Here is a 140,089-nt window from a genome sequence, read left to right on the forward strand (position 1 = left end):
AAAATGATAGGTAGAAACTACTATTGTATATAATTGGAAAACAAAATATTTATATTAAAAAAGAAAAGAAAAGAAAAGAAATCAGGAGGGATTCCAGCAAAGCCTGTCAAGACTTACTAATGCTGATGCTGATGCTGAGTGAGATGAGCAGAACCAGAGGAACATTGTACACCATAACAGCAACATGGGAGTGATGCTCAACCTTAATGGACTTGCTTGTTTCATCAGTGCAATAATTAAGGACAATTTTAGGGTATCTACAACAGAGAATACCATATGTATCCAGGGAAAGAACTGTGGAGTTTAAACAAAGACCAAAGATCATTACCTTCAATTTATTTTATTTTTCTTCAAGGATATGTTTTTTTTTTTCTCTCAACACATTCAATTTTGATCAATGCATAGCATGGAAACAATTGTAAAGATTATCAGACTGTCTTCGGTGGTGGGGGAAGGGAGGGGAGGGGAAAAATTGTAAAATTCAAAACCTTACAAAAAATGATAGGTAGAGACTACTATTGTATATAATTGGAAAACAATAAAATATTTAAAAAAGTAAGTCCTCGGGCATCTGTATGCTATTTGATTATATATATATATGTAATATATATATATATATATAATATATATATATATATATATACTATATGAAACCTACATAAATATCTTATTGTGTTCAGTTTGAAAATAAAAAATTAAAAAAAAAATAAAAGAGGGCCCAACTCTCCGCCTCTTCCTTTTTCCCTATGACTTGGCCAGGGAGCAGGTTGCCTGGTTTCCTTTCCCCTTCCTTTCTCCATGATGGATCCATGTGGGCAGGGATTGTCTTGCTTATTTCCAGGGTACTTAGCATTTAGTATTTTCTCTCTCTCTCTCTCTCTCTCTCTCTCTCTCTCTCTCTCTCTCTCTCTCTCTGTCTGCCTCTTGTCTCTCTCTCTCTCATCCATCCCCATCTTCACTACATAACCATAGTCCAGACTTAGGGGATATATTAGACCAGCATGCAAAATATCTCTTATCCCATTACCAGGTGGTTGGGTGCCCAGAGCCTTACTAAGAATTCCAGGAGATTTCCTTGTCACTCTTCCTGAAACAAAGAATTCTGGACTGGGAACTCAACCATGAATTAGTACTGACTTTGCCATTATTTTGTTGTGTTATTTGGATAAGTCTTTTCACATCTCTAGGATCATTTCTTCATATCTAACATGAATTTGGGATAGATCATCTTTCAAAATTGTTGTTACTGTTTGTTTTGTTGGACTCTATTTGTTATAATAGATCTCATTGAATTTTGGCCTGTGAGAATCAATGTAAAATATGTAAATAAAAATAAAATATACATAAAATATGTAAATAAAGTCTCAGAATTTATCCTAATAGAGGACAAAAATTACCAGAGGTTTTGGTTTTAAGAAAGAACAAAACAGAATTAGATTAAAAAGTTCACTTGTTGATATTTCTCTAAGTTGTGAATTATGAAAGCGTGCACGCATGTGCGCATGTGTGTGTGTGTATGTGTGTGCCCCACCCCCCCAATCTGGGGAGAGGGGGGGAAGAGAGCTGTCTAGCTAGAGTCATACTCCATTAGATAGAGGCCTACCATTGTCCTTAAAGACCTGATCATCAGAAGGTGTGATCTAAAATGTCATCTCTAGTTTGTCCACTCAAAAAAGGATATAGCTCCCTAATCTAAGATAGGGCAGGGGCAAGGTGGGAAAAATTGAGGGAAGTGACATCAGCTAAATGATCTTCAAGGCAAAATATACCTAGAGAAGCTCCTGATAGGACTGAGATGATAAGCCATTGTTCTGTTTATAATTAAGGGAGTTCTCTCTAAACATACTTTTCAAGTTGCTGAATTGAATTGATTAAAGGTATCTAAGTGAAAGTTGGACCTCATTCACCTCTCTATTCTCTAATTTAATCTCTTTGAAAAGGAGGCTTTATGTGAAAGGGTAATTTCCAACCACTTGTGTTACAGAAATATGTTTTAAATTTGTGTGTGTGTTTGTGTGTGTGTGTGTGTGTGTATTACTATTTTAAAAGGGAAAAATTTATTATACACAGGGTCTTGTGTTTCTTTCTTTTTCCTTTTTCCCAAGTGGGGAAGTGGGGGGGGATTAAATGTTTGATGACTGAAACAAATAAAATTCAATTTTTAAAAATTGGGGGGGGGGCGGCTAGGTGGCACAGTGGATAGAGCACCAGCCCTGGAGTCAGGAGGCCCTGAGTTCAAATTTAGCCTCAGACACTAAATAATTACCTAGCTGTGTGACCTTGGGCAAGTCATTTAACCCCATTGCTTTACAAAAAACTTATTTTGTTCCTTTGATGGTCTGATGCTGAGTTTTTATCTAATGCTCTCCTCTTTGTAGAGTAAAACCTGAATCCCTCTGTTAGGAACTGTTTTGTGTGTGTATATGAATGCTGTAAATTATGATCACCTGGTGCCTTTGAGCATCAGAATCTTGTTTTGCCAAGTGCCACAAGAATGGGTATGGATTAGGGTCTGGGAAGGATATTTAAGCACTTATATTCTGGTGAATAAATGGAGCACTTGGAAATCTTGTAATGCTTACCTGGGCAAGATTGAGGGAGTCCAGAAGTGGGACTCAACATCCCTCTTTGGTAACTGAAGTTTATTCTGCAGTATTGTGCAGTAGTGGGAGGTGGGGAAAACAAGTTCTTAAGTTAGAAGTCTTGGGACCTATATTAGTGTCATTTTCATCTATAAAATAGGGATAATGCCCTACTTTGGGCTGATGTAAAGAATTTTGTAGACCATTAAGTCCGCTAACAATATTGACTAGAGAATTTCAAGATACTTTCTATTTAAAATTGCCTCAGTTATTATGGAGGTAATAAGGAATAGTGGAAAGCACACAAGATACAGAGTCAGGAGATGGGAACTGTTCTTGTTCTTTTTTCACAGCCATCTTATTGTTCCCATCAATTCTCCCCTTGCCCCCGTTTTACTTTTTCATAGTCAAGCAAAACAAATTCATGTATTGACCATATCCAAAAATAAATCAGTGAAGCTAGGTGGCACAGTGGATAGAGCACCGGCCCTGGAGTCAGGAGTACCTGAGTTCAAGTCTGACCTCAGACACTTAATAATTACCTAGCTGTGTGGCCTTGGGCAAGCCACTTAACCCCATTTGTCTTGCAAAAACCTAACCCCCCCCAAAAAAAACCCCAAATAAATCAAGAGTTGTAGGGAAATGCCTTTCTGCACCCTGAATGAATCACCTTTTGGTTCAGAGGTATAAAGCTGCCTTCATCAAAGATCTTCTGGAATCCTCTTTGTTGACTCTGTTAATCCGAATTCTTAAGGCTTTCAAAGACCTTTGAATTTATGATGTTGTTATTATATAAATTATACTGTTGATATTCAGGATGCAAGGCTCTCTTGAAAGATTTCAAAACTCTATATCCAACTCAAGTTAAGGCATTTATTTGGAGGATCACACTCCCCAGGAGTAGGCTGGTCTCTTAAAGGAAGACAGCAACTCATTTAAGAAGGGGTTGAGTTTTTAAAGGGGCAAAGATGCAGGAAGATGAGGTAATCAGGAACATAATCTTTTCAGGATATGGGAGGAACATGCAGGCTTGTCCTGTGCTCAGGGGCAAGGATTTAATGAGTCCCTGCTGGGGACCAGATCATTTTTAAAATTTGTTTGTTTTGTTTTTGTTTTGTAAGGCAATGGGGTTAAATGAGTTGCCCAAGGTCACACAGCAAGGCACTAAATATTAAGTATCTGAGTTTGGATTTGAATTCAGGTTCTCCTGATTCCAGGGCCAGTGCTCTATCCATTATCCTCATGGGACAAGATCTTTTACTGAGGTCCAGTGACCTCATCAGTTCTCCTAGTACTGCGCATTTCAATTTGCATCAATTCATGTCCTTAAGATTCTTTTAATGATATCAAGCTTTTCACCATTTTTATAGCACAATAGTAGTCTATCATATTACTATAATTTAACTTGTTCAACCATTCCCCAATTAACAGGCACCCCCCACTGAGTTTCCAATTATTTACCACTCTCAAAAAAACTGCTATATTTCCATTCACATCTTTCCTTTTCCTTTGATATCTTTGGGGTATGGGCTGATAGTGGTATTCCTGGATCAAAAAGGTTCGTTTATGTTATAGAATCAGCAGATCTCTGATCTGCAAGGGACCTTAGTGCTCATCTAGTTCATTCTATATCTGAGAAAGAATCCCATCTCTACTATCCTGTAGAAATAGACAAAGCCTTCTCTGCTCCCTCTTTTGGAAATATTAAGAGATCATTGAAAAAAACAACCAACCAACCAAAAACCTATCTTGGTCTGAAGCTAGGTAGCACCATGGAGAGAGTTCTGGGTCTGGAGACAGGAAGACCTGAGTTCAAACGTAGCCTCTGAGAGGCTATGTGACCCTGAGCAAGTCACTTAGTCTCTGTCTCCCTCAGTTTCCTCTAGGATCTTAATAACACTCATATTACAGGCTCAAATGAGATATTTCTAAAGTACTTACAAAGTTTCTGATATAAAGAAGGCACTTAATAAAAGCTTGTTCCCTTTTCCTTTGGACTAATCTGAAAGAGAACCTCTAACAGTCTGTCTTTAAATCCCAATTCAGAAGTGTGTTTCTTTCTGATCATCCCAGAAAGGACCCTTTCCTGGAGTAAATAATCAATTTCTTGATTGATCATACTAAGGGCTATAAATAACCTCTGATGGTAGTAACTGCTTTTTAACTTTCTTAGTATAACCATGGATTATTAGCATAGTGGCTGGTATACAGAAGGAGCTTAAGAAATGTTTGTTGATTGACTCTAGAAGTTTTATAGTATCAACAGCAGAAGCAAATTGTTGCCTGAACAGTTATTTAAATTCTGTATCCTTGCTCAATTATGATTGGAATATACTTTGAGCCTTATAAAGTCACTAATTAAAGAAATACAAAAGAAGGCACCTCTGTGGTTCTACTTTTCCTCATGTTTGTCCAAGTTGACTGTAAGGGTGCATGGGCAGGACCTTGGATGGCAGGCCAGGGGGCTGCTTACAGGAGAATCATAATAGGTGAAAGGAAAGTGCCTGGAAGACAGTCTGATGCCCAAGGACACCAGCTAGAGGACCTCGAGTTGAAGAGAAGCCTCCTTGGATGGCTCTAAGGCTTTCAAAACCACTTGTCAGCTTGGGCTCCCCTCTCCTTTCAAGTCCTTTTTCTTTCATTTGATAATACCCTAATTCATGGGGTCTAATGAGAAACCATATCTATTTTGGGAGTTTTATAATGATGGAAGAACAAGTCACAATAATTAGGGAGTCAGAGTAGTCTGGGTTTCTCAGCTAATGCACATCAATTTTTAGAGAAGCAAGAAGGCAACCTTAGGGTGCTGAGGTAGCTGAGATATATATTTATCCAGTTGTAGAGTCAAATTTGGACATGTATTTGGTGGGATCAATACAATACTATGTAGGAAGTTGTTGTTTATCCTTTGTTCTCAAAGAAGACCACAACTTCAGGGAAGTGATGCCATGATATGCAAGTGAATTGGATTTAAGTGAGGGGGAGCTGTACTGTGCCTCATTTTCTCCTCCAGTGCCATCTAGAGTGACTAGATATGGATCAGGATGACTCCAGATCAGATCCTGGGAGTTTTTTTTATGATCCTATTTTCCCAAAGACTGAGGGGTGTGTGTGTGTGTGTGTGTGTGTGTGTGTGTGTGTGTGTGTGTGTGTAGGAGTATGCCCTTGAGTATTGGAAAAGGAAATATTTGAATGCTTGTTGTTTTTTTTAGATTTTTGCAAAGCAATGGGGTTAAGTGATTTGACCAAGGTCACACAGCTAGGTAATTATAAATGTCTGAGGCTGGATTTGAACTCAGGGCCAGTGCTCTAACCACTGCTCCACTTAATTGCTCCCATGCTTGTTCTAGTATCTTTGAAATACACGTCTCTTTGCAAAAGCTAATCAGTGGGGGGCAACTAGGTAGCATAGTAGATAGAACACTGGCCCTGGAGTCAGGAGTACCTGAGTTCAAATCCGGCCTCAGACACTTAATAATTACCTAGCTGTGTGGCCTTGGGCAAGCCACTTAACCCCATTGCCTTGCAAAAAAAACCCCCACTAAAAAAAAACAAGCTAATCAGTGGTAATAGGTGAGGCAGAAATCATTCTGGCCCTTGAGGATAGGGGAAACACAGACAAATGGGGGTTCATGCCAATGGCAGGAGAGAAAAGGCCAATCATAAACAACTCAAAGAAATAGAAAAAAGGACTTATATGTACAAAAATATTTATGGTAGCTCTTTTTCTCTTTTTGTGATGACAAAGAAATGAAAACTAAGGGGGTGTCCATCAACTGGGCATATGAAATAAAATACTATTAAGTCCATAAGAAATGAAGAACAGGATAATTTGAGACACCTGGGAAGACATATGAAATGATGCAGAGTGAAATGAATAGAGGCAGAACAATTTGTACAAGAACAACATTATGAAGACAAATAACTTTGAAAGACTTAAGAACACTGATTAATGCAATGACCAACTGGGATTCCAGAGGACCCATGATGAAACATATTGCCTGAGAGGTTTGACTCAAGGCACAGAATGAGATACATATTTTCTAAACATAGCCAATGCAGGAATGTTTTGCCTGACCCTGCATATTCATTACGGGGGGGGGGGGGGTTGTTTGTTTTTTTAAGGGGGAACAGAAGGTAGGAAAGTAAATGAGCTTTTGCTAAATTTTTAAAAATAAAGTTAAAAAAATCTTATATATTAGAACTGTGCTATCAATGGACATGGGGGACACTTGACAATTTCTCTAAGCAAAGGAAATGGAAACTACAACAGCATCTTTGCCAAGAAATGATGCATTGGGGGAGAAGTCCCTCAGATTGGAATGTGTCCAACTGGGCAAGAATGAAGGATAACTATAAGCAGCTCCAGAAAGAATGAAGTGGCTGGGTCAAAGCTGAAAATTGTGGATGCATCTGATGACAAAAGGAAAGTCTGATGTTGTGAAGATCAAGGTTGCACAGGAAGCTGGAATGTAAGATCTAATCCAAAGTAAGCTAGAAGTGGTCAAACAAGATGAAGAGATTAAATATCAATATCTTGGATTGAAACTTCAAAGGATGGGAATGGGTAAGTTCAATTCAGGTGATCACTACTGTGGGGGAAAAAATCCCTCAGATACTTAAATAGTCCTCATAGTCAAACTTAAATAGTCCTCATAGTTGATAAAACGGTGAGACAAAAGATAAAAGTGTTGGGATATAATTTCAAAAATGAAAAGAATAATTGTTCAATTGTTGCCTTAGAGTACAAAATGAAAAAAAGACAGCAACCATCACAGGAGATTGGAATGTTAAAGTAGGAAATCAAAAGATATATGGAATAATAGGCAAACTGGAGAACAAAATGAAGCAGAGACGAGTAGTGTTATGTCAAGGTAACTCATCATAGCAGACATTCTTTTACAACCAAGAGGTGATGATACACATGGACATCACCAGATAATCAATATCAAAATCAGATTCATTATGTTCTTTGCAGACAAAGGTGGAGAAACTCTAGACAATTAATACAAGACCTGTCACTGAGATCATGAACTTATTGCAAAGTTCAGACTTAAATTGAAGTAGGAAAAACAATGAGATGATATAGGTATGACCTAATTAAGATCTCTTCTGGATGAGTAATGAATAGTTTTAAGGGATTAGATCTGGTAGATAGAGTGCCTGAAGAACTATGGACAGAGGTTCTAAATAACATGTAGGAGGCATCCCAAAGAAAAAGACAAGAAAGATTGTCTAAGGCTGTACAAGTAGTTGAGGAAAGATACCCAACCAAATGCACAATTAGAGATGTCAAGGGTATATTTCATGCAAAAATAGACAGAATAAGGGACAAAAATCATAGATGGGAGGACCAGACACCTTCCTTGTCTTCTGTGGAACCTATATGTAGGCCAAGAAGCAACAATTAGAACCAACTTACTGGTTTAAGTTTCAGGGAGGACTATACAAAGCTGTATACTGTCTATTTGTTTAACTTATATGCACAGTATATCACGCAAAATGTCAGGTTGAATGGATCCAAAAACAGAATAAAATTTGACAGGAAGAAATATCAGTAATCTCAAATATGCAGGAAAAATTGGCTTAATATAGCTAATACAGGAAAAATTCTTAAGATGTTGGCAACTGGCTCTACGGTGTCCCAGCAAATAAAGGGAGAAGAAATGGAAGAAGTGTCAGATTTTATTTTCTTGGGCTCAAAGATCAGTGCAGATGGCAACTGCAGCCATAAAATTAAAAGACACTTCCTCGTTGGAAGTAAAGTTGGGATAGCATTCTAGGAAGCAGACATCATTTTGCCAACAAAGGTTCATATAATCAAAGCAAGGTAAGGCTGTGAAAGTTGGACCATAGGGATATAGCTGCAGAACTGATGCTTTTGAACTGTGCTGCTGCAGTCCTTTGAGAGCTCCTTGGACTGCAAGATCAAAGCAGTCAGACATTATTCAGACTATTCACTGGAAGTCAAATACTGAAACTGAAGCTTAAATACTTTGGTCACATAGAGAAGGAGGAAATCATTGAGAAAGACCCTGATGTTGGGGAAGATTGAAGGCAAAAGAAAAGGGGCCCCCAGAGGATGATATGGATATATACGTGTCACAGAAACAATGAACATGAATGTGGACAGAGTTTAAAAGATAATAGAGGCTAAAAGGGCCTAAGGTGCTATGGTCCATGGGGTCAAGAAGAGTTGGACAGGACTGAACAAGCAGAAAATGCTTACATTAGTATAATCATAAATGAATAAAAATTGTTTCTGGTAAGATCATGCCTAAGTTCAGAGTACTGTTCAATTTCTTTCACAAAACTTAACAAGGCATCTTCTCACTTTTGCTTTTTTTTTTTAAGTTTTTTCAAGGCAATGGGGTTAAGTGGCTTGCCCAAGGCCACACAGCTAGGTAATTATTAAGTGTCTGAGGCCACATTTGAACTCCGGTACTCCTGACTCCAGGGCTGGTGCTCTATCCACTGTGCCTAGCCGCCCCCTCATTCCTGCTTGAAAAATCCCAATGATGGGGAGAGTTGGCTTCTACTTGCTGCAGGTCTGCCCACTTTTGGATATTTTTATTAGGAAGATTTACCTAAAGTGTCTAAATCTAGTTCTTTGCAATTTCTACCAATTATTCTGGTCTCTGATCTCTGGAGCAAAGTAAAACAAAAATCATTTCAAATTCAAGTATTTTAAATAATTGAAGACAGTGATTATATCTCACCAAATCTTACTGGAGGCTAAGCATCCCCAGTGCCTTCAACCAACTTTCATTTAGTATGTTATTGAGTTTTCTTACCATCTTGGTCAAAACTGTTCATCATTGTCCTTCCTAAAATATGGAGTCTGGATTCAAACACTTGGCTATTCCAATTGGGATCTGACCCATATTATGTATCATGCTTCTCTTAATGAAGCCTAAGATCATATTGGCTTATCATAAAGTCCAAAGGAGTGAAAGAAGGAAAGTGATTTGAGCTGTATAAGTCTCTCCTGACAGAGTCTAAGAACCACTGTCTTTCTGAAGTTATAAGTATTATCAGGGCTGATGACTTGGCTTAATATTTGTTTGATTAATGGGTGGGGGTAAGGGGTGTAGAAAACAGGCAAAGATGGGGGGGGTTGATATTTCAACCCCTCTGACTGTATGCCATTAGTCAACAAATATTTTAATAAATGCTTATTATGAGAGGCACTGCTTTAAATCTTTTTTTTGATGATCACGACTGGCTTCCATCAAGACTTAGCTCAAAACTTGCCCTCTGTAAAAGGCCTTTTCTGGTCTCCGCTCCAGTGGTGCCTTCCAAGATTACCTGAGTATATCCAATTCTACATTGTTAGTTGCATATGGTTTTCCCCATTAAAATGTGAGTTCCTTGAGAACAGGAACTCGTTTTTACCTCTAAAAAAAATCCTCAACATTTATCACAGCGTCGGGTACTACACTGTAAGTGCATAATAAATAAAGTCTTATTTGTGCAAGGGACAGAAAGGCAAGACTTTGGTCCTAGGCTGACAAGTCATTCTGGGAAACCTGGGCAAGAGGAGAAACTGGACTGTATTTATCTCCTGGGGGGAACAACAAGGCAGACAACAGTTATAGCTTCTCTCTCCCAAATGACCCATCTCAGGCACTATCCTTAGAGACAAGGTTCATGAATCCCAACCTGACCCAAAGTGGAAGGAATGCTGGTCTTGCTATCTCCCCTGTCATCTATCATGTAATCCATCTATTCACTTCCATCCACCTAGCTTAGGTAGGAGAATAGAAGAATGGAGAGCAGGGCAGATTTAGACAGACACTGTCTTCCCTTACTTGTCCTAGTCTAGGTCATGGACTTTCCTAGGCTAGCTACTGCCTAGAGCAGGGGAGAGAAGCTAAGAATAACTTCAGTCAGACCCTTTAGTTCTAGGGTTCAGTGCGGCCCAGAAAGCTTGCTTGCTTGTAAGATAGTGTAATCACATCTTAAGAAAAGCTTCACCTAGAGATAGGCAGTAGCACAATATAATGAAGAGAGACTTCAGTCAGTTGACTTGGTTCCCAGTATAATCCCCATAACTTTCTGTGGGAATCTGGTCAAATTACTGAATTTGATTCCTCTTTCTGTAAAATGGGGGATAATAATCTCTACTCTGTAACCCTAACAGGACTGTTGGGGAAGATCAGCTGCAATCAAGTGATAAATCCGTGAAAAAATTCACAGGACAGTTATGTTTCAGCATCACTAAAGCCCATCTACATGCATCCTCAGGAAAACACCACTCACTCCAGAAGCCAGAAGACTCTTAAGTAATTACAGGAGACTCCAGGGAAATCGGGGTGGGCTGGATCCTGAGAGGGTAAGAGGATGGAGTCTTTAGGGAGGCAGAGGCAGAAGAAAAAGGAGGGGGTTGTTTCACTGTGTGACCTGCCCCCACCTATGTGAGTTCTCTAGGACTAGAACAAGGACTCCAAGTGGAGACGATCTTCCCATTCCCAAACTCCAGGATCAGAAGATAGGACACTGAGTGAACAGGTGTCATTCTACTCCCAAAGAATCTCCTGGGAGGGTTTTATTCAATGGCCTTTGGGCTCAGCTCCTCTCAGACAGCCTCACAGCACAGGGGCTATCTCAGAAGGGAAGATGAGAGGTGGACATGAAGAATCATAGTCCAAGAATAGAAGGGAAGAAGCTATCTCTTCCATTTCTTGCTTTCTCCCCAGAAAAATACAAGTTTTGGAAGAAAACCCTTTTGTCTGTAGCCTCCTCCCTTCTGCCCAAAGTTTTATCCTGGGGAGAGACCTAGGTTAGTGAGGGCCAGTGCGAGAGTCCCTAGGGGAAGTCCTATCATAGCATGTCTGCGAACAGGGACACCAAAGTCCTAGTTGTCCTCTGTCACAATTTCTTGTTCTTTTTCAACTTGTTGTTCCTCCAGATGTTCTGTTTCCGCAGGAGCCGCCAGTACTCCCTGCTTTCAGGGTCCAGCTCCTCCAGTGTCTTGGGTGGCCCCAGGTTCATCTCAAAAAGCCTGAGGAAGAAAAGGGAATCATTCCTCTGATCTGAACTTGGTCTTCTCTGCTTTAGACGATGATGGTCTACAGCAGAGAAGGCCAAGTTCTCATCTCATAATTTTTTTTTAACATTTTAAAATACAATAAAGCTTTATCTAAAAAAACATAAAAAAACATTCTTAGCTTGCAGCCTAACCTAAAATAGGAAGGGACTGTGTTTTGGCCTCAGGACTAATCCCTAGTTTATAGGATAAAGACCAGAAAGTATTTGAGGTCTTCCACAGTAAAGTCCTGCTGCTCTACACTACCCCAACCAGATCAGTCTTCTCCTTCCTGACCCATCCTGCCTCCACCACATCTCCCATATCCATTCCCTTTTGTCCACATGGCTCTCACTATGATTCAGGCCTTCATTCCTTCATTTAAGACCTGCCTTATCAGACTCCAATTCTCCCTTCTCCAATCCATTTTCCATATAGTTATCAAAATAATTTTTCAAAGAAATTTGTCTGTATCATTCCCCTATTCAATAAATATGAAGGGCTCCCAACTGCTACTACTATAAAACACAAATTCTTCAGCTTGCCATTTAAAGGCCTTTTCAATCTAGCGCCAGTCTACCCTTTTTGGGTTTCTTGGGCATCAATTCCCTTTGCTCTCTACATTTTAGCCAAATTAGCCTCTGAATATTTCTGGCATTCTGTTCCCCTTCTCTCTGCCTCTGCGAGGATTATCTGTGCCCTATGCTGGCATTGAACTCATCTTTCCCTTCTAGAATCCCTAGCTTCCTTCAAGGCTCAACTCAGAGCTACCTCTTACTCAAAATCTTACCATTTTTGAACTGGAATGAAAATGAGCCTTGAAAGAAATGATTTCATTTTTTAATTCAATAAACATTTATTAAGCACCAACTACGTGATTCTAAGAAGTGAGCAGAGTACACGGCAAGCAAGAAGGAAGAGTCTGACCAATGGTAGGAGATAGGAGGCTTTATTTGGAGAACAAAAGCCAACCAAGAGTGTCTTTTCCCTCCTTTGGGCTCTGACAGCTTCCAGGTACCAAGTAACATACATATCTCTGAGGTTTTTATGTGGAACTGGAGGTAAAAAAGGAGGAAACTAGTTCTCGGGGAATTCCCTTCCACTCACCAATCTGGATACTCTGAGTCTGGCTTCAGGGCCACATCCTGGCCCTCTTTGTAGATGTTGACCCCCATGGCATGTGTAGTAAGCAGGACGGGGTCCTTGCATACATCTGGGTCCTTCAGAGCCTCTGCGGGTAAAGCTTTACCTCTGCCTCCTTTTATGACTGTGAATGAAGAGAAGGACAGCTCAGCTCAGCACAGCCCCAAGGGAGAAGTCAAGAAGCATTTACAAAGGTGCCTACTGTGTACTGACCATTGCTAATTGCTGCAAAGGTTAGAAAAGGTCATCTCCCACCTCCTCTTTTTACTCAGCAAGCTGGAGGCTTGATGATGGGGGCAGCTAGGTAGGGCAGTGGATAGAGCACTGGCCTTGGAATCAGGAGGATGGGGGTTCAAGTCCAGCCTCAGACACTTGATTCTTATTAGCTGTGTGACTTTGGGCAAGTCACTTAAACCTGATTGCCTTGCATCCCAGGGTCATCGCCAGTCATTTGGATTCATATCTGGTCCCTGGACCCAGATGGCTCCAGAGGAGAAAGTGAGACTGGTGACTTAGCACAGCTCCCCCTCACTCAAATACAATTTATGTGCTTGTCATGGCATCACCTCTCTGATGTCAGGCTCTTCTTTGTGAATAAAGGACAAACACCAATGGCTTGATAATGATAGTGAACATTTATATAGCAGTCCTTATGGCTAAGGGCTTTACAATTCTTTTATTTGATCTTCATAACATGGCTTGGAGGTAAGCTGCTGGTATTCCCATTTTACTTTCTGAAACTGGAACTAAGCTCTAGGCCTGGGGTTCTCTATACACCACCAACCTGACCTGGGGTAACTCATTAACTTTCTATGGGATTCTGCAAATTGAACCATATGATCTCTAAAGCCACTTCAAGTTCTGACTATTAGATGTATCCTAAAGTTCCTTCCAGCTTGGATATTCTAGATCCTAAAACAGGTTCCCTGTAGCCATGACATTGGGCAGTTAAGTGACAAATTAGATAGAACAAGTTGGACTTGAATCAGGAAGACCCAAGTTCAAATCTGACCTCAAACACTTATTGCTTGCCTCAGTTTCCTCATTTGTAAAATGAGCTGGGGAAGGAAATGGCAAAATCACTCCAGTATATTTGCCAAGAAGACTCTGAATGGGATCACAAAAAAGTTGGACAGGCCTGAAACAACTTAGTAACAGCCCTGACATGATTTCATGAAGTCTAGCCTGAGGATCTCTACTGAGTTCACAATAGTACCAAGAGCAATAGATTTGGGATTTAGAACATCTGAGTTTGAATTACAGCTCTTTCACTTATGAGTTGTGTGACCCTGAATGGGTCAGTTCACTTTTTCCGAAATAAGCTTCCTTTGTAGAATAAAGATATTGGCCTAGAGAAGTCCCTTTTGACTTAAAATCCTAGGCCCTATCTTTTTTTTTTTTTAGGTTTTTTGCAAGGCAATGGGGTTAAGTGGCTTGCCCAAGGCCACACAGCTAGGTAATTATTAAGTGTCTGGGGCCGGATTTGAACCCAGGTACTCCTGACTCCAGGGCTGCGCCACCTATCCTTTTGAAAGTTTGAGTGTCAACAATCAATGATGACCAGTTACTCAAGTGGAAACTTTCTTTTATTCTCATCTCCTCTCCCCCTACGTTTCAAAGAAGAGGAGCTTAACAAATGGGCAGCTAGGTGATGAAGTGAATACAGCACCAGCCCTGGAGTCAGGAGGACCTGAGTTCAAATTTGAATTCGCACTAGCTGTGTGACCTTGAGCAAGTCATTTAACCCGCATCCAGGGCCATCTCTATCATCTTGATTCAACACATCCTTCCCCTCTCTGCCCCCACCCCAATCTAATTCACCTGCTTGTCATGGCATCACCTCCCTGATGTCAGGGCCTTCTCCAGTCATTAAGGAATGCTTGCAGATTGGGGGGAGGGAACAACTATTATTAAGCACCTACTGTATAAAGATTATTTCAAATGATGGATTAGTAAATCTTCTTTAGGCCAAATGATGCCAAAATCTCTTTCCCTGCTAACAGTCAAAGCCTCTGAAGAGGTAGAAGAGGAAAGGGGCATGGGCACGGGCACGGGCATGGGCACGGTGGGAGCCCACCAGAGGCGGGGCCTTCTCAGGGCCCAGCCCCACCCCCACCCCTAGGCCCACAGCGCGCGCCTGCGCATTGCGCGGACAGACCCGTCCCCCGTCTGGTCTCCGTCCCGGTCGTGGTCCTCAGCCCGACGCTGCTGTCCGACCTCTAATGATGCCCGGTCCGGGCCAACTCACCCGGCTTCTTAGCGTACCCCCGAAAAGCGAAGCCCCAGGGGGCGGCGGGCCCCCGCGGCGAGGGTCCCCACAAGCTCCGGGGGAGCCTGAAGGCAAACCGCGCGGCCATGGCGCCCTCAGACCGCCCGCACTAGAACCGTCACGGGGGCGTGCCCGGAACTGACGTCGCCGCCCAGCATTTTGGGAAATGTAGTCCCCGCCCAGAAGCTGCTGTAGTTCCCACGTTACAGGGCTGGGAGGGCCATGTAGTCCAACTTCCAACTAAAAAACAAATTAAATTGTATACAGGACCAAAATCTGCAATGGCTTCTCGAGGCGGCTAGGTGGCGGAGTGGACAGAGCACCGGCTCCGGAGTCCGGAGGACTTGAGTTCAAGTGTGACCTCAGACACTTAATAATGACCTAGCTGTGTGGCCTTGGGCAAGCCACTTAACCCCATTGCCTTGCAAAAAACCTAAAAAAGGAAAAAAGATCTCATTCCTCTGTTTGTCATTCAAGGGATTCCAGAATCTCAGCTTGATTATTTTTTTTCCCCCTTCATCTGTCTCCAGAGGAAACTGCCCTATTCCAAATTACAGTCTCCAGGGCTCCGTATTTTACTCATGCTAAGCCTTCTCCTAAGAAGGTACTCCTTCTCTCTTTGCCTCTTAACCAAAGGAGATAGAACCAGAAAAGTTCTAAAGATAGCAAAATGAGACCCAAGGAATTTATGACCGAATAACTGCTGAAATCTTATCTCTTAAGCCACATTTAGTAGGAATATGCACTTTTTAAGTACTTTGTCATGTCCCTCCTGCGTCACAGGAATGAAAAACCTGTATTAAATAGTTATATGCTATATGCTAATATATTTACTCTCCTCCAGAACTTATATCTTATAGTTAGCCACCAGAGGGCGGGCCTCTGAAAGGTATATACATTTTGAGATAAGTCCTGTCTCTATTTAATATAATTTAATTTGATATGGTTGGGAATTCACTTAGATTCTCAGTACCTAGGAAAGGCTCTAAATTTATAAACTGCAGGATCTGGTGATTTGAGAGATCGCTTCCACGCCTTAGAGCTTCTTATACCTGTGAAATCAAAATCTGCTCTTGCCTCTCCTCTCCTCCCCAACTCCTCAGGATAGGCAGCTAGAGGGCTCAGTGGATGGAGCACTGGCCCAGGAACCAGGAAAACCTAACCCTGGTTCTCCATCAAATCAGACCCCATACTTACCAACTATGTGACCTTAGGCAAGCCACTTAACCCCAATCTTAACCCAGGCCATCTCCAGTTGTCCTGATTCATATCTGGTCACTGGACAGGATGACTCGAGGAGAAAGTGAGGCTGGTAACTTAGCACAGTACCCCCTCACTCATCCAATTCACATATTTGCCTAATATCATGACTTTCTTCAAGAAGGAGGGACAAACATCTTCATGGCTCCCCAAGATATGTATGGAAAAGTATGTGGAGGTAGCTAGGTGACACAAGAGACCTAGCACTGGACCTTAGTTCAAGTTCAGCTTCAGACTCGCATAAGTGGCTTGCTCAGGTTACACAGCTTAGTGAATGTAAATGTAAAAATGGGAATGTAAAATAATAGCCACCCCTGAGGTAGTTTTAGAATCAAATAAGAAAATATTTATAAATTGTTTTGGAAATCTTAAAAGTACTCTATTAAAAAAGAGACAGTACTATATAAATTCTATTTATTAGTTACTGAAGAATAAGACCATGAAGAAAGAGATGGCATGGAATTGAGGCAATTTGGACATTTGAACAAGCTGTCGACAGTAGAAAAATGATTTCATTCCATCAAAAGTTTTTGTCTTTGTTCCAAGTTTCGCGAATAACTATAATACAAAATAAGGAACTTATAAAGTCTGGGCTTAATAAATTCCAAAACTTCCCTGTGATCCAGTGAATTAGGAGTCAGAGTACCTGGTATAGTCCCATCTATATATAGTGCCTTTAGGGCCTGGGGTAGTGTGGTGGAAGGAGCTCTGAATTTTAAGTGGGAAGAACCACCATCCGGTATCAAAAAGCAATATTGGACATTTGTTTCAAAAAATTACCTTCATTTGCTAAACATTGTACGTGAGCCTAACCTTTGTTTTGGAAAGGCAAGTCACCCACTCTGAAACTTAGTTTTCTCATCTGCAAAATGGGCAACATAATACCTGCAGTATTCAGCCTGAACTCAAGCAAGGGGACGTCAAGTAAGGTTCAAAGCGCTACATAAAGTCCTGGCGCTTTATTCGGGCCCAGATTTTCGCCTATCCATTTCTCCAGAGCTCTACCTGGCCAAGCCGCCCTAACTTCTCAGGAACTACATTTCCCAGCAAGCCCCCGAGCTGGCGCCGGCGCAGTGCGGCGCGGGGCCCGGCCCGGCCCGGCCCGGGGCTGGGCTGGGAGCGGTGACGGTGGCAGCTACTTGGGTGGCTCCGAGTCGGGGCCCAGCGCTCTGGATCCGGGCCCAAAGCCGGAGGCGCCCCGGCACCCCGGCGTTGTGGGATCGCGCCGCTGCTTGGAAGTAATTGTGGGGGCAGAATGTGGGCCAGTCAGGCCTGGGACCCTAATCAGGTCTGGAAATTGGGGCAAGAGGAGGGGGCAGTGGGGGGCTTGGGCGTGCGGAGCCAGGGCCCGGGAACAGTTGAAGAGGAGGGAGAGGTGGGAAACCGACCCCGGGTTTCTCCTCTGATACTTAGTAGCAAGTTGGCCCCGCCAGGGCCCCGGCATCTTAGCCTCAGTGTCCTAATCTGTAAGGCTGGGGCAGCTCGGTGGTGCGGTGGCTAGAGAGTGCCAGCCCCGGCTTCAGATTTGGCCGCAGACACTTACTAGTTGTGTGACTCTGGGCAAGTCTCCCAACCCTGGTTGCCTCAGTTTCCTCATCTGTAAAAAGTTAGAGAAGGAAATGGCAAACCATTCCCATATCTGCTGGGGAAAAAACCCCACAAAAACTCAAAATAGGATCAGGAAGAGTCAGATACCAAGAAAACGCGGATAATAATAGTTCTTGTACCACCTGTTTCCAGCGATGGTTACAAGCTTTTTTGTTAGGTGAGATGATTTGAAAATCTAAAGGACTTTATTTATAAATGCCAGTTATTATTAGTTAGCCAGGCGGTTTTTCTATAGTGCTTGCTTTAAAGTTTGCAAAGCACTTCCCAGCTACTTCACTGGACCTTCACAAGAGACAGTGGATGCGGTGGTATTGCTATCTTCTTTCAGAGATGAAGTGATTTGCCCAGGCTCATATAGCTAAGTGTCCCAGGCTGGATTTGAACTCCTGACTCCATCAGTTCTGTATCCACTGCCTTATCTAGCTACCTTATTATTCCTTCTGTTACTCACTATTAATTCTGTTATTAATCCAGCCTTCCTATTTTACAGATGGGTCTACTGAGGTCCAGAGAATTAATTTTTGCAAGGTCACGTAGTGGCAGAGTCATGAATGTACCTCATCCTGCCCCTTGAAGATACTAGTGAGATATAATGGATTCTGTTGTGTGTTCTTCAGAACCTCCAACCACGGAGTTAGAGTCAGAGACCTCCATTCCTCTCTCTTCTTTTGGTTCCTCACCCTCAGTTGCAACTCCCTCAGGACCTACTTGTTCTTGGGACCCTGAGACAGCTCCAGTCAATGACCTTGAAGGGGCAGGACCCAAAGTTTTGGGGAGTCTGAACCAGAGAGAAGATCCTAGTGGACAGGAACTTCAGGACCTGGTAGACCAATTCCAGACCCTGCCTTCATCCTTGCCAGAAGCACCTTCCCAGGATGGACACCCCTGCCCCCTCCATATCACCACTGGCTATGAATTGGTCACTCCTGAAGCCACCCAAAATCATGAACTTTTGTCATCTGAAACAAAGCATGAAGACCTGCTCAGTCTCTTGTGCAGTGAGGAAGAACCTCTGACTCAAACAGCTCCTTCAGGTCCAGAAGAACCTCGAGACCCTGTCCCCTGTCTTCTCCAGCTCCCAAAGGACTGTGCTGAGAGGAAAGAGGAAGGGTCTGTGGATGGTGAGTGTAGTTCTAGTAGCTCCCCAGAGCCCTGGCTGGGAGCTGCCCCTGTGGTCCAGTCTGAGGAATTGATGACTGATGTTGATACCACCCAGGTAAATACCATTTTCCAATTATCATTTTCCCAAATCCTTCAGTAAAACCTAGAAGCCAAACTAGGAGACCTTGTGGCTAAGCTTCCTCCTTTGTCATGTCTCCTTCCAGATCCCTGAAGCCTTAGCTTCCTATCCTACCTTCCAAGAAGGTGAGTATCTTCCTTTTCCATTCTACTAATTTGTTATCTGAGAGGGTTGTCAAAGGGAAATGACAGGGACCCATCTCTGCTTCTGAGACGGCCAAGTGAGAATATAGATAGGTACTCTGCAGACCTGAAGGAGAATGGAAAGTTCTAGACTAATAAACTTTTAATAGAGGCCATCTATGCTCCTAGAACCTATTATAATTCTTTAGTTGAGCACTGTAAGCTACTTCAAGTGCTTCTAATGTCTGTTCTAGAGTAGACTTTTTCCCTGATTTTAACATTTTATTTGTTTTCCAATTATATACAATAGTAATATGTACCCATCATTTTTTGCAAGACTCTGAATTCTACAATTTTTCCCCCTCCTCCCTTCCCTCCCCACCCCCCAAGGCTGTCTGACAGTCTCCACATTGTTTCCATGCCATACATTGATGTAAATTAAATGTTATAATAGTAAACATAAGAATAAACATAACCTCCCTCCCAAGAAGATGGGAAACCTCAAGAGTAGAGAGGGAAAAAAATGTACTTTAGTCTGTGTTAGAGCAGACTATTTGTAAAGACTAACAGAATGCCTTCTGTGGGGTGTGGGGAGGGAAGCAAGAATAGGGGAAAAAATTGTAAAACTCAAAATAAATAAAATCTTTCTATTCCCTGGCATCTGGTTGATGTGGGTTGTAATAGATGGATGGGTGACAGGTTTGGGATCTCATAAAGTTTATGGCTCTGTGACTACCCCAGGGGCTCCCAGAGAGAGAACTGAGAGCCAAGAGTGGGGTCTGCAAGGACCCTTCTACTTGACTCTTGTCTCTGCCTTTCCTTAGTGGCAGGGCCCTGTGACCGGGAAGACTTGCTGGATGGTGTCATTTTTGGAGCCAAGTATCTGGGCTCCACCCAGCTTGTTTCAGAGAGGAACCCATCCCCGAGTGCCCGCATGGCCCAGGCTCAAGAGGCTGTGGACCGGATCAAGGTAAGGCCAGGAAAGATGGGGAAGGAGAGAACAGGAGGAGAATGTGACAGGATGAGTATGTCACCATCTCTTTTGCCCTTGGGGTCAAAGGTTTGTAGATAAGGGACTGAGGCCTGGAATTGGAGTTTAACCTTCACCTCCTTCTCCCCGATACTTGACTCCCATGCCTTAAGGTCCTATACACCCTTGGAGAAGATCTTGGAAGGAATCTGAGGCCTTATCTCAATAGGGTTGTTGCCCCTGAATTGAGTCAATAGGGCAGGTGTTGAATCACCTTGAATCACTTGTTCTTTATTTCCCTCCATTGCTGCCTCATGAGAATGGAGTTACTCTATCCCAAGCAACATTTTCTCCACCCCCACACACATCCAGTTCCCCATTTTATAGATGAGGAACCTGAGGTTTAGGGAGGTTAACTGCTTTCCTGCCTAAATTCAAATAGATAATAAATGGGAGAGTTATGATTCCACTAATGCAAATCCAAGTTTCTTTTCCCTCTTCTTCTAATTTGGTTTATATCAAAGAGAAATCTATATCCCATTGAGAGAATAGAGGATGGGGCTTTAACTGTCACCACAGCTGCCTGGCTACCAGGAAGAAGGGAGAGAAGCTGGGATGAAGGAGGAATTGGTCTGGCCCAGTCTGCCCTTGGCACTAGAGTTATCTTCAGGCCTATGGTCATCACTTCTGTTCTTCTCTGCAGGCACCAGAGGGAGAGACTCAGCCCATGACTGAGGTTGACCTCTTCATCTCCACAAAGAGGATCAAAGTCTTGACAGCTGACTCCCAGGTAGAGGTCTAAGCCCATGAGCATGGGGAGGGAGAAATAGCTTGGGTGTGACAAGGAACATAATGCATTTGGGGGCCGATGGGCAGCTTATGTTGGGGCAGGGGCAGGGAAGGGCACAAGGGATAATGGACTCAGAGAGGAGAGTGGGGCCAGGTCATGGAAGACTTTCAGATGCCAGGTACAGAAACTTTGACTTCAGCCTGGCAAGTCACTGAAATCCTCTGAGTCACTTTCCTTTTCTGCAAAATGAGGGAGCTAAACTGGAAGGACCCTTGAGGTCCCTGACAGTTTTAACTTTTTGAACACATGAATTTAGGTGATGTAGAGCCATTGTAGTTTCTTGATCAGGGAGTGATTGCAAATGATGGGCTGGGTTGGGCTAGGCTGAGTATCAAAGGAAGAAATGAGAAAAGAGGTCATCACTTGCTTCCATAGTGGTTGAAAGGCTGTTCCTTGAAACAGCCCAGTTGAGCCACTAGTACACATTACCCTATTTTTTAAGATTGAGGCAGCTAGCTGTGAATAGAGCCCCGGGTTTAGAGTCAGGAAGATCTGAGTTCACCTCTGGTCTCTGATACTTACTGGTCACAAAGCAACCAAGTGTCCTTATCAGGATCCAAATCCAGAACTTCTGTCCAGTGATCAGGGAAGTCCAGGAATTTTCCTAGTAAATACACCCTGCTGCTGTTCAGGCCCCTGATTTAAGTCCCTTCCCCTTCTCTCTGGTCTTCAACCCCATCAGGAAGCTATGATGGATCACTCCCTGCAGACCATCTCCTACATTGCTGACATTGGCAATGTGGTGGTGCTGATGGCCCGAAGGCGTCTAACGAGGCAGCCTGGCTCACAGGAGCGACGTCTCTACAAGATGATCTGCCATGTCTTCCACTCAGCAGATGTGAGTTGTTTGGTGGAGGGGGGCAGGGACAGGCACTAGAGTTTGAGGGCAGGCATGGGGCTCAATGGAGACCTTGAAGGGTACCTGCATTTACTTCTCTCAAAACCCTAGGCCAGACCTTGTCCTAAGTGGGGAGCTGTCTTAGAAGAGGGGGTGATTTCAAGGATGCATTGACACGTGGGGCTGCCCCAATGGTTAGGAAATGTGCAGGAATGAAAGCTTAAGGAAAGGAAGTCTTATGTACTATCTGTGCCCCACAGGCCCAACTGATTGCTCAGGCCATTGGACAGGCTTTTGGTGTGGCCTATGGTCAGTTCCTCCAGGCCAGTGGCATTGACCCTAGTCAGCTGAGTGCCCAAGAAGACAGTAGGAGGCTGAAAGATGGGGACCTGCACAATGGAGACCTGGCCCACTTCTCAAATCAGGAGAACTGCAGGGATGTGAGTGAAGAGTGAAGCCTTTTCCTCCTCAGCCAAGCAATCCTCCCCACATCCCTTTTCTTCCACAGCCCACTCTCCCAAGATTTCCCCCCCCTCCACTTTTTTGTTCTCAGAACTTCTCAAAACTTGGACTGCCTAAGTCCCCTTATTACTCTTCCTGACTTCATCTTTCCTTGACCTTGAAACCCTCAAACTGTTTTCAGGCCTTCTTGAGAAAGCAGTGAAATTCTCTTATCCTTCTGGGCTTCACATTGCTTTATAAGGGGGAAGAGGAGGGCAGTTGGGGTTCACACTAGGCTCTTCTGAGACTTGCATGGTGTTAGCATGAGCCCTGGACTTGTGTTCAAATCGGGACTCTGCTCCTTGACTACCTATGTGACTGTAAAATGAGGGACATTTTAGTTCTCTGTTAGCTCTAAATCTATGATTGAAAGCATTATTGTAGAAGTATTGAGAAAAAATATTAGGTCATAAAAGATTAAATGCAGAAAGAAAGGCTTTTTCTTTTCTCCTGTACTTAGTCACTCTCTTGTCCCCCATCTCTAATCCCATCTACTACCCCAGGTTATGAACCAGTGGGGAGGAAGAGATGTATCATTCTGTGACACCTTCTCTCCTGACAGGTATGTATTGAGAAACAGAAGGGAGAATGCCTGGGTGTGGCCCTGGTAGAGTCTGGCTGGGGTTCCCTCCTGCCCACAGCCGTCATCGCCAACCTGCTGCACGGTGGTCCAGCCGAACGCTCTGGGCTGTTGAGCATTGGGGACCGGCTCACTGCAGTCAATGGCACCAGCCTGGTGGGGCTGCCCTTGGCCTCATGCCAGGCCATTGTTCGAGTAAGTGTCCTTTGAGATTTGGATTGAGGGCCTGCTCTAAAGTTGAGGCCATGTCCCATTGGGCTGAGGAGCCTTTGGAGGAGGTCTGGGTTACCCAGTTTTCTGATGGGCAAGGCTCCAAGAGAAGAGGTGACTAAACCCATATCCTGTGGCAAAGCCAAAATTAGGTCTCTTACTGGTATCTAGTTCTCTTTGCCCTTTCTCTTGGGGTCTAATCCTGGTCCCTGCTCCTCTCTTCTATAGGAACTAAAGTCTCAGACTTCAGTAACATTGAGCATTGTGCATTGTCCACCTGTCACTACAGCTATCATCCGTCGTCCTCATGCCAGAGAGCAACTGGGCTTCTGTGTGGAAAATGGCATTGTGAGTTCTGGGACACTGTGAAAGCCTGTGCCCCACAGAGCTGGGTATTTGAGGAGAGTCCTGGGAGGATCTGGGCAAGTTGGAAGGAGACAAATGTTCTGGCAAGAATCAGGAAAGAAATGTAGATGACTTAAACCCCTAGGCCAGGTAGGATTGGAAGAGATCTGGATCTTGGTCTGTGATTAGGGACCCATAATAGCTATGTCATCCCTCAGATCTGCAGTTTGATGCGTGGAGGCATTGCAGAGCGTGGTGGAGTGCGTGTTGGACACCGGATCATTGAGATCAATGGGCAGAGCGTGGTGGCCACACCCCATGACAGGATAATCCAGCTGCTCACCGAGGCCCACGATGAGGTGGGCACCATTCCCTCCTATCTCCCCCAGACCCTCTGGTGAGGTTGGCTGAGTTTTTTTTGTATGCACCTGAGTCCTGACCATTCTCTCTCCTACCAGGTCCACATTAAGATGATGCCAGCTTCCACTTACCGTCTTCTCACCGGCCAGGAGCAGCCTATCTATCTGTGACCTGGGAGGGGGGCCAGTATGGCCCCCCCAGAATGATTACCCCAGCATCCATATTATCAGGGGAAGAAATGCTCCCCAAACTCTGCCTCTATTGTGAATTCTCATGGCCAAGACTTCCCCTCTTCTGGGCTTTGCCCATTGTGCCAAGGCCAATAGCAGTGCCTTATGCTCACGTGTGCCATCTTGGGCCTCAGATCATCAGGGCTGGAGCTGCTGCAATCCTGGACTCAGTTTGCCTACCTCCTATTCACCCACCAAAGAGATATGCCCCTTTCTTAAGGGAGTGGGGAGAGAGGGCCATAGAAACATCTGTCACCCCCTAGGGGTGTTTTTTTTAACCGATCATTTTGGCTGGTAAAGATTAAACTATGTAGTACAAAGCATTGGGTTTGGATTGTTGGGGCCAGGAGGAGCTGGCAGGATGCAAGGCACTATGAGGCTGTGTCTCCTGATCTAGTCCTGGCAAGAACACTACCACAACTAGACCAGGGTAGGCCCTTCATTTTACCGATGTGGAAACCAAGGACTAGAAATTTTAAATGCCAGTTCTTACATTGGTAAAATGAAGGGGATTTAATGTATGCATGTACTGGGCATTTGAGTCCAGTTGTATCATACAGATTATTCTCTGTGATACCCCACTCCCACACACTTTGACAATCTGGTGAAGTCAACAGACTCCTAAGATATTACTCTGATACTTATAAATAAACAAAATAAAAGACATAGGATTTCAAAGGAAACCAATTCTGTTGAAGTACATTTATGCACTTTTAAAAAAAAGTTCATAGATACATTTCTTTAAAAACCTAAAAGCTAAAAAACAATCTGTTTTAACATTTGAATTAAGTCCAGACTCTGGTACAAGTTGCATATCCTTAAAACAAAGAATTTCACTCAGGGATCTCTGAGGTCCAGTCCAAGTCCTGGGAACATCATGTTCTGCTGGGGGCTACACTGGAGGGGCTCCTGGAGCCCTAAGATGGAGGCATGGGGGTGGAATGGGAGCTGTCTTCTTTCCCTGGCCTATAGTACCAAGGTGGAGGAGGAAGAAGGTTATAAAAATCCAACTTCTCTGATTAGAAATAGGCAGGTCTAGAGATGGCTTTCCCATAGTGAAGAGGTAGAAGCCACAGTGAATTCTCTTCTTTGAGGCTGCTGGGGTTTTCAGATTCCCTGAGGTGACCTTGGTGTTGGACTGGCCACAGCCCCCAGGGTCACAGGTCAGTGGCAGGGCCCCAGTCATAGCCATCATCCTCATCTGACTCATAGTTGTGGACTTGGGTAAATTTTTTCCTCAAGGCTTCTTGCTCATAGGTTCTAGGGAGGACAAGAAATAAGAGATCCTGATGACTCTGTGACCATAAACAATCGATTTGGGGGTCTAAAATAGCTAAGCTACAGGATGAAGTCATCCCATTTGTTGACCAGCATACCAATGGGGAGAACAGTGATGAAAAGCACTGGGTTTAGAGTTTAACTGCTACTTATGTTCTCATCTTTAGAAAGAGATGTCCCATTTTAGCCTTAAATTCACCCTGCCCTTAAAACAAGGATCCCCAGAGGATCTTTATCAAGCTCCCTTCTGCCCATGTGCAAGAAATTGTCTTACCTCATGCTATCCTGTCTCCACTGTCTCTGAGCAGTTGGATCCCTGGCCTATAGAGAGACTTAAGGTTAATGGAGCAAGACAGCAGGTTTGCAGTGGAGGATCAAGATGGAGAAATGTGGGCAGAAGTATCCCTACCCACTCGCCCAAAACACAAGTTGCTAACAAAAAGAAATGCAAATAAAACCTGTCAAAGCAAAAGGGACTTGGGCAGGTAAGTATTTTAAAGTATAACCTTTAAACACTGTCTTTCATAAAGCCTAAAACAAGGAAAAGGAAGAGTCCAATAGCTTCAGGAATAAAATCCCATTTTCAGCCAAGAGCCTGTAAGAACTTAATTTTGAAGGGAGGCTATTAAAAAGACAAAGCATTTCCCCTTGTCTGCTTTTTTAGAGTTCAGACTAAACCCCATCAAAAGAGATTGCGTATGGTCACAGAGCTATCAGGATCTCTTACTTCTTGTCTTCTTTTTTGACTAAAGAGAGAAAGGGGAGAAGAGGTCTGAGAGGAAGATGGAGACAGTTGAAAGAATCAAAATGTTAGGGTAGGGAGGGATCTTGGAAACATCCAATCCAATAAGGAGATGTACATGTACATGTAAGGAGCATAGAGAAAAATCCAAATGTGGAATGAGGGCCAGTGAGAAGAAAACTTGACCTTTGTGGAGAAACATCACCCATATCTTTTGACCTTTGCAACCCAAGATAAAGAAAATTGTATTATCTTTGTTTTTATACCTTAGGTGTAATTGGTAACATTCTGCCCAAGGTCTGTCCCCACACCTAAGGGGGTTCTGATAAAAACCCTTCCTGGGGTAGGAGTTTTGGCTTACCTGGCCTCTTGGGTAAGTTGAAGTTGGTTGTGCCTGTTCACTCAAATTCTCTGCCTCATATGCTTCTACTGGTTCTGATGAACGAGCCAATGCTGGCTCTGGGTACTCCTCATCCATATCATTGTCCGTGTAAAAGCCACCTTCTCCATCTGTCTCATAATCACTGTTGACACGACTATCACAGCTGAGATAGTCATTGCTCCCCCTAAAGTCCTGTCGGGGCAGGTCTAGGTTGTCCTCAGCTGCATTATCCAGCTGAGGGAGGAAATGATATAGGACACAAATGAGTTAGAGCTTTGGGGACTTTCATTCAACAGAGACATTTCAGGAAACAGCTGTCCTGGTGATTTCTAATATTGGGCTTAGCTATAGGATCATGAAGTCTCTTAATTGATTCATTGATTCGTTGATTCATCATGCTAGACGATGAAGCAAAGAAAATAAATTCATATCAAGGAGGAGACTGGTGAAGATGGTAGAATCATTTAATACAGTCCGTCCTTTCTAGAGTAGCCTGGAACCTACTTTAGTGGAGTTAGGCTTATCATGGCTACCATTGCCATCATCACAGTAAAGTTCATTTTCTTTTTCTTCCTAGACTCTAAGGTCATGTAAGAAGGTTGGTTTACCTGGTCTTCAGCTGTCCAGATGGGTCGGGATTGCTGGGTTTTGATAATATCTTTGAGCTCCTGATACCAGGCATTGTTGTTCCCCTTCAGCTGAATGGTAGCTAAAGAGCAGTGGATAAGTGCGAATTGAAATTAAGAGAAATATAACCCTCTTCCAATGACAAAGCCATAGGGATTAGACAATTAGAGGGTTCTCTGACTTCTGACCAGGTCAGTATAAGAATGGTAGATGTAATGAAAGGTAACAATGAGCCCTAGGCCTTAATACCCACAATCTCATTTAACTTTCTTGAGCCCCTAAGACTTGGGTCTGGATTCTTCATTAGCATTCCCATTATTAGGGCTTCATATCAGGTAAGGGGAATTCTCATCCTTCCCTATACCTAAGGAAAAAAATAGGCAAGATTCACCTCCCTAGACCTCAGTTTTCTTGTCTGTATAATAAGAGTATTGGGCTAGGATTCTTTAATACTCCTATAATCCTACATCTCTTTTATAGATAGGGAAACAAGCCCAGAGAGGGAATTGTCATACAACAAGTCAGTGGGAGAGCCAGAAATAGACCCAGGTTTTTTGGTTCCCAATTTAGGGCTCTTTTCTCTATACCATCCTTTCTTCTAGCTACTTCTGCCCAAAGCACTAAACCAAAGACAAAGAATTCTTCCTCCTCTATGCTAATGTCCATTTATCTGTTATATCACACCCCCCCTCCACCTAATAATAATCACTTGTTATCTCATTTGATCAACTCTGTGAGGTAGGTGCTATTATCAGTCATTTTATAGATGAGGAAGCTAAAGCAGACCAAGGTTGAATGATGTATCTGTCACACAGCTACTAAGTATCTGTGGAAAATCCGAATGCAGGTCTTCCTGACTCCTAAGTTTGATACTGTCCACTGAGCCACCTAGCTTGGTCTAACCTGTGAACAGATGGCTGTGGTACTTCTTCAGCTTGGCAGCTTGGGCATAGAGGCGACGAGAACTCTTCCTGGAGGTGGGTGCCAACCATTGGCGCAGGGACTTGAGCCCTGCCCGGCTTTCAGGGGCACAGAACACCACTATGGGATAGTACTGCACATAATTGAGGCGCTCCACGGCAGAGGGAGTCACATCCAGCAGAGTATGCTTATTCTGGGTTAGGGAGAGAGATGGAAGCAAGAGAATCCAAGCTTGGTCCCAGGCCATGCCCTGAGGCCTTGACCTCAATGTTATCTCCTGTAAAATGGGGAGATTGGACTAGGCGGCTTTCCCTGTACCTTCTAAAGTCTGTTTTGTTCGCAGATCCATCCTAATGTTAACTATGCTCTTATGTCCTTTACAATGAATATTCTATGCCATATGTCCCAGTCTTCTCTTTTTCCCTCTCTGCTCTTCATCCCCCAGCTCTCCACTTAGACTCACCTTCTCTGCAATCACCCGCACTGTGTCCAGCTTGACAACCTTTGAGGGACCCTCCGTTCTTGTGACACTCTCTGTAGGGATGAAGGCAGTTCCTTCATTAAGAATTGGGAAGGGTGGCAATCATTTCTTCCCCTTCCCTCTGTATACCAGCTCTCATTTCAGCCAAGATAGCTCTCCTGGGACTATAAGAACCGAGGTATTGGAAAACTCCCAAAAATACCCGATCATTTTTTTTTATCCTTGATAAAACCTTCAATGGTTCCCTAATGCTCTCAAGATTAAATCAGGACATGTACTATATACAAAGTTAACAACAATAATGCAGAATGATCAGCTGCGAATGATTTCTGATAAAGAATACTATTCATCCCAAAGGCAGAACTGATGGTGTCTGAACAAAGATCGAAGCATGCTTTTTTCTCCCATTTTATTTTTCTTTTCTCTTTTTTTTTGGGAGGGGGAGATTTATATTTACTTTTACAACATGACTATTGTAGTAATGTTTTTCATGACTGCAAATTTTTAACCTGTATTAACTTGATTTCTTAATGAGGGAGAGTGGGGTGGGAGGAAGGGAGAGAATATAGAAGTCAAGGTTTTGGAAGAGAATGTTGAAACTTGTTTTTGGATGTAACCAAGGGGAAAAATAACTTAAAAAAAAGATGAAATCCAAGTCTTCAGATACATGATCTGTCCTTAGTTCCTATCTCCAGCTTCATTTTAATTTTGCTCCTGAAATTCCAGATAGATTAGGCTCCTTCCTGACACCAGCAGACCAGATCACACTCTCTAAATCTAGGTTCTTCTCTAAATCTTCTTGCATCCTTCAAATTCTGCCTCTCATTCTTTCATCTTACTACCTATAGCCTTCTGTAGGTTCCTTCAGCTGAAGGTAGAAGTAACAGTAGTAGATAACAAATGTGGTAGGTGGGATCAGAGGGGACTAGGTATCTCACCTGCAACTTCAAACTGGTCAGGCATCTCAGAACACAGCTTTTGCATGGCAACGTCAGCCACAGAGCCCATGATAACCACAGGACGTTTGAAACTAGCTGGGTCAGAATAGGCAGGGAATCAATAGATACATCTCATTCATTCTCAATCTTCCTCTTACCCCAGCTCTGATCCAAGATTCCCCAGCTGCTTCTCAACATAGCATATATTTAGGTAATTTAGTTGTCTCATTTCTTGATCTCAAGAGATAATTAAATGTTCTGGATTTCCCCTCTCTAACTCTTCCCAGATTCCCTTTATTTGTCCATTCTGAAACTAACCTTCTCTCAGTACTACCCGCTCATAGGGGGGATAGTTGCCCTGCTTTGTAAGGGCTGACAGATCCTCACGGCTTTGGCGCATATGCTTCTTGACACCTTTCCGTAGGCCCCTAAACTTCCAGAACTCAGCTCGGGCCCCTGTAGTAGTTGAGGACGAAAAAGGCCCTGAGCCCATAGCCCTCTGGGCAGCCTCTAGTGATGCCAGCTGCTCAGCCCTGTGAAATAAAAGGGATGGTTAATGCTAGGTCATCAAACGTTCCAGGATCTGAGTCTGTGATTAATCTCCAACCATGGCTGAAGTCCTATTCCTACCATTACCTTGAGAATACCACATGGCAGTGGGAGGCAAGTGAGTTCTCTTCTTCCCCCAAACCCAAGAGACATAAATGTTCTTGAGTTTACAGGAAAAGACAAAATAGTTTCTCAGCTTAGATTCTTCTCTCTCTCTCCTCATACTCTTGACCTCACCCATGTGACTGTTAGCTTAGCCCCTTGCTTTTTCCCTTTCCCAATTTTTGGTCTTCCCATCTGATCATTAGTCTAACCCAGGCCCCACCTACAACAGGGTCTCACCTGCTTTCATTGGGAATAATGCCCCGATCCTGTTCTCTCAAGTCCCGGCCCATGCGAACTGCCAGCCAGCTGCCACCCCTTCCCTTCTCAGGATACAGTGTGTCCACAACATGGAAGACATCCCCTCGGGTGAAGCCCAGACCCAGAGGTGGAACTGGCTCTAGCTCAAAATGGGTGCGGATATAGAAGGAGTCACCCACACTTGACTTGACCATCTTCCTAAAGACTAGGGTTCAAAAGAATTAGGTTAGATATCTAGCAAATGGAGTGCTTTAAGGTTATCAAAGGTATATATAAATATATATACATACATATATATGTGTACATGCTATCTCACTGGAGGAGAAACTTTGAATAAAGTGGCCTAGAGAAGGAATAACTCAACATCTCCTTATATGTTGACCCAAACTATATTGGAACCTTGGCACCCTTTTCTCATCTGATCCTTTTACTAGACTTGAGTGGTTATGGACACACGAACTTCTCCCCTCACTTAGGAACTAACTCATGGATCACAGGACCAAGAAGAAAAACTGGGAGAGGCTTGGGAAACCAGACCCCTATTCTTGGGGACTGATGGGGGATAAGTAAAGTTCTTGACCTCCCCATGATAGTAGGGACAGTGTCCAAAGTCCATCCCTACCAGTCCTTGAGTTGATCATGGAGGAAGTCTAAAAATGAGCTGGTTATGGCACATGGTCTCTCAATCTGCTCTCAAGTTTACCACACCCCATGAAGTTTTTGGCTAAAGGGGTTGCCTTCCCTTTGCCTCCACTTCCCATCAGATGTCTCCAGGCTTCACACAGGCAGAACACCACTTACTATCTTGCTTGCGCTGAGTAACCAGCTCAATTTCCTCTCCTCGGGGTAGCCCCAGCAAGTACTGAACAGCCTCCTCTCTGGTCAGACTCTGGAATGTTTGGTCATTCACCTATGGAGGGAAAGATGGGAAAGAGGATAGGGTCATGAAAACTCTTAAGACAGGGAGACAGATATGGTAATCCTCATCTTCAGGCAGGGTCAGGGTAAACTTGGCAAATAGATATTGAAATTTAAAGATGGAATGTTGGACTAGGAGTCAGTAAGACTCAAGTTCAAATCCTGCCTCAGACACTCACTAGTTGGGTGACCCTGGGCAATAGCACTTATCCCCTCAGCCTCAGTTTCCCTCTCTGTTACCTGGGGGTCATAATAGTTCCCACCTCCCAGGGATGAGAATTAAATGAGAAGATGTGTATAAAATGTTACTGCAAATCTTAAAGCACTAAAGAAATGCTATTTGTTATTACTGATTATTGTTATTGTTGACATTATTTTTAGAAGTGATAGGACATGGAAGGGAAGAGGAAGCCCTGGAAAAGAATAAAGTGACCTAAAGGACATTTTGGAGTATGGTCCGTAATATTTTTTTTTTTTGCTGTATTATAAAAAGAGGAGGATCAAAAAACCCCCCAACAGGATCACCCTTTTGGGAGGATGATAAATGAAGGCTTTGTGAAGCTAAAGCTTCTCCCCTCATGTCGTTTCCATTTTCTGTGCCAAGGAGAATGATCTTTGTTTAGGGAGGGCAGAACTGATGACCCAGGGCAATGGAAAGATAGTAAGAAAATACTGAGCTGCCCTGGATGGCTGCAAGTGGCCAGGCCCAGGGGAAGCACATCCCAAGGCAACAAAAGACCTGTTGGATGTGATTTCTGAGTCACTATCAGTGACCCTGAAAGATTGTGGAGAAGAGGAGGGATAGCTTAGGACCAGAAAAAGGCAAATGTCCTACAAAACTGACTGGCTGGAGACCAGTGAGTTTGACTTCATTCTCCTGGCTAAATTGTTGATGTATTATTAAAAGAAAGGAAAAAGAGGACAGCTAGGTAGGGCAGTGGACAGAGCAGGCCCTGGAATCAGGAGGACCTAAGTTCAAAACTGGCCTCAAGATACTTAATACTTAGCTTAGCTGTATGACCTTGGGCAAGTCACTTATTACCTGTGTGACTGAACAAATTAATTTCTGCCTGCCAGTTTACTCATCTCTAAAATGGGTTTAATAATAGCCCCTGTTTCTCAGGGGCTAAATGCTTAGGACACAGCCTGAAACACATTGTTTAACAAATCCTTTTCCTTCCTTTTTTTTTGGGGGGGGGGGCTTTTACAAATTCAAACAGCTAAGTAAGTATTGAGTATCTGAGGCTGAATTTGAACTCAGGTCTTTTTGATTCCAGGTCTGGTGCTCTATCCATTGCATCTCTTGGTTGCTTCTAAAAGGCTGGTTAGTGGACACTGAGTGTTCAAGTGACAATGACAAAAAGCCAGGATGGTTTCCACAACACCAAATAGTGTCAGACCCCCCTCCCTTCTTAATTAACCAATCAATAAATATTTATTAAGCACCTAATATGGGCTGGTACTATGCTAAGTGACATCACAATGTAATGGATGAGACAAGCAAACCAATATATGCAAATAAACTATATATAGTATAATAGCAAAGACTTAAGAGAGAGCACTAGGACTGGGTGGGAGGGTGTGTTGGGATGGACTTTCTATAGAAGATAGATTTTAGGTAGATTGCTAGACTGGTTATTCAGGAGAATACCAGTCTTTAGATTTTTGGCAAAATATTTGAATCTTATTCTTGAAGAAAAGAGGAATAGCTGTGGATTGGATAATAATAAAGTTAGATTAGGAAACAGCTGAGTAAAAAGACCCAAAGAGTAGGCCTTGATGGTTGCATGTCAACTTGGAAGCAGGTTTTCAGGAGATCCCTATGGATGTAATCAGTGTTTTGAGGATACAGATGCAAATTTTATCAAATTTAAAGATTATACAAAATTAGGTAAGTTAATTAACATCTTACATGAGAGACTTAGGTAAGTCCCTAAAAAGATCTTGACAGGCCAAATCTTATAAAAAAAATTAAATGTATAAAGAACAAAAAAATGAGTTTTTCTGTACACTTGGGTAAAAAATAAAAACAATCTCACAATTATCATATGGAGGAAGGCATGGCTAGACAGCAATTTATTTGAAAAAAATCTGGGAGGTCTTAGTAGACTGCAAGTTCAATGTAAGCCAATGCCTTTTAACAAAGGCATAGTGTCAAGGGTAATACCAATGTGCTCTCTGCAGTAAAGCCTAGAATGTTGTAGTCAGTTTGGGGCACCAATTGAAAGAAGAAATGGATAAGCCGCAGAGCATTCAGGATCATGAGAGATAACTACTTCATGCCATATGAATATCACTTGAAGAGACTCTGGGAATGTTAAAACTAGAGAAGACTGAGCTGAGGTGGTGAGAAGAGAGGTTGTGATAGTTTTTTGGAGGTGCTATCACATGGAAGAAGGATTAGATTTTTTTTTCTTCTGCCTAGGCTCAAAAGCAGAACATTATGCATAGAAATTAGAGACAGATGTATGCTTAATGTGGAGAATGACTCCCTATTGCTTAGATCCATCTCAAAATAGAATGAATGACTTCTCCCTCCAGATTGACTCCAGTAGGGAATGGGTTCCCTGCTCCCTGAAAATCTTTCAACAAAGGCAATATGGGTATGTTGGAGAGTGGATTCTTGTACAGGGATTGGTTGTAATAGATGGCCCCTAAGGAGACTTTCAAATATGAAATTTTAATTTCTGTATGATTCCCTCTAGGAGCAAATGGAGATGGGGTAATTGTATTAACCCCCCCCCCCCCAAACCAAAATAACTGAACTGAGAGAAGCCAAACTCTTGGCCAAGAATACACAGTTATCTTGCACGGTCCTCTAGTATGATCCAACACAGGGCTCCTACCAGGTTCTGAAAGAACAGGACCTTCTTCTAGTCTCCCACTGCCCCCATCCTCCCTTGGCCCAGGCTAACCCAGCTACCTGTAGGATCTGGTCTCCTTCTTGAATTCCTTGTCCATCCGCTGGGCTCCCTTCCTGTACATCTGACACGAAGATGCCGACATCATTGCCCCCAGCTAGACGGAGCCCAATGCTGGCACCCTTGGTGAAGCGGACGACTCGAGTATCTGGACTATACCTGATACCAAGTTGAGGGGAGGGAGGGGGGTTGAGGGATTGAAAGTTAAGAGACCTGGGTTCTAGTTCTGACTCCAACATTGATTCTATGAGTGACTTTGGGTGAGTCCTTTCCCTTTCTTGAGACAGTTTCAATCATCTGAAAATTGAGAGTTTGGACAAGATTGTCTTGACTCTTTTTGTCTCTCATAACCTATATCCTAGAAACCCTTTTGATTTAGGATGGAATGTTAGAACTGGATGGTATTTTTTAAACAATCTATGTTCTCTCCTCTAAGTCTGTTCATTCATTTATAAAATGAGGGGATTGGATTATGGGGTCCTCTAAGAGCTTAGACTACTCATACAAGGATTCCTTGGCCTCCAAGAATAGGTGATCGGAATCCTTTTCTACTGTGGTAATAGTAGCAATGTAGAGTATGACTATGTCTATGCATGGTGGTAGTGACACAGCAAGAACCCTCGGCCTGGATACTTACCCATAATCTTCTCTTTGGTCAGTGGGGACCCGATAGATGTCATAGCTGCTTTCTCTCAGGGACTCCTGGGTACCTAAAGGGAAGAACCAGTCCCTCCACTCCATTCTGCCTCCAGACACTCATTTCCCCTTTCCTTTACAGAATGCAATGCTTTCCCCTCCTTTTCCTCCCATTCTAGTCTTCTCTATTCCCCAAGTCTAGCTCAGGCCCCACACTACCTCCAGACATGACTTGAGCAATACGATTCCTGGGGCTTTCTCTTATTTCTTTTGAGCTCTTTGTAGCTTTTAAGGTTTGGGTCACATAGTCTTCCCATCCAGGTTCAGACCAAATTAGATGGGTTTGCACCCTTGCCCTTGAAATCAGGTCCCAGGGCTGAATGTCTAAGTCAGTTATTGCTTCTGCTCTACTTAGATAAGGACCACTAGGGCTCAGGGTCTTCAAACACTGAGCAAACCTTAAGAATACCACACAACTACCTTTTCACTCACCAGATTTCCGAAGGGGTTCTGGTTCCACTGACTCTTCCCTAAGATAAACAAAAGATTAGATTTAACATGGTATCTAGTCAGCTTCAATAGAACCCCAGGTGTGGGAGGAGGCGAGGATAGGGGAAGACAAGCAGAGACCTCTCACTGCTTCCCTAATAACCCCTTCCTCCTGGAAATCATTGTATTCCAAACTTGTAGAACATTTACCCTGTAGCTTTCTGCCTGTTCTTGGTTCTTGCATAGGAGTTAATGGTATATTCAGATCAAAGGTTTTTGTGAACTTGGGGAATTTGTTGCCATCTTATTAGAGCAGGGGTTACTATTGTTCATGAGGATGGAGGATCCCAAGTGAGACAAAGTCATTCACACACAGATAATTGTATTGTGGCTCTAATATCTGCCAGGGCTTGTCATCATAGCTCCCTAAATATTGACATCACTCCATGGGGTCACAACCTGTCAGACCAGCCACATAGGTTGGGGATCCCTGCCCCTTTCTTATCCTGTCATAGCACCTGTTTTCTCCCCATAACCACAACTCAAAACTTATTTACTTGTTCTGAACATAGATGTGGTTTTGGGGAACACAACAGAAATCCGGAAACATTATCCCTAAATTGTCCAGTCAACTGAACCAGAACTCTTCCTCTGACACACTTCCTTTAACTTACACCATTAAGCATTCAGTCTAATTTCAACACAGTCTCATCATAGAATGACCCTTTTCTCTGCTTCCATTCATTCAAACCAATCACTCATTTTCAAATTTCTTGACATTCAAAGTCTCCACCTTGTCACCAATACCTCAGAACCAGGTTTCTTTTTAATCTCTTTGGCTCTCATAGCTGGAGAATGGGGATGGTGGTATTCCGTGTACTCTCTTCCATACTTCAAAGACTCTCTTTCACCTGGTAACAGGTGGAGAGGAACAGGGCTAATGTTTCCCTTGAGACCAATCATAGACAGGGGTTACTAGAAACAGGATGCCTCCCCCAACCCCTGACTATTGACTGAATTGAGGATACTGAAAACAGACAAGCTCAAGACATTAGAAACAGATGAGAGGGTGTGGTGTTGGCACTTACGGAGGAGACTCTGTCCAACTGGCATCAGAAACCCGCCGCTTGCCACCAGGTGGTGGAGGCACATGGGATGGGGGAGCCTGGGAGGGCTCAGAGGCAATGTCAGATATGTCTATAACAGCAAAAGGTCATCATCATAAACAATCAATCTCTAACTGGTTTCTCCATACCTTTCAAAATGATAACCACAGAGAGGGACCAAGACCATAGTACCCAAAAGGATATGCTGAGAGCCCACAATGAGCCTGTCTTCTCATTCGAATTGTGATTCTGAATTTGATCTGATACAATTAAACCCTGTTACCTACTTTCTGGTAGCACAAGGAATTTCAGTGACTGAGAAAAGATACAAAGTTTACCCAAAATTTGATCCTTTCCTTTATGTTTGTTGTCTTGTAGAAGATGAAACCCAAACACAGAACATTGTATCACATCTTACACAATTGGGAGGGCAAACAGTGCTGCTATCTATGTGAGGTCTCTCCAGGAAGATCATTACCAGCTGGGAATAGGAGAAAGCTTCCTGCACAGATGTGAATATCTTCACTAAGTTCATTGCTCTCAGTATAAAATTTTATTTTATTGATGAAGGAAGAGTTTGGAGCTTTTCCTTTTTAAAACTGCCAATTTTTTCTTTTAGGTTTTTGCAAAGCAATGGGGTTGAGTGACTTGCCCAAGGCCACACAGCTAGGTAATTATTAAGTGTCTGAGGCCAGCTGTGAACTCAGGTGCTCCTGACTCCAGGGCCAGTGCTCTATCCACTGTGCCACCTAGCCACCCCAAAACGGCCAATTTTCTAATCAACAATATAACGTCACTTGGGGCCATGTGAAAACATTATTTTTTTTAGGATTTTTTTTGCAAGGCAGTGGGATTAAGTGACTCGCCCAAGGCCACACAGCTAGGTAATTATTAAGTGTCTGAGGCCGGATTTGAACTCAGGTACTCCTGACTCCAGGGCCGGTGCTCTATTCACTGCATCACCTATCCACCCCCTGAAAACATTTTTAAAAGGAAAATGATTTTTTTAAGACTTTGTTGGAACCCATTGTTGAACATCAGCAGAGGTCAAATGTCTATTGCAACTATTATCAGAATGGTTAAATCTGCCAAACAATTATCTTAGTTACCAAAGCAAAAATGTCCAATTCTAACTATTATTGAAGCTATGGAAAAATTTCAATTTCTCTTGATTTATTTGGGTTTTGATTTTAGTAAACCAACTGTTACAGTTTTTCTTGTTTGGCTGTTTAAAGTCAAAATCAGGTAATTTAATCATGGTTTCATGGCACTGTTGAGAAATTTATAGTCTATGGTGTGCTTATCTATCCACTTGAAGCATTATTTCCAACTTTTTTTTCAGCTGCTGTGCTGTAAAATACCATCATATGGTTCATTTCCTGGTATAATATACTTTTCCCCATTTCAATTGAATAAAATCAGGCACCAAAAAAAGAAAGAAGGAAAGCTTCTTGTACTAGAATTAGACTTTCAGTGGGCTGAGGTTGGATGGGGGGGGGGGCTACCCTGCTGGTTTCAAGAATCAGGTATCACATTAGCCAAAGCAGAAAAAGTGCAGGGGACATAAGGACCTACCCAGAGTAACCCAATTTAATTAGAATGTTGATAATAGGCTAAGATAAGGTTGGAAGAGTGGGACGGTACCAGATGGTGGGAGCTCTTGGAAGCCAGGCAGGAGTCTGAATTTTACTTGGGAAGTAACCAGGAAGTCGTTTAAAGATTTTGAGGGGGGAAAGTGACATCATGAGCCTTATGCATAAGGAGGATTAGTCTGGCAGTGACTGAAAAAGTGTTGTTATGAGGAAGGGAGAAGGAACCAGCATAAGTGCTTTATAAATATCTTTTTTGATCCTCACAGTAATTATTATGATTCCCATTTTATAGATGAGACAGTCAATGAATCAATAAAGTTTATTAAGTGCTCACAATGTATTAAGCACTGAGTACAGATGCACTGGGGCTATCAGAGATTGATTTGCCCAAGGTCAAATAGCTGGTAGACGTAAGGGAAAGGACATGAACCCAGGTCTTCTTGGCTTTGAGGATAGCTCTTTATCCACTAGACCACACTGTCTTTCTAAAAATATGCCCAATGGGGTGGCTAGGTGGAGCAGTGGATAGAGCACTGGCCCTGGAGTCAGGAGTACCTGGGTTCAAATCTGGCCTCAGACACTTAATAATTACCTAGTTGTGTGGCCTTGGACAAGCCACTTAACCCTGTCCTAAAATAAAGATATGCCCAAATCTTTTATCTTCATCTCTGACCTCTCTTCCTAACCTGTATCTCTATTTGTCTGTAGAACATCTCCACCAGAATGTCCTACCAGCACCACTTAATTAACAGGAAAGAAACCTGAATTTGGAGTTACTCATGCTCTAAGTGCTCTAGATAACTTCCTAAGAGTACAAGTTACAGAGAAAATGTCAATTATACATTATTAAGAGTTTTCCATAGCAACAAAATCCCAGGTCTATTGGGCAACTGGTATTTGAAAGCTCTGGAGTGATTGAGATTGCCAGAGGGAGCACAGCCAGAGGAGGAATGAGGACATATCTTTGGGAAACACAACTTTACTATGTGGGAGTGTAGGAGGAACCAGTGAAGAAGACAGAGAAGAGGTAGGCAGAGAGGTAGGAGAACTTGATAGGTAGTATCTGGGAAACCAAGGAAGGAGAGACACTGAAGAGAAGGGAAGGCCAGTTGGAGTTGAGAACATATTTGGGGACTGGAGATAAGCAGATCCAAAGAAATTGGATCCCCACTCCCACTGTTAACCCCTCCTTACCATCCAGGCCAGAACTCTCACTGTCACTGTTGACTGCTGGGGGGATGTTCACTAGGAACTGCCGGTGATCCCTGAGTACCAATAGAGTCAGAGTTCCCTCTGACCTCTCGATCAACTGTCGGGTGTCATTCAAGGACAGGTTCTGGCTTGACACTCCATTTATCTGAAAGGTACCACCAGTTTGGGAGTAGGGTGAGGAAAGAGACAAGGCTAAAGCTCCTGAAAGTATTCAGATATGGATGACACTACAAAGAGACAACCACCTGGGAGACCCTGGGTAGTGGAGGGGCTATCTTGGCCAGATAGAGGAGCAGACAAGAAGTTCTAGACACAGGGTACAGACCCATGGAGAATGGGGCATGAATGGCTCTGCCTAGCTCCTAGTGACTGGGGGAGGTTGGGGGGAGAGGGATAAAGAAGATGCTCCCCACCCAAGGGGTCCCAATTTATCCTTTCCTGAACTCACCTTAAGGACAAGATCACCCTCCTTCAGCCCCTTGCTCTTGGAGGCCAGGCTGGAGTCTGTAATATGCTTGATGAAGATCTGACTGCCAAGCTTCAGGCCAAACTCTAGAGAGGTCACCAGGGGAGGAAGGAGAAAATTGGAGGCAGAACCCAAGGGGCAGTAAGAGGTAGGGAGCAAGCAGGTTGGTCCAGGGGGAAACAGATCCCCAAACAAAGATTCTAACTTAGGGAGCTCAGGACTGAGGCCTACCAACCTCTGAGTGGTAATGGGAGTAGAGAAGAATCATATCCCTGGATGTGTCTGAGAGTTTGGGGTCCCAGAATCCGGGCCTCTTCTCATCTGTAGCCCTTTGTACCTGAAGTATCAGAGAGAGCTCCAGACAGATCTTTAAAGCTCACTCAGGAGGTTGAAGAGGTCTGGTCTTGCCCTATGAGCAGATGGAAGATAACCAAATTTCCCGAACTTCTGTCAGAGGCTTGGGCTTGGTAGTGATAATTTTGGGGAAACTAATATCAGGGTGAAGGATTGGGATCATTTATAGGAAAGGTGGAAAAGATCTCAAGGATCATTACTGTGCTATCATGGAAGGAACACTGGCTCTGGAGGCACAAGGTCTGGGGGACTATTTTATTTTGATGTTCACTCCCTGAATGACCCTGGCAAACCATTTGCCATCCCTATGTCTCACTTTCTTCTTCTGCAAAACAAGGGAGTTGGCCCAGATGACCTTCTTGACCTCTTGTGTAGCTGTGGTCCAACTCCTTTTTTTATAGGGCATATGATATGGAGTTGGAAATATCAGTTAAACAATAAGGACTTGTATAATCTCTACAAGGAGGTAGATAAAATCCTTTTTGTTTGTTGATGAGGCCCCTTAGGCCCAGGGAGGTGCCCAAGTGACTTGCCCAAGTCAGAAGATGAATCATTGTTAGAGCTGCCTGTCTTCTGATTCCTAAATTAGTTTTCTTTCCACTGTCTTACTCTGTCTCTGGTTTAGATGGCATTCCAGATCATTCTAGAAGCCTTTTAATATGGGGTGGGCTGAAGGCAAACTTTCTGAACCACCCCCCCCTCCCATTTTTGTGATCCATGTCTCCACAGAGCCTGACCAGTCTAGCCTAGGAACCTGGTAGCATTGAGTGAGAGAGACAGGGCAAAGATATTGCTTTTACAGTCAATGTCCTAGGGGAAGGTAGCTGTGTCCCCATACCCCACCAGGTCTCATCAAGATAAAACGTAACTATGGGTAAGACAATTCTCTTCCCCGTCTCAGGAAGAATGATCCAGGAGGACACCTGTGCCTTTCATAAAGACACATCCCCCTGGCACCTAGACTGATAATTATAACTCAAATTTCTCCATTGCTTTAAGGTTTATAAAGATGTTTTCTCAAAATAACCAAGGGCAATAGGTTGTATTAACACTTAACCCATTTTACAGAGAAGAAAATCAAAGGTTAGAGGACAACTGACTTGCAGACACTAGCTGTATGATCTTGAACAAGTCATTTGATCCAAACCAGCCTCAGTTTTCTCATCTATAAAAGGTTGCTGTGGGGATCAAATGAGAAAACATGTAAAGTGCTCTGCAAATCTTAAATTGCTATATAAATCTGCACTAATCTTATTATTGCTCCAGGTAACAAATAAGTGGCAGAACCAGGGCAAATCTAGCTTTTCTAACTCTCAAGTCAGGGATCTTTGACTTGATGGTGGATAGCTGGGCATTGTTCATCACACCACTTATACCAAGGTCATGATGTCAGCACTGACATTCAAGTATCTATGTCTCTACCAGTCCTTTAGTCTACTTTCAGAGCCACCCACAAATCCAGAACCTTCCTCACCCTCACTCTCTTTCCTCTTCACCAACACTGACTCCACTGGCTTCATCAATACATCATGCCTTGGTAGTCTCTTGAAGCCAGACACCAGGGCCAGCCCATTGGCTCCATCTGGCCGATCCAACCTGCTCTCCCGACTGTGACCTCTGCGGCTGCCAGCTCGACTCCGTCGTCGAGAACGCTCAGTCGAGCTGTGGCCTGAGCTACATGATGAATCACCCTCATATCCTGTGTTAGGGTCAAATTCCTCCTGGTCCTGATAGCCCTGTGGTGGTCCCTGGTTCTGTAGATTAGGACCCAGACTTGAAGTGGGATAGCTGGTCTTGGTGGTGGGCAATTGAATTTTTCGAGGTCTTTTTATGGTCTGTTTTGGGTAGATGGAGAAAGAAAAGTAATAAATACATGGCTCACTCAGCTCTCAACCCCATAATCTCAATCTTTTCCCTTTAAGCAATGACCTTTGACTATTGGATAATTCAGTCACAAACCACAGCTTGACTGGGGATGGACCCTGTAACCCAGAGTAATCTGACTGGCAACTCAGAGATCTGACACTGTACCTTGCCTCCCCACCCACCATCTCTGTCTCTAATAACCTCCCTCCCACCAAGGAATGGGGTCAACTCACAATGTTGGCAAATTTGGCACAAGCTTTGAGGGTCTGTATGGCAAAGGCTGAAGATACATTCTCCATGGAAACCCCATTCACCATGACAATATGGTCTCCAGTCCTGGCAGAGGAAGGAGACATAGGTTTGAGAGGCAGCAACTGGCAAGATAACTTTTTAAGATCCTAATTAGGAAGTTTTGTGAGTATGAAATCCAGGGGGCAGAAGTAGTAGTAATAGTAGTAGTAGTAGTAGTAATCTTTTTTCCCCCCTCAATGTTTTTCAATACAACTTTCTCTCCTTCCATTTTTGCCTTGGTTTCTCTTTATCCACAAACTCTTTTTCCTTCAATTCTTCTTTCTTACTTTTTTCTTTTTACTTTTCCATTCAGTTTCCTCTTGCCCCTCCCCCACCTTTCCTCTCCCTCTCTGGGCCCTTCCCTTCTCTCCCTCTGTCTCATTCCTCTTTTCTTTCTTTTTTCCTTCCTTTCTTGCTTTTTTAGTTCCATCTTCCCTTTGACTCTCACTCATTCCCTCTCCCAAGGGCTTGTTTACCAATCATGAGCCAGCTTGGCAGAGCAGGGCCAGGGCCATGTCACCACGATGGGCGGCTGCTTTGATGGCCTCAGTTACAGTGAGTGGTGTTAACTGATACCCCAGTCTCTCCCAGAGGCTCTCTGGTAGGTGAGATGGAGGGAGAAAGAAGGGAGGGGAACCTGAGCTTGCTCATTCCCCAAGGACAGTCCTAGGTTGACTGTGATTAAGAGAAAAACTTGCTGCTAAAAAAAAGAAAAGTAAAAAAGTGTTTCAGGGATTCATGCTTCAAACATACCTCCAGACCCTTCTCTTCTGTTTGAAGATCCTTGAGGAACTGTTGACTGAACTGGAAAAATGGCAGGTAATGGAGCTGGGATTGGTCTTAGGACACAGAATATTGAAACTAGGAGCTTTGGAATGAATGTAGGCTGCTGGATTTGAAAGGGGCCATAGTACAGAGAAGGTTAAAACTGGGCCCCGCCCCTCCTTTAGAAGCTAGAATACTTCTAAAAGGGACTTTAGAACAAGAATAAATGATGAGGATGTTGTTTGTCTTTAATTCTGGAAGAAGACTGTGATGTAAGGGATATGATGCCAGGACAAGCACATGAATTAGATTTGAGTGAGGGATGCTGTGCTAAGTGATCAGCTTCACTTTCTTGAGAATCTAGAGTGGTCCTGATATAGTGGTGAGATATGAATCAGGATGACTGATTGGAGATAGCCTTGGTTGCCAGGCAATCAGGGTTAAAGTTAAATGACTTGCCTAAGTTCACACAGCTAGTAAGCATCAAGTGTCTGAGGCCAGATTTGAACTCCTATATTCCAAGGCCAGTCTCTATCCTGCAACACCTAGCTGACAAAATGAATGTCAGAACCAAAAGACCTTGGAATGGAGTCTGTTGAAGCTGGAAGGGACAGGAGAATACAGAATAATCAGAATTAGATGAGACCTTAGAACAGAGAATGTCATAGTTGGAAGGACCCTAGAATGGAGTATGTCAAATCTAGGAAACAGCTTAGAATGTGGAATATAAGAACCTTCAGGGCTTTTAGGGAAAATCTAGTCCAACTCTCTTATTTTACAAATGAGAAAACAGATGCCTAGAAAGAAGATATTCTGTACAAAGTGACAAAGTCCTAGAACCCAGAATTCCTGACTCCCACTCAAAGACTCTTTTTCCTAAACTAACATCACATCCTCTCCTCTCATTCATAACAGAGTAGGTTATCCTTGACCTGGGGTACTCACAGCAGTCTTCCCATAGCTGGTCCTCCTAGCACCACATCTGATATTACCACCGATCCATTACTGCTGGCATTGCTGGGTCGGTCACGGCCTCCCGAAATGGCTATCCCAAAGCCCCTGTGAGGATCCTAGAAGACACAAGGAGATGGTTCATAAGAATCATAGTATGTTAGAGTTGAAAGGGATTTTTGGTAGAAGGCTTCTCACTTTATAGACAAGTTAACCAAGGCCCACAGAAAGGAAGCAACTTGCCCAGGGTAACTGAACAAGTGTAGAACCAGGATTAAAGTTTCCCAATTCTAAGGCCAGTGCTTTTTCTGATTCCTCTGTTTTCTTCAGAAAAACATGTGCCCTTCAAGGTTAGGTTCAAGCTCTGGTTCCCCTATCAACATCCATTCTTCTGAGCCCTCAGGGTACCCTCTGTGTTGTTCACTAGGCTCTGATTGAACATGCAAGGCCTGAGACGGCAAGCCAGATTAGAAATTCCCTATGAGCAGGTTCCAGGTGTCCATGAGAAAACACAGGAAGGGTCTGATGATCAATCTATTGGGAAATTTACAATAGAAGGCCCCCAGCCATCAACCTTCACTCACCCTGCACAGAGTGGTGGTGTGCTGCTCCCAGATGGTCATTTCTTCCATGTCCAACACCTGAGTTACAAGAGAGAAACAAAGGGACACATGTAAGGTCAAGAAAGCCCAGGGCTATCCAGGAAAGTCCCTGAGGCTGGTTGGACGAGTCCTTCAGGTACTTTCTTCAAGTTGGGAGGAGCTAGGAAGGAAGGGGCAAAAGAAAAAGGAAGGGGAAAGAGGAGACTGAAGGGGACCATAGCTTTCAGAATTCCAATGGCCCAGACATGGACTTCTACTTGTCCCTTGTCATCAGGTCCCTAGGATCAGTCTTCTATAGCTTGCAAGACTCAGGGTTCCAGTTTACCACTAAGCCCAGATTGGGATGTGAACATCTTACTCTTTTTGTTCACAGAATGATGATCCAGTCATCTTGATTTTGAAGTCAGGGGATCTGATTCAATTGCTAATGAGAAGGGTATCATAATTTTTCATTCTATGGCTTAAAATTTCTCTTTTTCTGCCTCTCAGAAGCCTGGATGATTCTGAGTCTGCCTAGGTAGATGCTTCCCTCCCTTGTTCCCTCAAACTCACCTATGTCAGACCTATCTTTCCCATTCCAATCTATCTTCTCTTCCAGGAGGCTCTCTGAAATCTCTACTTTGTTAACCAACTACCTTCCACATTGAACCTCTTCCTCTCAGGTTCCTTCCAGAAGACCATTGTATTCTGGAAATATATTTATTTCTGGCAACCCCCAGTGCTGAGTATGTACCCTATCTCTTGTCCCTAGATAGACTGGGTCAGGAACAGAAGTAGACATGTTCCTTGTTGCTCACTGCTACTTCCAGATCCTCTTTCTTCCTGAAATTCAGCAATTTTTGCTTGAAGTTTCATCATCTTATTTCAGATGCATCACATTATTCAGTTCCTGATGCCAATTAGCTATAGACCCTCAGATAACTCTCTTCCTTCTGTCTCCTGCTAGCCCCATCCCTAAAATTCCAAACCAGGTCTTCTTCACTGCTTGCTTATATTGAACTTCCCTTAGTGCCTGAGGTTTCCTTGCCCTGTATCTTTTTCGGTTCTCTTTTAGTTGGGTTGTCTTTCTCTGTCTGAATGCAAGATCCTTCAGGACAGGGCTGGTTTTGTTTTGGTCACTGTACCCCATAGCACCTTGCACAAACTGGCAAATAGTTTGAATAAACTGTATGAAATTCTAATTTTCACAGGTGACAAAACTGAGTCCCAGAGAAATAAAGTGAATTTATCCAACTTCATTCAGGTGCTAAGTAGAAGAATCAAAAGCTGAGGCCATCCCAATCCAGTGTTCTTTCTATCAAAATTCCAAGAACGGGGACAGCTAGGTGGCACAGTGGCTAAAGTCCTGGTCCTGGAGTCAGGAGTACCTGAGTTCAAACCCTAACCTTGGGACTCAAAGGGGAAAAGTGTCAGACATAGATAATTGGAGAGAGCTGTCCTCATTGTCAGAAAAACATGTATTCAAGTATTGCTATGGACGTGATAGATGTATTGCGAGACAATGTGGTGTCAGTCAATATTTTTTATTAAGTGCCTACTATGTGTCAGTGCAACATAGCATGAATGGTGGGCTGGTCTCATAGTCAGAAGCATCTGGCTTCCAGCTTTGCCTCTGAAACATATAGGATATGGAAACATGTGCAAGTTATTTAACTTTTCAAGACTATCAGGGACAGAGTGGCTGTGAATTATAGCGGCAGGAGTTGTCCACTGAGGCTCCCTACAACGAACAGTGGAGAGGGGATGCGTTTTATTGCTGCTGTTCCAAAGTCTTCAGGACCCCAGTTGGAGGTTGTGTAGCAAAGATGTAGTGGTTTGCCACACCTAGCTTCCCCTAGGAAGTATTAAATAAAATAGAAGTATTAAATAAAACGCTTTGAAGTTCAAGGAGTGAAGCTGGAGATATGGATGGAAAGCTTCCAGGATGAGATTGCATGAGAATTGGGCTTTAAGGGATGGGTGGGGAGTTCAACAAGGGAAAGGCCATTTGGGGCAGAATAGCTATTAAGAGCATGCTGTAGGGGCAGCTGGGTGGCACAATGGATAGAGCACTGGCCCTGGAGTCAGGAGGTCCTGAGTTCAAATATGACCTCAGACACTAAAATAATTACCCAGTTGTGTGACCTTGCACAAGTCACTTAACCCCATTGCCTTGCATAAGAAAACAAAAAAAGAACATGCTGTAGACAGAAGTATACCTAGATTGCAGTTAGGGACTTCACCAAGTCTCTGCATGGCCAAGAAGAGATGGGGAGTTGGATAACAATAGATTAAGGAGAATTCAGAACTAGATGAATGACCAAATCCAAAGAACAGTCATAAAAAAGAAGAATTTGAAGTGGAGTTTTCCAAAGATCTGTGCTTGGCAGGCTGTTTAGCATTTTAATCAAATGACATGGTTGTAGCAAGACTGGAGTTTTACTGGACTGTAAAGTTCAATAAGAATCATCCAATTGGCTGCCAAAGAAGTTATAATCTCAGGGTACATGAAGGAAGACACAATGTTCAGGACTAGGGAGATAATGGTCCTGTATTAACTGCCCAGCCATAGCTTCAGTTTTGGGTATCACTTTAGGAAAGGCTGGAAAATGGGCTCTTGCCTAGAAGGATGACCATGGGAGTGAGGGTGTGGAAGAGCTGAATAAAAATCCCTGGACAGTGATCCGTGGTAGCATGGATGAGCTGCACTAGACCTGGCCTCCAGAGGGCATAGCTTGAAACAAATGGGGAAAACCACAGAAGCAAAACCTCAGTTCCCTAGCTATTAGAGCTGTCACAAAGTGGTGTGGGTTGCCTGGGTGAGGGAGTGCATTCTTCCTTCCTAGAGGTGTTCAATAAGAGTCTAGAAAGATCAATTATCAAGGATGCTCTGAAGATTCCATAGAAGTCCCTTCTACAATTCTTTTAGAAGGGAAAAATGCAGAGAGGATTGGAAGACAGGGAAAGGAGAGGCAAGGGGCTATGAAGCTGGAAAATAACTGAATTCTTGCCTTCCTTCTCCCCTGACTCCCACCCCAGGGGAGGCTGTGGGGCCTTTATCAAAGTGCCTATTTCTAGCCAAGCCAAAGGCAGGAGGGCAGTGAACCCAATGGGGTGAGGCCTGAGGAGAGTTGGTGAGCAGCCAATTCTGTCTGATAAAGAAACAGATTAGAACCCACCCGTGAAAGGAGAACTCACCTTGGTCTGGAAAGGGCAGCTTGTTATTAATGAAAAACAAAACACAGAGACCTTCCCCCAGGGCTACAAGACTCACTGTGAACTAAAGACTAATTATTTTGCTTCTTTGGGTCACAGGTTTCCCACCTGAAAAGAGTGCATTGGCTCTCTGGGCTGTTCCTGACCAAGAGAGCCCAATCCATTCAGGTACCCAAGTCTTTTTTTTTTCAGAAGTGAAGTACAAGATACTTCCCCATTTACTTGAGGGGATTTCATTTCAACCAAGTGTAGGATTGTACATATATCACTTTCAAAGTTACTATCTTCCTCATGTACAAGTTTGAACTAGAAGGGACCTTGCAGATAATTTAATCTAATCTCCTTTGACAGAGGAGGAAGCTAAGGTCTACAGGGGAGAAAGTATTTAGATCATGTCATTCATGGACTGGAAACCTAGGCCTCCCCATCCTCATGTAAAGAACTGAGGGGGATCACATATTTAGCAGAAATCTTGGGGGTCACCTTGTCTAAATTCCTTTAGAGGATTTTTAAGTGAGGAAAAAGCTAAATAGTGAAGAATAGATGGGTCAGGTCTTGGAAGAAAAGCCCCAATTTGAGACTATTTCTTGCGCTGAGAGGTATCCAGGGAAACCACCTACAGGTTGCCATGGTCATTCATTGCACAAGCTTTTATTAAGCACCTACTTGTGCTAGGCCCTGGGAATACAAAAACAAAAATCAAGAAGTTGACATTCTATTGGGGTGCAATAAAATGTATACAAATGTATACAAATAGGGAAAAAATACAAAATGGTTTCAGGTAGAGAGCAGGCAGTGTAGAGTACAAATAGGATCCTGATGGGATCCTATTTAAATTGAACCTTACAAGAAGTTGGGGATTCTAAGTGGAAGTGAAGAAGAGTGTGTTCCAGGGATGGGGTGATCACCTATGCAAAAGCAGAGATGGAAGATAGAAAACCAAAAAAAGAGGGAACAGTAAATAGGTCAGTTTGGCTGGAATAAGGGTGTGTTTAAGACTTGCATCAAGTCGGGTCTTTTCCATAAGCCATTTCCTGATCCCTTCAGTTGGTAGTGCCTCCTTTCCCAGGCCCCTTCTGCCATTACCTAGGACCTAGATATGTACACATTTTTCTCCCTCCACAGAACCCTGGAGGGTACAGATTGTTTTGATCTTGTCTTTGGCACATAATTGGGGCTCAATAAATACTTGTGGATTATTGCATGAAGAAGCATCCCATACAATAAGGCAGGAGGTAGGTTGTGTAAAATGTTAAATAGAGGGCTTTGTGTTTTATTCTGTGGTACAATAGGGAACTCTTGGAGTTTCTTGAGCTGAGGAGTAACACTGGAATATCATTAATAGCTGTGTGGAGACAAGATGGCGGGGCAGCAATAATTCAGGTTGAGAGGCAATGCCTGGGAACACGTTAATTCCCTTGATATTCCCTCTCATCTCTTTTCCCTTCTTTTTTAGAACTGGACCTAGTAAAGTATGGGGAACACTTCATGAGAGACTTGTCTATCATTGGGGATCATCACTTCTGCCACTTTTAATCGCCTGGGATTCAGTGAGATTGAGTGAATTGTACAGGATGATGGAGCAATACATGCATAAGAACTGGGCCTTGAAGCCAGGACTTCCAGTTCTCTACCTGGGTTTCTTTTCTTTTCTCTCTTTGTATTCTTCATTAGAGTTTTCTTCCCTCTTTCTTCAAAAATGAGGAGGATCTCTCTTTTTTTTAGGTTTCTTACAAGGCAAATGGGGTTAAGTGGCTTGCCCAAGGCCACACAGCTAGGTCATTATTAAGTGTCTGAGGCTGGATTTGAACTGAGGTACTCCTGATTCCAGGGATGGTGCTCTATCCACTGTGCCACCTAGCCGCCCCCTGGAGGATCTCTTCTTGACAAAAACTTGCATTCTCCCCCCTCCCCATCATGCGTGTCCTGGTAAATGTTTAACTGGCATTCCAGATTTTTAAAAATGTATATGGAAGGGGGGCAGCTAGATGGCATAGTGGATAAGGCATCAGCCCTGGAGTGAGGAGTACCTGGGTTCAAATCCGGCCTCAGACACTTAATAATGACCTAGCTGTGTGGCCTTGGGCAAGCCACTTAACCCTGTCTGCCTTGCAAAAAAACCCTAAAAAACAAAAACAAAAAAAATGTATATGGAACACACTTTTAAATTTAATCTGAACCATTAACATCTTTCTATCACTTTCTTAAGTCCAGACAAATAATAAAGTGCTGGTATAAATGTGCACACTGAAAATTGAATAATGGGCTCTTACCCTTCAGAGCCTATCTCATTACTTAAGTCTCTTGTGGGAGCTTGTTCCTCTCATTGGTAATCTCCTTTGATCCTGGAGATCCTTCAGTCACTCCTGCTACATTGGTTCTTTTTTTCTCTGCCTACAGACATGCATAAGGAATTTCCCCTTCCTTCAAACCCTTAATGTGATCCTGCCACCTCTTTGTTCTATATTGTTGGGAGCCAGGGCCTCTAAGCAGTTTGACAGAGTCGCAGCAAGAAGACTCAAGGCAGTCATAACTGCCTGATGGAACAACATTTCCTTCTTCAATATATGTAGGGATTTCATGCATACCAATAATTATAGGTTTATTATTGATTGCAATATTTACTCACCCCAATAGTGGAATGACTATAAAGGAAGGATTTCAGAAAAATTCCTTGAATAAAACAGATTGTAAACTCTATCCAAATTTAACAGGATTGCCTCTCCCTGAGGCATACAAAAGGCTTCAACATTATGAAATCTCCGGAAAATCCAACACTGGGAATTCCAAGGAGATGTCAGAATATATACAGGGAAAACAGATACAAGATGGGTCAGATAGAATTCCAGGGAAATTAATAGTTTTGCCCCCTTTACCATACACAGGAATATATGAAAAATATGTGAGAAAATAGTTAGTACAGGTGACTGATGTGTGAGCTCCAGAAGTCTTAGTTTCATGGGAAAGAATAAAAAAGTCACAGAAACTGTGGCTTCTACCAACAAGGCTTGAAGGAAAAATTGGTTATTGTAAGAGTTAAGGGATGGTTGGACAAGCATAAAGACCCTCACTATAGATTGTTAAGGAAGTGTATGGAAAAACATTACTTACACAAAAAATATAAAAAACTTTCCATTAAAAGAATCGCTTAATAACTTCAAATGAATTAACAATTATACAATGTAGTAATAAATAAGGTAACAGACAGGTTGAGATCATCATGGTCTGAATAGGGATAAGAAATCAATTAACTATATGATTATTAATTAAACTTGCAATCACATGATTAAAACTTGTACCCATATGAACTATATGATTGATGATGAAAATTATACACTTTTGTAAACAAGGAAATGATCTTAGCTTGCTTGCTTGAAACATACATGATTCTGAGACTATAAAATAAATCCAAGCAGCTGACAGTTAACCTGCTCCTGCCTTTACCTCCTTGTTGACGCAACTCATTTTGCCGACTCTATCCCTCCTGTAAGGTTCCAAGGACCCCGCGGAGGCTGAACCCCCGCACTATAGCTCATTCCTTTTACTGCCCAAAGCCTGGTGTCCGACTGCCTCCACTTCTTCAACCTTATCCTAAAGATTGCTGTTTGTCCTTCATTTTCCAAGACGACCATGATATCAGGGGATGTGATGCTATGACAAGCTCATGAATTGTATTTGAGTGAGGGGGTGCTGCATTAAGTCACCAGTATCACTTTCTCCTCCAGAGACATCTGGGTCCAGTGGCCAGATATAAATCAGGATAACTGGAGATGGCCCTGGATATGACTTGCACAATGTCTCACTACTAGTAGATGGCAAGTGTCTGAGGCTGGATTGGAACTCCCATTCTCCTGACTCCAAGGCCAGAGATCTATGCACTGTGCACCCAGCTGCCCTCAGTAAACTTCTACTTTCATTACTGAAATTTTTCTTTCCCATCACCAAAACCTCTTAATTGCCAGACCCAAAGATTTTTGTTCAGTCCTCAACCTACTTCACCAGCCATACTGGATGTGGCTGACTAGATTTTTCTCCAAAACTTTTTGCTTTTTGAGATACCACTCTCTTTGTTCTTCCTTCCTTCTCTTCTTTCCCTGGTTCCTGTTTTTCCTCCTTGTCTTTAAGTGTATTTGTAGGAGGAAGTGTAGGATTCCCCAAAGCTCTATTTGACTCTCTGTTCTTCCACCTAGGCTCCATCCTTTGGATAGGCATCTTATTCCTTGGTTGCAATTATCACTTCTATGTAGATGCCTCCAGATGGATATTTTCCATCCTGATCTTTTCTTCAGATTTCAACCCTAAATTTTCATTGAGCACCCCACAGGGAAATTCTATCTGTAGCTCAAAACTAAGTATTTCAAATGTATTTCTACTTCCCAGTTCCCAGTTTCCCTATTTTGCTGATGGCGCTGCTCTCTTAAATGATTCCCTCCCTTTTACTCCCAGATAGCCAAACATTTGCTAAAACCAAAGAATACTCTTTCATCTTTCCAGTTTCACTGCCACTACATTAACTAGTTTAGGCCCCTTCTCACTTTAGGAACTTTGCCCTCCACCAGTTTATACTGCATGAATTGCATTTGATAGAAGACAATTGAGTTCTTTTTTTTTTTTTTTAGGTTTTTGCAAAGCAATGGGGTTAAGTGGCTTGCCCAAGGCCACACACCACACAGCTAGGTAATTATTAAGTGTCTGAGGCTGGATTTAAACTCAGGTACTCCTGATTGCAGAGCTGGTGCTCTATCCATTGTGCCACCTAGCTATCCATTGTGCCCCAGATAATTGAGTTCTTAATGTCATAGTGATGTATAGCATAGCATCTTGATCTTGTACTCAGATAGACAAAGTTCAAATCCTACCTCTTGATGTTTTACTAGCTGTGTAAGCCCAGCAAGTTATTTAACTTCTCTCAGCCTCAATTTCTTCTTTTGAATGATAGGGATAATAATAGCAGTTAATTCACAGGATTGCTGTGAAGACCAAGACTGAATGTCCCAGAGACAAACTCAACTTGTTTAAAATGGAACCCATTACCTTGTCCCCTAGATTCACTCTTTTTCCAAATTTCCCTGTTTCTGTCAAAAGCATCATCATCCTTCTGGTCTCCTAAATTTATAACAATGGCATTATCCTGAATTTTTCATTCTTTCTTGACTCACATATTCAATCAATTACTAAGGTCTGACATTTCTATTGTCATAACATTTCATGTTTGACTGCTTCTCTCCACCCAGCCACCTCCTCCTCACCTCTCCTCCAGATTATTACAATCTTATTCTCCCTGCTTTTCAGTCTATCACACAATGCCACCAAAATAATTTTTCTCAAGCCTAGATTTCACCTTACCAAATCAAGTGCCATTGGACAAAATCTAAATGTCTCTATTTAGCTTTTAGAACCCTATATGAGTAGACCCTGTTTATAGCCTCAACAGACACCACTGTCCCTCTCACACTTTTCATCTGCCAAACTAGCCTTCTATTTCTCATTAAGGAAACTACATTTCCCAGTTCTTTACATTTATACTAACTGATCCTCTCCCCCTTCAGTTCAAAGAATCCCTGTCTTCCTTAAGATTAAGCTCAGATAGTGTAGTCTGCAAGGATGGTTTCCCACTAGATTCCTCCCTCCCAAACTACCTTTACTTTGTATAAATTTATATTTACTCAATTTTTTTTGGGGGGGGGATTTTGCAAAGCAATGGAGTTAAGTGACTTGCCCAAGGTCACAGAGCTAGGTAATATTAAGTGTCTGAGAGCACATTTGAACTCAGGTCCTCCTAATTCCAGGGTTGATGCTCTATCCACTGTACCACCTAGCTGCTCCTATTCACTCACTTTCTAAGTTCATAGTGAGCAGGGATTGATTCTTTTGTTGTACTTGTTTCCCCCTGAATCAGCTTAGATTCTAGTGGATATTCAATAATACTTTATAAATAAATAATATTTAATAATATTTTAAAATGCTTTTTGATTTAATGAAGACAATATATCTAAAGTGCTTTGCTTAAGATGCTTTATTGGTCAATCAATAAAATTTATTAAATGCCTACTGTTCAGTCAGCAAAGCCCCAGAGACACGCAGAAGCACCCTACTCTCAAACTGTCTGTCAACTCTATAGCAGACACTATGTAAACAGATCAAAATAAAATAAGAAATGGGAAAAAAGACAAAACATAAAAAAAACCCAAAACAATCTCTGTACTCAAGGAGCTTGCTAAATTCTCAAATCTGAATTATTATTATCATTTGAGCTGATTACTCAAAAAACTTCTGAGGGGTCCTTATTACCTACCAAATAAATTACCCATTCCTTAGTAGGGTATATAAGACCCTCTGCAATCTACATTTAAATTATCTTTGTAAGCAATTTATACTTCTGCCCACTGAGCCTGCTGTTCCTTAATCTTGGTTCTGTACTCTCCTGGCTCCAGATTTATGCCTGGAAGAGATTCCTTCCATTTCTGCCTATTGATATCCTTCAAGTTCCCCTTCTTTCCCATGACCTCTTCCCAGACACTCCTTCCCAGACTTCTCTTCCCAATTTCTTAGGTCTCTGCTTGACCTAAGAATTTCATCGTTTTCTAACTTGACTCACAGCTTGCATTTAATGTATTTGAACTGAATGGTTGAATTGAATTTCATGCTTCTAAAGAACATAGACTGATATAGTCAACTTTGTAATCATGGCTGCAAAGAGGGGTCTACAAGTCACACAATAGGTACTGGTCAAAGCATTGTTGAGTTAATCTCAGTGAAAATATGCTGCAGAGCCAGAAGATAGGAGTAGGGAAAGGAGCTTTCAAAAGCATCAGAATCTTAACCCAGGGGGCCTAATTTTTAAAAGAAACCCCTAGAGGGACCTGGAGAAAGCAAGTGCCAGGGGTTTCTCCTCCCTCCCCTATCCATTTCCTCACCTAGTACTCTAGTCACTGAGCTTCTAGCCCCAGCTAAGTGTGCCACCCTCTGGGTTGACTTGCCTAGACCTGTTTCCCACCCCCAGGGGATGTTAGCTTGAGCTTCTATTGTGCTAGATTGGCATACCTCCCCTGCCTAGTTTCCCTGGCAGATCCTCACTCTCTAGCTGGGGGGGGGGGTAGCTGACCAGAGGGTTAGGGGGATGGGGCCCATGAATAGTAGTGAGAAAGAGATCTCAGAAGCAACCAGGCTAGGTGTGGTGAGTAGGGGGCAGAGAATGGGCCCTGATGTCAGTGGTGGTGATGGAGTTAACAAGAAGAATGATGCTGAGGGTGGGTCGAAATAATTGTAGGGAAGGGAAGGAGAAAAAAGGGAAATGGTCAGCTATAGCAATAACAGCTACACAGAAAGAAAAATGGAGGCAAAGACAAAAAGATTGTCCAAAGCAGATAAAGGGAAACACAAACACATGAGAAATTGAGACAGAGGGAGGGAAAAATTATTTGTTTGATAAATAAGTGAGCCACAGACACAGAAAATCAAAGACGGTTAATTTGTGATAGACTGGGAAAGAGAACTGGGTTTGGGATAGATGGAGCTGGATTCAACTACTTGCTTCAACTACTTATGTAACCTGGTTGATCTTGGGTAATTACATCACTTTTTTTTCACTGCCTCATCAGTAAAATGAGGGGATTGGGCTAAATTACAGACAAGGTCCCTTTCAGTTCCAGGAGGCATTACAACAGAGAAAGAAATACACAAATGAATGGATACACAAAAAAATGTTAAGCAAAAGAGGCAGCAGAAAAGAAAAACCAGTAAAAGAGATATAAAGATACTGAGACAGTATATAGAGAGACAGCTTGCATTTGGGAACTTCAAAAACAACTCTATAAGCAAAGTAATACAGCAGGGGAGAAAACAGGGTAATAAGAGAAGCTAAGGGATTTTTCCAAGGGTTTTTAGCTAATAAGTGTTATAGAAGCCAGGAAGGGTGGCTGAGATACAAATCCAGGCCTCTATACTGAAATTAGTGCTCTTCTAAATTTACCATGTACAATGTCAGAGCTCAAAGGGCCCCAAAGCATAGTCAGAGTCAGACCTAAGACACCAATTCCTTCAATTTACAAAAGAGGAAACTGCAATTTGGGGAAGGACATGACTTTCCCTACTTACAGCTGGTTGGTTGAAGAGGTATGATTTAGAACCCAGATCTCTGTTCTGTGGAACATCATTTGCTTGTCTGTGTATGGTAGATTTTTGCTTTTTTGTTTTTAATTTTTTTAGTTTTTTTACAAGGCAATGGGGTTAAGTGGCTTGCCCAAGGCCACCCAGCTAGGTAATTATTAAGTGTCTGAGGCCGAATTTGAACTCAGGTACTCCTGACTCCAGGGCTGGTGCTCTAGCCACTGCACCACTTAGCCACCCCTTGTTATTTATTTTTAAGGAGGGTTCTGAACTTCTGTGGTAATTTTATGGAAATAAGTATTTGCTGCTCTCCCCCCCCACCCCCACCCCCACCTCTGCAAGATCATGAGACTCATAGACCCTCATGCTCAGGTCTACATCACACCTAGGAAATGACCTCTGGGATCCTCCTAGGGAAGTAATATCGGTAGATAGGCTATTATAAAGGTCTCAAAAGGTCTCTCTTTTTTGATCTCTTTCTCCATGTACCTTTTAGATAGAAAGTAGTATGATTTTTACAGTTCTGGGATATATTCCCTGACTAATCATATTCATGGAATGGTAATAGTAAGGTTGGAGAGACTGAAAAGAAAGACACACTAATCCATTGTTGGTGAAGCTGAGAATTAGTGCAACCACTCAGGAAATTTAGTCATGCAAAAGGTGGAATGGATGAAACTGCCCTTTGACCCAGAAATTCTATTGCTAAACACATGGTGCCTCAAGTTACTGTTAAAAAGAAAGGCTCCATAGATACTGAAAGATGTATAACAAAACCTTTTGCAATAAAAAGAAATGGAAATAAATTGATCTCAGACTGGCTAAATAAATTTGTAGTATGTGCAAGTCAAGAAATATTACTGGACTGCAAGAAATGATGAACACGATGAATAAAAAGAAACAATGAAAAGATTTCTATGAATTGATACAAAATGAAGTAAGCACAGTCAGAAAAACATCAGCTAACCTATACAATGAGAACAATGTAAATAGAAGATACCACTACCACCAAACCCTCTTGGCCCCAAAGAAGATGTCTGAAGCACTGTATATCAGAATCATCTTTCCCTTCTTAGTTTTGTTGTTTTTCTATTCTTCCTCAGTTTTTTTTTTTTTAGTTGTTGTTAAAAAAAGATGGCTCAAAGGGAGGGGGAGGGATGCCAGAAAGTGGAGGTAGAGTAAGAACAAAGGATGACAAAAAAAAAAAAAAGTCTTTTTAAAAATTACCCAAGTCTGAATTTCCTTATAATCAGGGATAAAAAAATTACTCACATACCAATAGAGATTTCTTTAAAACCGCCCAACTAACTAGTACAGTGACTAGGAATGTAAAACTCTACAAAACCTATTATACTCTTAGGGTGGATGTGACTTGCCCAAGGTCACATAGCAGGCCTCAGGACTCCAGACTCTCAGGCTGGGTGGGGGGGCTTTTCTTATGGACCCGATAGCTTTCCCAAGCCTCCCACCCTCACAGCCTTTTCCACCACTTCCTCCCCTCCCGCCATCCCCATTGAAATTCAGGATTAGAATGCAGCTGCCCCTGGTGGGGGGAAAGCTAGAAGGCAGAAAGGGGCGGGCCACAAGGTCTCTAGAGCTTTTCCTTAGTACAATATCCACAAAGCCAGGGATCGATTTTAGGGTTTAGAACCGAAAGGGACCTGGGAGAGATCAATCTTTTCATTTGTAAACTGAAGACATTGAGGTTCTAGGAAGTGGCTAGTCCTGGGAATGGCTTCTTTTTCTTTTTTTTGGGGAGGGGCTACTGAAAGAGAGGGGATTGGGCTGAGGAAAGAGCCAAAAAAGGAGACTATTCATCAACTCAGTCAGAATTGTGTCTTCAGGAGATTCCCCTTCACCCTTTTGCCTCAGTTTCCCTAGCTATAAAATGCGGCAGGACTGCCAAGATTTCGGTCTTTTTCTAGTACTTTGGCTCTCTAGCTGCTGAGGGTGCTTGCGGATGTGCTTGGGAGGAGAAGGACCTCCCCAGGCTACAGAGCTAGGCGCTGAGAAGCCTCCCCCTCCCCCTCCCATGCCCCAGGGGCTTTCCTCCTTTTCCTTATCTGGCCAAGCACTCACCTGAAATCTCACCGCCATCGTCCACCCGGGCGGTCCTTCAGCGCCCCAGCATAGCGGGTGGCTACAAGCGCTCGAGGATTCCCTTTGGGACCCCAGGAAGCTGTACTGGGGGGGGGTAGGGGAGTCCAGGGAAGGGAACTTGGGGAGCCTTGCTTCTCGTCCCGGGCTCTCTCTCTCTCAGTCTCAGTCTCAGCTACACCTGCTCCTCTTCCTCCTCCGCCCCAGCCCGGGCTACCTTGCCCCGCCCTCAGCCAGGGACCCGCCTTCAAGATGGCCAGGGCCCGTCCCCAGCCCCAGGGCCGCCCCTAACTTTGGCACCTGAGCTCCGGGTCGGATCGACATTCCAGCCCAGGTTTTCCCCTTTGCTACTCGCCTAGGGCCCGGGGAGGGGGCGGGGTAGATAAACCAGGAGGAAAGTTGCAGTGTTGGCCGGCCCAACCTCTAGACCCCCCTGGGGGGCGACCCCCGCCCCGCTTTGGGAACAGTCTCCCACTACCAGGTCTCTGGGTCACTGATGTGAGACGGAAACTTGGGGGTAATGAGTCTTTGTTCTGATGCTTCCCCGGGAGTGGAGCGGGGATGGGTGCTCTTTGGGGGGTTCCGAAGGCTGGGAGTCACAATGCTAGAGTTCCCACAGGATGGGTGATCTTGTGCACGTCCCTTCCCCAGTCTAGAGGACAGCTAGCTCTGGCCTTGGAGGACGGGAGTTCGAATCCACCCTTCAGACACTTAATACTCACTAGCTGTGTGACCTTGAGCGAGTCACTTAACCCTGATTAGCTCGCATCCAGGGCCATCTCCCGTCGCCCTCATTCATAATCTGGCCACTGGATCCAGATGGCTCTGGAGGAGAAAGGGAGGCTGGTGATTTAGGACAGCATCCCCTTACGCAAGTCCAATTGATGTGCTTGTCACGGCATCACCTCAAACTTCATCATCCCCACTAGGCTTTGAATAGCTGGGGAGACCTTAAATCCGGTCTTTTCATCCCAAAATGGGGAAACGGAAATCTAGGGAAAGGATAGCTGACTTGTTCATCGAGTTGATTCCATGAGCCAAGCTCACACTCCTCTGTGATTCTCAGAAACGTTCTTAAACAAACTTTCACTTGGCCCTCTTATCTCCCCACTCCCTCTCACTCCTTTCTGAACCTTTGGTATTCTGCTGTCTAACTTCACTCAACCAAAGAGCTCTCTCCTCCACTCCTAGAGGCTTAGTCCAAGCTACAAGGATCTTTTCATTGTTTTTGTTCAGTAACCTCCGGCTCTCGGTGACTGCCTTCGGATTTTTTTTTTTTTTTTAGGTTTTTGCAAGGCAAACGGGGTTAAGTGGCTTGCCCAAGGCCACACAGCTAAGGTAATTATTAAGTGTCTGAGAACGGATTTGAACCCAGGTACTCCTGACTCCAGAGCTAGTGCTTTATCCACTACGCCACCTAGCCGCCCCTGCCTTCGGATTTTTGTTGGCAAACGTGGTTTCCCGGTTCCTTCTGCAATGTGTCTCTATTTTACAAAGAAGGAATCGAAGCAAGTAGGGCATCAAGTGACTCGCCTAGGGTCACACAGCTCATAAAGTCTGAGGTCCGATTTGATCTCCAAGCCAGGTCTTTATCCACCTCTCCCTCTGACCTCCAAAAAAGATAAGTCCCTGCTGCAAAGGAGTATACATTCTTGGGGGTAGATAGGGTAAGCATAAGGTAAGATAAGCAGATATAAAAGCTAAATCATAAATAAGGTGTGGCATTAGTACCAAGGGGTGGAGAGGTTAAATCTGGCACTTGAGCAGAGCTTTGAATTGAGTGAGGGATTCAAAGAGACAAAAGAAAGCTATATGGCAGAAGTGAGGGTTTGGTGGGTCTCACACCAGAATTCATATCCAGCCTCAGGCACTTTCTAGCTGTGTAATCCTGAGTCAAAGCACTTAACCTCTGATTCAGTTCCTCATCTGTACAATGGCAATTATAATAGTACCTGCTTCCCAGATTTATTATGAGAGTTGTAAAGTGCTATTTTACAAATCTCAAAATGCTTTATAAAGCTATAATTATCCTATGCCATACCCAATCTAATCCTATTTTTGTGACCTATTTCTACATCCCTCATTACTTCTGAATTCACTTTTTTCTTTTCCCATCTTCATCCCATATTTAACCAATTCAATACCATGCAGTTGTCTTTTTGTAGAACCCATGCCTGCTTGTCCTATGATTCCTTCTGCCTTGATAGTCATTTAATAAACTTTTATTAAGCAACTACTTTGTGCCAGACACAGTTGAATTCTAGGGAATGCAAAAAGAGGAAAAAGCAGATGGCTAGGTTGCATAGTGGATAAAGCACCAACCTTGGAGTCAGGAGTACCTGGGTTCAAATCCGATCTCAGACACTTAATAATGATCTAGCTGTGGGGCCTTGGGCAAGCCACTTAACCCCATTTGCCTTGCAAAAACCTAAAAAAAAAATCCTAAAAAAGAGGAAAAAGACAGTGTCTGCCCTCAAGGAGTTTACAATCTAGTGGGAAAAACAACAAGTAAAAAAAAAGTACAAACAAAATATGTGTTTATATTTCTATATCTATCTATTTATCTATCTATCTATCTATGTATCTATCATCTATCTGGTGTTGGAGTCCAGAAGATGGGAGTTCAAGTACAACCTCAGACACTTGACTGTGTGACCTTGGGCAAGTCACTTAATACTGATTGTCCCACATCCAGTGCTACCTCCAGTTGTCTGGAGGATGATGCAAAAAAAAGAGACTGAGAAATAATCCATGAGATAGCAGGATCAGGAAAGAGTAGTGCCTTGAAAAACTTAGAGAGAAGAGATAGTATCAAGGAGAAGAGAATTATCAATAGTGTCAAAGGCTTCAGAAAAGTCAAGGAGAAAGAGGACAGAGATGATTAGTTGATCTCTAATGTTCTGATCAGCTGAATTTGGCAAATCTTTGGATCATTGAGAAACCCAATCCAGTATTTCTCCCATCACCTACTTTCTGGATTCCCATTCCTGTGCAACCAAATGAAGTTGGATACTACTCTCCTCAAACCTCTCAGATGGGACCTCACCTCATTTGTTATTTCAAAATTCCAGGCTATTGTTTTTGAACCCTCAATTTCCCCTTTTCTTCATTTCAAAATCCCTGGACTTTATCTCCTACTCTTTTCTTTATTTTCCTCTGATTTCTAGATGGTTGAGATCAAATGCCAACCCCCTCTCCCCACATAATCTCAACCTCTTCAGCAAACTGTTCTCTCAATGGTCCCTTTCCATCAAATCTGCAATTGCTCCCTATCCATGGGTCTCATCTCTACTGGCTTTAAATATACCCAAGGCTTGGCTATCAGTAAAACTTTCACAAAACTCTACCATTCCCTCCAGTTATCATTTGGAACCTTGGACTCTGACCCAGGACACTGACCTGTTTAGAAAAGTATTAACACATATACCTTCTTTTTTTTCTATCTCCCCTTTAATTATTGTCATCTCCCCATTAGAATGTGAGTTTCTGGGGTGGCTAGGTGGTGCAGTGGATAGAGCACCAGCCCTGGAGTCAGGAGTACCTGGGTTCAAATCCAGCATCAGGCACTTAATAATTGCCTAGCTGTGTGGCCTTGGGCAAGCCACCCATTTGCCTTGCAAAAAAAAAAAAGAATGTGAGCTCCTTAAAAAACAGGGACTGTTTTGCTTATTTATATTTGTATCTTCCCTTACTCCCCCAGCACTTAACACAAGTGTTTTATACATAGTTTATGCCCTACCCCCCATCCTCTTCTAAGCAAAATCTTAGAATAAGCTATTTATGTTTGTTTACAAAGTATAAAGGAAATATATTTTCCTTACACCTCTGTATGAATAAGCTCCTTAATCAAGCTGAAGTATTATTATAGGGCTTTGACCTTTGGATGTAAGCTATTATCGCTATACAGGAAATACCTTGTGATTGTTAGGAGGGAATAAATTATGTCCATCAGGCCTATCAAGCCATTCAGTAGTTTGGGACCAGAGTTCAAGGTTAGTTCCAGTGTTGGTGGCAATTGTTGGAAGGAGATGACTGTGTCTGTGGCAGAGGGTGGCAACTTAGGGAGAGAATTTTCATGTCATCAGAGTTGTTGAAACAGGAGGAGATGATACATCCACAGGGAGAGGGGAGTAGAGACACACGTTACAGATATAGCCAAAGTCAGACTCTCACTATGTCACCAGAGCTAAGGACTAAGTAGGACTTTCAGCTCACAAATTCTTTCCCTCTAAGATCTGTACTCTACCTGCAGCCCTGCATGGTTTCAACTCCACAGAACAAGATGCCCCTCCCAGGATTAGCTCATCACTTCTAAATTTACAACCCTGCTGCTAATTCAAAACTGGATCCCTCCCTAAGCTTCTCTACCCTTTAAAGAGAAGTCTGGAAAGCATATTCCTTCCTATGGAGAGGGCAGAAACTGGCCTCTGCTCACCCCACTTTGCATCTGCTGCCCTACCTGGTTTCAAATCCTTGAAGAAGATATCCCAGTGCCCAATTGTCCCTGGTGTCCTTCCTTCTCTTAACTTTCCTGTCTCTGTGTGCTGTCTCCAACATGTGCACTTAATAGGGTATAGAAATCTATCTTACCCTAGAGGAAAAAGGAGATGATTGGGATGGGAGAAAGGGGACTGGGGGGGGGTGGGGGGTGTAGGTGATAGAAGAGAGGGTAGATCATGTGAGAAGGTAGTCAGATGCAACATACTTTTTGTTTTTGTTTTTGTTTTTTGCAAGATGATGGGATTGGGTGGCCTGCTGGGACCACAGGGCTGGGTGGTTGTTGGATGTCTGGGGTGGGATTTGGGCTTGGGTCCTCCTGGCCCTGGGGCCTATGCTCTGTAGCTGAGCTACTCCACTGCCCCTCAGCACACCTTTGAGGGATTAAGTGAAAGGAGAGAGAAAGTAGAATAAATGGGGGTGGGGATGAATGAATGGAGGGGAATACCATCAGCAATAGCAACTGTAGGAAAAAATATGGAAGCAATTTCTTTGATGGACTTAGCTGATGGTATCTGAACACAGATGGAAGTACATTTTTTTCTTTCACTTTATTTTTCTTGAAGTTTTCTATTTTTGTGAGAGAAGGGGGGATTGTGTTTACTTTTACAACCTCCTTCACAACAGAAATAGGGAGGTTCAGAAAATGAGAGGGTTTGGGGGGAGCATAATGATTTTGTTTCTGGACTTTTTGAGTTTGAGCTGTCTAGGGATGACCTATTGGAAATATTTAATAAGTAAATTATGATGAACATAGGGCTGAATATTTATGTAGCAGGTGGGGGGGGGAACATATCTACTAACTCAAAATTCTTCCCAATTTTCCTGTGTTGGAATTCATATCACTTATATGAATTTTAGTAATGTATAAATAAATAAAAATGTATGAAAAAAGAATATCTCTGAGGGCAGGGATGTCTTTCTTTTTATGAATTCTGTCCTTAGCACTTAGTATAAAATAGGTGATTAATAAATGTTTATTGGATAGGATTGGATTACCTGTTGCAGGTCAACCAACTAGCATTTTTTAAATTACTTTCTATTTGACAGCCACTAGTCTAATGCTTTATGTATCCTGTCATTTGTAGAGTTACATGCTTTTCTCCCATTAGTTTGAGTACTGGGAACAAGTTTTTGCCTATGTATGTATCCCCTGGGGCTTAGCACAATGCCTAACAAATAAATACTAATTGTTTGACTGAATTCCTCATATCCTTCAAGATACGGTTCAAGTACCACCCTTCTACATGTTGTCTTTCTTGAGCTTTCCTGTTGTCAATGCCCTCTTTCCCTAGCATTTCATTGTTTTTGTCTTTGTATTCCTACCACCTAGGGATCTGAAACAGTCAGGGTAACAGATAAAAATGAAGGGAGAGTGAAGTCTAGTTTCTATTTCTATGAAGGAAAGCAATAGGAGGAGTTTGTAATCTCTAGCCCTTCATTCAGAGGAGAGGAGAGTCTAAGGGAAGTGGTATCAGTCAAGGTTTGAGCTAGCAACAAGGTAGTAAGTTTAGAAGGAATAAGCTCCTCTTGGGAGGGCCATGGACAGGAATGGCAATGGATCATACATTTAGAACTGGGCAGAACCTCAGAGGTCTTTTTCATACAGGGAAACTGAGGTATAAAAAAGTTAAATGACTTGCCCAAGATCACAAAGGTAAATAAATAGCAAAGTTGAGATTTGACTTCAGGTCCTCTGATTCTAAAAACAGTGTTCTTTCCCCTGCAGGTAAATGAAATAATTATCTGGTATGAGAAAGATCAAAGAGTCCAGTTAGTTGGACTCTTTAGTTTGTTAAGGGGAGAAATGTATAATAAACCTAGAAATGGAGGGGGGAGCCAGGTGGAGAAGGACTTTAGAAGCCAAATAGTTTGTATATTTTCCTAGAGAAGACTTTAGGGTGTACTGAGCAGGAAGAGGGATTGGAAAGAGTAGAGAGTCTAGACATTGAGAAAATCCATTAGGATATTTAGTTCAAGGTTTCCAGATGAGAGATGAGTGTCTGAACAAAGATGGAGGTCTTATAAGTGAAGATAAGAAAATGGGTAAGATGTGAAATCAGGATGGAAATTCCTTATTGAGGATGGGAAGACTGGGGAATCAGATGACCCTCAGTCTGTGAACGTGGTTTATTAGAATGATAGTGGTACCTCCTTCACAACAGAAATAGGGAGATTCAGAAAATGAGAGGGTTTGGGGGGAGCATAATGATTTTGTTTCTGTACTTTTTTGAGTTTGAGCTGCCTAGGGGATGACCTATTAGAAATATTTAATAAGTAAAATATGATGAACATAGGGCTGAATATTAATGTAGCAGGTGTGGGGGGGGACATATCTACTAACTCAAAATTCTTCCCAATTTTTCTGTGCTGGAATTCATATCACTTATATACACACATTAACAGGTCAGAATGGTAATCCAGAGAGGCAACCAGTACCTTACATGCAGATAGCTTTCTCAGTCCTCATTTCTCTTTTTAAAACTGTATATTATTTTATTCCATGGAACAAGATGCCCTTCTCAGGATAAATTCATCACTTATAGGTACATGTGGATCTTTCTGAATACTCTCTTCTCCCTGAGATTTCATGGCACTATTATCTCTTGGTTTTACTCTTTCCTGTCTGACTTTGCTGTCTTAGCTTTCCTATCACTAGAATCATCTATGTCTCTTTCCCCTGGCATCTTCTCTTCCTCCACTATGGCTCCAACCCAAGGTTCGGCATCATCAAATGTCTAATGGACATTCCCAAGTGGATGTCCTATAGCGAAAGGGACTAGACCTGTGATCTCATTGGTACAGAGGAATCATGGATGAAGGAAGTACCTCTAGGAATTCAGGTCATTATTTTCTCTGCAGATTGTCTTAGGAACTTTCCTGGATCAGAAGTGACTTGTCCATGATCACATAACCAGCATGTGTCAGAAGTGAAACTTGAACCTTTTTCCCTTTTTCTCTGCTCCCTCCTCCCCACACTTCTCTTGTCCTAATTTCCTTAATCCTGTGAAGAACATTTCTCTTCCCCTGTTTCCAGTCTTCTTGGTTCAGCCTCAAAATCATCCTTCACTCTCCCTCCCTTAGCCTTCATTTACAATCCATAATCAAGTCTTTGTGATTCAATTTCAACATCTCAAACCTCATTTTATAATATCCCATCTGGATTATAGCAATAATCTTTGAACTGATCCCCCTTCCCCAGCCTAAAATCTCTCCCCCAACCACCCAAATACTTAAGTACAGAACTGACTATATCTCTCTTCCCAGCTCCAGCACCTCTCTATTGTCTTTAGGCAAATAGAAATGTTTATTTGGCATTTAAAACCCTTCACCATCTGGCACTAGCTCTAGCTCACCTTTCTAGGCTTACTGCACACTTTCCTCTTTTGGATGATTTCTCTATGTTCCAGACAAACTAGCTTGCTGTTTGCTATCATGTCCCTCCTCCCCTCTGTGGCTTTGCACAGGTGTTCCTAGACTCAAAGGCTGGGGAGTAGGAGCAAAAGGCTGCACTGTACTTTGTTCATATCTACCCAGAATCCCCAGCTTCCTACAAGCTTCAGCTCCACGGCCACCTCCTACATGAAACTTATCCTAATGACAGCCTCCCCTCCACTCCTCTCCCCAAATATTTGCAAATGTTTTGTCTCTGCTTAAATATATATTTAGTTTTCACTCCAACAGAATATAAATTCCTTGAGGACAGGAACCTTTTTCATTTTTGTCTGTGTATTCCCAGGATCTAGTTCAGTGTCTGTATTTGATAAATGTTCATGGAATGAATAAACAGAACCAAGACCTCCTGATTTCCATTCAGATCTTCTCTCAAAGAATCATCTAACTTCCTTATTTCTAAAAGGGTGAATTGATGCTCCCTTCCCCGGGAGCATTTGGAATCTCACCAAAGAGAATGAATAGGAAAGGATTTGGGAAAGTAGAAATAATTCTACTTTAGCAAATTTTGATTACTATAATTTTCTTGGGCTTAACTATGCCATTGATGCCTTAAAACTGCAGTGTGGGACAACAGCACCTGGGCTGGGTTGAGAGTGAGCAGACCTTGGCTCTCTTATTTTCTAGCTATATAACCTTGGGCAAATCACTCCATCTCAGTAAGGTTCAGTTTCCCCAAAGAATGGAGATAATAATGGTTGCATTACCACTTGAAAAGATTGCTTTGAGAGAAAAAAATGAAATAATGTTGGTGGAAGGGTTATACAAATCTAAGCTGTTGCTAATTCCAACAATATTTTTCTTAGAAGATTTACCAGAACTGATAAATTTACCTAGGAGTCATGTCCCTGAGTCACTTTCCTTATCTCCTCCCCTATAGCTCTCTCCCTAGCTGTTCTAAGGGTTTTCAGCAGCCACCTAGACTAACCCACACACAAAAAGGATCCCTGGCTAGATTTCTACAATGTTAAGGTTGAGTCATCTGAATTGACCAATTCCAACATCCTGTTTCTGTTACTACAGTGAAAAATCACCTCAGAATTAAATTAGGTCTGGGTTGAGTGACCTGGTCCTTCAAGGACCAGATCAAACCCTACCTCCTCCTGGATAACTCCCCAGATGGTGAGCAGCCTTGAAACCCGATGGACTGTAAATTAGATTATGTGACTAGAGGAGAGAGGAATTTAGGAAAGCATGCTTATTGTTTTCAAGTATTAGTACATGGTGGTAGACATTAAAGTGATTTGATACTGGTTAAAAATATAGGAAAGTAGACCAATCACGTTCATCTTCTTACCTTTACTCACATAGACACCATCCTAGTTTAGACTCTGATTACTTTTGGCTTGGACTGTTTCCAATAGATTCCCTACCTTCCTGAAGAGGACCAGTGACATCAGGGGGGTGCAAATGCATTGGATTTCAAATGAGGCACAACTATGTAAAGTTACTCACTCTCTCCTCCAGAATTATCAGAGTCCAGTAGTAAGACAATCAGAATGATTGGCCCCTGATACATAAGCTAAGGTCTTTGCAAGGTCTCATTTTGTTGGAGGCAAAGCCCACTCAGTTAAGGTTAAGTAGGAATTGAAGTAAAAGGTGGCTTAGTTTGCCTTCAAAAAAGAATCAATCTGGGAGGGAAAGACCTTTACAGTTTCTGGCCATAAAAGAATACAAAACCCATCAGTCATCAAAATCCAAACAATGAGCAAATGATGCTTGGGCTGGGACCTATTATTGGCCAGTCAATGAAAGCCGGGAGTGTTTAAAAGCATACTCATTCAGCTCCATTTGATCAAGCCGGTTTTTTAAGAGCTATATTTTAAGAAATCATTAATGAAAACTACACGAGTCAAAAGTGTTAATTGTCCCAGAGCAGCTGGGACAGAACATTGGGCCTGGAATCAGGATTCGTTTTCCTGATTTCAAATCTGGTCTCAAACACCTATTAGCTATGTGACCCTGGGCTTAACCTTGTTTGCCTCTGTTTCCTCAATCTGTAAAATGGTCTGGAGAAGGAAATGGCAAACCACTCCAATATCTCTGTCAAAAAAACTCCAATGAGGGTCACAAAAAGTCAGACACAACTTAAAAAACGACTGAATGCCAAATTCTTTCTAGTATAAAAATGTTTCACTGGATTTATTTTCCTTTACAATTCATCTCTATCATATTCTAGATTACTTTTATTTTTGACTACCTCTCACATATTTTACAATCCAAGGAAAATGACCTATTAGCTATTCCATCTCTGTTTTAGGACAGGTCACTCCCTAAGCCTGGAATGCTCTCCCTCCCTACCTCAACCCCTTGGAATTCCTGACTTCATTTTGAGACTAAGTTCAAGTCTACCTTTCACATTGAAGCCAGCAGAATGGCTTAGGTGAGGGGCCTTAAAGGATCAGTAGGGTTTTTTTTTTTAATTAGTGAAGAAGTCATGAAGGCTCTTTGACTCATCAAGGACAGTTGAAAAAGGGGGGAAGGGGAAGAAAATAGCCTTAGGACAGGTAACTGGTCTGGGATATCATTGATCCAGCAGCATGGAGAAGAGGGTGGCAGAACTTTTATAGGGAGCTTAGCCCACCTCCTGTGCAAGGAGGAATCAAGGGGAGGGGTCAAGGAGTCACCCACCTGGACTTGGCTGGAGTCAGGTGTACATCCACCTTGAAAGACTAAGAGCCAGATGGGTGGAAGAGGAGTAGGGGGAAGGGACTGAGATTGCTTTCTATTATCTTAGTGAATTTACATTTGAGAAGAGGATAGGATTGAACAATGGCAAGGAAGTCAAGAGGTCCATAGAAAATGCCAGTCAAGCACAGATAATAGTTCTTTAATTTTACAGAAAAGCTAGACAAATATTTCTCTAATATACCTCCATCAACATGCCATCTTTTCTGATCTCCCCCCACATTTAAATATATTTTATATATTTATTTATCTGTATATTTATGGTTTCTCCTAAAAAAAAGTAAGCCCCTTGAAAACAACTGTCTCTTTTTAAAATTAGTTTTATCCTTAGTGTCTAGGATAATTCTTAGCCCCCAAATTGCATTTAATAGATGCTTACTGTCTTGAATCAGGGAACAAACTAAATGAAACAAAGTTCAGAAGGAAATGATAGAGGCTCAATGTTCAATAAAATCAAGAATATAACCCAGTAGGGGAATAATTCCCTATTTGACAAAACCCATGGGGAACCTGGAAATCTGTTTGGCAGCAAATTATTTTAGGCAGCATCATTATACAAAATATCACAATAACCTCTGAATAAATGCCTGACCTAAAGTCACATTATTTCAAAAGGAGAGGAAGATGGAAGAAGTTGCCTTTTAGATATATGGCTCTGGAGAGAATGCTAAACCAAACAATGGATAGATGAAATCAAGGGAAAAAATTAGACACTTTTGGTTTTTGAAGATAACTAGGTGATACAGTGGATAGGGCACTAGTACTTGAGGCCTGAAGAACTAAGTTCAAATCTGAACTCAGACACTTACCAGCTATGTGATCCTGGGCAAGTCACATATCCCCTGTTTGTAAAATGGTGATAATAAGAGGACCAACCTCCCAGGGTTGTTGTGAGGGTCCAAAGAGATAATAATTGCAAAGTCCTTAGGACAGTGCCTGGCACATAATAAGGCTTAGCTGTTATTATTAAATTAAATTTAAATTAAAAAGCTTTTTGCATAAATGATAGAAATGCAACCAAAGTCAAATAGTCACCAATGATCAGGAAAATTCTTTGCATAAGCTATGGCTGATAAAAGTTTAATTTATAAGATATATATGTAATTATCACAAATAGATAAGACCAAGTGCCATTCCCCCAAAGATAAGTAGGCAAAGGATATGAACAAATGATTTTCTTTTCTTTTTTAAAAAATGTTTTCCTTCTTTATTATTTTTCAGATTATATTCAAAGGTAGTTTTTAACATTTATCCATTTGCAAGTTTATGAGTTACATATTTTCCTGCCATCCTCCCCATTATATTGATTAAAGCGAGGGGAATGTTGTGCAAAGACTCACTGTCTCTTCGAGAACCCTTTCTATAGAACTTTTCTTTCAACCATTCAGGAAAGTAGGTAGTTCAGGTTTTATTATTTACATTTTAATGATGGCGATGTTGACAGAAAGTTCATATTAGTGACAAAGCCAAGAGTGAAACCAAGTTTCATGGTTAGTAAAGCTTTTTTCATACTATATCATCCTGCCCTCTACTGGAAAGAAGGATTTTAGTCATTTTGCTAGATCTCAGAATGTAATGTAGAACTAAGGGCCAATGTGGGGTGGTGACAAGGTGACAGATTTGGGGTTGATACAAGAGAAAAGCTTCCTAACACTAAGAACTATGCCGAAGTGGAATGAGAGGTAATAGCTCCCCACCACTGAAGAGCTTCACATGAAAACTAGGTGACCACCTACTGGAGATGCCATAGAGAGGATACATGCTTGGAGGAGTCTTCTTTGAGAATGAACAACATGCCCCCTAAGATTCTTTCCAACTTCAGCCCAGTGTAACTTCCCTCTTTCTCCTCTTAATCCTGTCTCAGCTACTTGTGTTCCCTCATTACTCACTGAACATGCTGGTTGGTCCCTCTGTCTCATCTTTTCCCTCTCCAATCCATTCTCCACATCTGTCAAATTCATCTGTCTAATCCAAGTCTCACCATATCAACCCCTCTTTCTCCATTCAATAAACTCTGGTGGCTTCCTATTTATTACCTGTAGGATCAAACACAAAATTCTTTGGCTTTGAAAGTCCTTCATATCCTGGTTTTTTCTTACCTTTCCAATCTTCTTAAACATTTATTTTCTTCAACATTCTGTGCAATTCAGTGATACAGTTCTTGTAACTCACACAGAATAGTCCATCTCTCCCACAGTTGTTTGTATGTTGGCTCCCCCATTAGGTAGCAGATACTGTGTTTTTTGTTTTTGTATTATTTTTGAGTGTTTTTGCCTTTCTTTGTATGCATAGAATTTAGCAGAGCCTCTGGCAGAAACAGTAGGCACTTAACAAATGCTAGCTGAGTGAGCACAAGACTTGAAACATTCCATATTCTTTGCCTGAGCCCTGGCTCCTCCTACAGATTGGTAGTGGGAGTAGGGCAGGAACATCCCAGTCTTCACAACTCAAAGGGACTATGGTGAGGGTAGAATGAATGAACTGAATGAATATTTGAGGCCAAATCTTGGGGCCAGCTATCCCCTGGACATAATCCAGTTAGTCCTTTCTTCTCTTTTTCCTTCTTTTCTCTTATTTGGGTATAATAAAAGTGGGAGGTCCCTAAAAAGCTTATCTAGTTCATCTTCACCTGTTGCTTAGGGATTGATAACCCATTTTAATATCCAGAACTCCTATTGAAAACATCTCCTGTTTAATGCTATTTTAAAGCTCTCTTCCCTGACCACTGCTCCACATTCCCCATATCCATCCATGTCCAATCTCTCTCCTGTCCCTGGCCCATTCCACTCTGCCATTCCTTTGGGTCCCCTGGAATCCCTGTTCTATATTTTTATTTTATATTAGACCTGGGTCCCTTATACCAGAAATTTTTATTGTTCAGTCATTTCAGTTGTGTCTGACTCCTCATGATCCCATTTGGAGTTTTTGGAAGAGATACTGAGTGGTTTGTCCTTTCTCTTCTCTAGGTCATTTTTACAGTTGAAGAAACTTAGGCAACCAGGACTTGCCCATATAACTAGTCTGAAGGCTTTTTTGAACTCATGAAAATAAGTCTTACTGATTTCCAGTCTAGTGTGCTCTATCCATTGGACCACCTCGCTGCCCTTCTCTGAAATTATTTTGTATTTCTTTTGAGTTTAAATTTTTTACATGTAGTTTTGCTGGATAGATTGTCAGCTCTTTGAGTGCAGAAGCTGTTTGATTTGCCTTTGTACAGTGTCTTCAAAACTTCAGATGTAAAATACTTGCAGGAATTATAGAAACAGACACCCCCCTGTCCCCAGTCATATTTAAGATAGATGGTCCTCCACCTTCCTCTTGAATATTTCTAGGCACAACCCCAATTCCTGCTAGTCTCCTATTGCTCTGAGGCAAAAAGGCTGACTGCTCCTTGGGCTAAACCTTTCTAGGAATGGAAGAGAGGAGAGGGGCCAAGTGGAAAGAGCCAAAGTCTGTCTTAGAGAGGTGGAGGGAGAAGAAAAAGGGAAAGGAAGGCAGCAATTGGAAGGCATTGAATGAGGGGAAGAAGGTAGGGAGGAATATAATTGAGAGGAAATACTTCCTGGAAATAGGTTAGGGCCCCAGACCCTTCTTACCTCTCAAATCCCCCAGGGTTTGCTATCAGAGATCAATCTATGCTTGGGAAAGTTAGTGGAAAAAATTTTAAGAACAAAAACCCCAATCTCTTATTCTTGTTAACTCTCCTATTTACTAATTGGATCACTAGTTTGGTTCAGTTCCTCTTCCCTTTGAAGGCCTCAGTTTATCCTTCTATAAAATGAAGAATTTGAATGACAAGATCTCTAAAAATCTATGAACCCATGAAACTGAACTCAATCTGGCCCCAGAAAACCCCCTTGACTGCTCCATTCCTTTCTCTGAGCTTTAGCTGCTGCATGGGAGCCATGTAATAATAAAAAAAAACCCCTAAACTCTTATTGCTTTACCGATTTCTGGTGTTTTACTGATGATGAGGAGCAAGAACATTTTCTAATTTATGGATGAGAAAACTGAAACCCAGGAAAAAAAAAGAAATTCTTTCCATTTTACAGTTGTAAAAATAGAGGCCCACAGAGGACAAAAGATTTGTCAAAGTTCATACCAAGTTAGCCCATGACAGCCAGGAGTTGAACCCTGTTCTAAGACCCATTGCTTTTTTTTTTGATTTGTTGTCTGATTTTTTGATTGTCGGATCAGTTTCCTCATCTGTAAAATCGGACATTGATAACTAAAGGATGTAGCTTGGCCCTGGAGATAGCAGGCCACTGAGAGAGGAAGATTAGATTTAAATCTCCTCACTGACACATGTTGGTTTGGTGACTCTAGATTGTCATTTAGTAACACCTCAAGCTCCTAGGCAACTCTGTCGGACAATTAGTTACCAAGTAAGCAGATGTGGCTCTACATTGGCAGAGAGAGTTTTCTGGTAGGGAACTTCTCCTCTGCCAATGAAATCACTAATGGGGATCTAATGCAAAGACTTTCACTTCCTCTCACACAGATTATGAGCTTCTTGAGAGAAGGGGTGAGCCTTTTGCTCTTTCATGTGTCCCCGGTGATTGGTATAATGCCAGCTCATGTTGATTAAATAATAAATGTTTGTTGACTGATTGACCGCTGTGGGGAAACTTTCATGTGTTCTAGAATATAAGCAATGATAATGTGTGTCATTCTTAATTATGGTATGATGGTATTCCAGAAGATAACCTAGTATATCTGCCCCTTCCCATTTTAGTGAGCAATCAGAGACCCAGACATGGGATATGACTTGCCCAAACTACTCCTTAGTCGGAGATCTGGGGCTCCATCCCTCATTTTATTTCCTCTTTCCCTTTATAACTCCATTGTCTCAGAATCTAACTAAGGTCTTCCTGGTCAGAGTCTTTTTTTTTTTTTGTGGGGGAAGTCAAGCATCAGGGAGAGCCAGGGGCTAACATGCAAAAGGATTCCCACCCCCAGGGGTTATTAGTGAAGAAGGCAATGGGAAGCAAGAGCCAAAAATTAAAAGGAAGTTAAGCAAAAGGTTTATTCACTTCTAACTGACCCAGCTGGCCCAGGAACAACCAAGCCACAACTGCCTCCTCAGGGCGGGCTCCCCAGCTCTTATCTCATAGCCAAACAAGTTTGACCGGAATCCAGGAACCCAGAAATGAATCTGAGAGGTTGGGCATAGAGGGGCAGCAGGCCCCAGAGTTCTGCAATTGGTCATAGGAGCATCAGATTTAAAGTTAAGAAGGGCTTTGGAACTCAACCAGTCTAACCTCTTCACTTCACAGATGGAAAAACTGAAGCATAGTGAGTAAAGGAAACTAAGATAGTAAGAAGAGGAGCTCAAGATGTGAATCCAGGTCTTCTGACTCCAAATTCAAACTTCTTTTCACTATACCACAACACCTCTCTTTAAATCCTATTGTCTATAGCCCTCACGAGAAAGAAGAAAACCGCCCCAGTAATTAAATAACTTAGTATGAACTTGGTCCTTTGACTAAACCTTCTTAGGAATGGAAGAGAGGAGAGGGGTCTAGTGGAAAGCACCAAAGTCTGTCTTAGAGAAAGCAAAGGGAGAAGAAAAAGGGAAAGGAAGGCAGCAACTCGAAGTCCTTGGTCTAATTTGGTCCTCCAAATTCTCTAGCCCATTCACTTTATTGAGGCCAGAATAAATCAAAAGTTGAAAGTATCATCAAAAGACCCCCTCTCATTTGAAAGGATCTTCTTGTTCTCTACTTGAACACTTGTAGTGGTGGGGAATTCACTACCAAAAAATTCCACTTTTGGACAGCTCTAATTGGAAGTTGATAAGGCTTGGAGTTTTGGCTCTATAGTCTGTGGGTCAATCTCTGAGCCTTGTGCCTAAGCATCAGAGTGGTGCTTTCTGGGTGATTAACTTGGGCCATGAAGCGATCTGCTAAGATTTGGAGCAGCTGCTTTCTCTACTGTGATGGGAGTCCCCAAAGCAAGGAAAACAGAAATTTTTTTTATGTATACTAGCACAATTTCAGTAAAAAGCTGACCCATAGCATCCACTAAATAAATGCTCTCTGTTTGTCTCTGTGTCTATCTGTCTATCTGGCTCTCCATCCAAAGCAAGTCAGCACATGTTTATGACTTAAAATCACAGAGAGTTGCCTGGGGTTGCTGAGAGTTTAAGTGACTTGCCTAAGGTCAAACAGACAGTTTGGGTCAGCAATAGGATTTGAACCCAGGCTCTGTCTGTGAAGCCAGTTTTCCAGTCACTCAGAAACACTGCCTCTCCTTCTTTATTTGGCTGAGCTGCATTATAGTAATGCAGTGGATAAAGTGCTGGACCTGGAGCCGGGAAGACCTGAGTTCAAATCCAACTTCAGATGTTTACTGGCTGAGTGACCTTGGACAAGTCACTTAATCTTGTTTGCTTCAGTTTTCTCAGTCCTTAAAGGAGAACGATGATAATCTCAGCTGTGAAGTTAAAATAAGATAATATTGATAACTTGCTTAACACAATACTTGTTTCTTCCCCTCCTTCCCCCCACCCCTACATTGGTCTCAGGGAGGGGTACTGGAATCTCAGAGATGTCTCTTGTAACTGAGCATTATAGTCCAAAAGGAGTCTGACCCAAGCAAGGGTCAGAAGGAAGTCTATGGCCCAAGTTTAGCTTTGATTTGATTTAGGACTGGTTTCTCAGAAGTCATGATGCTATGGTCACTAGGCTACAATGGCTCTCCTCCCTGAAAGCTAGAAAAAGATCCTGTAGCATAGGGGTGCTAGGCCAGCCCAGACCCATTCCAAAGTCTGACTCCTCCCTAACCAAACACTTAGTTGGAACCTAAGCCCTCCCCGTGGACTTTCCCCCACACTCCTGCCACCAGGAAGTACTCAAGGCCACTACTCCCCTCAGCAGGTCACCTATACTGGTCTGGTGGGTCTGAACTGGAAGCGATTTTGATAAGCTGCAGGGATGGCCTGAAGAAGTGGGGGATGGGTAGAAGGTTAGGGGACCAGACCCTCCCCCAGAACCCACAGTCCCAAGCCCACAAACCTTTTCCTCCACATGGCCACTAATAGCTCTGTGCTAGTCTAGCTGTTTGATTAAATATGTGGATAGAACCAAAGCTCTCTTCTCCATTCCCCCTACACCAAGATTACTTCACTTTCAAGTCCCCTCACTGAGGATCTCACTGAGATTCCCACTCAGGTTGGATTAGATGACCTCAACAATCACCTTTCACCTCTGACATTCTGTGTTTCTCTGTGATCTGAATAGCATCACAAAATTGGAGGACTAAAAAAGACCTCTGGAGTCATCCAAACCCACCCATGGGTCTGGTCTTGGAGTTAAGAGGCTTGGGCTCTGGCCCTAGTTCTGCCACTGACTTGTAATCACAGAATTATTTTACCTCTCTGAGTCTCAGTTTCCACATCTATAAAATGAAAGGGTTGAAATAGATAATCTCTAAGGTTCCTTTGGGCTCCAAAATCCTATGATCTTCTGATTGTCCTCTGTGTCTCTGTAAAATGGATATGAGATTTCTGGCCCTGTCTACCTCTCAGACCTATTTTAGGATGAAATAAGAGAATGAATGGGAAAGTACTTCAGAAATTAAGAAGCCCTGTGAGGAAGTGAGAGATTGTTGGTATTGAGCCCAAGGAGGCGGGGAGGGAGACATTACTGGGGGAAAATCCACTGGAAAACAGGGTTTAGACTTGTTTCTACTAATGAAAGAGACCCTAAGAAAACAAAGAGGAAAAGGAAAGAAGAGCAAGGAAAATGTTCTCCATATTGGAGCTTAGGCCCCAGAGTTGGAATAGGGAGAATTAAAATCACCATCTCAGAATATGAGGCCAAGGAGATATAGTTCCCTCAGAAGTGGTCAAGCTTAGGAGCTGAGTTAAGTCTATAGAAAGGTCATAGGACAGCTAGGTGGCATAGGAGATAGAACACTAGCCTTGGAGTCTGGATTTGGGAGTTCAAATCTATCCTCAAACACTTTTTTGTTTTACCTTTGACAAGTCACTTAACCCTGATTGCCTGGCATCCAAGGCTATCTCCAATTGTTCTGATTCATACCTCTCTATTGGATTTAGATGGTTCTGGAGGAGAAAGTGAGGCTGGTGACTTAGCACAGCCCCCCCCCCCCAGTCAAATCCAGTTCATGTGCTTGTCATGGCTTCAGCTTCCCTGATGTCATGGTCTTCTTCAAGAATGAAGGACAAACATCAGAAGGGTCATAGGCATCCTAGGATAGATGCTTTTTGGCAGCATAGTGGCACCCTAGTTAGAATACGGGGTCAACAGACAGGAAGACCTGAGGTCAAATGACTATATGGGTGACTGTGAGCAAGTCACTTAATTTCTACCTCAATTTCCTCAATTATAAAATGAGGATAATAATAGTACTTATGTCTCAGGGTTGTTTAGAGAATCAAATGAAATTGTAGGGTTTAATAAATGTTTGTTTCCTTCTTGCCTTCTGGGCAGATCAAAGAATATGGTGGCAAGTGGACCTGATATAGAGATAGAGGCTAGCCTGGGGGAACCCTATGGTCAGAGGAATACCTGAGTCTCCATTTTCTTATCCCTGGTCTTGACTGGGTTTCCTATCCCTACCCTTGTGCCCCCAAAACTGGCCCCTGGACTTTAGAATCTAATTACCTTATAACAGAAAGGAGATGCTGTCCTGAGCCTCCTTGGCCCTCCTCTGAGGGCCAGTCCAGGTCTCTGTTGACCATGGCTTTGACCTTGACTGTGGTCAGGTTGCACCTCACAAAGCCAGTTTGTGATTGAAATCAGCTGCTTCTCCCCAAGGGAGTTACCCCAAGAACTTGTTTTTGTCTTAACCATTCTCCTGACAGTTGAGGTAGGGGCCAGAAGGGATACAATCCTGAACCTTGCCTCATTTTCAGCATTAGTTTGGGGCTCTGCCCCAGAAGATCTAGTGTCTTCCCATATAGGGTTGAGGCTGATAGGATTCCCCACAAGTACAGTCTCTCTTTGAGCAAAGGACAGAGAGCCCTCATCTTGTTTTCTAGTCAAATAAGAATTTTTCTGTATAGAAACTGAGGCAGAAAAGGTCCTCCAACAGTGACACCCACCAGCCTCCATCTCCCAGGCCTGCTCCCTCTCTTCAACTATCATCTTCCTAATCTGGGTCATTTTTCAGGGCGAGAATAGAGGGGAGAAGTCTTGTCTGTCCTTCATATCCCTTATTACTTCAATCCTGCCCTCCCTCTTTCCTTGGAACTAAGTAGCTGTTAAGAAGCCAGAATCTCTAGGAAGATTCCAGGAGACTCCTTGGAGAAGATAGGATCAGCCTCCCTGCATTCTTCACTGAATCCAGTAGCCATTCCACAGTGACCACCTGAAACCCTTCCAAGCTGTCAGCTAGCAACCAGCAGGAAGGAGGAGGTAAAGATTCTGGTTCCCCAGTCCTGAGTTCCTGCCAGCCCCAGGAAGGGCAGGCTGATCCCTTACAGAACCATGTCAGCTGGGCAGGTGTCTCTGTTTCCTCTTTGGGAAAGGGTGTTGGAGGACTGGGAAGGTCTACTAAGTGAGGAGGACGGGAAACTGAACTTCTGTCTCAGGTAGGGGCCATCTCCCCCAATCTTGGGGGTGAGTCTTGGGGTAGGGCAAGATAGGGGTGGGAGAAAAGACATATTGTGTGTTTGTGTGTGTGTGTGTGTGTGTGTGTGTGTGTGTGTGTGTAGAGGGGTTGGTGCTCACGTCCCGGCATGTGTTTGGAGGGGAGTATTGGATAAAAGTTCTTACCTGTTTGCAGAGATGACGTCTGGTCAGGTAGGAGGGGGTCTGGGCATGAGCCAGGGGAGTGGGAAACCAGCCTCCCAGCTGCTGAGCTTCCCTGCTGGTCTCCTCCACCAAGATGGGTCAGGGCTAGGCAGAATCTGCTCCCGAGGAGTGGCAGTGGGGGCGTGGGACTGCGCCAGGGAGGGAGGGGCTGCTTTTGCACCACTGCTTTCACTTTGAAGCACCTAGCTTTAACCCTTGACTTCCCAGAGTACAGTCCAGTTGAACTTTCTGCTGGCAGAAGGAAAGAGGCTAGCAGGGCCAGCGACCTGCAGGTCTCTGCTGAAGACTCAGCCCAGTCTCTCCACCTCTTGCCTTTCACATCTTTCCTCTCCACTTCTTAACTCTTTTCCCCCAAGCTCCAGAAGTAGGTTTGAGCAAGAAACCTAATTATTCTCCCTTGGGCTCGCTTGCTCTGACTGTCTGATGTTTGTTGTTGATGGTGGGTTGAGAGGTAAATTTGTCTCTCTGTATAACTTTCTTATGAGTCGGGCCATTTCCGTGTTCAATTGTGGATAATTTGGAACCAATGCAAGGCAGAATGATTCCTTTTTTGGTTTGTTCATTTTTAGTGAGAAAGTGGAATTAAGTGACTTGCCCAAGGTCACACAGCTAATGATAGTGATGTTTGTTCTTTATTCTCGAAGAAGACCCTGACATCTGGGAGGTGATGTCATGACAAGCACATGAACCGGATTTGAGAGAGGGGTGCTGTGCTAAGTCACCAGCCTCACTTTCACCCTCAGAGCCTTCTGGATCCAGTGGACAGGTTTGAATCAGGACGACTGGAGATGGTCCTAGATGAGAGCCAATGAGGGTTAAGCGACTGGTCACACATCTAATAAGCATCAAGTGTCTGAGGCTGGATTCAAACTCTCTCGTCCTCTTGATTCCAGGGCCATTATCCACTCTATCCACTGCACTCATTGCTTTTTCCTAAAGATTGTCACTTCATAAGATGATAGGATTGCTCATAGGATTCAGTTAGGTAGTCTAGTCTAACCCCTTCAGTTTAGAGAAGACAGTGAGGGTAAAGATTGCTTGATTCTTGTCTTTCTGCCTCATATCCTGATCACTCACTCATAATCACTGGGCCAGAGTCAAAGACTGGGGAAAAGGACAAATAATGGGGGCAGAAAAGAGGTGTTGGGAAAGGAGGAAACTACTGAGTCTGGAGCATAGCTAAGAGACTGGCTATCTGAGGTACTCTGGGATACCCTCTTCATATACACAAGCCCAGACTTGGGTTTATTTTTCTCTTGTTGACCAGAAGACACAATTAGTTCAAAATAGCAGAATGTGGAAGAGAATTCTATCTATCATCTATCTATCTATCTATCTATCTATCTATCTATCTATCTATCTATCTATCTATCTAGGAGAGGAGAGAGCAGAAATAACTAACCCTTCTCTGAAAATGTCCTTATAAACCAAGTCCTTTAGGCTTTTGGTAGTTACACTCAATAGCATTCCAGGACCGTACACAAACTTCCACAAAGAGATAAGACAAAACATATTAACCTCTCTGTAAAACTCAGTTAAGTTTTTGTTTTGCAATGGACAATAGCCAACTATCAGCACCACCTCAGAGAGTAATTTCCCTAAAACCATTCCACAACCTTGTCCATTCCTTTGAAGGATTTGCCTTTACAGTTAGTCAAAGGTGAACTCAAGATATATTTCTATTAACTTCTTTGATCAGAGACTTCTTTCTTCTCTTTGGCTGCTCTTTTGCCACAATCTGGTTCAAGTGGATCTACCCAGGGTCCCCTAGCTAGTAGTAATCATTACCCTGATTACTTCTGGGAGGAATTTTTCTAAGTCTATTTGGTAAGAGTAAATTGTTTCCTGATTGTTAAATCAAGGCTGAAAGGGTTGGTTTTTTTTTTTTTCAAATTAGTTCAAAGACTTCAGAGTGGTTTAATTTTTAAAATGTTCTAAAAGGAGGGGGATTTTAAATCTACTTCCTCAATAGTAATAAGATCTGCAATAACTGGGGACAAACAGGGGTAAAATGACCATTCCAAGGTCACACAGCTAGTTTCTGAGGCTAGATTTGAACTCAGGTTTTTCTGATTCCAGGTTTAGCCACTGGGACACCTAGCGATCCTTTACTTTGAAAAAATTAGAGTGTTCAAAGCAGGCCTAAGGCACCTGGATACCCTAGTTAGGAACAGTGGAATAGGCTGCTAGTTCTATTTTGGTGGTTTTTGGAGCTAGGGCCATATCAAGAGGGACAGCTGGTAGGATTGAGAGGATTCATATTTTGTCACTAGAGATGAAATCCTTGGGTTGGTGGTGTAATTCCCATGACCTACCCAGTAGCTTTCAGGGAAACCAAAGTCTTTGGATTCTGGGGAGGGTGGTGGTAGGGGAGGAGTATGGTTGCAGAGTTGGGTCGAACAATTCAATCATCTTACTCAAGATTAGACTATTAGGGGACAGGTTGACTATACCATGTTGCCACCAAAAAACCACCAAACTGCTGCCCATCATTGCTGAAACTTCACAGTGCCTCACTAATAAGGGAGGCATCTACACTCTAAAGGTCAAGGACTCCTACAGCATCCAAGCCGACCAGGCTACAAGGTGATTATGGTTTTGGAAAAGGCTGTGAAAAGGATGTCTTTGCACAATATTTCCCTTACTAAAATCCACATAATGTACATGCCAAGGCATCATTCATTTGATGTCATGGTCTTCTTCGATTTCAAAGTATAGCAAAACAAGAAAAATTAACAAGAACAAAATATGCAATAGGACTCCCATCCATAAACCTGTGTCAGAGTCTTTCATAATATATACACCAGCAGTGAGGAACGTACACAGTGAGCATACAAAGGGACGAAGCGAATCAAATATGAGTTCCCATTTGAAAAATACATGTGGAAGGGTAAACGGAGCCAACTCCTTTGTAGAACCATAAGGTCTCAGACTTGGAAGGTCTTTGGAGTTTTCCTTTAAAAAAAGGCATTAAAAGTAATCCCTCTTTAGACACTGTGTAACCTTGGACAATTCACTTAACCCATTGCCCTGCAAAAACCAAAATTAAATAAAAAGTTTAACAATAAATGCCAATATAATCAATCAAACTTTCTTAGTAATGATTTTCATTTAACTAAATAATTTTAGCTAACAATATATCCTCATAATTTCTGAGTCATTTTGTTGAAGTCCTTATCAGGATTCTATGTCCTTTCCTTCTTATTCATTTTTCCTCTTATTGTAGTTTATTTTTCTGGTTCTGTTTTTTTTAACTTTGCATTATTTCATAAAAGTCCAGATTTTTTTCATCCTTAGTACTTGTTGATCTTAATCACTTTTTAACTGTTCTATTAAATCCATTAATTTGACCACCCTAAACCCCTATGCTTGGGCATTTAGGGTATGTCCATTTTTTAAAATTAACTCACATATAATACTACCAAGAGGCAGTTCATTAGAGTGCATGCAGAGCTAGCCACTCAGAAAGACCCGAGTTCATGTCTCACTATGTCTCCTGGAGCAAGTCTCTAGGACCTATGCAGGCAACACTCTCACACCAAATTGAAAAGTAAATGATCTGTATTGGTAGCTAGTCTTTTTTTTTTTTTTTTTTTTTTTTTTTTTAGCAAGGCAATGGGGTTAAGTGATAGCAAAATACATTGTTCATGTCTGAAAATGTATCTTATTTCTCATCTTAAATATACCATTATATACCATTTCTCTGTCAGGAGATGGCTAGTATCTTTATTAGTTTCCTGAAATTATGGTCAGTCATTGATCAAAGTTCACAAGTCCTTAAATTTTTTAAAAATAAAATTTATTTAAAGTTCTTTTGTTTTTGCAAGGCAATGGGGTTAAGTGACTTGCCCAAGGTCACACAGCTAGGCAATTATTAAATTTCTGAGGTTAGATTTGAACTCAGGTCCTTTTGACTCCAGGGTCAATGTTCTATCCATTTCGCCACCTAGCTGCCCTTAAAGTTCTTTTTATTTAGAACTGTATAAATTTTTCTCCTGGTTCTGTTCACTTCAGTCTTCATCAACACATATAGGTTTTCCCAGGTTTCTTGGAAACCATACACTCTATAAAGGCAATTAGGTGGGGCAGTGGCTAAAATCTGAAATTGAATTCAGAAAAAAAAAGAGTTTAAATCTGTCTTCAGACACTTACTTATTATTGGGAAAATCATTCAACCCCTGCCTACCTCAATTTCTTCATCTGTAAAATGAAAGTATTAATAGCATCTACTTCCCAGAGATGTTGTGAGGATAATATTGTGAGAATAATAAAGCAATCATAAAACACTTAGCAAACATAAAGTGCTTCCTATAATAATTATCATCATTGTGGTGCAATATTCCATTATATTCATATGCCATAATTTATTTAGCCATTTCTCAATATATGGGCACCTCCATAGTTTTCAATTCTTTGTTACTGCAAACATAAGCTATAAACATTTGTTTCCTTTTCTTCTTTCTTTGCTTTCACTGGGATATACCAACTGCCAGTTAATTGCAACTTATGGTCCAGGAAAGCCAACCTAGCCAAAGCATCAAGGTTGAGTGAGAAACAGAAGGAATGTGCAAGGCAAATCACATCACCTGTGCCATGTCAATCACTATTTCTTCTCAAACTCTGATGGAGATCACTAATAATTCTGAGTTCAAGAGTCTGGAGATTAGTTACATGGTCAATGTTACTGTATTGTAGGGTATGTGGAGGAAAGTAAGGTATTGGAAAGGTTGGAAGGGGCCAGATTAGGAAGGACTTCCAAGTCAAACAGAAAGTTTTATATTTGTTCACTATATTGTTATCATGGCATCATATCATATCATAATCTGTTTATTGACTAAGGGAGGGATAAGATTAGACCTGGGTTTTAGGAAGATTAGCTTGACATCTGAGGGAAAGACAAATTGGAATGGAAGAGTCAGAAATGATGAGCTCAATGACATTAGAAAAACATAGGGGGAAGTTAGGTATCACAGAGGATAGAGCACCAATTCTGAAGTCAGGAGGACCTGAGTTCAAATTGAGCCTCAGACATTTAATAATCACCTACTTGTGTGAACTTGGATAAGACACTTAACCCCATTTTCTTGTAAAAAACAAAAAAGGGAAACAGGGAAAGATTTGCATGAAATAATGAAGAAATGTGAAGAATTGGGACTTGAATGAAATAATGAAGAAAGAAATAAGCAGAACTAGAGAATTGTTTTAAGAACAATTTTGAACAAATGAATCACTTTGGCTATTATAAATACCCAAATTATAAATTATGAATACCAAAAATACAAAGGACACATGAAGGAAGACACATATACATCCAGAGAAAGAATTAATAAATTGAAGTATGTATAAAATGATTTTACATATATTTAAATACATTTGTGTCTAATGGTAGTCATCTCTATGGAAGGGAAGGGGGAGGGAAGAAAAAAAGGAAAAAAAGAAAAGAAATTTACATGATAACTTTCCTATATATTTAAAAGAAATAGCAAATTGTACATAATAGATTTTCTGCTTCATTTGCAATCTTTTTTTTTGGCAAGGCAATGGGGTTAAGGTGACTTGCCCAAGGACACACAGCTGGGTAATTATTAAGTATTTGAGGTCAGATTTGAATTCAGGTCCTCCTGACTCCAGAACTGGTGCTCTATCCACAGCACCACTTAGCTGCCCCCTGTAATCATCTTTTCAGAAATTCTACTACACTATGGAAATGCTTATTTTATAAATTAAAATTAATGAAATAAATACAATTTAAAGAGGCAATATTGCAATAGTAATAGTTTAGGCATAAGATGATAAAAGCCTACACCATGGTGATTTCAGGGTCAGAAAGGAGAAGGGAGAGTTGTTATGAAGATAGAAACTTGACTGATTGTATGAAGGAAATGAGAGCATCTGAGTATTTGAGCCTGGAAGGATAGTAATAGGAAAGTAAGGATAAGGGGAGGATTTGGGAGGAAAAAGAATGCATTCAGTTTGATATACCATGTTTAATATGTTTGATAAGTCCATAAATATTTTATTTATAAAAATAAATAAATAATAATAAATATTCTTTGATAAAGAGATGAGAGACTGAAGGTTCAGGGAAAGGTTAAGTCTGGACAAGTGGATCTGAGAGTCTAGAAAGAGGATAACCGAAACCATGAGAGCTGATGAGATCACTAAGTGAAATAGCATAGAGGAAGAAGAGAAGAGGGCCCTGGTCAGAACCTTGAGGGTTCCTCCTAGTAGTGGGTATAATGAATAATGAAAATCTAGCAATGGAGAAAAAGAAATAGTAGTTAGACAGGTGGAAGGAGAGTCAAAAGAGAATCATCACCAAAACCTAGAGAGAAGAGAGGATAATTGGATGTAAAAGATTGCAGAGAAGTACTGAGAAGAAGCCATTTGATTTGACCATTCACTGGTCATCTTAGGGGGGAGCAATTTTCCTAAAAAGTTTATTTTCCCAAAGTCTCTCCAACACTTGTCACTTTCCTTTTTTTTTTTGTCATTTTTGAGCTTGAGCATTTTTTCAAGTGATTTTAAAAAAAAATAATTTTTTTCTAATTACATATAAAAACAATTTTTTAGCATTCTTTTTAGAAAATTTTGGTTTCCAAATTCTCTCCCTCCCTTTATTTCCTCCACTATCCTCTTTGCTGAAATAGCAAGCAATTTGATATAGATTATACATTGTGTAGGCATGCAAAATGGATTTACATAATAGTCATGTTTTTCAACTGATTGTTAAAAATTTGTTTTTCCATTCTTGAGAATTATCTGTTCAAATCCTTTGGCCACTTATTTATTAGGATTTGAGAATTAACCTTTATGACTTAACAATGTTTATATATTAGGTATCAAGTTTTCAGTCTATCATCTTGGTTATATTTTCGCCCATCTGTTATTTCTCTTTTTTTAAAAAATATTTATTTTGGTTGTAATCAAAAATAATTTGTTCAATATTTCAGTTTCTCATCCAATTAGAACTTAGTCAATACGCATTTATTACACACCTAATATATGTGAGGTAGCTAAGTGCCAGGACTGGAATCAGGAAGACTCAAGTCTGGCCTCAGATACTCAGCAGTCGTGTGTCCTTGGGCACAACTGTTAACCCTGTTTGCATTAATTTCCTCAGCAGTAAAATGAGCTGGAGAAGGAAATGATGAACTGCTCCAGTATCTTTGCAACAACACCCCAAATGGGTTCAGGAAGAGCTGGACAATATGAAAATGATTGAACAGCAACAAATGTGCTAGGGAATAAAACCCTGGTTATAAAAGAAAGCCAGTCTCTGCCCTCAAGGAACTCACAATCTACAACTATGTACATACAAATAATATAGAATAAATAGGAAATAATCAGCAGGAGGAATACATTAGAATGCAGAGGGATTGAGAAAGGCTTCCTGCAGAAGAAGGGACTTTAGCTGGGGCTTGAAGGAAATCAGATAATCCTGGAGGTGATGAAGAGGAAAAGCCACTGGGGACTTACAGAGGCATGCAGTTGAGAGATAAAGTTGAGAGATGGAGTATCCTATTCATATATATATTTAGGTTTTTGCAAGGCAAATGGGGTTAAGTGGCTTGCCCAAGGCCACACAGCTAGGTAATTATTAAGTGTCTGAGACCTTATTTGAACCCAAGTACTCCTGACTCCAGGGCTGGTACTTTATCCACTGCCACCTATCTGCCCTAAGGTATATTTCTTGAATAATGAGCCCTCAGATTTTATTTTCTATAGATGTATGTGTGTGTGTTAAGTGACTTGCCCAAGGCCAAACAGCTAGTAAATGGCAGAGGTCATATCTGAACTCTGATCCTCCTGACTCCTTGGGCCAATGATCTATCTACTGTGCAGATTTTCTAAGCACTAGTCTTTTCTATATTAATGTTTGGATGTCTTTTGTGTCAATTATGTTCCATTGATCCATTTTAAAAAATTTGTTTCCTCAGTTCCAGATAATTTGTGTGATAAACATTTCATAATATATTTTAAGGTTTGAGATTAAAGAAAAATTTTCATTACTTTTCTCATCAATGTACCCTTTGGTATTTTTGCTTGCTTATTTTTCCATTGCACAATAGGTTACAGGCAATACTGGGTTCATTCCTGTTTTTTGGATCCTACAGGTAGGCAGGTTGTTACTTAATCAAAGCAAGGAAGTGTAGCCCCTATATTGGCCACCAGGTGGTGGTGTCTTAGTCTACCAGATCAGTTTTTTCTCATCAAAGTGTGTTCAGTCCTCTATTGCTTCTGCTCTGAGGTTTACTTCAATTCAAACAAAAACCTTTATTTCATATAATTTCACAATGAATTCACACTTTAGCTCCACATTTTTTTTTTTGTGCAAAGAAAATAAGATGAACATTAAGAGCTGCTCTATGTAGTATTCAGCTTGGTTGTCTTCTGACCATTTCTTGAAGTGAAAAAAATTGATATTTCTAAATTACAGACCTGAATTATGAGTTAGCGGTGAAGGACCTTGGTGAACAAGAAAATATCTGGAAGGAATTTGTCCTCCCTTCATCTTACCAATTGATATGGTTCTCAACTTGCTAGTTCCAGCGTTCTAGAACCCATTTTAGCTCTTGGCACTGTCCTGGTCCCAACAGGTAGAAGCTTGAATCATTGCTGCTATGGCTGCCATGACTGGCAATATCAGTCTGAGCTGTTGTTTGCACTTCCTTATTGAAGAAGACCATGATATCAGGGAGGTAATGCCAGCACAAGCATAAGAATTGGATTTGAGTGAAGGGGTGCTATGTTAAGTCACCAGCCTCACTTTCTCCTACAGGAGTCCAATGGCCAGATATGAATCAGAACTCCTGGATGCAAAGCAACAGGATCAAGTGACTTGCCCAAAGTCACACAACTAGTTTAGTATCAAGTGTCTGAGGTCAGATTTGAACTCAGTTCCTCTTGATTCCAGGGCTGGCACTTTATCTTACCCACTAAACCTTATATTTCTCCTGAGATAAAATAGCTCAGATGGGAGAGTGTTAGACTGAAGATCTCAAGGTCTTAGTTTTAATCCTGGGCTTTGGCAAAAAGTAGAGTTGAAAAAAATTTTTTTTTCCATAAAGTCCATACCAGCAATTTGCAAACCCAGTCTTTTTCTTTCTCCTAAACATGCTGGCTATTATCTTTAAGAGTACAGTGTGGCCTCTAAAATCTGGATGGTGCAGCTGACAGAATATGTGGATCTCTCTCTTTCCTTCTCTCTTTTGTACCCCCAAATTCACTCTGAACAGTCCTCAGTGGAAAAACATAGGAAATCTCCTGGGTATGAATGTCTTTAGACATATAGATTACCCTTCATTTTCACCTGTGACTCAACCATTTCTTGTCATACAGCACTTTCACAGGGTTATTAGAAACACTTAGCCCACATAAGTTTCATCATGATTTTTTTTTTTTTTAGGTTTTTGCAAGGCAAATGGGGTTGCCCAAGGCCACACAGCTAGGCAATTATTAAATGTCTGAGGCTGGATTTGAACTCAGGTACTCCTGACTCCAGGGCTGGTGCTCTATCCACTGTGCCACCTAGCTGCCCCCTCATCTTGATTTTGTTTAGTTCTAGAAAGAAGATATTGACATTTTAAATGGTTATTACATTGAATATGTAAATCAATTTGTGGAGCTTGTATTGTCATTTTTATCATATCAATCCAACACATCAATCTATGAACATTGAATACCCTTCCACCTATTCGGTCTTTAATTTTTTATTATTATAGTTTCATAGCTTAAATAAATATGCATATAATTATTATTATTTCCCCATTATGTGTCAAAACAGTATTTTATCATTTTATTATTTCTTTTGTTTTGAGTTCCAAATTCCACTCCCTCTTCCTGAGATGTTACTCAGTCACATATAGATTATACATACGCAATCATGTAAAACATTTCCATATTAGTTATTTTGTACAATAAGTCTTGAATAAAAGAAAAGATGAAAGAAAGTGAAAAATAGCTTGCTGAATCAGTCTGTATTTAAACAGTATCAATTATTTCTTTCATGTGAGATAATATGCTTCATTATTAATCCTTTGGTATTGTCCTAACTTAAATCACTGGTTTGTTAAGAATAGCTAAACCATTCACAGTTCTTGATTGAAAAATATTGTTGTATACAGTGTTCGGGTTCTGTTTGCTTCACTTTGTACCAGTTCACATAAGTCTTTCCTGAACTTGTTTGTCATTTCTATTTTTTTTAATTTCTTTTTTCCAGTTTTGACATTTCTTATAGCAAAATAATATTCCATTAGCCATTCCACAATTGATGGACATCCTTTGATTTTCAATTCTAAACCATAACAAAAGGAACTGCTATAAATATTTTTGTACAAATAGGTTCTTTTCCCTTTTGTGAATGTCTCTTGCATATAGACTGAGCAATGGTATTGTAGGATCAAAAGATATGCATAGTTTTATAGTCTTTCTGGCACAGTTCCAAGTTGCTCTCTAGAATGGCTGAATTAGTTCACAATTTCACCAACAGTGTATTAGTATCCTAGTTTTTTCACATTCCTTCCAACATCCATCATTTTCCTTTTTTGTCTTTTTAGCTAATCTGCTAAGTATGAGGTGGTAAGTATGAGCTAATCTGCTAAGTATGAAGTGGTAAGTATGAGTTGTTTTAATTTGCATTTCTCTAATCAGTAGTGATTTAAAGAATTTTTTCAGATGACTATAGATAGCTTTGCCTATCTATATCCTTCGACTACTTATCAACTGGGGAATGACTTGTATTTTTATTAATTTGACACAATTCTTGTATTTGAGAAATGAAACCTTTATCAAAGATACTTGTGGCAAATTTCTCCCTTCTCTCTCCCCATTTTTTCTGATTTCCTTGTAATTTTGGTTGCATTGGTTATATATAAAATTATCTATTTTTACATTTTATAATACTCTATATTTCCTTTGGTCCTAAATTCCTCCCTTATCTATAGATCAGACAGATAAGCATATGGAGTTTGTGTGTGTGTTGTGTGTGTGTGTGTGTGTGTGTGTGTGATTATCTGTATGCCTTTAGACATTTAGAGTACCCTGCTCTCCTAATTTGCTTATGGTATCACCTTTTATGTGCTTATCATGTACTCATTTTGATCTTATCTTGCTATATTATGAGAGATGCTGGTCTGTGCTTACTTTATGTCATTCTGTTTTCCAGTTTTTCTAGTGGATTTTTGTCAAATAATGAACTTTAGTTACAAAAACTTGAGTCTTTGGATTTATCATATACTAGATTACTGTGATCCTTTCTTATAAAGCAGTTTGTATCTAATAATTTCCACTCATTCAACACTCTATTTCTTTTATTTTGAGTTTTACAATTTTCCCCCAATCTTACTTCCCTCTCCTCACCCCCCCCACAGAAGGCAATTTGTCAGTCTTTACATTGTTTCCATGGTCTACATCAACACTCTATTTCTTAACCAATAGCAGACTGTTTTTATAAAGCCCACTTTAATACTCATGAGAATCTTCTTTTGCATTTTTTTCATTGATTCCCTTGACATTCTTGATTTTTTATTCTTTCAGGTGAATTTTATCATTATTATTTTCTAACTCAAAATATTTTTGGATAGTTTAACTGACATGACACTGAATAAATAGATTAATTTAAGTAGAATTGTCATTTTTATGACATTGGCTTTGTCTTATCCATGAGCAAATAATATTATTCCAATTGTTTAGATTTGACTTTATTTGTGTGAAAAGTGTTTTGTAGTTGTGTTTATATAGTCCCTCTGTTCATCTTGGCATATAAGTATTTATATAAGTATTTTTAGATTGTCTACAAAAGTCATTTAAATACAATTTCTCTTTCTATTTCTTGCTGTTGGACTTTGTTGGTGATATATAGAAATGCTAATAACTTATGTGGATTTATTTAAAATTCTGCAATATTCCTAAAGTTGTTAAAAATTTCAAGTAGGTTTTTGTTTGATGATCTAGGATTTTTAAAGTATATTATCATATCATCTGCAAAGAGTGATAGTTTTGTTTCTTCATTGTCCATTTTAATTCCTTCAATTTCTTTTTCCTCTCTTATTGCTATGGTAACATTTCTAGTAAAACATTAAATAATAGAGAAGATGATGGGCATCCATGCTTCATTCATGATTTCCCTGGGAAGGTGTCTAGCTTATTTACATTACAGATAATGCTTGTTAATGGTTTTAGATAAATATTACTCATCATTTTAAGGTAAGCTATATTTCTTCCTGTGCTCTATAGTGTTTTTTTTAATAGAAATGGTTGTTTTATTTTGTCAATGTATTGCATTTTTTTAATTTCTTGAGACAATCACATGATTTCTATTGGTTTTGTTATTGATATGGTAAATTATGCTGATAGTTTTCCTCATATACAATCAGGTCTGGATTCCTGGTATAAATCTGACCTGGTTATAAGTGTATGGTTCTTGTGATATATTCCTATAATCTCTTTACTAGAATTTTATTTAAAATGATTGTATAATGTTCTTTAGGGAAATTTGTTTATAATTTCTTTCTGTTTTGACTTTTTCTGGAATAGTTAACAACGTCATATTTGTGGCATAAAAGAAATTTGGTAGAATTCCACCTATTTTTTCTTTTTTTTTAAAGTTTTTTTTTTTTTGCAAGGCAATGGGGTTAAGTGGCTTGCCCAAGGCCACACAACTAGGTAATTATTAAGTGTCTGAAACTGGATTTGAACCCAGGTACTCAGCTGGTGCCCTATCTACTGCGCCACCTAGACATCTGCCACCTATTTTTTCAAATAATTTAAATAGTATTGAGATTAATTGCTCTTTAGAACTTTTTTTTTTTTTGGTAAGGCATTGGGTTAAGTGACTTGCCTAAGGTCATAGGGCTAAGTATTAAGTGTCTGAGCCTGAATTTGAATTCAGGTCCTCCTGGCCCCGGGCCCATGCTCTATCCACTGTTATTGTCCTTAAAATGCTTTATAGACTTGATTTGTAAATGCATCTGCCCTCTGGATTTTTCTTAGGGAGTTCCATCAATGGATTGCTTAATTTCTTTTTTCTAAGATTGGATTATTCAAATATTTTATTTCTTCTGTTATTCTATTTATTTTTGTAGATATTCATCCAGTTCATTTAGATTGTCATATTTATTGGTATGTAATTGGGCAAAATAACTACTAACAATTAATGTCCTCTTTATTGGTGGTGAATTCATCCGCTTTATTTTTGATACTAGTAATTTGCTTTTCTTCTTTTCTTTTTAAAATCAAATTAATGATTGATTTACTTTTTTGTATTGTTTTTTCATAAAACCAGCTTCAGTTTTATTTAATAGTTCAACGATTTTCTTACTTTCAGTTTTATTAATCTCTCCTTTGATTTACAGGATTTCTGATTTAATGTTTAAGGGAATTTTATTTTGTTTGTTTTCTAGTTTATTTTAGTTACATGTCCAATTCATTGATCTGTTGTTTATTTTATTGACGTAAACAATTGGCGATAGATACTTTGCATCCCATATTTTGGTATATTGTGTCATTGTTGTCATTTTCTTTAATGAAATTATTGATAGTTTCTATGATTTGTTCTTCGAACTACTCATTTTTTAGGATTAGACTATTTACTTTCCAATGCTTTTTTAATCTTTCTTTCTATTATTTATTATTGAATATAATTTTTATTATATTATGATCTGAAAAGGATGTATTTGCTATTTCTGCTTTTCTGCATTTGGTTGTGAGGCTTTATGAGCTAATACATGATCAATTTTTCTGTAGGTACCCTATAGGGAAAAAATTATATTTCTTTCTATTCCCATTTAATTTTCTTCACAGATCTATTGTAATTAACTTTTTTTTTTTTTTGCAAGGCAAATGGGGTTAAGTGGCTTGCCCAAGGCCCCACAGCTAGGTCATTACTAGGTGTCTGAGACCTGATTTGAACCCAGGTACTCCTGACTCCAGGGCCGGTGCTTTATCCACTGTGCCACCTAGCTGCCCCTGTAATTAACTTTTAAAGAATTTTATTCATTACCTTAACATCTTTCTTGCTTATTTTTCTTAGATATTTAGTTCTGAGAAGAAAAAGTTGAAGTTCCCTACTAGAATATTTTTATTATCTATTTCCTACTGTAACTCATTCAATTTCTTTTTTAAAAATTCCAATGCTATCCCATTTGGTGCATATATATTTGGTATTGCTGTGATATCATTGTCTGTGTCCATGTCTATTGTCTATATCAGCAAGATATATCCTTCCTTATCTCTTTTAATTAGATCTGTTTTAAAGATTGCTCTCTGTGCTTTGTTTGCTTCAGCTGAAGTTCAATAGATTCTGTTTTAGTCCCTTACCTTTACCTTATGTGTATCTTTCTGCTTCAAAAATATTTCTCATAAATAATATATTGTAAGATTCTGATTTTTTACTGCATTCTGTTGTTTGCTTCTGTTTTATGAGTGAATTCATCCCATTCACATTTGTAATTAGCATAATAGTTCATTTTCATAGGACCACATGTCAGCCTTAGAGAAGAAAAGGTCCGAGGCCTCTCCCCTTATTATAGCATTGTCTCTCATCACATATTAACAGTGAAGGATTCAAACACAGAGCAGAGACCAGTCAAGAAAGAGGAGCCACAGAAAGTGAATGGTTGAGCCCAGTTAGAACCTTTTTAAAGATGTCTACTTTCCTGGTTCTGCAGTGGCAGTCAATTAAAGAGCCACCTATTCACATGGTCCACTGATGGGAACAAGTTACAGAATGTTTCCTCATGCTCCAGTTTTTCCAACGCACTTCCATTACATGTCATCCTTATTTCCCAGAGCAGACTCCCTAGTCTCTTCCACGTGAAAAGACTGAATAAAAAAAGTGCCAATCCCTTGTTTTCATTTTGTACTTGTTATTTTCATTCTTTAGGTCATTGGGACACATTGTTTCAGTTGGTTCCAAAGAATATGAAGTATTTTGCGTCTTACTTTAATACAAAGGATATAGCATAGCAATCAATTAATCAGCAACAATTTATTAAGTACTACGTACATTTTGGAGAAAATACAATGAATTCCTCATTTGTAGTTCCCATTTGCTAGTATCCTGAATCCTAAAGGATGAGACAAATAGACTAATATAAGGTAATTTATGAGACAAAGCCCCTTTGAGCATTCAGAAAGTCTTAATGTAAATGATGGTATAGATTCTGTGAGGGTGAGGGAGGAGGGACTACATCCAATAGGTATGAGCAAGGGCTCCAGAGTTGGGAGATAGAGAGCCATATGTGACTAGAAAAGAGCCAATTTAACTGGATAGCTGAGTATTAGAGAATAATGACCAACGAGACTGGAAGGAATGATTGTGATCGGATTGTTGAAGGACTTTAAAAACTAAATAGAGGGGTGGCTAGGTGGCACAGTAGATAGAGCACAGGCCCTGGAGTCAGGAGAACCTGAGTTCAAATCCAGCCTCAGACACTTAATAATTACCTAGCTGTGTGGCCTTGGGCAAGCCACTTAACCCCATTGCCTTGCAAAGAAAAAAAAAACTAATAGAGAAGTTTAAAACTGATTCTAGAGGCAATGGGGAGCCACTGGAGTTGGTTGAATCAAGTAGTCACAAGGTCAGATCTACATTTAAAAGCATTTTTTAGTAGCAATGTGTAGGATAGACTGAAGTGGGGGAACTTGAGGCAGGGAGATCGGCTAAGAGGCTGGTGCAGTAATCCAGTAACAGAGTAGGGAGAAAATGTAGTATATAAGAGGGATTGTGAGGTAGAAATGTCGGGATTAGTAAACTGATTGGCTATGAGGGGAAAGAGAGATTGAGGAGCTGAGTATAATGTTGATAGTTACCAATGTGAGAAGAATGGTGGTACCTCTGACAAAAATAGGAAGTTTGGAAGAGGAATGTCTTTTGGAGGAAGGAGAAGCAGTTTTCTTTTGCACATTTTGAGTTTCAGATGGCAAAGAGGAAAACTAATTAAGACACCATATTAGTATGCCAAGTCTCATGATAGGATTGACACATTGCCTTGAATACTTGACAACCTACATTAATGAAGGTACAGAAAAGAACTGTTTAGTGGGTGCAGAGAAAGACCCACTGTTTCAAATCACACATGTTCTAGAAACAAAATTATGACTCTCCATTTCTTTAATGTGCTAAACCATAGACAGAACAGTAAGCAGGTTATTAAAATTAGTAAATGAATTTAGGATCAGGGTGGCATAATTCTTTTTTTTAAATCTACATTATTTAGTAGTTTATTTTTAATTTTTTTAAATTTATTTTTATTCTCATGTTGTACAAATTTTTTTTTACATTAATAAAATATACTTGTTTACAAGTAAACAAAATACCCCTCCCCCCATGAATATAGATAGACTTGCTTGGGCAAAAAAGTAAAGGGGAGAGAAAAAAATTAAAATAAAAAAAAATAATAGTAATAATTGTTGGTGTGGCCAGGTGGCGCAATGGACGAAGCACCAGCCCTGGAGCCACGAGCACCCAAGTCCATATCCAGCCTCGTAAACCCAATAATCACCCAGCCATGTGACATGCAAGCCACCCGATCCCCACTGCCCTGCAAAAACCAAAAAGAAGAAAAAAAAAAGACCCAAAATAAAATAAAATAGTAATAATAGTAGGGGTGGCTGAGTGGCAGACAGAGCATTGGCCCTTGAGCCAGGAGCACCTGGGTCCGAATCTGGCCCCAGGCACCCAAAGATCACCCTGTTATGTGGCCCCAGGCCGGCCACCCAGCCCCACTTGCCCTGCACCCTCCCCCAAATGATAATAACAAAAAATGTGCTTCAGTCTTTGTTCCAACACCATCAACTCTGTTGTGAGTGGATCACATTCTTTATAATAAGTCCATCACAAAAGTTACTTCCATATTTTTCTAACATTGCCATTGCTAATCACAACTCCCTCCTTTCTTATTTCTCCACTACCATCTACTATATTTTCTCTCTCCTTTCACTCTGACTTTGCTGTAGGGTCGCTGAGTGGTGCAGCAGACAGATCCCTGGTCCTGGGGCCAAGAAGCCCTGAGCCCCCATACCACCCCTTAGGCCCAGAATCCACCTGGCCCTATGGTCCTGGGCAGGCCATCCAATCCCAGCCCCTTGCAAGAAGTAAAAAAGAAAATGTGTTATATCTGACCACTGTCCCCCCATGGTCCATCCTCTCCTCCTTTATTCACATCCCCACCCCTTCCCCCTGCTCCCCCCCTCCTTCTTACTCCAGATGTCTATACCCCATTGAGTATATATGCTGTTTCCTCTCCTAGCCATCTCTGATGAGAGCAGTTTCCCTCATTCCCCCTTGCCTCCCCCTTCCATATCATTGCAATAGCTCATTGTAATAAAAAAAATCTTATTATGTGAAATATCTTAGACTATTCCCCCTCTCCTTTTTCTTTCTCCCATTCCATTTCCCTTTTTTTCCTATTGAGTCCATTTTTTACACCATATTTTATTTTCAAATTCAGCTTTCTCCTGTGCTTCAACTATAAAAGCTGTCTCAACCTGCTCTATTAACTGAGAAGGTTCATATGAGTATCATCAGTGTCATTTTTCTATGCAGGAATGCATGCAGTTCATCCTCATTAAGTCCCTCATATTTCCCCCCTCTCCTCCAATCTCCATGCTTCACCTGAGTCCTGTATCTGAAGATCAAACCTTCTGTTCAGCTCTGGCCATTCCAAAAGGAACCTTTGAAATTCCCCTGGTTCATTGAAAGTCCATCTTTTTCCCTGGAAGAGGACATTCAGCCTTGCTGGGTAGTTCATTCTTGGCTGCATTCTAAGCTCTTTTGCCTTCCAGTATATTGTATTCCAAGCCCTACGAGCTTCCAATGTAGTTGCTGCTAAGTCCTGCGTGATCCTGACTGCAGCTCCACGATATTTGAACTGTGTCCTTCTGGCTGCTCGTAGTATTTTCTCTTTGACTTGGGAGTTCTGGAACTTGGCTATAATATTCCTAGGGGTTTGTTTTTTGGGATCTCTTTCTCGGGGGGATGGGTGGATTCTCTCCATTTCTATTTTGCCCTCTGCTTCTAGAATATCAGGGCAATTTTCCTGTAGTAATTCTTTGAAAACGATGTCAAGGCTCTTTTCCTGATCATGACTTTCAGGTATTCCAACAATTTTTAAATTATCTTTCCTAAGTCTGTTTTCCATATCAGTTGTTTTTTCAATGAGATATTTCACATTTTCTTCTAATTTTTCATTTTTTTGGTTTTGAAGTATTGAGTCCCGATTTCTTGTAAATTCATCAATCTCCACGAGTTCTATTCTTTGTCTGAAGGATTTATTTTCCTCAGAGAGCTTTCTTATCTCTTTTTCCATCTGGCTAATTTTGCTTTTTAAAGCATTCTTCTCCTCAATAACTTTTTGAACCATTTTATCCATTTGACCTAAGCTGTTTTTTAGCATGCTATTTTCTTCAGCATTTTTTTAGATTTCCTTGACTAAGCTGCTGACTTCATTTTCATGTTTTTCCTGCATCTCTCTCCTTTGTTTCCCAGTTTTTCTTCCAACTCCCTCATTTGATTTTCAAAGTCTTTTTTGAGCTCTGTCATAGCCTGAGCCCAATTTCTGTTTTTCTTGGAGTCTTTAGATATAGGAGCTCGTGCTTCCTCATTTTCAGACTGAGTATGTTGATCCTTCTTGGGCTCATTTGCAAAATATTTCTCAATGGTCTGCCTCTTGTTTCTTTGCTTGTTCATTTTCCCAGCCTAAGCCTGTTTTTTGGGGTGCTTCCTGAGCTTTTGGGACACTCCCACAAGGGTCTCAGTGCGTGAGGTTCTGTCCTCCCTCCTGGTCTGTGAATGAACATAAGCGTCCCCCTCTGCCATGGGGCTGAGGTGGGGGGGGGCCCTGTAGTTCTATGGGGGGGCCTAGACTGGGATCAGGATCTGAATGTGGTCAGAGCCCCAGAGTCCTGTTCTAGAGGCAGAGGACAGAGCTCGGCAGTCTCTCTCTCTCTCTTCACTCCCCTCCCTCAGCTCAATGGGCTCATGCCCTGGGGGCTCCTGCTTACAGGCTCCCTCTGCTTCTGTTTCCGGGTCTAGGCTGCTTGCTGTGTGCCCTGAGGGCTGGGCTCCATGTGCTCGCTCTGGCAGAGGTCCCCCACTGTTCCCCCACTTTGTGCCCAGTGCTCCCCGGGGTGCAGCTCAGGAGACTCCCCTGCTGCTGTGAGCCAGGGCTCCCAGCGCCCTGGGGCTGCCTCTGGGAGGCTGAAGTTCTTTGGCTCTGGTGGGCCACCCCTCTGGCGGGCCACCCCTATGACCCCGGGGAGCAGAGCCTTTCTGCTCTTTTCCAGGTTACCTTGAGTAGGAGAACTGCCTCACTGGGTCCCTTTGTGGGTTCTGTCTCTCAAAAGTTTAGTTAGAGTCCTTAGCTTATGAGTTTTTATCAGAGAGCTCCTAAGAATCGATCCCTTCATGTTGCCATCTTAGGGTGGCATAATTCAAGAGAAAGTGACACTATACAGTCAGCTAGCAAATCAGTAGGTAGTCTAATTCTTCTCAATCACAACTTATATAAAAAGGATATTCTGAGTTCAAGTACTGATTTCTCTAGTACAACTATCATAGGCACAAAATATATTTTGCCAGAGAAGGTAATTCCTATTCCTTGTCCAATAAATAGAGCCTTACTTATTATAAGCCAGAAGAAGGTCCCCCATCTCTAATACACACTTCTCTTGGGGTGGTTGTAAATGCCATAAAGTCCATTGATTTCTCATTCTATACAGTTTTTTCTGATGTTATTCCAGGAGCAAAGAATTGATGAGACCGTTTTAAGGGCTTAATTGCCTATTAATTACAGTGAATGACTTACTCCTACATATATACCCAATCCTAGGAGCTCAATAGGATCCTTTAAATGGGACTCAGATGAGATTATAGGAGTAAAAGGTCCATTTTTAATGTGACACTCTCAATCTGCCTCTAAGCATAAATTTCTGATCATAGAATGAGAAGGACTTCTGAATAGGTGTTTAAGCTGCCAGATCAATATTGATGAGTGAATCATGTGTGACTTGCAGGTACTCATTAAACAGAGCTTGGACTTCAGAAGATGATCTATTTTTTTCTATTGTGTTGGCTTGTTGGACATTATTGTCTGTTATTAAAAAGGAGAGAAGAGAACTTGGGTAGTTCACTAAAATAGAAAATGATGTATAATTCACACTGGTTGACTTGGACCTAGTAAAGGTTTGAAGTTGCAACAATCAGATAGCAATTATGTTGAAGCAAATAGGACACTGGGAAGTAGTATGAAAGGTTGTCAAGAAAAGGGTAAATTGATTATCTCATGGTGTAGGAAGATGGGGGAGAGTGAATGAGAGTGAGGAATCAAGAATGACTTCTAGGTTGTGAGTGTGAGTGTGAGTGATTGGAAAACTGATGTTAATCTTAACAATAATAAATATGTTAGTTTGGAAGGAAAAATAATGAATTCAGTTTTAGATATACTGAATTTAAGATATCTATGGGGGACAGCTAAGTGGTTAGAATGCTGATCCTGGAGTCAGGAGAACCTGAGTTCAAATCTGGTCTCAAACACTTATTAATTACCTAGCTGTGTGACCTTGGGCAAGTCATTTAACCCATTGCCTTGCCAAAAAAAATAAAAGATGTCTATGGGGCATCCAATTCCAGATGTCTGAGAATTAGTTGGAAAAATAAAACTGGAGTTTGGGACTGGACAAATGAATCTGAGAGTTATCTGCACTGAGATAGTAATTGAATCCATGGGAATGGATGAAATCCCCAAGTGAAATAGTATAGAGGGAGAAGATGGCCCAGGACAGTTCCTTGAGGGACAGGTGAAATTGGTAGGCATGATCTGGATAAAGATGCAAAGAGACTAAGGACTGGTTGGACAGGTAGGAGCAAAATTGGGAGAACAGTACTGTGAAAACACAAGAGAGAAGAAAGTATCAAGGATATGAGGATGATTGACATTGTCAAAGGCTGCAGAGAGATGAAGGATGAGTATTGGGGAAAGGGCATTAGATTTGGCAATGAAGAGATCACTGGTAACCTTGGAAAGGGGAGTTTCAGTTGAATAATGAAGTCAGATGTTAGCTTATAGAGAGTTAAGAGATTAAAAGGAAAGAAAGTGAAGACATCAATTTTATATAACTTTCTTAAGGAGTATAATCATCAGAAGGAGGTGAAAAATCTCAGGGAATGATAGCTAGTGGGAATGAATGGATCAAGTGAGGGATTTTTTATTTGGATAGTTATTTTCAGCAATATATATGGCAAGGTTCTCAGCTGAGAGGAAGAGGAAGGAAATTTGAGGATAGATGAAAAGATCTGGAAAAGCTATAGTGGGGGCAGCTAGCTGGTACAGTGGATAGAGCACTGGCACTGGACTGAGGAGGTTCTGAATTCAAATTCAGACTCAGACATGTAATAATTGCCTAGATGTGTGGGCAAGTCATTTAACCCCATTGCCTTAAATTAAAAAAAGGAAAGAAAAGCTTTAGTGGTGAGTGGGATAATGGGTTAATTAGAGGAGTACAAAAACTTTGCTGCAATGAGGATTCAATTGAGGTTATATAACAAACATATAGTGGGTCCAGCCAATATTGGTTCTGTGCTTCTTTTTCTAGCTTTGTTCAGCTGCACATGAGTTGGAGGGAAGGCAGAGAGGAGAGTGGGAGTAATCTAAGTCTAAGCCTTGGCAGGGTAAGATCAATGACGGAACTGGGGACAAGAGAAAAGGAAAGAGTATAGTTTATATTGGTTTACTAAGGAGTCAAATTAGGGAAGGGAATGAAAATGTGCAGGGATGATGGCTTATGAAAGAATTGAAAAATGGAGGTACTAGAGACCATAGTGAGAATGAAGAACAACAGGATTAGGGGTTACAAGGCAGGAGAGACGGTATGAGAGATGGTGATGGTGATCAGATATAGAAATAATGATTAGGTAGGCAATTTCAGAATTTGTATTCATGGAAGTAGAACACTTTGGGTTATATCTAGATTGAGAGCATGATCATCTCTCTATTTAGCTGAGATGGAGTAGAGGAGTAGGTCATGGAAACTGAGCAAATGGAGGAACTAGAAGTGTGAATTTTTGAGGGATTGTCACTATATACATTGAAATCTCCTAGTATGAATTTTGGTATTGAGGAGGAAAGACTAGGAGTCACTCATTGAATTTATTGAAGAAGAAAGTAGATGAAAGCTATCAGAATCTTTTTTTATTTTTAGTTTTTTGCAAGGCAATGGGGTTAAGTGGTTTGCCCAAGGCCATACAGCTAGGTAATTATTAAGTGTCTGAGGCCGGATTTGAACTCAGGTACTCCTGACCCCAGGACTGGTGCTCTATCCACTGCGCCACCTAGCCTCCCCAAGCTATCAGAATCTTAATTGAATGATTAATGAATTGGATAATGGATGGAGTTATGGACTGAATGCACCTCAAAGGAGGAGAGGTTGCTAAGTAATGGTAGTAGGGGAAAGAACCTGGAAGAGGCTAAGGGAAGCAAGGAGTACTCTAACTATTCTGCCATGTGACTAGTGACTTGGGGTGGTGATGGTGGTTTTGTGAAAGTGTACCTAGTGCTGAGAATATTGTCAAGTAAAAGAAAGGAAAAATTTGCAGTATAACACAGTAGCTACTTTGGCACAACTAAGAAAAGAGGAGTCACAGATTTTTATAGCTCTTAGAACTTAGATAAACCAATTGGTGTCCTTGCCAAGTTTTTTTTTCTTTTTTTTCGGTTTTTGCAAGGCAAACAGAGTTAAGAGGCTTGCCCAAGGCCTCACAGCTAGGTAATTATTAAGTGTCTGGGGCAGATTTGAACTCAGGTACTCCTGACTCCAGGGCCGGTGATTTATCCACTACGTCACCTAGCTGCCCTAACCAAGTTTTGCAACAATTAGAGTATGGGCTTTATAAAGTCTGGTCATTGGAATTGGAAATATTGTTTTAGATGGCCAAAAATAACTGATCTGATGCCATTCTCCCTCCTGGGTATAGGGACTTCATGTAAGGGCCTTTCAGAATTGCAATGAAATACAACTGTTTTTTCCATTAACATGGGTCCTATTTTACTTTCCTTCTAGGTCTACAGATTGGGTTCATATTGTTTAAGAATCAACTTCAAGGGGCAGCTGGGTGGCACAATGGATAGAGCACCGGCCCTGGAGTCAGGAGGACCTGAGTTCAAATCCTCCTCAGACACTTAATTACCTAGCTGTGTGACCTTGGACAAGCCACTTAACCCCATTGCCTTGCAAAAACCTAACCCCCCCCCAAAAAAACAAAACAAAACAAAAAAAGAATCAACTTCAGTAGTTGCTCAAAAGTTGTTTAAGGGTGTGATGATCAACCAAAAAGGGTTGACGAGTTGATACATTTATTTTCTTCTGGAGAATGAAGAAAAACTCTTCCTGGGAAGAATATAAGAGACTGTGCATTAATTTGGAATGATACGCAAAGAACTATAAAATTGTGCATACCTTTTGACCCAGCAATATCACTACAAGGTCTATATCACAAAGAGATTAAAAAAAGGAAAAGGACTTATATATACAAAAACATTTAAGTAGTTTTTTTTTGTGGTGACAAGGAATTGGAAATTGATTCCTTGTCACCACAAAAAAAAGCTATTTAAAATTTTTGTAATATAAGTCCTTTTCCTTTTTTTAAAAAAATTTCTTTGGGATTGATTCCATCAATTATGGAATGACTGAACAAGTATTTGATTGTGATGGAATATTTTGTTCTATAAGAAATGATGAGCAGGATGCTTTCAGAATAATCTGGAAAGACTTATGTGAACTGATGCAAAGTGAAATGAGCTAAATCAGGAAGACATGGTATAAGTAAAAGCAATATTGTACTTTGATCAATTGTGAATGACCTAGCTATTCTCATCAATACAATGATCCAAGACAATTCTGAAGGATTTATGAAGAAAAATGACATCCAGTTCCAGAGAAAGAACTGATGGAATTTGAATGCAGATGGATTTTGCTTTCCACTTTTAAAAAAAACTTTCCTTTTTGTGTGTTTTAAAACATGACTAATATGGAAATTTATTTTCCATGATTGCACATGTATAACCTTTATCAAATTGCTTGCCTTCTTAATGATGGGGGAGGAAAGGAAGGGTGGGAAAGAATTTGGAACTCAAAATTGTAAAAAAGCTTAAAATAGTTTTAATATGTAATTGGGAAAAATATTAAAACTGAAAAAAAGAGATTGTGCTTTTCAACTTGTAATGGGATCTATCTCAAACAAATTGGCAGGAGAGAAGAGATTGAGTCAAAAAGCATGGAAATAGATATAATACTAACAGAATGAGGTTTAGTAACTGAGTGGGGAACCATCTGCTTATTAGTGCCTACAGCACTGATAAGTGTTGTTTAAAAACTGAAGGTCAGGGAAATTTGGATACTGAGCAGGGGGTTGCTGTTAGCTCTGATATTCATCAGACAGGAAATTTTAGTCATTGTGTTTCACTGCAATTCTGAAAAGCCCTTACATGAAGTCCCTATACCCAGAGGGGAAGAATGGCATTAGGTCAATTATTTTTTTTATTTTTATTTTTATTTTTAGATTTTTTTCAAGGCAATGGGGTTAAGTGGCTTGCCCAAGGCCACATGGCTAGGTAATTATTAAGTGTCTGAGGTCAGAGGGCCAATTATTTTTGGCCATCTAAAACAATATCTTTCTATTCCAATGACCAGACTTTATAACAGTCCATACTTTAGTTGTTGCAAAACTTTAGTATTTGACATGGGCCACCTTCATCAACTGGTAAGATTAGATTAGGAATTCTCAGTTATTTTAGTGGGGAAATGGGGTGGAAGCTCCAGCTATTTTTAGATTGTTAGGGCATTCCTTTTACCAATGACCAAACTGATTGAAATAAAGCACACAGTGTATTTTAGGGGATAAGAGGCACAAAAAATTAATAGACTTGTTCAGGGTCACACTGCTAAATACCATATGAGATAGAATTTGAACTCAGGTCTTTCTGACTCCAAGTTCAGTGGCCTCTCCATTCACTATATCATATTTCTTCATAGACTGGAAGGGACATAAAACACCGTCTCCAACCCCCTCATTTTACAGATGAGAAAACTGAGATCTAGGGAGGCTAAATGTTTTATACAAAGTCATATAGACAGCAAGCTTCAGAACACAGGTCTTTTGACTGTGCAATTGGTGAGTGCCCCAAAGTGATATGTGTGCCCCTGTTTCTGATTCCATTTGCATATTTTTTTATGTTTTTTTTTTTTTTTGCAAGGCAAAGGGTTTAAGTGGCTTGCCCAAGGCCACACAGCTAGGTAATTATTAAGTGTTTGAGATCAGATTTGAACCCAGGTACTCCTGACTCCAAGGCCTGTGCTTTATCCACTACGCCACCTAGCTGCCCTCACTTGCATATTTTTTTCTATTAATTTTGTAATCCCTGACTTGATTGAACTGGAGTCTTTGCAACTGAAAGGCCAGTAATTTTTCTTACAAAGTCCCCCCTCCCCTTGCCATTCTCCCTCAGCCCCTTCTCATTCTTGGAGATCCTTGATCCACTACCTAATGTTGATGGTGTGCAACTCTGAAATCTTGAGAAGTGATCTTGGGCATACACAGGTGTTTCTGTTCCCATGGCATTTCTAACTGTATCATCAATGTAGGAATGCCTTTTGAAAACTTCCTTTAGACAGTGAAGCAATCTTCTGGCCAGCCATCCTTAGCCTGTTTGTAATGATTAAACTCCTAATCTGTTTTCGTGTGTTACAGACTGCTAGCATTACACAGAGCAATTCCTGTCAAGCCAGATCAAGGTTCTGATGTCGTCCAGGATCAACATTAGGTCACTATGTCTCTTCTACAATCCATCTTCTGACTTCATTAGGTAGTACAACAGCTGAGGGTTGGTTAATATCTGCCCAGATAGGGTTAATGCTATCCTATAGCTAATTTTCCTCTAAACTTCTAAGATTCTTCTGTATTATCAGGAGAATTCTTTAGTGATATTGTGGAGTTTTAAGGGATGTAAACTATGACCAAATCCCTAGTTTTTCCCTAGAATTCAGAGTCATCAAGCCATTCCCCTTCTCTAATTTATTATATATGTAACAAATGTTGGTGACTCCTAGTTTGATCCAGATCAGGGAAAAGGTCTGGGGAAATAATAGAATAAGGGAAGGTGGTAGTCCTTAGAAGGGTAGAGGGAAGAACAGAGGGAGGGGAGTTTGCATTGTACCATTAGTTCTAATTTTTTTTTTTTACTCCAGTCCAGGGAATAAAAAAGTTCCAAAAGATCCTTTTCCATTTTTCTCACATTGGTTGCAGTTGAGGATTGAGGGAAATAATAGAGGATGAATGGATTGCTTAGGAACATACTTTTGTTTTAGAACTTGGAATGGTTTCATTTATTGCAGTCATTATGTCTTCTAACTTGAGATCTGATATATTTTAAAAGTTTCAGCATATCAAGCAAAGAAAGTTTAGTATTCATCCAATTTAATCTTTATGCAGGATTCAATGTTAATTTTTAGAGGCATAATTTTATTTAAATTAATAGGTCCTTCTTTCTGAAACTGTTTAATCAGATTAACTCTAGCATGGTAATTCCATTTCTTTAAGAATTTTCAAGTTTCATCACCATAGAGGGTCTATATTAAAAACAAAAAAGTATTGGTATTGCTATCTTTAAATATTCTGTTTTCCATTCTGGAGGTTCCATCAAACCTTTAGTTGAACATTTACACTTTTTTCCCCCTTTGCTTAAAGGAGAATCCAATCTCAAAGCTAATCAGCTAGTGGGAGACTGGCTTGAATCTAATCTCACTTTACATCTTTGTTGACTGACAAAAGATCTGGTTTAAGTCTCAACCTGAATAATTCTTATAGCCTTTCTGCCATCTTTCACATTTCTTTTACTCTGTTTTTTTTTATGATCTTTGCAGCCTGCTGCTAGCCTTCTAAATTTAGACTAGAAGTTTTCAAAGTGACTTGCATGTACCCTGAAAGGGATGATGGGGGTGCTTAGAAATATATAAAAATTCAGGAGAACAGCACAGATGTTCAACTTTCTTGCAGTAACTCTTAAGGCCAATGGTTGTAGTATAGTTGTGATCCTTATCTTTGAAATATTATTACTTTCTTCTGCTTTCTTCTGTAACCTAATCATACCCTTTCAGGATCATATTTTTAAAAGTGGAAGAGATCTTAGAATTTGTCCAATCCAATCCAATCTTGTTGCTTTATAGATAAGTAAAACAACCCTGAGAAATGCAACACCTTGTCCCACATCACTCAGGTTGTTAAGTGGTAGGACTGGGATTTGAATCTGGGGCTTCTGACCTTAAATTGATTTCATTTTCCACTGTCATGATAGTCAACTTCAATTGTGTAATAGATTGTTTTTCAATTTCCTTTTAATTTTATAATTTATAATAATTATAATGTATAATTATAAATTTATAATTTTGTAAAGTTATTTTAGTTATCCTATTTTTTTGCTTTATGGTCTAAAATATAATGTATTTAATTTCTGCCTTCTTGAATTTATATAAAGCTCCATAAGAAAGTACATGTTCTATTTTTGTGCATACTTGAAAAGAATATGTATTTCCTATTCAGTTTTCTCACTAGGTAACTATTTTAACTTATTAAGTAAGTGATTAATTTGATGTTTTTCTTTTTATTTTATTTATCCCATTCTAATAGGGGAATTTTGAAGACTCTTATTTGAAATTACAAACAACTTGCTATTACTATTGTGGAAGGAAAACTCTATGTGTACTTATAGCTAATGTCTTTCAGAGACAAGTTTGTCATTATACAAACATTATTACTTTGAGGGATATCCTAATCAGCAGTTTCCTCTGATAATTGGAATTCTCTTTCATCTAAACAATGTCTTCTTTCATTTAATAGTAGCCATCTAAAAAGACAAAAATTCCACTGCAAGATAAGACAAGGGTACAGAGTCTAGATTGCTTTCCCAAATAAGAACTATAGAAATGTTACTATTGCTCCACCTTTGGAGAAAATACCTTTCAAAAATCCAATTACTCCTTTAACTAATCCCTGAAAGCATTCCCCCTTCTCCAAGCAGAGAGGAATTTCTTTAATTGGATTAAGCAAAAGATGTTCCCAACCTTAGGTTGGTCACTACCCCAATCTTCAACTCTGGGAATCTGGATTCCTTCTTAAAGTTTACTGAGTTCTCTGCAATAGGAAAAGATTAGGTCTATGATAAGAATGAAAGTAAAGACTTCAGATAAGGATGTTTACTCCTCGGTATTAAGTCCTTTATTCAAGGAATATTGAGAAGTATTCATTTAGATCTACAGGATCTAAATGTAAGGACAAAATTCACCAAACTGTTTATTGACTCTGTCATGATATCTTTTTTTAAAGTTTACTTCAAGAAAAAGAGACTTACATGAACTGATACCGAGTGAAATGAGCAGAACTAGAACATTATACACTTTTTAAATTAAAGATTTTATTTATTTTGAATTTTACAATTTTCCCCCAATCTTTCTTCCCTCCCGCCACTCCCCACCACAGAAAGCAATTTGTCAGTCTTTACTTTGTTTCCATATTATACATTGATCCAAATTGAGTGTGATGAGAGAGAAATCATATCCTTAAGGAAGAAACAAAAAGTATAAGAGATAACAAGATCAGACAATAAGATATCTGGTTTTTTTTCTAAATTAAAGGGAATAGTCCTTGAACTTTGTTCAAACTCCATGGTTCTTTATGTGGATACAGATGGTATTCTCCATTGCAGACAGCCTCAAATTGTCCCTGATTGTTGCACTGATGGAATGAGCAAGTCCATCAAGGTTGTTCATCACCCCCATATTGCTGTTAGGGTGCACAGTGTTTTTCTCATTCTGCTCATCTCGCTAGGCATCAGTTCATGCAAATCCCTTTAGGCTTCCCTGAATTCCCATCCCTCCTGGTTTCTAATAGATGACATACATATACCACAGTTCACTAATCCATTTCCCAATTAAAGGACATTTACTTGATTTCCAATTCTTTGCTACCACAAACAAGGCTGCTATGAATATTTTTGTACAAGCGATGTTTTTACCCTTTTTCATCATCTCTTCACGGGTATAGACACAGTAGTGGTATCAAAGTAGCTGGATCAAAGGGTATGCACATTTTTGTTGTTCCAAATTTCTCTCCAGAAAGGTTGGGTTAGTTCACAACTCCACCAACAGTGTAATAGTGTCCCAGATTTCCCACAACCCTTCCAACAACGATCATTATCCTTTTTGGTCATATTGGCCAGTCTGAGAGGTGTGAGCCTCAGATAAGCTTTAATTTGCATTTCTCTAATAATTAATGAATTGGAACAATTTTTCATATGACTATAGATTTCTTTGATCTCCTCATCTGTAAATTGCCTTTGCATATCCTTTGACCATTTGTCAACTGGGGAATGGCTTTTTTTTTAAAATATGACTTATAAATATGACTCTAAATATATTTAGAAATGAGTCCTTTCAGGATCATTAGTTGTAAAGATGAACATTGAACACTTTTTTTTTAGGTTTTTGCAAGGCAAATGGGGTTAAGTGACTTGCCCAAAGCCACACAGCTAGGTAATTATTAAGTGTCGGAAACCAGATTTGAACCCAGGTACTCCTGACTCTAGGGCCAGTACTCTATCCACTGTGCCACCTAGCCACCCCTACATTAAACACTTTTAACAACAACTTTGGATGATGATCAACTATGATGGACTTGTTCATTTCAGTAGCACAACATTAAAGATGTGATGGAAAATGTCATCTATATCCAGAGAGGGAACTGTGGAGTTTCAATGTAGACCAAAGCTTACTATCTTCAATTTTTAAAAGTTGTCTTATGTATTATGTTGTTTTTTTCTCTAATTTTTTCTTCTGTTTATATTTGATTCTTCTTTCTCTACATGATTAATATGGATCTATATTTAGCATAGTTACACATGTCTATATTAGTCTTATTAGATAGCTTTCAGTCAGGGGAAGGGGGAAGGGAAGGGAGAAAGGGAGAAAAATACAAAACTCAAAACCTTGCAAAAAAAAAACTATTGGTAAAAATAGCCATTGCATATTGTTGGAAAAGCAATAAAGAAAAGTATTTTAAAAAAAGAAACAGAAGCTTTATATTCCCATTTCCAAACAAATAAAATATTGTTTCTGTTTATTTTTTTCTGAATTGTTATTAATCTTTCTTCTCTAGGATGTTCTAGGCAAAAATTCTCCTTGGGAGTAGGAATTCTCTTGTTTTTGTATAGCTAGGGGCTAAGGACTGTTAAATAAATGCTCTATTTTTTTTTTTATGTTTTTGCAAGGCAAATGGGGTCAAGTAGCTTGCCCAAGGCCACACAGTTAGGTAATTATTAAGTATCTAAGACCAGATTTGAACCCAGGTACTCCTGTGTCGAGTCCGGAGGAGGGAACTCAGGCCGACATCAATATGATGCATAAGCTGGTTCGTTTATTGATCACAGGATACATACTTTTATACTCTACATTTACGTAACCAGTTACATAAGCGTTTTAGCAAGCATTTTTTTCACATGCATACCTTGTGTATGTCTTAGGTGATTGTTTTGAGAACCAAACAGTGATTTGATAAACAGAGTGCAGAAGGTAATTATCTCAGAATGCGCTATCTATCTGAGCCTGGGAATACACCTTGTTAGCTCAGACATGCAGCTACTCCCTTATCTAAGCTCTGAAGTACATCTTGCTTGTTAAAGCACATAACTATTTCTGTGTTAACCCTTCATAGCTCTTAGCCTGGAATACATATGACACAACACTCCTGATTCCAAGGCTGGTGCTTTATCCACTATGCCACCTAGCCACCCCCTGCTCTAACTATTCTAAGTGTACATATTGATGGATGAACTCTAGTCCATCCAACTTTTTAGACAAAAGATCATAATTTAGGCTATAGAGAATTTAAACAATAAATTTTCTTTATTTGGGACAGTTAAGGTGATGTTGTGGATAGATTGCTGGGACAGGATTCAGGAAGACTCTTCTTCCTGAGTTCAAATCTGGCCTCAGGCAGTTCCCAGTTGTGTGACTCTGGACAAATCATTTATTTGTTTGTCCCATTTCATCATTTGTAAAATGAATTGCAGAAAGAAATGGCTCTAGTTCCTTTTTCAAGAGAATCCCTAATGGAGTCATGAAGAATCAGGCATGACTGAAATACAACCGAACAACAAATTTTTCATTTACTTGATTTTTCCTTCCACAAAGACATGTATGATTATGAATATCATTTAAGAGTTTCTGTAATATCATAATATTTTCTACTATTGATAATTACAGCAACAACATGGAGCTAAGCACTAGAGATCTATAGGAAGAAAGAGAAACATAATCATTGCCTTCAAGAAGCTCACATTTAGGGGCAATTATGTGGCATAGCAGATAGAGCATTGGCCCTGGAGTCAGGAGGAGCCGAGTTCAAATTTGACCTCAGACACTTAATGATTACTTAGCTGTGTGACCTTGGGCAAATAACTTAACCCCATTGCCTTGCCAAAAAAAGATGTAAAAGATGTAAGAAGCTCACATTTGAGTGAGGGGAGACAACATGCAATCAACTATGTACAAACAAGATGTAAACTGGATAAATTGGAAATAATCCCAAAGAGACAGTACCAACATTGAGGGAAGAATGGGAAAGATTGGATTTAAGTTGAGATTTGAAGATAGTCAAAAAAGATAATATTCCAAAGCAAGGAGGGAGAGCATTCCAGTCACCAGGACTGCCAGTAAAAAGTACAGAATTGGAAGGTTTCGCGTCTTTTATGAGGAAGACCAGTGTAGATGGTTTGCAGTATAGTGAAGAAGAATTATGTAATTTGGAAAAGTAGTAAGGATCAGGTTGTGGAGAACTTTAAAAGCTCTATAATTGGTCCTGGAGCCATTGGAGGAGGGGTGTGACATAGTCAGACCTGCAGTTTTGGTGGGAAGATCAATTTGACAGCTGTGAGTCAAAGATGGATCGGCATGGGTAAAAACTTTGAGGTAGGGTGACCAACCAATAGACTATTACAATAATCTAGGTGTGTGAGATGATGAAATCAGTACCAGAGAGAGGGCAATGTTAGAAGAGGAAAGGGGGACATATATGAAATGCTACAAAGGCAGAATCTATAAAATTTGTCACAGGTTTTCAATGGGGAAGGGTGAATAAGAGTGAGGAGTCAAGGATAATTACCTATGTTGTAAACTTGAAATAAAGGTGTGGTCATTGATGCAATTTTTTCATCTTCATAATAATGGGGTGGGACTTAATGTCCTTGAGGTCCTTACCCTTCTGCTTCCTCCCTTAGCATTGCTGTGGAACTCTGGGTTTCACTTTCCCCAGCTGTAAAATGAAGAAGTTGGATCATAGATTTCAGAGGTCTATTCAGGCCTCCTCATCCCCTCAAATTACAGGTGAGGAAAGGAAGTCTAGAAGGGCCAAATGATTTGCTAAAGGTTATCCAGTATGTGAGAAGCTGAATTCAAACCCAGGTTCTCTGACTCTTCTTTGATATTCTTGCTGCTGCATCATACTACCTCCTAGGGAAATGGTTTGGATATATTTTTGATTATTCCTTAAAGTCATCATCTGAATTTGGGACAGCTAGGTGGCATGATGGATAGTGCTAAATAATTCAAACCCTCCCTCCAGCACTTACTAACTGTGTGACTTTGGGCAAGGGATAACCTCTCTGTGACTCAGTTTCCTCATCTGTAAAGTGATGATATTAATAACACCTTCCTCAAAGATTATTGTGAGGCTCCATGAGATAATATGTGTAAATTACTTTTCAAGTCTTAAAGTAATATATAAATGCTATTATCTTTATTATTTTTGCCTGATCAAGTGTTTTTTTCCCTTTGCTGAGATAAAACTTCCTTCTGCTTTCTTTTTCTAACTCTCATTCTTACTAGTTCAATCTTATTACTTCCTGGGCATCAGTCTCTTTTTCCTGTTGTCATCAGATGATGTGGTGATGTTCTTGGAGTATGTGCAAGTGGTTCTTGGGGTGTTTGGTAGGGGGCAGGATTTTGCTCCTCTCTGCTTTCATCTACTGGTAATATGTTAAATTGCACTTGTTCTATTCCCCTTTCTTAGTGAAGTGTATCAAAGCTTTAGTAACAACCTCTGACTAATGTTGCATCCACAAGGCTTATGAAAATGTCTTTCAATGAAGTACTTAGATAGAACTGAAGAACTCAGGAGATACTGAAAATGGAGATGTAGAGTTTCTCTGATTAGTACAAATTAAAGCATATTTCAAGAGCATACCTTATTTTAGCTAGACCTGTTACTTTCTAGGGTGACCTAACCAAGAGGAAAGTAATACTTTGTAAGGGCCTTACTAATCAAAGCACCCCTGCTAGGTGGAGGACATAATAACCCTTGGCCTGAGGATATCTCAACTGAGGATTGTAGGAAAATGAGAGATGAATGTCTCCATGGAAGTGACAGTCTTATTGACTCTATTACTGCCTATGGACCCCTAGGGGGATCCTATCCATTCCTAATAGATATAGAAATAACTGGCTAATTGATACATGGCTCTTCCTTCAGATAAAAGGCATTCCAATCAGAGCATCCCTAGGGGTCATCATAACAGATATTAGAGATAGTAGATTTCTTTGAGGTTAATCCCCATTCCACCACACAGTTACTTCTTCTGGGGACCTGTTTCATTAATTAATAGTGAAGAATTCTATGACAAAGAGAATCCATGTCTGAGCTCAATGAAAAGCTGGGTTTTGTTTCTGACATCTTTGTTTAGCTCTTCAATGGTATGTTCCATAGTGAATACCAGCTGCCAGAAAGGGTAAGAACCTAATGCTCTGCTCTCTGAAAATAGCAGAAGTAGCCAACTTTGATTTCCTTCTAATGACTAAATAATGGAAAGTTTCTTTTCGGTGATGATTGGCTTTGAAGAGACAAGGTTATGGCACTGCCTCATATATCACTTGCTTCTGTTTCACTTGAATATCCTTTTTATTTCTTGTCAATATTATTGTCACTCATGTCAGCACTGCTTCCACTCCCAGATTCACTGAGATATAAATCCTTGCCATCTACCATGCTGCTGATCTCTCTAGAAAATTCATCTTTAAGTACTCAAATGGTTATCAAGTGGAAGAAAGAGTAAAGTGTACTCTTGTCCCTAGATGTCAAATTAAGAACTATACCTATAAGCTATATCAAAGGACATTTAGGACTGGGGATCATAATGGTCCAGCCTTCAATAAAAGAGACTGAGGCTGAGATCTGAACCAATGACACTTTATTAAAGGGCTCATGGTCTGTAAAATGCAGTGAACCTTAAATCTTCCTCATGATATGAGATGTTGCATTCCTCCAATGTCTCATTTTATAAGGTTTGGACTTGATACTTGAACATTCTAAAGATCTAGAAAATATAGAATCCTTTTGGTTGATAAATCTTGCTTTGAAGACTAAAAAAATGATGCATCAGTTAGAAATGATAAGACAGCAAGGGGATCTCTGGTTAGATGAAGCAAGGGGCATCTCTACTGATGAAGTGCTCATAAGAAGGTCACCTGCTCATGTCAGACAAGAGAGAATTGTCCAGAGATACAAAAATAAGTTGGGGGACTATTGAATCACCTCAACCATACTTGGTTTCCATGACAAGGACAGTAAGGACCTCTGTATTTCTTCTTATGATTATTAAGTGAACTTATAACAACAATATATTGTTTTATTTTTTATTAATATTTTTATTTGTTTTCCAATTATATACAATAATAGTTTCTACCTATCATTTTTATAAGGTTTTGAATTTTACAATTTTCTTCCCATCCTCTCTTCCCTCCCCCCACAGAAGGCAGTCTGATAATCTTTATCTTGTTTCCATACTATACATTGATCAAAATTGAGTGTGTTGAGAGAGAAATTATATCATTGAGAAGAAAATAAAATATTAGAAATAGCAAAATTATGTAGTACATAAGACATTTTTAAAAAAATTTAAGGCAATGGGGGTTAAGTGACTTGCCCAAGCTCATACAGCTAGGCAATTATTAAGTATGTCTGAGGCCCTATTTGAACTCCTGACTCCAGGGCCCATGCTCTATCCACTGCACCACCTAGCTGCCCCATAAGACACTTTTTTAAAAAAAATTGAAGGTAATAGACTTTGGTCTTTGTTTAAACTCCACAGTTCTTTCTCTGGATACAGATGGTATTCTCCATCACAGGGACTCTAAAATTGACTCTGTTATTGTATTGATGGAATGAACAAGTCCATTAAGATTGATCATCACCCCCATGTTGCTGTTACAGTGTACAGTGTTTTTCTGATTCTGCTCTTCTTGCTCAGCATCAGTTCATGCAAGTTTTTCCAGGCTTCTCTGAAATCCCATCCCTCTTGGTTTCTAATAGAACAATAGTACAACAATATATTGTTGAGGAAATTGTTATTCAGATATAGGTTATTTGGTCTCAGGAGGGCAGGTAGGTGGCACAGTGGATAAAGCACTGGCCTTGGAGAACAGGGGTTCAAATCCAGCCTCAGACATTTGCCATTTACTTGGGCAAGTCACTTGATTGTCTCACATCCAGTCATCCTAATTCATATCTGGCCACTGGACCCAGATGGCTCTAGAGGACAAAATGAGTCTGTGACTTAGCACAGCAGCCCTTCACTCAAAGCCAAGTTATGTGCTTGTCAAGGCATCACCTCCTTGATGTCATAGTCTTCTTTGAGAATGAAGAACAAACAACAACAAATTTGGTTACTGGTACCACTTTCAAACCTGAAATTCCATGATGCTACCATTGATATTACTCTAGGTAGATTTGGATCTATTTTAATTTTTCAGATTAAAAGTTTTCATTGTTCTTCTTCTCTGTGACAAGAAAAAATCATAGAGTAGAAAGAGGTGCTAGTAGGAAGAGATGTAGCATTGATGTCCCAAAGGGTGCCTTTGAAGAAATTGTGGAAATGGGAATATTTGGGTCCAAGACCAACTGATCCTGGGGATGAACACAGATGGGCTGAGATTTGAATGATATGTAGGAAAAAAAAGACAGAGGTGTATATTAACAGAGTACCTTTTTATAATAATATTTGATACCAAAAAACCGCCCAATCCAATTAAATGAGGGAAAAATAGACAAAGGTATTCATCATTAGCAGGATAATTTGGGTGACTCTGACCTCAGGAGAGGCTGATTCTGAGAAGAAGAAGGAAGAAGAAGAAGAAGAAGAAGAAGAAGAAGAAGCAGAAGCAGAAACAGAAGGAGGAGGAGGAGGAGGAGGGGAAGAAGAAGATGAAGGAAAAGGGGAAGAAGAAAAAGAAGAAGGAGAATAAAGGAAGAAGAGGACAAGGAAGAAGAAGAAGTTGTTTCTTTTAACAAATATAGGGCATAGGGACAGCTAGGTGGCTCAGTGGATAGAACACCAGCCCTGGAGTCAGGAGTACCTGAGTTCAAATGTGGCCTCAGATACTTAATAATTACTTAGCTGTGTGGCCTTGGGCAAGCCACTTAAATTCATTGCCTTGCAAAAACTAAGAAAAAACAAACAAAAACAAAACAAAAAACCCCAAACAAAAACCCCCCAAATATAGGGCATGCAATATGTCAGTGTAGTTGTTACTGTATTCATTCTATGACTGTATTTGTATTTCCTTCAGAACATAGTATGGTGCTCTAGACACATATAGTAGGCATTTAATATATTTTGATTGAACTGATATAAAGTTGAGAACTTCAATTTTCTTTCTATTTGAAGGAAGCTGCATAGAAAGGGACAGTCCAAGGAGAAAACTGTGGTCTAAGAGCCAACTAGACCAAAAATCTATTGTTAAATTATCATTGTGAACATTTTCACCGCAGAAGTTGGCAATTCCCACATGTCAGACCTTGATTTATTGTTTAGGTAGATTTAAGAAAGTGGTAAAGTGTTACTCCTCACCAGAGGGAAAACCTCTATATATTTCTATAATTGTTTTTGCCAGACTTTATGCTAAGCACTTCTCATTTGATCTCCAAAACTATGTGAGATAAATTCTATTATCCCCATTTTATAAATGAAGAGACTGAGGAAGCCAGTTAATTTATTAACTCAAGGTCTCCATAACTGGTAATATGTTTAGGAGGTGAAAATATTACTTGAATTCAGCAACCATACAGTAGAGTCTTGGGAAATGAAATCATCACCAGACATGGTGATGGCAGAAGAGCTGATTACTAAAATATCAGTAACTAGATTTTATATAGTTTGCAAAAAACTGATTTCATAAAGTTTGCTTTACTCTATTATCTCATTTGAGGCTCTCAGCATACTTGCCTGAGACCTATTCTGTAACTGAAATTCATATAGACTCCCCAGAGATCATCTCAATCCAACTACCTTTATCAATTCAATAATACAACTTTTTAAAAACACTTCCAATATTAGGATGAAGATAAAACAATCATGTGCTCCTTTAAGGAGCTTACAGTCTAATGGTGGTGGAGGATGTGACACTCTTGCTCATATATAGTAGGGCAGAAGGTTTTGACAGGGTGGTAAAAAAGTAAAACTCAAATCTTAGGAGAAGTATTTTTGGAGATGCTCTGAGGACAGATTGACTTGGAGTGAGACTAGAGACAAGAAGATAATGAGAGAGATATAACCATGATCCAGGCAAAAACAAATTCAAGTGAATTGCATTGTGTAAACATTTATTAGGAGTTTATTCTATATTAAGACATCAGGGAGGTACTAGTCTCTGGGTGCCTTTTGGAGGGAAAGGCTGTTCTGTTACAATCAGATTAATTATCTATAGAAGGTGGGGAGCAGGCAGGGAAAGAGGCCTAATCACAATTATAGTGATTGAATTCCCAGAACTCATGATCCCCAGAGATGTGTGATTATTTCTTGTATTGTGACACAGTCTGTATGGGGAGTCACTGTCATGCCAACTTTTTCACAGGTGTAATTAGCCATTATCCGTGATGAATAATAATTTCTAGCAAAGTAAAGGAGAGCAGCTGGAAGGAAAACTTTTGTAATCCCTGAGAGAATCAAATGAGATCATATAAGGAGGGTGAAAAAGTGAAATCTGAAGGTCAGGTTGGCACTGATCTTAAACCCTAGGCCCATGGATTACTCTGGGCTTTGGATTCTCCCACTGATGTCCTGTGATGGGGCTGCCTCTGACCTTTCAGGCCCTGAAGTATGCTCCTTTCTATGGAGAAGAGGTTGGAGGCAAACACCTAAAATCTTCCATCCCAAGGATGAGGGGAGATGAAGAATCCTAGTTAGTGGGAGAGTCCTTTTGAGAGATATTTAAGTCTCTATACTATCTAGGATAAAAGTCTCAGGCCAGGACACCCAATTCTGTTCTTTATTACTTGACCAAGAGTTCTAATATATCTCCCCTAAAATTGCATTAGCTTTTTTGGCTTTCACATTGTGATTTATAATGAGCTTATAGTCCACAAAACTCTCCAAATCATTTTTGAAACAATCATTGCCTAACCTTGCCTCTTCTATTTCTTATTTGTGAAGTTGATATATATATATCTCCAAAGTGTAAACTTTATATTTTCTTTATTGAATTTGATTTGATAAGAAAGAAAAAGAAAAAAAACAAAAAAAGTTACAGCATGTATGCTGAGGAATTTGGAATCTATATGATGTTTAGATTAGAAATTTATTTCATTCTCTTTGTGGCAATCTATCAGTTAGCTGTGTTTAATAAGTTTCTACTCTTTGGCAGCATCTGGGGTCATCACTAGTCATTCTGATCCATATTTTGCCACTGGACCTGGATGGCTCCAGCAGAGAGAGAGTGTGGTTGGTGACTTTGTACAACCCTCCCTCACTTAAATCCAATTCATTTGCAAGTCATGACATTTTCTTCCTAATGTTGTGGTCCTCTTTGAGAAGGAAGGATAAATAACTCTATGTTAGACACTGTGCTAGGTCCTGGTGCTATAAATATAAATGTGAATCAAAGTATTTTTTAAGGACTTTGCATTCTAAAACTTCTTAGATTGTGGGGATAGGTATTAGGAAGAGATGTTACACTGGAGGCCTGGTTGGGAGTTGGGAGTGTTTCTTTGCCCATAGAATAGAATTTATGGGTCTAGAGCCTTGGCATTCAAATAAAAAAAAAACCTGATATTTAGAAAACAGAAAGTTGTTAATTTGACAGTATTCAGGGGCCTTTTGTTCCAAATAAGAAATGCAAAGCATAATTATGAGGTTAAATGAAGAAGGCTCCAAGGTGCTCACCAGCCACAGGATGCTCTGCATGGCTCTGAACCCAGGTAGGGGCTTTGGGTGAAAAGCTGGTACTATGTAGGAATATCTGGAAATTGGAGGTGGTATCTGTGAAGAAGAGACACTTAGTAGCCATTGACCCAGGTCATAAACCCTACAGAGAATGCTTATGATTATAGAAAACCCATAATGCTTCCCAGCAAACTATACACGATATTAAATTCATATAAAAGTTGTTGGGTGGTCCTTGTGCTACTCCAAAATACTGGTTCAGAATTTTTATCTTTATATTAGAGATTCAAAAGCAAAAGCAGGGGACCTCTTACACTCTGGTTTTGCATTCTGTCCCTCACTGGGGATGATGGTGATGTCCTGCAAGTTACACTATAGATAGGGCCTCTTGCTCACCCTTTGAAGGGAAAAGACAATTCGACACCCAGCATCATTCAAAAAGTCGTTTGACTCCAAAACTTTCAGTATTTTGGGGTTTCCTTTGGAGTGGAGAAATGTGGGCCAGGATCAGATGAGGTTTCAGGATTATTGGATTGATTTTGTGGCCAACAAGGCATGTAAAAGAATGAAGAGAAAGAGAGATTATACTTGCTAGTATCCCATTTCTGGTGTGCCTTGAAGAGATTTGAATAAGAACTGTCTTTGAAGTAGGTTATACAGAATTTCCTTGATCAATTTTTCATCTGTTTTGAATGAAAAAACACCAATTAAGAATTGGGGATAAAGAAAGAAAAGTAGTCTATCCTCAAAGTCTCAAGGGCTCAGGTTCCTCTTTGCCCTGATATCCATTTCATTGGGTTGTGTTGATCTTGGAAGAGGACCAAATCAGTTCTTATTTCCTCTAATGTTGTTCAGTTCCCATCAGTCATAATGAGCAGTGGAGCAGATCTATTTTGATAGGGTGGGAGGACAGGAAGTCCTGTAATGATATTTCTGCTATTGTTGGCTACATCATTTCTTGACTTTGCAGAGTCTATGCTCCACAACCCTGTCTTCATGTTTTAGGTGAATGGATCTAGTCTTACCTTGGGGTTTCTAGATACACCGTTCTCAGCACTTTGAACGATGCCCATTGTCCTTATTGCCCCTCTGCTTAGGTCCTGAACCAATTTCTCTTACTCAAGCATGTATTTTAGCAGAATGTCAAAATAAACATTGATTTTTTTTTGAGTTGTATTTGGGGTGTTCTTTGATTTTAGACAACTCTGGAATTGATGGGAATGGTTCATGTCAACAGCACACCCACTCCAACTGATGCTAAGTGGTTGTTGTTACTGATATTAGGTGGGTTGCCCACCAAGACTAAGGATGAAATCATTTGTAGAAATGGCAGATATGGTTGCCAAGGTTGTGACCCTCTTCGGACCTCAGGTTGCCCCAGTATTTCTACTACACAGTCTCACCCCATCTTTGTCTACCTTAAAGGATCTATCCCTCCAAGATTAGTATCTTAAGTCTGAGAAAAAGGTCTGATTTCTTAGGGCATGCATTATAATGACATCAACTATATCAAGTTTATAATTATTGTAATCCAATCATTGGTCCTAATGGTGGTTGACCCTTTAAATAATAATAATAATAATAATAATAATAATAATAATAATAATAATTTAACTATTGTTGAGTCATTTCAATTGTGCCAGAATTTTTGTGACTTCATTTGGGGTTTTCTTGGAAGAGATTATAAGTGGTTTGCCATTTCCCTCTCCAACTCATTTTAAGATGAGGAACTGAGGCAAATAGGGTTAAGTGACTTGCCTTGAGTCACACAACTAGTAAGTGTCCAAGTCTGGATCCAGTGATCTCTTAATTGCCAAATCAAATGGTCTTTTTTTCAGTTTTCATCCTTCTTTATCTGTCTGCATCCTTTGATACTGTCAATGATCCTCTTTATTTTGTTGGTTTCCATCATATATGGCTCTAATCTGGTTCTATTTTGCTGTTTGGTTCCGTGGTTGATGGTAGAATAAGGAGAGAGTAGAGTCTCACTAGATAGTCGCTTGGAATCTTGTCTGCCTCCTACTTTTGAGTTGCTAGATGGTTTGCCGTAATATAAATATACAGATAATGTTCCACATAATTATTATATTAATTATATGTTAAATATTCATCACAGCACATCACTGCACTGCTTAGCACAATAAAATCTCTTTAAGTGCCTACCATGAAACAGACACTTTGCTAAATAGTCATAACATAATGATATAATATAATATAATATAATATAAGGTGTTCCCAAAGTCTAAGTGCAATTTTAAGCTTTAATAACTTAGTATGTAGCTATCAAACAAATAGCTATTAAAACTGAAAACAGCACTAAGACTTTTGGGACACATAATATAATATATAGTGTAGCATAACAGAATGTAATGGAATACAATATAACATAATATAAGATATAACACAATGGAATATATAACCATATAACATAATGGAATATAACATATCCTTATATAATACAATGATATAACTTAACATAACATGATAAAATGATATATTATGTGATACAATATAAAAGACTATACATTATAAATTAGATGTTCCTGATTCAGGCAACAGTAGACATTTCCTGTGAGGTGTCTGTTACCTCTAGCCAATGCTCTGTAATAACTCTCAATTTAAGAAACTTTTCCTATACTTTGTTTTGGGATTATAGGAAAACTCCCTAATACTTCCTTCCCACGTTCATGGCCAATGAACAGTCCTATAGAATGCATATAGGTAGCAAACATTTGTGTTCCACAGACATGCATGGAGAGGAGAAACACATAGGGGACCTTTGTCACCTAGGAGCTCATGAAGTTAGATCAAATTATGCACTCTCAAACCCTCTGCCTCTGATGGTGCTGCTTCCTGCTCTTCACCTAGAGCTGCTGTTGTCATGGGTGATGGTGTCTTTGAGATGTGTGCTGATCTTATGGACATATCAATTACAGACAGATTGATACTGTGGTCCTTGTTGCAGTATCCCGGGCTCCAATCTTTAGGTAAGCTTTGACTCTATACTGCCATCTGCCGTGAAACATAAGGTTATACACACTCTAGTCCTCAGGGTGGAGACCTACCTCCTCTAGTCAGAGCCTTGGACTATTTCAGCCTGGTTTGTGAATAAGTTCCACAGTTATACCAACAAACACCTAGCCAGATTAAACTATCAGTTTTAGATTAAGTCTATTTTTTAACTCCTCAGTTTCTGTTTCTGTTTCTGTCTCTTTCTCTTGACTGCTGATTGAATAAGTAAGAACATTTCTTTTGCTTCATTTCAGCCTCTATTATAATTCTTTGCAGTATATAAAGATCACCTTCATTTTATGTCTAGAATGGGAGGGGTCAGCCCCCTTTAATCCTGCAGACTATTGCTGCCCTTTCTATACTAAATTCCACTATTTTTTTTATTATTCTAACCGTCTAACTGATTTATTCCTTAAAACATCTTCCTAACCAATTCATTTTCCTCACAACTGCAAAAATAATATTCCTAAATAACTCTCCCGCTCCATAACTTTCAGTGACAACCTCTTCACAAGCTCTTCTGTCCAGAGCAATTTTATGACTAGTCTTCACTGATTACAACATTCCATTTCGAGCTAGTTGATAGTCAAAGTATATAAACAGGCAATTCTTGGAAGATAAAAAAAGAATCATGAAAAAATACTCCAAATCACTAAATTATTAGATAATTACAAATTAAAGCAACTGATATTTTATCTCACATACATCAGATTGGCAAGTATGACCCACAAAAAATGACAAATGTTGAAGGGGCTATGAGAAAAGAGGCATATTGATGAACTGTTGGTAGAGCTGTTTTGGTCCAGCTATTCTGGAAGTTATTTTTCAGTCATTTCAATCATATCTGACTCTGTGAGTATTCCTGACTCCTGGCCTATCCATTGTACCACCTGGGAAGACTTCATACACTTAATAGATTTGTGTGGACTTTACCCTGCAGCCTCCCACTTCCAAGGCAGTACAGTAAATCTCTTCTCTATCTCCTCCAAGACAGTATTCTTATGGTCTTTTTCTGAATGTAAAGAACCTGCAGGCATATGGGGGAGAAAAACTTCCAGAGCTTCTGCCTTTCAGTTGGCAATGAGGATGGGATTTGTTTGGGAATCCTGCTTCTCCAATTTACTTTACAATTGGTATACTGGACAGGATTTGTCTGAGGTCAAAACCTCCTGGACTTACAAAAGGCTGTCAACAAAGAGCTTGACAGCTTTGAAAAGTCTTTTAGATGGGTGGTGGGTAGTTGGCAAAGGTCTTTGGAGACTATGATTAGGAGTCTATATTTGAGAATTCAGTGATGACATAAGGGGTAAGCAGAAGTAATTGTAGGAAGTCCATATCTGGAACATGGGAGACTCTTATAGGGGTTTCAGTCCTGCAGTGACTCAAGAGAGGTAGTGTCTTCCAGTGATTATTAAAAGGCAGAGTTGTAATTAAGGAAGGTTTGCCCAAGATGCCAACAACTTCCAGAGCCCCGTCTTCTCTGGAAATGATCTGGAGATAATCATCCCTATGCCTGGAAATCTTTTGCCAGCTGGGAAGAGAAGAAGGGAATAGGATATTACATATATTAAATTCATTTTAGGTGCTTAAAAATACTTGTTGGGGGGTGGCTAGGTGGCACAGTGCATAGAGAGAGCACCAGCCCTGGAGTCAGGAGTACCTGAGTTCAAATCCAGCCTCAGACACTTAATAATTACCTAGCTGTGTGGCCTTGGGCAAGCCACTTAACCCCATTGCCTTGTAAAAAAACCTAAAAAAAAATACTTGTTGGGCCTCCTCACTCCATGAAAGATCTTAGACAATCATTGAAAATGTAAAAACTGTGTCTGTCACATGGCAGGATGAACTTTGGGTTCAATTTTGGGGGGGGATGTCACAAAATCTTCCTTGGTCATGCCATCATCCAGAGTTAGTAGAGAAATGTCAGAATTTGACATAGCTTTCATGAGAAGGGGACCCCATGACTGTTCATTATCTCACTGGTTTTCTTCCCTCTTGTACCTCCCCTGCTTGCCCTTGGGATGATTCCTCTATACTATTCTCATCTGAATTCAATTGAAACAAGTGCTGCCCATGTGCTGATTCTGTGGCCCAGGTTACTATGAGGCCCCAGGACTACAGGTGTGCCTGTAAAGGTAAATGGAACAGTTTTGTTTCTAGTCCCAACATTATCAAGGACCAGAGAATCTTGTGAGGCAGAGCAGGGGGTTGGGAGACTCAGAAAGGAAGGAGCTTTACAAAGATCAGGCCCTTGGACTCACCCCCCCCCCATTATATGTAAAGATATTTTTGACATCTTCTTACTGGAGAAATACTGGAACTTAAAGCCAAGAGAGTGAGGTTTGATTCTTGGCCCTCATACTCACTACCCTGGGTGATTTTCACTATGTTTTTTTCATTATGTTTTTCATGATTGTACATGATTGTACTTCTATTGGATTACTTGCAATCTTGGGGAGTGGGGAGAAAAATATGGAATGTAAAATCTTACAAAAAATGAATGTTGAAAACTATATATTGTAATTGGAAAAAATAAAAGAAGAAAAGGGGAAAAAAAGAAAGTCTTTTTTCCTCAGCTTTTCCAACTGTAAAATCTCAGTTTTTCCTCCAACATAAAATTTGCAGGTAAGGGTCCTGAAAAAGAACAAGCAATATAGGAAGTTGCAAACTTGGTGTCTTCTTCCCACTAGATCCTCCCCCAACATTGATTGATATGAGCAGGGTTGGGATCAGTGGGTAACTGAGTCAACATAACTTTCAATACTTTCCAACTTGGAGATTCTGCAGTTCTGTGAATGATTCAAGACAGCATAGATTTAAAATGGGAGGGAGAGGTCTTAGAGGTAGCTAGGTCACCCCCTCATTTTACAGATCAGGGGGACAGGTTCAAAAATTAAATGACTTGATTAAGGTCAAAGAATGCTTTCAGCTTAAGTCTTAGACTTAGCACTCTGTTTATACCATACTTTGTTGTTATTAGTGCCATACAGGGGAAAGAGGTCTGGATTTGGACTGAGGAGGCCTGAGTTCAAATCCCTGTTCGCTCTGATACTATTTTTGTGACCTTGAAAAGGATTTAACTAGGTCCTGATTCACTCAGAGGTGAGGTTTGACAAAACTGTTAATATAATTGTTAATGTAATGACAGAAAATTGTTAATAATTGCAATATGCACTTACTAAATCTCTTAGTCATTGTAAACCAAGGCAGATGTTTTCTTTAGAGAATTTAGATCCCTCTTTTCCTCAAAGGGGGAAGATAACCAGGGAAGGCAAAAGGCCAGTTCTTGAGATCTAAATCCCCCCTTTCCTTAAAGAGAAAAAAATCAGAGGAGTTGATGCCTATGAAATCAAAGATTTTTTATTTTATTAATCAGGAAGTAAAACATGCACATGGGAACAACCAGACTATGATTAAACAGCTCGCTTCATAATGTATGTGGAAGATACATATACATGCATTTATACATACAAAAATACAGACATTTGTCTATATATATTTTATATGAAATATGTATTGTGTCTGCTTTTCTCTTTAATTACAAATATAACCCCCCCCCCCCATTGTATCAACAGCCACAGGATGCCACAGACATCCTGAAACAGGAGGAAGATTTCCATGCTTTATGAATGCCTGTTACATAGATGATAAGGCTTAAATATTTTAAGTCAGGAGGGGGCACTGTTCTTCTGAAATGGAAATCTGGTTGTGACATGAAGCAGACATCCCGAATTAGGAAAGGAAACTATAATAAAAATTATAATGGTTTTATGACAGAATATCAAATCTCATTGGATCCCATCTTTAATTTTAACTAGTTCCTATGAATATGTGTCTCCTCAAATTTCACTTTAGGGCCTGGTTCCTATGCAGACTCCCGTGTGTTAACCTAATTCCATTTGTTCTTAAGATCAAATTCTGGAGGCCTACACAAATTAGCCTAATTCCATTTGTTCCTTATTAGGGCAAACTCTGGAGGTTAACATGTTAGGTTTTTTTTTTTTTTGGTTTTTGCAAGGGAAATGAGGTTAAGTGGCTTGCCCAAGGCCACACAGCTAGGTAATTATTAAGTGTTTGAGACCGGATTTGAACCCAGGTACTCCTGACTCCAGGGCTGGTGCCACATCCACTGTGCCACCTAGCCGCCCCATGTTAGCATGTTAGTTTAATTTTTTTGTATTTACAAAAGTGCACACACACACATATACACACACAAACAAATCAAAAGACATTCTGGCAATTTAAGGTTTGAGCACAATATAAGGGGATGTCTCCAAAAACCATAAAATGTATTACGTCTGAAAGCCCCATAAGCAATAGTTAGGGGAGTCTCTAAAGGTCCATAAACCATTAAATGGCTCAGGATCTGCTTCAAATGTGGTAGGAGCTTAATTGATTTCAGAATTGCTAATTTTCTACATATCCAGCTGAGTTTACTCTTGGTCACCACAAAGGATTGTTAGTATGTCAAACTATTCTGTATCTTAGCTAATACATCCAATTCTCAAACAAACCTTCTCAGTTAACTTGCTTAACTGGGAAGCTCAAACACAAATTCATTTGTATAATATTTAGAATGAAATGACTTTCCTTGACCAACTTGCCAAGAGTCACTGGGTTCTTATGATCACACCTTGCTACCTCATATTATCTTCTCCCCAACTCCTCCTAAGACTATAAAAACTTTTTCATGTGTCTCCTTGGTTGGGAAATCCACTGGATAACCCCCAAAATAGCCATTATACTACCCTTTTATCTCAATTAAAGATACTTTATTCCTCAACTCATGGTTTTATTTTAGGACTTGATGGATTCTTCTCATTGTTACTGTTACCCTTCATTGTCAAAGCTACAACTCATTGCTTAGTCATTTGTATAAGTATTAAGATTTAGCCACATGACAGCAGGTCTCTGCCATTGTGGTGGGGGCCCCAGTTCAAGTGTCCTTGTTTGCAAATGAAACTTCTGTTTGATTCCTGATTCTCCTGTCTCTAGCCAGTTTTGTATACTTCTGGCCATCTATAGGTTAGAGGCTAGTTTGGTTTAATTGACAAAGCAAAACCAGTTCCTGATTTCTAAGAGCTTATATTCTAATGGGGAGATAACATTTGGAGGGAAATGTGGGCATGAAATCTTATAATTTGCAGATAATGTTGTTGTTTGTCCTTCATTCTTGAAGAAGATCATGACATCAGGGAGGTGGTGCCATGACAAGCACAGATTTGAATTTGAGTGAGGGGGTGCTGTGCCAAGTCATCAGCCTCATTTTCTCCTTTAGAGCCATCTGGATCCTTTGGCCAGATAGGAATCAGGATGACTGGAGATGGCCCTGGATGTGAGGTAATCAGGTTTAAGTAACCTGTCCAAGGGGACACATCTAGTAAGTATCTGGGACTGCATTTGAACTCAGGTCACCCTGACTATGCCAGCTAGCTGTTCAATTTGCATATAATATTAAATTCTGATCCTATTACATCAGGAGATTTTTAGTCTCATTTATTGTGTCTAGATCGGTGATATAGTTTGTCCTTGTGAAATGATACTTCATAGATTGGGGAATGTTGGGAATGATGGATTCTGGGAGGAATATATATCTGGTGTTTAGGATAGGACCTGGTTTATGGTAGGTGCATAATAAATAAATGTTAATCAATTGATTAATTTTAGTGAATGAATAGTTTCATGAGGTCAATATGGGTAATTGGGTTGTTTAGTTGTCCAGAAAACACAGCAGGGTTTATGAACTTGTGGGATCAACACAAAGGGGCTAAGAGTTGGGAAAGAGAGAGACAGAAGAGAAGTGGATAGCATCCAGACACTTCTTTGACCTATGTACCTGAAACAAAACACAAAGATGGAGTTGAATAAGTAACAACAGACAAAGAAGATCACCAGCACTAGGATATTTTTGGTTGCTCTGATCTCAGGGGAGACTCTGGGAGGGATATTGGTGCTACGGATATTCTGGACCTGCTGGTGGTGTCTATATAGGAGAAGTACCATGTAGCCACTGGTCCAGACCATGAGTCCTACAAGGAGCACATTTCTGAGAGTGGTCATGGTCAAATAAACCTCCAGAAAGCTTCTAAAAGAACAAAATATGATATTCATTCTGTACGTAATGTTGGTGCTGATCCTGGGGCTTCTCACAGCAACTGCTACAGGAATTTCAATCAGAAGATTGAGGCTCCAAAATAAGAGACAGGCAGGGGCAATGAACTCTGATGCTTTGGCTTTGTACACTGCCCACCTGGAGTAATTAGGAGCAATGGTGATTGCTTGGAAGGTGCAAAGAAGACAGGTGAAGGAAATCGAAAGCCCTTGGCTCACTTTGCAAAAGGAAAACACAATTTTACACCCAACTTCATTTAGGAAATTGTTCCACCCAAATACCAACAATGTTTGTGGGATACCCTTGCTAGCAAGCATGGTGAGATTAGCCAAGATCAATTGGGTGAGAATGAGGTTTATAGGCTTCATTTTGTGACCAGCAAGGATCTTTAAAATATGAAGAGAAAGGAGGAAGATATTTGCCACGATCCCAATTCCAGTCTCAGAGAGAAAAACAATCCCAAGGCATATATTACTTGCAAGCATTCTCTGGATCTTGCAGAAAAGAGGTAAGTCAGGGTCACCTAGAGAGAAAGAGAAAGACTGTATGACTGCAACAGCACTGAAATCTTGTACAAGGGAAAGATTCCAATCATTACTACCATTTCATTTATCACTACTGCCATTTCATTTATATTGCTATGTTGATGGATCTTATTGATGGTAATTGTTGAAGGTGATTAGACATTCTTTTCTTGACCAAACACTCACTTATGATTCCGATTATTTCAGTCCATCTTGAGAAGAGAATGTAGGCACTATGAGAAAAATCATACAGTCTATTCTGAAAGTGTGTAGGACAGTGGTTAAGGATAAAACAATGTGCATAGAAGTATAAAACAACATTAAAAGTAAATATTTTGAGAAAAGCAAGGAAAAAAGCACTTTTAGTACAGTGGATAGAGCACTGCCCTTGGAATCAGGAGAACAGGAATTCGATTTCAACTTGGGCAAGTTACTTAACCCTGATTGCCCTGAATCTAGGGCCATCTCCAGTCATCCTGTTTTCTATCTGGCCACTGGATCCAGATGGCTTTGGAGAAGAAAGTGAGACTGGTGACTTAGCACAGAACCCCCTCACTCAAATCCAATTCATGTGCTTGTCATGGCATCATCTCCCTGATGTTGTGGTCTTCTTTGAAAATGAAGAACAAACATTATTAGGGGGAAACCCAATGATGGCATCTCATTGTATCAATAGTAATAATAATATTTAGATAGTATCAACTACCCCAATGATGACATCTCATTGTATCAATAATAATAATATTTAGATAGTATCAAGTATAAGCTAAGCACTTTACAGATATTATCTTGTTTGATCCTCACAATAACTCTGAGAAGTAGGTACTATGATCCCCGTTTCACAGATTAAGAAGCAGGAGGCAAAAGTGAAATGACTTGTCCAGGATCCCAGAACCTGAAAATATTAGGTCTTCCAAACTCCAGGTCAACTACTCCATGCATTGTACTACCTAGCTGCTACCCAAAGATGTAGATCAATAGGGAGAAGAATTAATTTATGCCAGGGATTGGTGAAAACTTTAGCCATTACCATGAAAGATGTGAGATTTTATGATATAATTTGAAATAAAGTGGAATTTGGAGCTAGAAAACCTGAATTTAGATGATGGATTTGTTCCTCACTTTCTGTGTGACTTTGAACAAATCATTTTTCTTCTGGGCCCCAGTTTCTCCTTCTGTATAAAGAGGAGGTTGTGCTCAATGATCCCTGAGATCTCTTCCAAATCCAAGTCCATGATCCAATGATGTAGAAAGACATTATGGAGATGAGTGATGAATCCTGGAGAGGTTTAGGAGTGTCAGGGAACCACTGGAATTTTAGGTAGGGCCGTGACATACTTATGGAAGACTACAATGAAGGAAGCATTACTGAGATTATAAATTGCAGACTATGGATTACAGGCTTTAGCTTGCGAGAAGCCAGTGAACTGTGAGAGGAAATGTTTAGTTAGTGTTAGAAGAGAAGAGGTAGGCAGGCCATGACATGTATCCTTTACCCATTTGAAAGGTTGACACATAGAAAGGGTGAGTGGACTTAATTGACTAGAGCCTAGAGGACAGAACTAGAAACAAAGATGGGAGGTTGCAAAGTAGCTAAATCATACTTTAGGTAAATAAAAATTGACAAAACATTAAAACTATCCAAATGGCTTCTCCAAAGTTGAGGTCCTCAAACAAATGCTTCAAACAAGGATTATCACTTGTTTGGCATGTTGTAGGTAAAATTCTTACTTGATGTTTGACAACTACCATTTTTATCTCAGAAATTTCAGATCAAGAAATGAAGAAATTGTTTCCTCTCTATCCCTGTTTCAGAAGATAGAACCCTGACAATTGGCTAAGTTTTATGAGATACTCAGGCTAACAGCAGGCAGAGGGAAAGAAGCTAGAATCACTCCACCTGGAGTCCTGCCTCAGAGTTTCAAATTTGGTATTGGGACAATAATAATAGACGTTGTAAGTAATACATGGACAGCATGACCAGTCATTGTTGGTTTAGCTTGCCACTAAATGGGACCAAAGGCAACATGAAGAAATCGTACTCTTTAGTGTAATGCAGTGTTGGGGAACCTTTTTTTCCTGCCAAGGAGCCATATGGATAGTTATACTATAATTTAAATTTATCAGTTAAAAATTAGAAATTTATTCAAATTTGTCCAAATATTTAATAAATTCACTCATAAAAGCTCCTAGATTTATTGAATTTTAAGTCCCACCTGTGGTTGTCATGGAAATCCAAATTGTAAGGTTTCTTTTTTTTCCCAATTAATTTATTTCTTTTCCTCCATATGCCCATGTATATTTCTAAGTTACAAAATTTCTTTCTATATATCCTTCCCACTCCCCCTCCCCTCAGTGGTGAACAGTCAGGTTAGCATTGTACATACATATTTTTGATAAACATGTTTACAGATTAGTTATTTTGGTATGAGAAATTAGGATTAAGGGAAAGACATCAGAGATAATTTTTATAAAGTGTTCATCAGATTCTGATGAGTTGTTTTTTTGTTTTGTTTTGTTTTGTTTTTCTTCCTCTGGATGGGGATAAAATTGTTCATAGCCAGTCTAATACAGCTGTCTTAACTCTCTTAACTGCTGAGAGGAGTTGTTTACATCAAGGTTCATATCATATGACTTCACACCCTGATATAGTGGATAGAACAATGGGCCTTGAGTAAAGAAGGCCTAAATTCAAATTTGGCCTCAAACACTTATTAACTGTGTGATCTTGGGAAAGCTATGAAGCTTCTGCTTGCTTTGGTTTCCTCATCTGTAAAATGGGAATAATAGCACCTACCCCAGAGTGTTGTGATCCATTGAGATAATTGTAAAGTGTTCAGCATAGTGTCTGGTGCATAGTAAAAACTAGCTAAATGTTATTTATTATTATTATTATTATTATTATTATTATTGTTATTAATGTTGTTTGTGCAAAGGATTTTCTTTTTTTAATTCCCTTTTATTTATTTATTTAAGGCAATGGGGTCAAGAGTGACTTGTCCAATGTTACACAGCTAGGCAATTATTTAGTGTCTGAGGTCAAATTTGAACTCAGGTCCTTCTTTCAACAACCCAAGTTACTCATATTATCTTTTGTAATTGCCTCTAAACCTTTTTTTTTGCCTCAGAATTCATTGCTTTCTCATAGCTGTGAGAAGTATATGGTTTTAGGATAAGCTGCAAATTAATTTGATGTTTAAAACTTTACTGTCTGACTTCAGTCTGTCTTCTCAAACTGATCAGACATTCCCTTCCTTCATGTATAAATCTTTCCAGCCCACTTCTTCATACAGGATATTATGTCTCCTGTCTTTGAACCATTGCCCAACCTTCCCCTCTCTCTTCTTTCTCCCCTCTGATACCTCTCCACCCCTAACCTCTAGGGCATCCTCACCTTTGCCCTTTAAAATTCTTGTTTTCCTTCAAGGATTATCTGATGTTGCTACTCTTTTTTTTCTCAGTTTATTATGTATATTGGTTCACTTGAGTATCAATCTATATTCTCAAACTGATTAGACATTCTCTTCCCTCAGGCATAAATCTTTCCAGTCCACTTCTTTATATAGGTTATTATATCTCCTGTCTTTGAACTATTGTCCAACCTACCCCTCTCTTTTCTTTCTCCCTCCTGGTATCTCTCCATCCCTAACTTTACCTCTAGGATATCCTCACCTTTGCCCTTTAGAATTCATGTTTTCCTTTCAAGGCTTATCTGTTAATACTCTTTTTCTTCTAGGTTTATTGTTATATTTATTTAATTATTATTAATGTATAATTATAAATTATATGATATATAATTTATAATTATATATTATCATATACTATATAATTTAATTAATTAATGAACAGTCATTTCTTTGAGGTGTGAGATAAAATTTCCCTAATGTCATCAATGTCATCATCCTCACATGAGTATCCTAATCTTATTGTTGAGATATTTTTAAATATAAGATGTAAAATGAGGCATTTATAAAGTGCCTATCATACTACCTAGCACATAGTAAATGCTTAATAAATTATTATATTGAAACTTTCTTCTCCCTTTCCCTACTTCCCCAATAATAAAAGTCCCTGAATTTGGGGACTATTTTTTTTTTTTTAGGTTTTTGCAAGGCAAATGGGGTTAAGTGGCTTGCCCAAGGCCACATGGCTAGGTAATTATTAAGTGTCTGAAGAAGGATTTGAACCCAGGTACTCCTGACTCCAGGGCCGGTGCTTTATCCACTGCTCCACGTAGCCGCCCCTGGGGACTATTTTTAAATTTTAACTTTGTCATTCTATTCCCATGGCCAGGCATGGTTCACTGTATATAGTAGCATTTAATGCTTGCTTGTCTGATTAGTTTGTATTAGACTGGTTAGGTTAGTACTATGATCATTTAGGTTTGGTTTCCCCACTTATAAGGGAAAGAAAATGATGAAATTTCCAGAAAAGTCTAATCTCTACCTTTTTGGGACTATTAGCCCATTGGAGTAGAGTCAGTGTTCAGATAGAAGCCTCACCTCAGAAGCACCAGTAGAGATTCACTATGTATTTCATGAATCAGTAAGCAACCCTGCTTTATGCTTCTGTCCTATCTTCAGGGAGGTATTTGTATACCTTCATTCTTGTGCTAGTATTTTTTTTTCTATGAAAATATATACCTTCTAATTAATTTTAGCTCTATTCCTCTGCCTCCCATATATGAATTTTCTTTACTGATGCTGATAGATGTGCTTTTACTATTAAGAACTGATAAAGCTAAATTCTTTGCATAGCCAGAGGAACCTATGTGTACACTCTCCTAGGCCTGTCTCCTGTTATATAATTCTGATATAATTAAGGTTTAAATAAGACAGAATTCTAGTTAGAATTGGCTGCTGAAACTCTTGAGCAAGTTTACTGATATGGAATAAGTATAATTCTACATTCCTCATCCTGAGGAGGCCTTCTGTTGAATATTTAGAGATGTCTCTTTGCTTCTAGTTCATTCTCCCTGACTTCATCACTACATTGGGTGATATGGCAATACCACAGCTAGCCCTTCATCTGAAAATCCTATGAAAAACCAAGTATTGCTGTGCCTCTGATCAGAGGGCATACGCCACTGTTGGTATGGACCACCATTGATTATACTTTGTAGGATAGTGGGATTGGGGAAGGCTTTAAGGGATTCTTTCCCTGGCAGAATTGCTCTTTATCTGTACTTTGCTTATCTTTGAATATCAAGAAACTATTCAACACATGGTATTCTACATGTCATTCAACTGAGCACTACCATAAATCTGCATGACACTTGTAATTCGTAGTTACATGATTGAGATAATTCTCCTTTGGTGAACAATCATTTTCTTTGAGCTGTGAGCTAAAATTTCTTAATGTCATCAAAATACAGTTTAGTTCCAGTTTAAAAAATAATTTTATACATCTGATTTCAAAGAGAGACTAAGAAAGAGGGAGTCATTGGACACAATCTGCCAAAATACACTATTATCAAAGATATGAGTTTTTGGAATATATGTGAAGGAAACATGCCCATCATCAGATTCTTCCCGATACTATATAAATACTCAAAGAGAGCTATTAATTTCTTGGTCCCTATCCGTTGTCTCCTTCTCCAGGCTAAGCAGCTCTATTTGTGCCCACACCTCTATGACATGGTCACTATGTGAGCCCAGTTAACTTACCATTATGATTACCTGATTCTGGAGATAAAAGAATTTTCCATATTTCCCCTAAAATATGACCTTCATCTAGTGATACTCCTCAGACTAGGTTAGATCAGGACAAAGTAGAAAGGGGACTACTATCTCCTTCTTCATTCTATGCCTTTTATTTCTATTTATGGAACCTTCTTTCTCCCCCTCCCCTACCCCCAGGTTCATCGTATCTCTATCCCTTGAAGCACGGAAAAACTCTGGCCTCCTTTAATTCTTTCTCTATCTCCTGGAAAGCATTCTCTCTTCCCTCCCTTGTTTTTGATCCCAAGACAAAGAGAGCCACTCACTAGGTTTGTTCCTTCTTCTTGGGCTACAGGAATCAGCATACATGTGTATTTGTATATGTGGGTTGGGTTTCTTTGAGGGACAGTTGAGCTATTGTTATAACTATGCATTCTGTGAGATCATTTCCCCACAGAACAATAATTATAAAGTTAAGTTCGGGAGAAGTGACAGTGTTTACACGGATCATCATCTACTTTTCTGAGGAAGAACAAACATTTTTCCCAGGTGCAAATCACTGTCAATTGTTGATTAGTGAAAATTATTATCCAATAAATAGGTTTGGAACACCTGAAAGGAGAACCCTCTCTAGGAAGGTCAAAAAAGTTCATGAAAGAAGAGTGTATCAGGGAAAGCTTCAGTGGTATTTCATTTTTTAATCCCAGAATCTAGGAACTTGAAAGAACTTCAACACCTATTTGATCCAATATATACCTACTACGACATAACTCTTTTAGTGATCATCAAACTCTGCTTAGAGATCCCTAATAATGGGTCCTGGTCTCTCCAAGAGGAAACTTGTTTTAGTTTTTGACCAATACTCATTGTTAGGAATATTTTTCTGACACCAATTCAGATAGGATCTTATAAGGATGGTGGTGGTCTCTGAGGGCAGACTGATTTTGGTTCTTAATCATCTAATCATGTATTTCTGTGAACTCCTTCATCATAAGTCTGTGATGGGACTGAACCTGCTTCCTCAGTCCCTGAGGCACATTCCTTTCTCTTGGACAAGAATTTGGAGATAAATCATCTAAAATCATCTTTCCATTAGCAATATAATCCAAGGATAGACAGAGAGAATGGTTTTAAATGTGAATCTTATTAAGAGAATGTTAGTTTTTATTCCTTAGGGCACAATAGTGTTTCTCAACCCTTAGTCAAGAGCTCTGGCTGGTATGGAAAATGGAACCTGGATGACCTGATTCTTTATCATAGAATATGAGCACAAGTGACCCTTACGTAAGTGGTTTAAGTGACTTATTCAGAGTAAGTATCTGGAAGCAGGATTTGAGAAAAGTCTAGGGCTCTATCCATTGTCACCTCCAGAAGGAAACTGATGTACACAATAATAGAATAACTTGACCTTTCTGAAGAGGATGGAATAATATTTGAATCTAAATTTCTGTGACTGTCCTGGGAAGAGATTATTTCATTATGAGCGGCAGTAGGGTGCAAGTGAAAGAGGTCTATGGAAATTTACTCAACCTGAGTTTGTCAAGGCCTGAAGTAAATCATACCTGTTAAATGGAAGATAAAGATAACTTTAATTGAGATAACAAGGTAAGAACCCTGTAGTCTGAATATCTAGATGTCCCATAAGGAAACTTGTAGACAAGATTCTTATCTTTTCAGAAGAGAAGGGAGAAAAGGTTGCATGAGGTAGCAAGGTCTGGTCATGAGATCTCAGCTACTCTCAACAATCTGGGTAAGGAAAGTCACTTTATTCTGGCTATTTACACTTAATGATCTAATACTGTAAACCCCAATGAGAAATACAAGGACATTTAGAGACTTTGGCAGTTGATCTGGCTCAAACTGGTTTTATTTTACAAGTAAGGTCCCTGGGTGGGGACTTAGCTCAACCTGACTCAGAGTAAAGTTCTCAAAAGCAGGAAGGCAAGAATATTATTAGAATTGTTTAAGGAGAAGCACTTTCTTTCTGTCATACTGACAGTATGACTTTATTTTATTTTATTTTTTTGGTTTTTTTTTTTCAAGGCAAATGGGGTTAAGTGGCTTGCCCAAGACCACACAGCTAGGTAATTACTAAGTGTCTGAGACTGGATTTGAACCCAGGGACTCCTGACTTCAGGGCTGGTGCTTTATCCACTACGCCACTTAGCCGCCCCCAGTATGACTTTTTGACAGAGAAGTTAAAATTACATTTGATATCAACAAAAATCCTGTCATTAGTCTCTTCTGATTCTCTGGGGAGGTGGTGTCTTCTTGATGAATCACCTGCTAATATAACAAACATTCAACAATATGGAGGAAGAGGAGAAAGATTGATTTATGCATTGATTGGAAGTTTTGGAAGGCAATCCCCAGAAAGCAAGCAGGCTTTACACAGCACAGGATGCATAGAAAAGTGAAACGAGAAGGGTAATCTATGCCCATTTCAATAGCCCATCATATCTTAGAGCTTGAATGTTTTATAAAGTTGTCTGGTTTACTGAGACATCTTCTAATGCAGTCTTCTGGTCTTATAGAAATCTCTCTTCTTAGTCATTCTGAACAGTTGAGGTTTCACAGTAGTTTCTTCTAGCAGATCTGCCTCTCTGGTTCAGGTCACTCGCAGAGATCCCCATTTTGTTAAAATCTTTTGCAAAATAGATCATAATTCAGTTCAATATAATTTCTTCAAGTTTGCTTTGCCAAAACCAGGCTATGATTAGAGAGAACCATCTTAAATCTTATTTCTTTAATTAGAATATCAAATTAAAAACCTCTAGGCCAAAGAGTTTACATTTTTCCATATTCCTTACTGAGCCTATCCTTATCTAAACTAGGTATCTGGATGCTGTCAGCAAGTCTGCAGGAAGTGTCTAAGAGAATCTGAATTGTAGAATGAGACCTTTTAGTTGCAAATTTGATATTTGTCAATATAGTTATGTAGGCTAAGGCTAAAAAACACCTTTTAAATTGGCATAGATGTCATCATTATTTAAATTCTGCTATTCATCTTTTTTCATTTTTTTATCTTCAAGTTTTGGAAAGGGAAGGAACTTCAGTGTTTATTATCTAGCTTTGTGACATTAGTAAATTGTCTTGTTGATATATTTAAGAAATTCAAATACAAACTGAAAAACCAGAAAATTATGAACCCAGTTCTTATATTTTACATATATAATTATCTAGCCTTCTTCTTCCTCCTCCTCCTCCTCCTCCTTTTCTTCTTCTTCTTCTTCTTTTTCTTCTTTCTTCTTGGCAAGGCAATAGGGCCAAGTAATTTGCCCAAGGTCACACAGCTAGTAAGTATCAAGTGCCTGAGGTCAGATTTGAATTCAGATCCTCCTGATTCCAGGATCAGTGGTCTATCCACTGTGGTACCTAGCTGCTTCTAATCTTGTAATTTTTTAACAAGAATTTTCACCAAAAACAAAATTTTATTTACTTTATATACCTATAGTTGCTATTTAATAAAGTTATCAACTCTGAAAAAAACCGACTTTATGTACAATGTACCAAATCCATTGGCAGCCCACTTCTACAGAGTAGGGAGGGGGAGGTATCTTCTTGCTATTTTTCTTTTTGGGGCTGTTTTTCTTTTATTTCTGCAATATCAAGTTTTGATTTTTATGTGATTGTGATTCATTTACAATGTTTTAGTCACTGTGCATAGTTCCTGGTTCTGCTTCCTTTATTTTGTATCAATTTATTTAAATTTTTTTCATATTTTTCCTTCATTGTTTTTCCTTCTTATAGCAAAATACTGTTATATGACATCTATGTAACAATTTTCCTTAGTCATTTTTTCCCCCAGTGGATGTTAATTTTGCTTTTGGTTCTTTGCTTTCACAAAAAATATTTTGAGATATAATGTATAGATATAGAAATAGACACAGAATACAGTAGGAAGTCAAATAGAAATCAACAATTTATTGATGTAATAAGAAACAGAGCAAAATTTTTAAAAAAAGACAGAATTAGAAGAACAAGATAAGAGGAGATAAAAATAACTTTAATTTATCTCCATGATAATTGTGATAAAATGAAATATATGTTTACCACACCTCATAAAATCATAAAACAGAAGTGCCTTGAACTGCTTCATAGAGGAAATAGAATTCAAAGATTGTCACCCTCAGGAAACTTCAAGTTTAACAACTCAGGAATGAATTTTACTGATTAATGAATTAATTACATTATCTAGCCTAATGATTAATGAATTGCCAATAGCTAAGAAGGAAGTTCAGGTACTAATATGAAATACATACTAATATGTATTTCAGATATTTCTACTGAGAAAATCAGAGCTGAGTAGACTCTCCCAGGCAGGAAACTGAGATAAAATAAATTATGCAAACTAAAAAGGTTTGAGAACCAAAAAGGGCTAAATTATAATTAAGTGCTTAAATTCTATAAGGGAAGTAGAAATGCATTATCTTTATAAATGAATTATGGAATAAAGAGGAACTCAGAGATGACAGTTGTGACTTTTGTTGTCTGTTGCTTGTCTTTGAAAAAGAGAGGGAATCTAAGAGGAAAAAATACACTTGAGAATGAATGAATTGGAAGAGGGAGAAAATTTCTCAAAATTGGAATGTGATAGGAAATTATTATATAAGTAGAGAATACTGTGTGGGTCTAGTTCTTGACAAAAGGACTCCTGGGTCAAGATAGTCATCCTAGCTTTGACATACTCTAATAAAAAAAAAAAACCCAAAGAATCAAGACTACAGTAGATTGAATAATGATCAAGATATCTACTAAGAAATTAGAAAAAGTGAAGACATCTACCTCAGAATTAATTTTATAAAAAGTCAGTCACAGGGCAAAATGAAAAAATATGTCCAAAGGAACGTAAGCTAAGAATCCATGTGGATAAAACATACATATAAGAAACCATATGACAAGGCCATAATATGATATATTATCACATTTTCCCATATTTCCTGTTCTTTGTTCTATATCTCTCTGCTCTCATCAACTCATCTCTCATGATCTATTATCTATTCTGAATGTTTCTTTTTATTAGTCCATTCCATTATCTCTCTGAATTTCTTTTGGAGAGGGAAGGTATTATGTTGTTGTTTTTTGCTTCTGGGATTCAGTTCTTCAGGGAAATTAGTACTTTTTCTTAAAAATATTCTTTGTTATATGGAATGGCTTTTCAAAATGCACTCCCAAAGATATTAATATTCAAAGATATTAATTAATTATTAATAACAATTAAAATGCAAAGAAGAGAGGGGGGAATCATTGGGCTACTTGAAAGTTAAAAAAGTGCATAGACAGCTTATTTCAAGAAATTGTCAAGGAAAACTGCTCCAATATCTAAGAGCCAGAGGGTAAAAATAGAAATTTAATGAATTCACTGATCACCTCCTGAAAAAGATCTTCAAATGAAAATACCCAGGAATATTATTGTCAAATTCCAGAGCCTTGAGATCTGAGATAAAATATTGAAAGCATTCACAAACAAATACTTCAGCTATCATGGAACTGTTACAATAAGGAATTCACAGGATTTAGCAGCTTCTTCATTAAAAAAAATCATTGAACTTGGAATATGATATTCCAGAAGGCAAAGGAGCTAGGATTACAGTAAAATATTACTTACTCAGATAAGACTCAAGAAATGAACAAAAATATAAACAGGAAAGAAACATAAAGCTAATGTAAGAGATTCATAAAGTTGAACTGTTTAACATTCCTATTTGGGAAGGAGGAACTTGTTAACTCTTATTAACTTTTATCAATATTAGGATAATCAGAAAGTGTACACATAGATAAAAGATATAGATAAATGATGAGATAATATCCAACCCCCCCCCAACAAAATTAAAGGGTGATAAAGAGAAATGAAATGGGAGAAGAGGGAAGGGAGAGATAGAGGCATGAAAGCATGAAAGACAATTACAGTGGAGGGAAAGAGGGTGGTTGGTGGCAGATAATACTTGAACCTTACTTTTATCAGAACTGGCTCAAAAATGGGATAATGCATACTTAGCTGGGTATAGAAATCTATCTTATATTACAGAGAAGTAAGAGAAGTGTACAGAATCGGGGTCTGATAGAAGTAAGGGTGAATTGAGTGGTCAAAGTGGTCAAAGGCAAAACACATTGAGGAGTAACAGGATGAAAGGAGAGAATGTTTTATTGTTGTTCAATCATTTTTCAGTCATGTTCAAATCTTTATGACTTTTTTTGGAGAGAGAGAGAAAAGAAAAAAAATGTTTAATAAAAATCATCACTGGGAATGTGAATTTGATGAACTCATTCACAAAGCAAAAATGAATAGCACTTAATAGCATTAAAAACCAGAATTCTACAATTTGTTGTTTACAAGAAACATGTTTGAAGCAAAGACACATATACAATGAGAAAAAATAAGGGCCTGGAATAGTATCTATTATGCTTTAGCTAAAATAAAAAACAATGATAACAACCATAATTTTCCACAAAGCAAAAACAAAAACAGATCTAATTAAAAGAGATAAGAAAATTATTTCTTGCTAAAAGTTGCCATAGAAAATGAACTAATATCAATACTAAGTATATATGCATCAAATGGCATGTTGTTTAGTAGTTTCAGTTATGCCCTGCTCTTTGTGAACCCATTTGGGACTGAAATGGTTTGCCATTTTCTTCTCCAGCTCATTTTATAGATCAAGAAAGTGAAGCAAACAGTGTTGTGACTTTCCCCATATTAAATAGCTAATAAGTGTCTGAGGCCACATTTGAACTTGAGTCTTCCTTAATTCAGGCCCTGCAATTTATCCACTGTGCCACCTAACTGCCCAAATGATATAGTATCTAAATTTTTAAAGAACAAATTAAATGAGTTACAGGAGGAAATAGAAAGTGGAAACTCAACTTTCTTCTCTCAGAAGTAGATAAATCTAACCAAAAACTTGCGAAGAAAAAAGTTAGAGGTGAATAGAATTTTTGATAAGTTAGATATGATAGACCTCTGCAGAATACCTAATGGGAATAGGAAGGAATAAACTTTTTTTCTCAGTGGCACATGGCACTTACACAAAAATTGATCATGTACTAAGGTATAAAAACCTCACAATCAAGTGCAGAAAAGCAGAAATATTAAATGCATCCTTATCAGATCAAAATGCAA

At 40.1% G+C, this 140,089-nt stretch overlaps 4 protein-coding genes across 5 annotated transcripts; 1 reads left to right on the forward strand and 3 right to left on the reverse strand.

The window, feature by feature from the left end:
- Positions 1 to 11,086: 11,086 nt before the first annotated feature.
- Positions 11,087 to 15,147, reverse strand: MRPL54 (mitochondrial ribosomal protein L54). The gene is made up of 3 exons (XM_074204055.1): positions 15,002 to 15,147; positions 12,718 to 12,877; positions 11,087 to 11,586 (listed from the first exon to the last, which is right to left on the reverse strand). The coding sequence occupies exons 1-3, from the start codon at positions 15,108 to 15,110 to the stop codon at positions 11,454 to 11,456; spliced, it is 402 nt and encodes a 133-aa protein (XP_074060156.1). The 5' UTR covers positions 15,111 to 15,147; the 3' UTR covers positions 11,087 to 11,453.
- Positions 15,148 to 17,361: 2,214 nt separating this feature from the next.
- APBA3 (amyloid beta precursor protein binding family A member 3) lies at positions 17,362 to 25,209 on the forward strand. Its single transcript, XM_074204059.1, has 11 exons — positions 17,362 to 17,570; positions 18,381 to 19,106; positions 19,216 to 19,255; positions 20,077 to 20,222; positions 20,926 to 21,012; positions 21,755 to 21,910; positions 22,171 to 22,350; positions 22,974 to 23,186; positions 23,430 to 23,549; positions 23,765 to 23,905; positions 24,005 to 25,209. Exons 2-11 carry the CDS (start codon positions 18,483 to 18,485, stop codon positions 24,074 to 24,076), a joined length of 1,779 nt encoding a protein of 592 aa, XP_074060160.1. The 5' UTR covers positions 17,362 to 17,570; positions 18,381 to 18,482; the 3' UTR covers positions 24,077 to 25,209.
- TJP3 (tight junction protein 3) lies at positions 24,824 to 78,519 on the reverse strand. 2 transcript variants are annotated; one of them, XM_074204057.1, is made up of 21 exons: positions 78,369 to 78,519; positions 44,569 to 44,625; positions 43,979 to 44,103; positions 42,211 to 42,313; positions 41,586 to 41,946; positions 39,740 to 39,843; positions 39,274 to 39,436; positions 36,470 to 36,578; positions 35,385 to 35,422; positions 34,894 to 34,966; positions 34,259 to 34,415; positions 31,219 to 31,327; positions 30,397 to 30,622; positions 29,824 to 30,038; positions 29,506 to 29,601; positions 28,550 to 28,620; positions 28,069 to 28,279; positions 27,147 to 27,247; positions 26,518 to 26,772; positions 25,689 to 25,735; positions 24,824 to 25,396 (listed from the first exon to the last, which is right to left on the reverse strand). In XM_074204057.1, the coding sequence occupies exons 2-21, from the start codon at positions 44,614 to 44,616 to the stop codon at positions 25,294 to 25,296; spliced, it is 2,715 nt and encodes a 904-aa protein (XP_074060158.1). In that variant the 5' UTR covers positions 44,617 to 44,625; positions 78,369 to 78,519; the 3' UTR covers positions 24,824 to 25,293. The 2 variants fall into 2 exon arrangements, with proteins under 2 accessions (XP_074060158.1, XP_074060157.1); XM_074204056.1 differs by lacking the exon at positions 78,369 to 78,519 and adding an exon at positions 57,970 to 58,198.
- A 47,842-nt stretch (positions 78,520 to 126,361) lies between these two features.
- Positions 126,362 to 127,270, reverse strand: LOC141497317 (vomeronasal type-1 receptor 1-like). The gene has a single exon (XM_074199967.1). It carries the CDS (start codon positions 127,268 to 127,270, stop codon positions 126,362 to 126,364), a length of 909 nt encoding a protein of 302 aa, XP_074056068.1.
- Between the last annotated feature and the right edge of the window lie 12,819 nt (positions 127,271 to 140,089).

This window comes from Macrotis lagotis, chromosome X (genome assembly GCF_037893015.1).
Source record: "Macrotis lagotis isolate mMagLag1 chromosome X, bilby.v1.9.chrom.fasta, whole genome shotgun sequence".
NCBI classification, from domain to species: Eukaryota; Metazoa; Chordata; class Mammalia; order Peramelemorphia; family Peramelidae; genus Macrotis; species Macrotis lagotis.

Bases quoted from the DNA above. Each gene is read 5' to 3' on its own strand.
- TJP3 (XM_074204056.1), bottom strand. The intron at 39,437-39,739 runs GTGAGTTCAGGA...GGTACCTTTCAG, and splicing joins AGGGTGATCTTGTCCTTAAG to ATAAATGGAGTGTCAAGCCA. The intron at 34,416-34,893 runs GTAAGTATCCAG...ACTTGGTATCAG, and splicing joins GACCAAAGAGAAGATTATGG to GTATAGTCCAGATACTCGAG.
- LOC141497317 (XM_074199967.1), bottom strand. From the start codon at position 127,270: ATGCTTGCAAGTAATATATGCCTTGGGATTGTTTTTCTCTCTGAGACT.
- MRPL54 (XM_074204055.1), bottom strand. From the start codon at position 15,110: ATGGCCGCGCGGTTTGCCTTCAGGCTCCCCCGGAGCTTGTGGGGACCC. The intron at 12,878-15,001 runs GTGAGTTGGCCC...CTTCATTCACAG, and splicing joins GGGGTACGCTAAGAAGCCGG to TCATAAAAGGAGGCAGAGGT. The intron at 11,587-12,717 runs GTGAGTGGAAGG...TTTCTTCCTCAG, and splicing joins GACTCAGAGTATCCAGATTG to GCTTTTTGAGATGAACCTGG.
- APBA3 (XM_074204059.1), top strand. From the start codon at position 18,483: ATGGATTCTGTTGTGTGTTCTTCAGAACCTCCAACCACGGAGTTAGAG. The intron at 19,107-19,215 runs GTAAATACCATT...GTCTCCTTCCAG, and splicing joins CTGATGTTGATACCACCCAG to ATCCCTGAAGCCTTAGCTTC. The intron at 22,351-22,973 runs GTGAGTGAAGAG...CTCTCCTGACAG, and splicing joins ATCAGGAGAACTGCAGGGAT to GTATGTATTGAGAAACAGAA.